The sequence below is a fragment of the Camellia sinensis genome, chromosome 10 (assembly GCF_055761805.1).
Source record: "Camellia sinensis isolate YWXY chromosome 10, ASM5576180v1, whole genome shotgun sequence".
In the NCBI taxonomy this organism is placed as follows: domain Eukaryota; kingdom Viridiplantae; phylum Streptophyta; class Magnoliopsida; order Ericales; family Theaceae; genus Camellia; species Camellia sinensis.
The window spans coordinates 106819508-106963686 of NC_138970.1; the positions used below are offsets into that span (position 1 = coordinate 106819508).

Consider the following 144179-nt stretch of genomic DNA (forward strand, 5'->3'; position numbering starts at 1 on the left):
TTTTAAACTCAATCTAGACACATTTTCAGTTCACTTTTTCACACTTTTCTTTCTCTATCACCCTTTTTCCAAAAATCCTAGTATTAAAACACTAGATTTCATCCATTTATAGCAAGGATCCATCCATGTGCCTTCATCAAGGTATTTAATCTCACCAAAAACTACATTTTAAACCAATTGGATCGTGTTATTTTGGAAGTTCATTCCTTGGGTCTTCGTCTCTTCACTCACAACCTTTGAGGTAGGGATATCTTTACCCTTGTATATCTATATTTTGGTTTGAATATGTGTTAGTCTCATGATATGGATGTGTGATTTGGAATGGGTGATATATATATGGACATTAGTGGTGATAGTGAATTTTGCCTTGATATTTGTGAAAGAATTGATTATTTCGTAATGAAAAATAATTAACACGCCATTTATCTGAGAAAAATGAAAGAATGGAAGGAAAAACCTTATTTATTGTTTATGGGTCTTGGTTTGTAATAGAAGAGAAATTAATGAGTAAATTGGAAATGTATTGAGATCCTTTGCGTTGAGATGAAATTTGAGTTTTGGATAATTGCTTGTTGTTTGATATGGTCTTACCTGCATGGGGAAATTGAGGTGCCTACTAGCCTGGTCGTGTGAGGACGAGAAATGTGGAATGTTTGAGGTGTCTACGTGCCCAATTGTGTGAGGACGATAAATGTGGAAGACTTGAGGTGCCCATTGGCCATCTGTGTAAGGACGGAGAAATGTGGAATTGAGTGGAACAATATGCATTGGGATATGAAGTTGGGGGATTAGTGTTCATGAGTAAGGGGCATGGTTATACATCATTTAAATCAAAATGTTTATATACGTGGTTAAATATATTTTTTACTGGGCAACTGCTTATTCCTATCTAACAAAATTTCAAGCCTTTGTGAGTCACGGCCACCCAATGAAGAATAAGCTGACCAACCCTTTTGTCTAAAATTTAAAGATATTTTGAAGTTGTAATTCAATTGTTGAACTTTTGTGTTGTTTTGAAATCAAGGGCCCTTTCATTTATTGAAGGCCATGTCTTAAATATTGTAAGCTCGTGGGGCATTTGTTTAACTTTCTCTAACTTCTTGTACTGTGAAAGCTCAATATGTATTTTGTAATTTTAAAATTATAGTTCAACGACAAAGAGAACTTTTGAGTTTGTGTTGTAAATTTGAATTTGTTGTTATATGTATATTTATATCGTGTTGGATAGTTTATAGTTTTAAATCGGGGGCATTATATATATTCTCTCACACATATTCATTTTTATTTTTTTAAGGGATGTCATTTGGTGGAGTAGAGCACAATCCCAAGGGATGCAAGACATTCTTAGACAATGAAACTTTTTTTAAAAAAAAAATTAGCCATTCACAACTTGTCATAACCCAAACTTGCCCCTAAAGGTTTGGGCATGACCATCCTGAACACTAAGCCTCAGAGTTAATATCCATCAGATTATTACATATGGGGCCTGAACTGAAGCAAATATGATATTAAATAAAACAACCATTGAGTTGTGTCTACATGCCAGGATCATGACATATAATATCACTTATATACAAATTGAAACCATACATGAACGTTTAGACACAAAAGGGGTAGTAGTGCATAGGCTAAGCTTTAAAATAAACTAAGGCAAGTCATCCAAAGCTAGCAAAACATGTCATTTGATATATACATATATGGGACTTCCCAAAATAAAACAAAAGGGTCCCAAGTATAAAATAAAAGTCCATCCAAGTAATTTGACGGATTGAGTTCAACAAAGGGGCTCCTAAAGCCGACCTAGGGTTGTTCTCCACGTTGATCACCTACACACATACATAAACATGGAGTGAGCAAGGCTCAATGAATAATAGCAATGTAGAGAAAATAAGTGAATAAGCATGAGAGTTAGAGACTATGTATAATTAGGTATAGGTTCCATTCATGAGCATGTTTCAAACGGCCTCGGACCCATAATTAACACAGAACGGCCTCAGGCCACACGTGATAAGGAACGGCCTTAGGCGCAACATATTATGGAACAGCTTTGTGCCCAACATATCGACAGCTGTCTAGAACAATATAGGGTGGACGGAACATCGGCATGTTTTTATCTCCCGTAGCTTAAGCGCAATTAGTCACATTAAATTCATATCATCATAACATGGGTGGAACATCGGCATGTCTCCACCTATTGTGGCCTTCAAGCCATACATTATTAGTCACAAGCGATTCTTTTAGAACGGCCTTGGGCCCACCTTTGTTAAGAGGTTTTCAATGACTTTAATTCATGATAGTGACAATGGTCAATTATCTCAATCAATTCCAATCACATGGTTGAATACATAACATAGGTTATTCATACACAAAAGTATGATCATAAGACAAACAAAGCATAATATTACACTACTATTACTCACAATGACGTGGTTGCACACTAGTCTCTTCTGGTATGCGACCTACACACAGCACACATTTTTAAGCATTCCCTTCTTCTTTAATCTCTTCTTGTTCATTCACTGTTCAATTCGTTAAGTTTCGTTTAATTATACACATTACAGAAGAGTCAAATGGACATTTTAACACATTTAGAGGGTTGAGAAGAGTATAAAAAGTCAACAGAATTTTTCCCCTCAAGTCGCACGTGCGGCCCGCACGTGCTTTTATTTCAGAATGCAACCTTCAAGTTCTCCTCTTTTCCGCACATGCGGCGGTGAGCCCTGCACGTGCGGCTGTGTCCCGTACATGCGGCCATGGGCCTTGCATGTACGGTCGTAACCTTTGTTTTGAGCAGTCCAAAGTTTAACAAAAATTCAACCTTTCAAGGCATCTCAAAGCTCAATTATAAGCAATATTCCTTCACAATTATAACATATGAACATGTTAAATATGAATTCCATAATTAATTAGATCATAACCCATGTATGAGTAACACAAACACATAGAAGAAGAGGTACAATATGCAAGATTTGAAGATTAGAAGGTGAACCTTCTTAAACTAATTCAAGCAACCTCTACTTTAAAGTTTAACCCTCAAGTCAAGGAAACATAATAAAGCTTAACAATTTCCATGGGTATACTCTTGTTAAAATTCTCTAAGTCAAAACCCTAATCTATATGGGTGAAAAACTTCACTTAAATACTTGAGAACAATCAATTAAGGGTAGTTTTAGAGTGATTAGGTTGTCTACACTTGGAGTTTCAAATCCTTGAATTCTCCCTCAAATCCACCTAGCTCCTAGTTGATTTGCTCTTTTCTCTCTCTCTTTCTCTTCCTTTCCTTCCTCCAGGAGATATTTTCTTCCTTTCTCTTGATTCTAAGTCCTCTACATTCTTATAGTTATCAATTTGCTTAAGTCATGAGTCTAAATAAGCTTAATTTGAGAATTGGGCCCAATTAAATCAATTTAATTCGTTACAATTCAAATTTTTATAAAATTCACATTATGGCTTAAAAATCAGGGTGATCAAAACTGTAAAGTCAATTTCAGATTACTGCACCTTTAAGGCTTTCAATTTCCAATCCAAAGGTCTTGATTTTAGCAGATTTTTCTCACACCCGACAGATATAATTCCAAAATGGAGATAATGCACATAATTTAACACAATTTCATGTGGAATTTCACATCAGGCATATAGTTACACATATACTTAAAAACTTGAAGCATATAAGAGGGTTGGGTTATTACACAACTACCCCAAAAAATTGAAATGTAGTTATTTTATTTTATTTTTCACCGTGATTTTTAGATTATAGTATTTTTCTAAGACATTTTTGGATATTTCAAAGAAGTTTCATTAAATTTTGTTTAAGCCTTGAAATTTTTTATTTTATTTTATTTTTGTTTATTATTGGTTTGACAGATTGCATTATTTATTCTTGATGTAGTAATTTTTTTTCCAATTCTTTTTTTGTATAGACGAATAGATTCAAACGAAAAATATATATATAAATTGAATCAGGTGAATATCATTTCCTTTCTCACTATGAAATTAAGAACTACATGATAAAGTGAGACGAAATGACATCTACCAAGTTTTTTGTTTTTATTTTTTAAACATCTTTTTGTAAAAAATTAAAAATCATCTTAAATATACTAACTTTTTTTTATCTCATATTTTAGTTAAAAAAACAAAAAAGGTAATAAAATAAAACAAGACAGACGTAGCATGAATTTTTGACTTCATTGCATCAACTATATTTTGCTCACTCTCTCCCTTCTGTATTTCGCTTTTAAAATTTTAATTTTAATTAATTAATTAATTAATTTTTTTTGTGAATTTTCCTACTTTGTCTTTTTCTTAGTCCCGATTAATTTGATAGGGTGGACAAACTTTAGGCCAAATCAAGTTTGCGACGGGCTTGCATTATATAGTAAAATAGTATGTGTCTTTTCAAATCCGGTCTAGTTTGACTTCAATTCTAATCTAGTAATCTAAAGTCTAGTCATAAAAAGAAAATTTAAATCTCAAATCCACCCAGCTAACCTAATAAATATGAATTACTATTTTTTTTTTTTTTTTTATCTTGAATGGATATCAAATTATTATTTGATAAATTACAAATATATCTCTTAAAGTTTACTTAAAATATAAATTGTTTCCTGTGGTTTGAAAAATTACAAATATCCCATTGTCAGAATTTTTTATTCTACGGAATTAATTGAAAAGAAGTAAAATTCTTAATTGCTCTCCTATATAATAATAAAATTACCTAAATTATTAATTGAAATAAATTTCTGAAATGATTAAAACCTGGTAATTTACTTGATTATTTACTTTTTTTTTAAAAAGGCAATTTGATATGAAATTACAAACTTTAAGGGGCGGGATGTAATTTCTAAAACTACAAGGGCAATTCGTATTTTAAACAAATATCAAGTAGGTGTATTTGTAATTTACTCTAAATTATTTAAGTTCTTTTATTTATTATTTGAATTTGAAACGTTAATAAAATTCATAGGGAATTTTTTTTAGGGTCCCAAGTATTAAGATTTTATAGCATAAAGGACATTCAATATTTTCAAAATGTCTAAGGTCTCTCGAATCATCCAGAGAAAATTCGATCCAAAGAATTTCTCTAGACTTCCACAGAAAAATTCTAGTTGTAGAGAAATTTTCTCCAGAGAAATTCTGTTTAAACTAGAGAAATTCTAGTTCTAGAGAAATTCTGTCCAAATCAGAGAAATTCTCCCCAAAAAAATTTTGGTTCCAGAGAAATTCTATTCAAACCAAAGAAATTGAGAAAACATTATTGTAAGAACCCGAATATCAAAATTAAGTAAATAATTAAATAATAATATTACAATCTCAAATATTTTGGTAGTGAATTCTAATGTGCAAATTAAATATTATTGGAGGATCTTTTAATTAATTTTTAAACCTAAAATAAATTTATGGTGAAAGTCTTTAATTTAGAGGCAAGGTTTATTATAAAAAATAAAAAAAAAATAGAGAGAGAGGAGGGTGTGACTTGAACTCTAGATCACAAGGTTAATATATAAGACTCATACCATTTGAGTTGCATATAACTTATACATATGTTTTGTATATTTATCTATTTATTTGACCTATGTGTGTCTACCACTAGTATAAAATAAAATAAACACAAACCTTATTCTATTATTTGTTCACCACATAAGGCAACAACACAGCAGCCACGGGAGAGGGTTTGAGAGAAGGAAAAAAAGAAGAAGATGTTGCAATCAAAAAACTTTTGGGTGTGTTGTGTTGTGTGTGATCATGAAAGGTTAGCCCTCCTAGGTTTTCTTCTCTTCTTTCTTTGTTCTTCATCCTTATTCTATAATTATTTTATTCATTCATGGAGAGGTTGTAGTTTATGTATTTTGTATATATATGTATACACTGTTAAGAAATCTGAGGAGCCAAATTTATGTGTAAAGAATGGGTGTAATCTTTAGTTCAAAAATTCTGCATAGAAATGCAAACTTTAAAAATCAAGAAACCATATCAAACGATTGAATTTTGAATTGAAATTTTTACAGTAGATCAATTACATATTGAATTGCATATCTGAATTTTTTCATAATTTTTGGGAGTCAAAATCCATATAAATTGAGGTATTCAAATCTGTCTAGGAGACCAGTCCGAAACAGTAAATTCGGGAGTGTTGTTCTCTTTGGGTATAAATCCAAAAATTATCAAATTAGTGTCATTAGAACCGGTTACGAGTCTAGTTTCGTATGTTTTTGGCCTTGCATTGATTGCTCATGTATATTAAGAGAACCGTCAATTTCTTTAAATTGCTGCAGAAAACAACCTGTTGGGATATAATAAATTGTAGATAATTATTTTGATAAGCAAATCAAGTGAAACCAATTGGGTTTGAAACTTAGGATATATTAGATCATATCTGGAGGTTATTGGAATTTTTCGAATAGCGTGGAGTGGGTTTTGTAATTTTCAAAGTTAGCGAATAGGTTGGGAAAGCTTGTTTGAAATTCTATTTTATCTTAAAGTCACAATTAATTAAGTTTTGACCGGAACCCATGTCTTTGGTGATTTTAAACCTTGAAGAACATGAACTTAGGTAATATTTAAAAGTAACGGTGAGTTGGGTTGAGCCGTGTTAATGCACTTTAGTTGAGGTTACTTAGTTCCTATTTTTTTGTATTTTTAAATTAGTTGTGACGTGTAGTTTTTATACTTGGTTTAGGGCACTAGTTGGACTTTTACACTCTATTCGAGGATTATATTATTTCGTTTTCAGGTGAGTAGTTTCATGCTACGTATTTTTATAAATGTTCCCCTACCCTGAACTGTTGGAAAATTAAATTGTTATTTTAAAACTAAACTGTTTTGATAAATTATTATATTATCAATTGAATCAAATTATTTCTGAAATATGTGTGAACTTGGCATACTGTAAACTATTTGTTTTGGTCTCATGTTTATAATGATGAACCACCATGTTTTGCGAAACTGATGTGTATTGATTATTGGGACCATGTGTGTATTTAGTCCAGGGAAATTATTCCACTGTGTGTGGTGACTCTGGCCACTAGGGAACAGATCCGGATTGGGCCGTGATGACTCTAATGCTCAACGATTGTAAGGAAAAGACCTTTAAAAATAACTAGGTGACCTTCAATCGGATCGTCTTTGAGAAAAGGCTCAGGTGCCACCCTGAGGATGACTCTTAGTTCGGTATTGGATCCAACGGGGCTTATAGCCTTGAGAACTGTGTGACATATTATTTGTTTTCTTAGTACCCAGAAAATTATTGATGTTCATGTTATAATCTGTTTTAAGTGGAAAATGTCATTTACCATGTTCTTGCGAGACATAAGTATTTTAAGTGTTGAACTATGGAATCTTCTTTTTTGAAACAGATTGTATTTACCAAACTGTATGCCAATCTAGTTTCTGTGATATATATCTTATTTTGGAATTGAACCATGTGTTTCAAAACTGTATTTACTATCCATGTTGCTACTCACTGAGCTATCAACTGACTTAGTTGTTTACCATTTCCAGGTGTTAGAAGGACTTAGAGTGGACTCATGGCATAGCGGGGACTCAATTGCATGGACCTCTAGGGAATTTATTTAATTTCATTTAGGTTGCTTTGTCGAGTTTTATGCATACATTGTGGTTGAGTTTTATTTAGAATTATTTTATGTTATGGGCGATTTGTGTCCCATTTAGTATATATATATTTTTAAGAAGTTGGTTATGACTTGTTTTTCAATTGTGGCATGTCACTGGATTGAGTTTTGATTTATTTATTTCTGGGCTATCATCATATTTATTCTTTGTGGTTTTGGGTTCATGTTTAGGCTTACGTGTGCCTTGGGCTAAGTCCCTGTGGGCCACGGCCGGTCATGCCCGGATTTGAGGTGTGACAATTATCCACTATTGGCATTGCATAGAAGTATTGTTGAAGAACAAAGAAATTGGGAAGTCACAATCCCAAGTCAATATCTTAAAAATCAGTTGTTCAGGACACCAATGATAGTCTAGTCCTTAAAACTATTACATACAGCCAAATATATATGCATCCTAAGAAGTCCTAATTACATTAATAAGAAAAGAAAAAATTAAGATTGGATGAATACCTTTGCAAAGTACTTTGCAGGATTATGTGCACATTGTACGATTGTCAAAAGGGCAAGCTCAAATTCCCCTGAAGTTTCATTCGTTACAGCCTATAATTATCTCAATTTGTTAAAAATCATAACAAGAATTTCCAATAAAAAGAGATGGTGACGACATTAAGAACAAATTACCTTTTCAGTGTATTTCCATACATGTTTTGGTAAGAAGAATCTATAGCAGCCAAATGTGCCCTGCTTATTACAATATATGGTTTCTATAAGCTAAGTACAAGAGTCATTATGTTTGTAGGCTTTGTATGGTTCTAAGGTGCATACAATGCTAGATATTCTGGTTCAAACCAGAGAAATTCACCATTACAGTGGCCTAAAGAAATTCTCTCGAAATTTCTCTGGACATCCCACTCTCTAGAGAAATTTTTTCCAAATTTCTCTGGACATCCCATTCTCCAGAGAAATTCTCTCCAAATTTCTCTAGACTTCCCACTCTCCAAATTTGATACAAACTGGTTAATTAAATAATCTCTTCCCACCAGATTTGACTTCATCCACATGGCCACTCTTACCTTGATGAGGTCGCAAAGTTCTTTAAGATTGGGCTGGACCTCATTGAAAATAACTTCATTTTTGTATTTCCACACAGACCAAAAAGTTGTTGCTGGTATAGCTTTCCATTTTCCAGTTCCCCTTTTTTAAACTTCCATCCACTCCACCAATGAAGCAAGCTTTCCACTATACCTAGTATAGCCCATTGCACTCCCCACCATTTGATGATGCTAGACCAGAGTTTCCAAACAAATGAGCAATGTAACATTATGTGATTTAAAGATTCATCCTCTGTTCTGCAAAGGGCACAAACTGATGACCATTAAATCAACAACATAGAAACACTCGTCAATTGGCCATTAAATCAACCAAAGTATTCAAAATTTATTTGAACCAGTTAACAAAAAAACCAAGTAGAACATTCTAATTGTTGAAACAAACACACACAAAAAAAATGATATGAAATGGGTAGGAGGAAGAAGAAGAAAAAAAATAAAAAAACCTCTTGTAGGAAATCGCGATCGAGCTTATCGGCGATTCGAGAGGCAGTGAAGACAGTGGCGACGAGGAGAGAGAGAGAGGGGGAGGACGAATGCAAAAATGTAGGTGCCAATGCCGAGACCTGCTCCGGTCACCACAGACAAGCCTCCGGTCATCTTCCGAAGCGATATGAATATGGAGGGAGAGTTGAATACAAGTTGTTGGAGTGGGGTTAATGTTGATTTGGGGGTTCGAAAATGGAGAGTGTGAGTAGTGGTTGCTGGGTAGTTGCAGAGGATGATGCCCACGCTCGCCATGGATTACCAATCTCCACCTTTTATGGCTCCCTCCCTGTATTGTTCTTGTTGAGAGAAATACCAATCTATTTTTGTCGGAGATTGAGTGCCATGGTTGTGAGAGTCAAATTTCTCTGTGATATAAAGGTGTGGGGTTGAGGGATTTTACACATCACAAAATAATATTGTGGATCTCTTCCATTACTAAAATTGAGAGAAGGACCTTAGACCAATTTTCCCAAAATTCAATAGTAAAATAAATATGAATTTTAATAAATATTTTAATTTAAACCCTAAAAGGAAATATATATGTTTTTTTGTCTTTTATATTTATTTTATTTTATTTTATAATTAAAATAATATAAAATTAATATTTATAAATAAGCGGGCCAGGCCAGGCTAGGAAAGAAATCTTTATTTCAAGCCTAATCCAAATATTAAATGGACACAAAATTTTAACTCAACCCGACCTCATGGGTAAAATGATATTTTCAAACTCTAAAAATATCGAGCTGGGTTGGAAGAGTAGGATGGGCCAGTGAGTAGATAGTCACCCCTAGTTTGTTAATTGTTAATAGGAGAAACAACAATATAAAAAAGTATCAAACTATTCTCTACAGTATTTGAACTTGTAAACTTAACACTATGGGCGTTCATGGATCCGAATCACCCGACAAATCCAAACCAAACCGTCCGAACCGACCCAAGTATGGGCGGTTTCGAAAATCTCATGGTCGGCAGCAGTTTAAATTTAGAAAATTTGTTCAGATTTCGGTCGAATATCGGGCTTCTTATATAAAAATCATTTAAACCGATCCGACCAACCTATTATTATACAAACTACACCTGTAACTTTATATTTAAAATAGTGAGTTCTGTTTTCAAAGTTTGACTATGTTCCAGCATTTACTTTCCCAACACAAGCCTTTTATTATTTTATTTTGAATATTCAGGCTTCATTATTGTATCCACCTGCTCTCTAACCTTTTTGTCTTCCCTCTCTTTCATTTCTCTCCCTCTCAACTCAACCTTTCATATCCCCCTCTTTCCCTTTCAAGTTTCAACCCCAGCTTCTCTCTCTCGTCTCTCCCTTTTTCTCTTTCAATTTTTTTATATGTATAAGTGCAGTGGGTTACACAGTAGATAGTGGAGTTTTTGATCTAAGCCATCATGTTCGTCTCTATCTCTCTCACCCTCTCATCTACTATCTTCTTCTCTCTCAAGTTTGAGATGTACCACACCCAAAACTCAGAAGCCATTGAACTCTCTCTCTCTCTTACAGTTTCATCTCCCTCTCTCTCTAATCTACCAATCGAACCCAAAAGCCATCATCAACTTCAAGTCTTTGATCTACCGAAACCCAAACCCTTTTGGCGGAAGATCAAGAATCGTACATGGCGGTGATGTATAATAGAGATAATGGTGACATTGTGCCATGGCAGAAAGATTTGTATCTTCTCTCTATTTTCAATTTTTATTTCATTCTTTCTAGTGTGTGTGAGAGAGAGTTTGTTGTTTCTGAGATTTGTATAATATGCTACTGTGATTGTGTTATGTTGCATATATGTATGTTTTTGTGATTTGTGTGAGAAATGAAGGGACAAAAGCTATGGAATTGAAGCAATGAATGGAAGATTAGCCGACCAAAAACTGCCCGCTAAAACGAGCACCCGATGTGTACGGTTTCGAGCAATATTTGGGTCGAAATCGGATGACCACTTCTGTAAACCGACGAGGTCGGTTCGAGTGACGGTTCAGTGGTAAAACCAACTCGACCCGACCACAAAGGAATGTTAAATAATCACTAAGTGCCTAGTTTACCTGTAGGGTTCCCCACGATGCCACTCCAATCATTTTAGTCCTTCTAATATGTACAAATTATCAATTGCAAAAATCAAATTGATTTAATAATCATAACTAAATAATTTTATTATCCTTATCTTCACAAATAAAAAACAAAATATGATTTTAAAATTAAAAAATCAAAAATATGATTTTAAAAGTAAAATATTATTTTTTTAACAAAATATAATAAAATTATGTTGTTATAATTATGGATCAATATAATTTTCTCATAAATAATCTACATACAAGAATGTATAAAATAAATCATTATCATCAGAGTAAAGGCTCGTAATGGATCCCACATATTGGACTGGACCTCTTGAATTCTTTTAGCTCGAACTTGTAAGTTGACTTTTATAAATACATTTTCGTCAATAGTGAATTTTGTTTTTTTTTTTTAATTGTGCCTTATTTCTTATTATTTATTATTTATTTATTTTACATTTTAAATCCATTTTGAACAGACAATCATGAAAAAAAACATTCATGAAAGATGATAAGACAACCTCTAAGGATTGTATTTACAAAATTTACTTAATTTTGTTTCTAATGAATTATTTATTTGTTTTTTTTATTTTTAAGATCATTTAGTTGAGAATAATTTAAAAAATAAAATATTTTAATATAATTTTTAAAAAAATACTGAAATTAAAAGAAGTTGAATTAAACGAATTAAAAAAGGGTCATCACTCAAATGAAAAAATTTCATTTGTTTGGTTATGATAAAAATTTCAAATTGTAATTCTAAAAAAAAAATTCAAAATTCATAATCAAACACAAAACTCAAAATTCAATTAAAAAATTATTTTTAATACCCATAACCAAACTTTTTTCAAAACTCTATTTTACCAAAAAAATTCAAAAAAATATTTTTTTTATTTTGTTTTTTAAAATTATGATTTACGTGTGTAGTTGTATTTTGAGTTATGAGTTTTGAGTTGAATTTTGAAAATAGAAAATTTGTTTGGTTATGAGTTTTGAAAAGAGTTTTAAGTTGTATTTTTTTAATGTGTACTATACTTGATACAATTGTGCGCTATATTTTTCAAATATTTGAGTTGTATTTTTTAAAAATATTTAAAATTTAAAAAAAAATATTTTTATTTTAAATATATAATTTTGATTTTTAATATTTTATTTTATTTTATACATATATTTTTAATTTTTTAATGTTTTCAATTTTTTTTAAAATTGTTTTTACTTTTTTTTAAATATTTAATTTTTTAAAATTAAAAAAAAAAAGTTGTCAAAATACAAATTGCCCCCTATGATTTGGAAAATTACAAATACGTCCTGTCAGAATTTTTTATTCAACAGAATTAATTGAAAATATAAAATTTTTAACAGTTCACTTAAACCATAATAAAATTATCTAAATTACATACTGAAATAAAATTGTAACATTATTAAAAACTGTTAAATCACTTGATAATTTATTAATAAAAAGATTTATTTGTTATGAAATTAGAAATCTTAAGAGGCATAATATAATTTCTAGAACCACAAGGGGTAATTTGTAATTTAAGTAAACCTCAGGAGTGTATTTGTAATTTATCCAAAAAAATTGAATAGTATATATATCTAAATCATAACAAATTATTTAGCCAATACTTAAAAAATAACAAAAAATATATTTTTTAAAATAAAAATAAACAAAAATATATTTTCAAAAAAAAATATAAAATAAAAATTAATTTTAAAGAACAAAATAAAAATTATTTTTAAATTATTTTTTTAAGAGAATTTTGAAAAAAGTTTTGAAAAAAATTTGGTTATGAGTTTTGAAAATAATTTTTGAATTGAGTTTTGAATTATGTGTTTGGTTATTGATTTTAAAAATAGTTTTTGAATTGAGTTTTGAAATATGTATTTGGTTATGATTTGAGTGTGCAGTTGTGCTTTGAGTTTAAAATATTAAAAAAATAAAATAAAATATTTAAAATTAAAAAATATTTAAAATAAAAAATAAAATTTTTTAAACATTTTTTAATATTAAAAAAATAAATCTAAAAAATTTCAAAATTTATAAACTTAAAACTCAAAATATAACTCAAAATTCTTTTTGAAATTTCAACTTTTTTTCAAAATTTAAAATTTGAAACTTAAAACTCTTTTTAAAATTTATAACCAAAAAAAAAAAGTTCTTTTCAAATTAACTTACATTTTAATACTTAAATTATAATTTTATACTTAAATTATGATTTTAAAACTAAACAAAACGAAGATGTATGAAAGACACAGAAGAAAGAGCGTGAAAGCAAGGTTTTGAACTCTTTCTTTATATATATATATATATATATATAAGAATATTAGAAAATTTTAATTTGAAACTCTCTTTTAAGGGTCTCCTCTTGTGAGGAATCTCATTAAGAGCTTAATGAAATTATTGTGAAAGTTTTCACCTATTTATAAGAAAAAAATTCTTTCAAAAAAACTCAAAAAATTCATGTAAGATTCAATCAAATGTATTGGAGGGAATATTGAAATTTTAATATCCCTTCAAAATTTTTGCTCTTCTTTCAATCAAATTATTTGAATTAAAATCATATGGAGAGAATATTAAATATTTGATTACCTCTTCCAAAATTAAAATTAATAATATTTTAAAATATATTATTATATTTTTCAGTAAAAAAAATATTAGGACAAATATTTAAGATAATTTAATATTTTTAATTTATAATTTTATTACTTATATTTTTATTTAAATATAATTTTAATATATTTATTACGTCACGGTTCGATTTCAATTCAATCCGACGGTTGAACCGGTAACCCATCCACCTAATTTCTTTTTTAGTTCTCTCACTGGCCTAATTTTTAATACATTTTGTGAGAGTACATTTAAAAGGAGCAAGCAAACAATTGTTATAGAAAATTGTACGACTGGAGTATTATTCCGTAAGAAAGGAACCGTTTGAGTGTTGTGACATTTAGGCCATGTTTGTTTGGGTGGATATGAGTTTGGGATTGAACTAATAGTCCAATAAAATTATTAATCCGATATTTGGTTAAACAATTGAAGTAGGAACTAATTATTTTAAACTTAACTATTAGTTAAGATAGGATACATAATCCAACGGATTCGTAATTCTAAGACTATTAGTCATGGGAATGCTAATCCAGTCCGCCCAAACAAACATGGCCTTACAGTAGATGAAGGATCTAGATTGTTGACAACTCATTGGCAGAATCGACCACATGTTTAACGACAGAAGCAAAATCGACCCCCTTTATTATTTTAAGGGCCATGCTACAGACTCCTAGTGGGGTGACCCCCACTGACAACCCCCAGTGAAGTGTCACCCCTCTATTGATTGAAAAAAAAAAAGAAAAAAAAAAGAAAAGGGAAACAGTTTTTGGGCTAATGAAAAACGACCCACAGTAATCCCCACTGGGAGTGCTAGACTTTTTTTTTTATTTTAACCCTTTTTATAACTCAAAAATTATGCGGTTTGAATGATCCGTGTCTAAAATGATGACGTTTTAGTGTTTTTTTTTTTTTTTTTTTTTCATTTTTCTGAAGATAAAGAACATGAAAGTGAAGAAGAAGAAGAAGAGAGAAGAGGGAGCTGGAGTTGGAGAACACAAAGAGGGAGCTGGACAACATCTTCATCAACACATCATCATCATCAACAACAACTTCATCAACATCTTCATCATCATCAATAACAACATCTTCATCAACAATTTTTTTTTTTTTTAAAATCCAAATCTACTTAGAAAAGAAAAAAAAAAAAACATAGTCTGAAAGAGGAACATCTTCATCAACAACAATCTCTTCATCAACATCATCATCATCAACAATTTTTTTATTTTTTAAGATCCAGATCTGCTTAGAAAAAAAAAACGGAGTCTGAAAGAGGAACATCTTCATCAACAACCTCTTCATCGACATCATCATCATCAACAACATCATCATCATTATCATCATAAACAATTTTTTGTTTTTTTGTTTTTTTTTTTGTTTTTCCAGATCCAGATCTACTTTAAAAAAAAAAAGAAAAAAAAAAAAGAAAGGGAAAATAGAGTCTGAAAGAGGACATCGGTGATACCCACTGGATCCGCCGCTATCACCGTTGATCATCTTTTCTCCTTCTTCTCTATCGCCTCTTCTCTCTTCCTCTTCTCTCCTCTCCTCTCCTCTCTCTCTCTCTCCCCCCTCTTTTCCCTCTGTTTGTGTTTGAAAGAAAGAAAAAAAAAAAGAAATTTTTTTTTTTTGCCCAAGTCGGGTCATTCGAGCCGAAAGAATTTCGAGTTACGAATCATTTTTCTTATTATTAATGGTGGGTAGCAACTCATAAGTTTCTCTTTCTTTGTTTTTTTAATATTTGAAGTTTGGCCTTGAATTAATCTCTGATTCTGCATTTAATAATAAAAGTTATTACCACTTAAATAATTATGTGTATTTTTTTTATTATTGTGATAATATTATTATTTATTTATTCGATTACACACTAGCGGACGTCCTACCGGTCGTCTAACCAGTTGACCGACCGGTTGATCGGAACATTGTATATTTATTTTTATTTTTTTATAATTGACATATGTTAATTTTTATATATTTAATAAAAAATATTTTCTGAAATTTTTAAAATTTGTATGAGCTTTGAATAAAATTTTAAATTGTGTATTTGGTTATGAGTTGTAAGTTTTTGTATATGCTACATCAAAAATTCCTACTCAATTCAAAACTCATTCACTAAACAAATTTCACACTTAAATCATAATTTCAAAACTCACAAATTCAAAATATAACTTTATTCTCAAATCATATTTAAAAAACTCTACCACACGTAACCTTTTTTTTTTTTTTTTTGTTACAGGAAAATTCTCCCTGCCCTCCCGCAGGTCTAAGGCAACGCTCCTTGTAGAGATCATCAAGGTGTCATGTTAGCCGTTCCGAGTGAGGAGACTATAACTTGGGAACTTGCCCCGACCTCCCAAGACAAGCTCCGCTTAAGTCAAGACTCGCAGAGCGGGGGAGCATTGAACCTACACCAAGTGCTGATTAGACAACTTGAGATCCAACCTCCTGCATTGAACCTATACCAAGTACTGATTAGACAACTTGAGGTCCAACCTCCTAACCAACAATGCTTTGTAGAGTGGGGGAGCATTGAACCTACACCAAATACTGATTAGATAACTTAAGGTCCAACCTCCTAACCAACAATACTTTATCCAAAAGATTAATTCAAGAAAAAAAAAATTAAACATATGACCTTAGAAATTAAATTTCAAACCTTAATCACAATGCCACCGACCCTTCGTTTACCACGCGTAACCTCATTAATGAAAACCAACCCATATGCATTTCTAACCTCACAAATTTGGATAGTTTACTCATGGACGGAGACGTCATCCCTTCGTCGCTCTCTTCTCCGCAAACGTCCATTTTTCCTTCACGTAACCTCATTAATGAAAACCAAACCCATATGCATTTCTCACCTCACAAATTTAGATAGTTTACTCATGGACGGAGACGTCATCCCTCCGTTGCTATCTTCTCCGCAAACGTCCATTTTTCCTTCTCCGTGATTTCCTCCTGTGCCCACTAAGAGTGAGCATGACTCGAATTGAACTGATTAGAATAAAATCATAATCAATTTGTTATTTATAATTCTTAAAAAATTAGGATTAATTCAATTTGTTTAAATCATAGAACTAATTTATTTAAACACGGATTAAATTGATTTAAGAGTACGAATTCACATAATTAAATAACAAAAAAAATATAAATAACACTTTAATTTCATAAAAACATAAATATAACGCTATATTAATTCTACAGTAATAACACGTCTTTCTATAATAATGACATATTATTTTAAAATTTAAACAATTACAAAAAAACTGATTTAATAAAAAAAAAATATTATGCGAGTTTATATTTAAGTTTAAATTTTATATGAAATAAAAAAATATACCATATGAGAAGATATGGACTATAAATTTTTAATTCTTTCAATCCGAAACTAAACCACCGATTAAAAAAAGCAATCCAAACGGAGTAGACTGAATTTCGGATTTTACGAATTCTTTGCTGACGCCCACCTTCAACTCCTCCGTACGGTGGCTGTTACTGTAAGTCCGCCACCGTCAGACAACACGAACACCTCTCTCTCTCTCTCTCTCTCCCACACACACACATGCTTCATAATTTACTCATCACCACAACACAATTATAGGCACATGATTCAATCATTTTCCAGAGATCCAAGCTTTTTGGAGGCTCAATTTACAGGTTCGTCTCTCCGCAGATACATCTACAACCCATTTATCACATACATGTGTATAATTAATGCTTCGAATATGATTATTTTTCTTTTCTTAATTATGTCTATAATTTGCTAATTCCAGCTACTAGTCTAAGAAAGTCTCTTAGAAATTCTAGTTAACTCGAAGTGATTTGAAAGTGCTGTTACTGTGGACTTACAAGTTTGGTAATTCCAGCTACGAGTCTAAGAAAGTCTCTTAGAAATTCTAGTTAACTCGAAGTGATTTGAAAGTGCTGTTACTGTGGACTTACAAGTTTGGTAAATGTCGATCCTTGTGAATTCATAATAACTTTTATAAGTGTTTGGTGTTCTAATTGGGTATTATATAATCAGCTTTATTGAACTGATGAAATGAATAAATCCTTTTCCAGCTCAAGTTCATAAATGATTTTTCATTTTTAGTACTATTCATCTTGGTAACCTAATCATATATTTCCTCATTTATGCTTCAAACCCTTGATTGCCATCACCCCACCCCCAATATGCTTAGACAACAAAAAGTGATTCAATGATGGGCTCGTTATATCATCTCGATGGGTTGAGTCCTTTTCTTTTTTTAATTGAGAAGCGGTGACTTGTCTTTATATCTGCTACCTCTATCCTGCACATTTAGCATGCAAACATCATCATGACAATAAATAAAAATGATTTTGTTACCAATAAACCACTTGTGTTGTATTTGTATGTGAAAAAAAATTTGGGTGTGCATCAAGAGCTAACTGAGATTCTGATAATCAGATGTTAGAAATTGTTTTTATATTGTTATGCCTTAGCCTTGTCGTTTCAATGGTTTACAGATATTGATCTGAAGAAACACAATCCCTTTGATGAATGTCTAGATGAATTTGAGACTGTATATTTGAAGTTTTAAGGATGAAAGCAATCTTTTACGGACTGAGGAATAATCATGTCTATCTCATCCTCATTACTCTTGTCTGTGGAACCGTTGTTTTATGGGCATGGGAGAAAACCCCATTTCTCACCACCATTCTTCCGCCTCAGGATCATGTTATGCGGCTGTCTGCAGGTTTTCCTCTAGATATTATCTCTGTTTTATTTAGCATTTATTATTTTTTAAGTCCTTATTAAAGATTGCCAATTTATAGGATGACCCTTTTCAAATGGTTAAAATGTTAACTGGGATGTTAAAACTTGCTTGATAGATACTCTTGTTGAAGGCAAAAGGTAGCATGTTGAAATTTGATGAATATATTACTGTGGTCATCCATTAGTCTGCTCTGCTGGATCCCGTCAATGATCAGCAGTTGTTGAAATTCTGAGTTTTTCGTGCCAATTGGATCTCTACTTGTCCTTTTTTATTACCAATTTGTTAAGATCATCAGATCAGCGTGGTTGTATTTACTACAGATTTTTTTTTAATATATATATTTTTTCATTTAGTTCTTGTTACTAGTTTCTCCAAGTAGTTGTTAATATATTTTTGCTTTATGAAGTTGTGGAAAGATTATAAAATGCTACTAATCTATCTGTACTTTATAGTGATACCAGATGATAAAATAGAAGAGAAGCAAGTTTCAGTAGGAGGAGACATTTCAGAACAATCGGAAAAAGGTGTAGATTTAGTAGCACTAGTGAATGCTTTTTAACATATATTTTCTCCATTTAGTTCTTGTTACTAGTTTTGCCAAGTAGTTGTTGCAGCCTCATATATTTTTTCTTTATTAAGTTGTGGTAAGATTATAAAATGTTACTCATCTATCCATACTATATAGTGATACCAGATGACAAAATAAAAGAGAAGCAAGTTTCAGTAGGAGAAAACATTTCAGATCAATTGGAAAAAGGTGTGGATTTAGTAGCACTAGTGAATGCTTTTTAATAACTGTTTTGTTATTTAGTTCTTATTAGTAGTTTCACCTAGTAGTTGTTGCAGCCTGATATATTTTTTCTTTATTAAGTTGTGGTAAGATTATAAAGTGTTACTAATCTATCTGTACTTTATACCAATGCCAGATGATAAAATAAAAGAGCAGCAAGTTTCAGTAGGAGAAAACATTTTAGAACAATCGGAAAAAGGAGTGGATATAGCAGTAGTGAATGCCACTAACACAAGCTCTTCTGCGGTGGAGGAAGGGAATACAAATTTAACCACTCTTCTGGACAAAGAACATGGTAGGATTTTGCTTTAGTATGACCAGAGGAACTTGCTCTTTCTGGTGATATCTGTGTTATATACTTCATGGATTGCTGTAATCACTTATCATTCTTCTAAACTAATGTGGAAATTCTCGTCCATCATTTTAAATAAAAATACCCTTGTTTCATTTTTCAGTAACTGTCGTTACTTCATGTTCATGAGTAATTTACAATGAGGCTTATGTGATTATGAAATTAGAAGAGATTTTGCGACGTCAGCTTTTGTAATATTTGAAGAAGAAACAGACAGCTGAAAGGGGAATTTTTATTTAAAAATCTGAACATGTTGAAGAGATTTGGTGCCCAATGATTATTTGTATGTTAAATTTTGCATATATGGAATCCTGGAATATAACGTTGCGGTGTAGGTTGTGTATCTATTGTTCCCATGTTTCTTATGTATCAAGCTTTTGTATTCTTCAGATCAGCTTCACTTGTGTTTGCCAAAAGATGATTTCTGCTTCATAGTACAATATATAATTTGTTTTTAGTGTAATTTGTACTTGAAGTTTGAAATTGGTGTTTAAATCTGTAAAGCTTCTCATGTTCTGACCTTTAAAATGTTTTCCCCCATGGTGGTGGTGCAGAAATTTCCCCAAGTACGAAAGAAATCTCAGATGTTGAACAAGTTTCAAAACAAAAGAATAGTTCAAAACAAGGAGAAAAGAAGAATCTAGTGGCACCATCGAGTTCTGTGAGGACAGATTCTTCCGTTAGAGGAGAAGACAATAACAATTTGACGTCTCATGTGGAAAAACAAGGTAGAATACTGCCATTTTGCACTGGGAAAACTCAATAAGAGAACCTAAGCTACTCAGGGCTTTTCTGTTGTAGGTGTGTTTTATGTAGGGGAAATTTGTAATGTGCTCATGAAATTCAAATTATTTAATCGATGGGGCACCTTGAGATACAAAGTTAAATTCCCTGAGTTGAGCAATTTTCTTTTGATTAGTTGTCGAAACAAGTATAACAGGGACTTAGTGGTTTGTCTTTTTGGCGCGAATTTGGGCTACTTCAATTTCGTGGGCGTGCCTGATCATACTTTTTTCACATACACAATTGTTCTCTTATCTGTTCTTCCATACTTGTCTATCATTTCTTAAACCATGTAGTTGTTTCAATATATGTGTAAATATTTGTATACCTTTCCTGTGACTCCCATAATTTTATTCTTGCTTCAGCCTGTAGCTATGCCAAAGGAAAATGGGTCACAGATGATAGTCGACCTTTGTATTCTGGATTTGGCTGTAAACAATGGCTGTCATCAATGTGGTCATGCCGCCTGACACAGCGCCAGGATTTCCAGTATGAGAAATTACGGTGGCAACCTAAAGATTGCAAAATGGAAGATTTTACAGGCTCAAAATTCCTTAGTAGGTAATTTCCAACTTTGGTCAAATTTCCATGTTGTCATTTTATTGGTGTTATAGTTCATGGCACAGTAGATCCAGCCTATCTATAGGCTTAAATTAAATTTAAATATTTTAAATTTCGTGTTGGGTTTGATTGCTCACTACTTCAAACAACTTAAAGATGGTTTGGATTCATTTAAGGTATTAGCCAGGCTGACCTGACCGATAAATGGTATCTGCACATAGCTAGATAAGAAAAGTGGTTGCTTACTGAGCTCGCTCTTAACTGTGAGCTAGTTCCTTATCGCTGCCACTTGGGTACTTGTGTCTTTCTCAATTATTGACCAAAGACTTTGTTGAGCCAGCTTGTTTGCTCATTGGCCATGTTTGTTTGGATGGACGTGGCCATGGGATTGGACTAATAATCCTACAAAATGCATAATCTGATATTTGGCTAAGAAAATTGAGATTTGGACCAAATGTCCATCTGGACATGGTATCCCTTTTATGGGGGAATATTGAATCTGAATAGGGGGGTGGGATACAAAATGGAGCGCTAAAGAGGGGCTCCCCTAATTAGTTAAATTGCAAAATATATAGGATTTTGTCAATTTCTTTCTCATAATCCCAGCCAATCATGGGATACGATACACAATTCAAAGGGATTAACCCCAAGACTAACTGATGCAGGACGATTAGGAACAGTAGCAAATCTGGGCTTTTGGGGCTGATTTAATTTGATTTTATGGCTGAAATTGTAATAAAAGTATAGGGGACAAGTAGGGTTTGTTTAGGGTAATAAATGGGTAAGAGTTTAAGTATGAAAAGATGAGATTTTGGCACTGTTTAGGGACTGTGGACAGTATCTGTGAACAGTGTTTGGGCTGTAAAAAAGTGCAGAAAATACAAGAGGGAATGAAGAAGAAAGAAGAGAAGAAGATAGGTCTAGGCATCACACTCAGATTCCAAAAGCATCACACCTAGGGTTTGATTGCATCACAAAATCTATGAAGAAACCTCAAAGCTCTCAATTTTTTTTTATAAAATATCAACTCTGTTGATTATGAGCATTATATGGCTTTATATAGGATTAGGAGCCTTCCTAAACCAACTAGAATAAAAAAAGGAAACTATTAAAATATTTTTGATTTCTAAAACTAATTTAAGACCAAATAAGAAACAAAAACGAAGACTAATTAAATAACTTGACCCACAAGACAACCCATGAGCGACCCATACGATCCATGTCAACAAATAAAAAACTACCAAAATACCCTTAACCTTAAAAATCCTAAAAATATATAAAAAAAATAATAATAAAATAAGACTCTAATAATAGTAGAAACATAATTATAGAAGATTTCTATCAGTTTCTCTATGAAATCATGCCAATGTCCAAGTATCATTTCTCAAAATTTAGCCTTCCTTGAGCTTCTTATACTCTTCGTCATTAGAGGGTTGTGAATAGTAATTTGAGAATAATAAATTGAAATAGAAAAGAAAAAGAAAGAAGAAGATAAGCCTAGGAATCACTCCTAGATTCCCTTAGGCATCACACTAGGGTTTGATTGCATCACACAATCCATAAAGAAACTTCAAAGCTCTCAATTTTTTATAAAATATCAACTCGATTGACTATAAGCATTACATGGCTTTATATAGGACTAGGAGACTTCCTAAACCAACTAGAACAAAAAAAGAAAAATACTAAAATATCTTTGATTTCTAAAACTAATTTAAGACCAAATAAGATACAAAAACAAAGATTAATTAAATAACTTGACCCACAAGACGACCCATGAGCAACCCATACGATCCATGTCAGCAAATGTAAATTACCAAAATACCCCTAACCTTAAAAATCCTAGAAAACATAAAAATAATAATAAAATAGAAAAAATTTATGATAAATCCAATCTAAGGAGGGTATAAGGCATTATTAAGTCCAGTGGATAATTTTGTTTGTGAGAAATCCACCCTTTGTGAAATAGTTTGATGAAAAGTCCATTCATTGGTTTTAGAGGACGTTTTGTTTCTGATTTACCTCTTAATTTATCTATTGACTTTTTTTTATCTGTTGACTATTTGTTCAAAAAAATTTTTCTATCTGTTCAAATTTTTATCTATCTATTCAATTTTTCCATATCTATTCAAATTTTGTGAGTTTCTATCTCTATCTATTCAAATTTTGTCTATTTGTCTAAATTTTATTATATGTTCATTTTTTTTCCCTATCTGTTGGTTCAATGGTTAGGGGTGACCATTGGTTCAATGGTTAAGACTTGGCCTAATAACCTTAAGGTTATGGTTTCAAGTCTTGGGGCCACCACTTTGTGCATTATGCTAAAGGTTAGGTGTGTACTCAATCTTTTCCCTCCCAAACACACATTAATGTGCACTAATTGGGCGTTGTTTTTTTATCTGTTGAAATAACAAGTCAAAGCAAATCCTATCTGTCGAAATATAGATGCAAACCAACCCCTATCTGTTGCAATACCAAGCCAAACCCAATCTGTTCAATTTTTTTTCCCTATATGTTAAAATCTTTCTTTTTTCCCTCCCTATCTGTTGCAATCTATTTCATCATCATCAACAACAACAACAAACAAAAAAACTCCATTATCTATTATTTGTTGAAAATATTCATTCTTAAACACACACCAATGCACATGAATGATCCATTATTTGTACAAAATGAACTCATCTTCGTAGGCATCATCAATAATAACAACGTATCTGAGTCAAGAAAGAGAAAGGCAAAAAAAAAGATACAGATAGAGAGAGAAAAAAAAAATCACATAAATCTCCATTGACACATTTTGTCGAATAGTTGAGGGGTCGAAACTTCAGCAAAAATCACTACGACACCGAGATCAAAATGCAACAAAGGAGATTTGTGGTTCCAGATTTCATCAATGTACCGAAACAAATGACAAATGAGAACCAGATCTTGGATATAATATAATATGACAAGTGAGATAGAGAGAGAGGACAAAAAAAAAAATTTGATTTCCTAAATTGAAACTAATAACAATTGAAAGAGAGGTCAATGGATTGTACCAATGATGATCATGTAGACGACGAGTGTGTTGGAGATTGTTGATGACGATACAGGCACAAGTGCGCCGCCGAACTCATCGTCGACAAGTCCCATGTAAGAGAACGCTTTGGAAGCTCTCCTGAACCTCAATTTCACATTGATCGAAACCTCTGTCAGCATCGCACCGAGAACGATGACGATAAGTCCTAGGATCATCCCTAATTGCTTCAGAGTGGCCGGGAGGGCCATGATTCCGGCGCCAACGATGGTGGTGAAGAGGTTGAAAACTGCGCTGGAGAACGATGCACCGTCAAAGCCGAGAAAACGACCTAGAGAGAGATTGGACGTACCATCAAAACATTCTTCGAAGAACACTTCAGTTGATGTGATCGTGATGAGAGAGAAGAGAATGAGAGAGACAACACTAGGGTTCCATCTCTTCAATGCCGTGGTCGCTCAGAGAGGTCTGAGATCTAAGAGTGAAGGATCTGAAATCTAAGTGAGAGAAATGTGATGCGAGAGAGATTCTGCGTGGTAGATATCAGTGGTTATGGTTGTGGATGTTAGTGGTTTCTAGAGAGAGAGAGAGAGAGAGAGAGAGAGAGAGAGATGAGTAGAGAGAGGCATTGGATTTGGGGTAATGAATCCAACAAATAAATTTGTTGGAATGCCAATACGTAATGATAATGGGTACTTTGGTTATTCCACAGTGTCTTGTCCTTATGAACACAATAAAGTAGCGCCTGGACCTTTGGGCAAGAAAAATTCAAAAATGGATTTATCGCCCGAACACCTAATAAAATAAGACTCTAATAATACTAGAAATATAAATATAGAAGATTTCTATCAGCTTCTCTACGAAATCATATCAATGTCCAAGTATCATCACTGCTCTGAATTTAGCATTCTTCGAACTTCTTATACTATGTATCATTCTCCCTTGGTTGGAAAAGACTCGACTTCGAGTTTTGAAGTGGAGTATAAGAATCCACAAGTTTTGAAATTGGATCCATGGCTTCAGATTAAAATGTTCAAGTTGATGCCGCCTTTTATTCTTTGGAGATTGCAAAAATAATAATAATAATAATAATGAGAGATTGATCTTTTCAATCATGTCACTAAATTTTTCTAGAATAACAAAGTCAATTGACATAGGAAACACATATTTGAATTTATCCAAATTAGTTTTCATAAAACTTTCTTCGATATTCTCGGCAACAACCTCAATTCATTCTTTTTAGCCTCTTTACCTAGCACAAGATCATCTTTTGATTCACTATTGGTCATTTCATTGATTATGATTGGAGCACATTCATCAAAGACCTCGAATTGTAATGTCATGACCGCTAAAGGTATTATATGTTCTGAACTAGCAACTGCTCTTTTCAATTCATTACTCTCAAGAGCATAAGGAATGACAATTTATTTGATTTCACCCTATGCCTTTTCAAGTTCAATAAATGGAGTTTCAATTGGTGGCTTCTCATCCTTCATAATCTGGAAATCATTCTCTAAGCTGATTTTGAACATATTCCTCATCTTGCAACTTCAACTGTGTAGGGTTTTGATCCCTAAGAACAACATCTGGCTTTGGCGCATCTTGTTGTGAATTTTCAGCATCTATTTGTGGCACTTGAACCCTTTGTTTTGGAGCTTTGGTAGCCTTTGTATTCTACATAAGCTTCAAAACAGTAGATTTCTCCTTAATTTTTACAAAAAAATTCAAATTGTATAGCAATTTCAATAGCATCTTCGAGATCTTCTAAATATACATGAGACATCTCTTTTTTAATTCGAAATCTCAATCCACTTTTGAAATGAGCAAAAGTCATCCGTTCACTTTTGACAACTTCAGATTTGATAAATAACTCCTTATATTTTCTTGCATAATCAATCACACGCATGTTACCTTGCTCAAGAGCATTCAATTGATCAAGAAAATCATCTTGAAGATCCCTTAGACAAATTTTTTCTCTAAGAAGCGCTTTACCCTCTTCCCAAGTCAATCCACTTGTATAGGATCTCCCACAATGTGAAAATATCATGGCTGAACCTTAAGCTCTAATACTAAAGTGATGCAGGACAAGTAGGGATTTTTAAAACAAAGGTTATTTGACGGCCTTAACAGTGAGTAATTTAGGTTTTAAAGGGTTAAATTGAAGGCTAATAGATAAGGGAAGGGAGGAGGGTTGATTTGGGGATGATTGGATAGGGTTTTGAGGTTGAATAGTGCACTTTTAGAGGGTTGTGAATAGTAATCCGAGAATAATAAATTGAAATAGAATCTGAGAATAATAAATTGAAATAGAAAAGAAAAAGAAAGAAGAAGATAGGCCTATGAATCACTTCTAGAATCCCTTAAACATCACACCTAGGGTTTGATTGCATCACACAATCCATAAAGAACCCTCAAAGCTCTCAATTTTTTTATAAAATATCAACTCTATTGATTATAAGCATTACATGGCTTTATAGAGGCCTAGAAGACTTCCTAAACCAACTAGAACCAAAAATGCTTAGTCTTCTTTAAGTTTCTTATACCCCTGCACCACTAACAGTCCTAGGAATGCTAATTCCATCTATTCGGTCCACCCAAATGAACATGACCTTAATGTTCACAAAATGTTTTTATTACTTTGTTCATGTAATTTCTTGTTGTCTGAACCATATGCATTCCTTATTTGTGCTGATGCATGCAGGATGAAGGATAAAACTCTAGCTTTTGTCGGGGATTCGTTGGGACGACAGCAGTTTCAGTCAGTAATGTGCATGGTAACAGGTGGTGAGCAGAGGACTGATGTTTTAAATGTTGGAGAGGAGTATGGTCTTGTCAAAGGTCGTGGGGCCATTCGTCCTGGTGGATGGGCTTATCGGTTCCCAAACACCAATACTACCGTACTTTATTATTGGTCTGCAAGCCTCTGTGACTTGGTGCCCCTTGATATAACTAACCTTTCGACTGATGTTGCCATGCACCTTGATCGGCCACCAGCATTTTTGCGCCATTACCTTCACAAATTTGATGTCCTTGTTCTCAATACCGGGCACCATTGGAATAGAGGGAAGCTCAACGCTAACTGTTGGGTGATGTATGTTGGGGGTGTTCCTAATACTGATAGAAAAATTGCAGGTATCCCAGGCGCCAGAAACTTGACAGTTCACAGCATCATCAAGTGGGTGAACTCGCAACTACTAAGATATCCGGGATTAAAAGCATTTTACCGGTCTATTTCACCAAGGCATTTCTTCAATGGAGATTGGGACACTGGAGGTACATGTGAGAATACCAGTGCGAATGCTGCTGGAATGGAAGTTTTACAAGAGGAATCTAGCGATGATCTTGCTGCCAGGGCAGTGAAGGGAACATCGGTTAAGCTCTTGGATATAACAGCTTTGTCTCAGCTGAGAGACGAGGGTCATATATCTCGATACAGCATAAAAGCCACGCCAGGTGCCCAGGATTGCTTGCATTGGTGCTTACCTGGAGTTCCAGATACATGGAATGAAATCCTTTTCGCACAGCTGTAGTAGTCGACCAACAGAACTCTCTGTTCCTTGAAAAGAACACTAGGGATGGAAATTGGAATGAAAGAGCTACTACCAGTTGGCCAGATTCACATTCTTTTTTTACGAGTGCATTCATTGACACACAGTGGAGGAAGATGACATTGGAGTTAGCTTTTCACATTCTTTTTGGAAAGAGCGGCAATAAATTATATATAAATTGTGGTAGGATTCTTGTATATTGAGTCAGGTGGCCAGATTGCTTATGGTCTCCCTTATACAGATTCTCTTTGTGTAAATTATACTCACCTTCCTCAGATTTGAAAAAAATACCAGTTAGCTCTGTACTTTAAACATAATTATAGTGAATTTTTCTTTATTTTATTTTATTTTTGTTTTTTTGAGGACTAGCAAAGTTTAGGTTTGGGGGAATTTGATGCGTTCATTATAATGCATATTTTATGCCTTTAATTTATTCTTTGTTAGACGTATTTTATATATTATTTTATCTTATTCTGTTTATTTTTTATGTTTTTAAGTATTCTGAAAGTTTAATGGAGAAATGCTCCTAAATGGATGAAATTGCAATCTATATGAAAAGAGATTAAAAAGTAAAATGGGATCATTTATATCACATTGAGTCTAGTCTAGCTAGTAATTGGATGATTTCATTCTTGAAGTGCCTCGTTACAAGCAAGCAAAGTCATAATTTTTTTTCGGTTAAAATACACTTACGCCTCTCGAGATTTACATCTAATACTAAAATTTGAAAAATTATAACTTACACTGTTAGCATTTGTCTCTTTACAAAACTAATAGCAGCATTGTGATTTTTCCTTGGGATGATCCGTATGTGCGGCCAGTGTAACGCCCTTAATTTTATAACTAATTCCTTTTTAAAGTCCAATTACATAATATAAATACAGAAGTAAGAGTACAAGTGATTTAATAGTAATATTCTCTCTCTTATTATACGAATGATGAAATACTTAAATGAAAAATGATTGATCCACCGAATTTGAACTCGTTTGAGTTGCCCGAATTACATAATTCAAACGTTCGGCTAGATGACCTCCCAGACAACTGCCTAAACGATTGGCGTCACCTTTGTCAACTGCAACTGTTACCCTTACCTATCGATGTGTTAACCGACATCTGTCCGGATGACCGGTTGGACGATCGGTATGCATGAATTCAGGCAATTTGAACAAGTCCAAATTCGGTGGATGTAGCAATACTCTACTCAAATACATGTTATTAAAAGACATATCCTTAGGCTTACATAGAAAGTCATTGCATAATTAACTATAATGAATAAAAATACATTCTTTCTACAATACATGGGCATTTCGCCAACAATCTGCCTATATCTAAATCACAACAAAATAACTCGCTGATCCTTGGACGTTGTATCAGGATCTACACTTGAAAAATTGTTCAACAACAGGGATGAAAACAAAGGTCCAGTAGGGATCTACAATGGTTCTAATCATTAACAATCTATAGATAAATATGATCATGAATGCTCAAGGTTGTACATATATAAGTAAGCGACGCTTCAAAAATCGGGAACATCAAACAATATATTAACAAATAAAAACAGGATTTTTCTAAAGTTAGAAGTCAAAAAAAATAAAAAATAATGATACATCAGAGTTAAATATATTACTAGTGCCAATTTTCTTCCTTCACTCTCTCTCTCCCTCACGTTTGTATCAACAAAGGAGTGAAATGGGAGTGTATGGGTGCACAAGGAAGCCCATTAGTGCCTTAATTAGGCTTGGACAAGGTGTAATTGATTAAGGCCAAATAAGTGGACATTAAATTAATCTAATTTAATCGTTCCAAATTGAATTTTAATTAAACCTACCATAAGGTTCTAAAAATTCCAAATAACTCATAAATCAAATTAATTTCTGTATCAGATGCCGATAGGGCCTTCAATTCACAATCCGAAGCTAAAACACGAACAGATCTTCCTACATTGAACATATATAGACACAAAATGATGCAATGCACATATGCAAATTAATTCAGAATTTCTCCTTAATTACTAATTAGACATAATTAACCATGGATTAATGTTAATCATGGGTCGGGGTTGTTACATATTTGGTGCAACCATGTTGTATGATGAGACCGTCGAATCGTTTGTATAGTTGTTTCAAAATTTTCTAGAGGCTATGTCAAGAAAGGCACCAAAAACTTTGTTTACAGATCAAGATGCTGCAATGGCTAAAGCCATACCCATTGTTATGCCTGACACGAGTCACCAATTGTGTACTTGGCATTTGATGCAAAATGCATTAAAACATGTTAATTGTTTGTTCCAAGATAAGGGGGCAAAGGGTGTGTTAAATAAATTCATGTTTGACATTGAAGATGAAAATCAATAGAAGTTAGAGCGGGCTGAAATGCTTGATAAATATGATGCGCATGATAACAATTAGTTGAAATTGGCCTTTGCGGTGAAAGAAAAATGGGGCTGGCCATATGTTAGATTAACATGGGCTGCGGGAATGAGCACCACACAACTTAGTGAATCTTTTAATGCTTTTTTGAACGATTACATTCGTTCTGATTTTAATTTAAATGAATTCTTCATGCCTTTTGAAAGGGTACTTTATGAGAAGCAATACAAGGAGTTAGAAGCAGGATATGCTTTGTGCCAAAGGTTGCCAAAGGTGAAAGCGTTTATAAGAATGTTAATTCAAATGGGTAATATGTACAAAAAAAGATTTTGAGGAATTCCAAAATGAGTACTTTCGATCCATTGAATCGAACATAGAAGCAATTGAATATGGCCAGGCTAGTACCATCTTCACAGTTGTTGATGTTGGGAGGAAACATGCAAGGAAGGTAAAGATTGAGAGGGATGGCTCTTTGGGTTGTAGTTGTACAAAGTATGAAAGGGAAAGAATTTTGTGTTCTTAAGAGACATATTGAAGATGAAAGAGGTTCCTTCAAAATACATTGCAAAGAGGTGGACCAAACAAGCAAGAGCTGAAACTGTGAAGGACATTACGGGGAATGACATTCAAGTTGATGTAAAATTCCAACAAGCCTTGCAGTATAAGACATTGATGACCGTTTTTAGAGCAATAACATGTAGAGCTGCTAAAATTGAAGAAACCTATGATTTGGCAATTGCTCAACTCACTACATTAGGTGGAAATGTTGAATGCAATTTAAGTGCTCATTTTGCTGTTGAAAATGAAGTACGTAATGAGGATGAAACCCAAAGCGTTGAAGTGGATTGCGAAGATGACAATCATGTTGTGCAACCAAGAGGCTTGAGGAAAAAGGTAGCAACTACTAAGGGCAGAAGGAGAGTAAAAGGTGGATTCGAAGCAGCATTGGTAGCAAACTCGAGAAAAAAAGCCCGTGCTAATACCTTAGCTACTTCACAATCTACTGTAGGTCCAACAGTTAGACCTTCACCATTATCTGTTGGAGGAGATGTTTATAGTCATCAACATGTTCCTCCTCTTCATCCGCTTAATCCATCTGTTGCAATGAGTGGTAATTCAATACCCCCTTCATTGATATATCCCACATATCATATGAGTGTTAGTTTCAAATTTTATTATTTTGTTGTCGATATAATATAACACTCTGTGACTTATTGTCAACCCTAATATAATGATGTCCTTGTTGTAGGCAAACAATTTGTAAAATATGTATGTAGTGCCAAATTGTGTGCCAAATTCAATGCCTCAGAGCTATTATGGTCAACCAACATTCCAGTTAGTAGGTGAAGGTTCATCTAGATATGACATTGGATTTCGATATTTTGAACAATCAAATGGTCCAATGTGTAGTCAGGTTATTTCATTAACTTTGGCAATTGATATTACATTTTTTGTACATTGTTTGCCCCTTTGCTACTGTGTTTTGTTAATTTTTTTTTTTTTTCTTGTCTTAGGCTATCAACCAACACAAATAGGTGGAACGCACTGCAAATTTCTACAATAGCAGCTCATAAACATTAACAAAACACAGGACCTGTCCATGTGTTGATGAAACATGTGTTTCTGATGCTACTGTCCATGTGCTGCTAATGTCCATGTGTCTTGCTGTCCATGTGCTGATGATGTCCATGTGTTGCTGTTGAAACTGAAGAAACTGATGTAGTGCTGAAACTGTTTTGTAACTTGTATTGGTGCTCCTGCTGAAACAGTTTTGTATTGTTGCTTAAGTGCTGAAACAATTTTTTAACTTGTGTTATTATGTACTTAAGTTCTTATTTTATTATGTAAGTGTTAACCTCCAAGAATGAAGGAGCAGATTGAAGTCATATGCTAGTAAAAAAATTGTATTTAAGTGGATCAATATGCTGCTGTTATATGTTCTGCTATCTGTTATAAGTGGATCAATATTTTGTGTTGTTATGCTATCTGTTCTCTATTTTGCTATTATGTTGGTCCTGATATTGCTGATTCTGGTATGCTGCTACTAGAATGTTGCTGGTATGGAATATTTCAGTTTAGTGCTTTAGTGTTGATTCAGTTTAGTGCTTTAGTGTTTTGCTATCTGGTTAGTGCTTTAGTGCTTTAGTTTTGTTGGTTCTGATATTTCAGTTTAGTGCTTTCGTGTTGCTGATATTTCAGTTTAGTACCTTAGTGTTGCTGGTTCCATGAACATATGCCTCTCCATGAACACAGTAAACAGGTTTCCTTAAGAATGGTAGAGATGTCTGAATCTAGTACCATGAACATATGTCTTAGTGTTGCTGGTTTTCTTAACATGAACATGAACATAAGTCTGAATCATAAATGTCTGGATGTCTGAACATATATCTCTCTATCTAGTGTTGCTGGTTTCCTTAACATGAACATATGTCTAAATCATAAATGTCTAAACATATTTCAGTTTAGTGCTTTAGTGTTGCTGGTTCCATGAACATATGTCTAAATCTATTGCAGTATTTTCCATAACATAAATTAGGTAGAGATGTCTGAATCCAGTCCTGGTTATGCTATTGATGCATTTGGGGCCCAGATGGATCTATACTTGGTACATCTAAATGCTTTATTTTCAATCACTTGAGCTCTATTATATGTTTAACTTTATGCATACATACGTTCAATCTAAATGCATACATATATGTTCAACTTTAAATCTGCATACATATGTTCAACTTTAAATCTGCATACATAATTAAGATACGATAATTAAGACAGCATTTGGAAGTAAGCTCTAATAATGAAACCAATGTTTCCCAAAATTCATTCCATAATAAAGTAAGCTCTGTTATATGTACAACTTTAAAATTCATTCCATAAACATAAGATACATCATGAAGTACAATAGAACCCAAAATGGTATAAACTTCCATTCAGTTTCCCAAAATGCAATAAAGTATAAAAGTTACAGCATAAAGTACAAAATGATAGAAAATACAATGAAATACACCATCGCTTTCAAATTATTTTCTATCCTTTCAAGCCTTCGACCATAGTCATTTTCCATGTCATCAAGCCTCGTCCTTACATCGTTAAAGTCTTCTACTGTTATAGCATCACAAGCTCTAGTGTTAGAACGGATTCTGGACATAATGTCTTCATCATCTTCATCCACGAACTTGAAGGTGTCGTTTGCTAACACTTACGTTTTCTGTTTTCTATTTATGTTTACAAAAATTTAAAAAACTCAAATAAAAACTTGTTTGGTAAAATTTTTGATTTATAAATCAGTGGTCTCAGTTTATAAATTTGGCCAAAAAATAAAAACACAAAAAATGTGTTTCCATTTTGAGTTTTCAGTTTTTTTTTTTTTTACCACCCAACACTAGCCACCACCCGCCACAATTTTCCACCACCGTCTTTCGCCACCACCACCCCCACCACCACCACTCACCAGCCACCTGCTACCACCACCCGCCACCACTACCCACCTGCCACCCACTCGCCACCACCATCCACCCCTCGCCACCACCACCACCACTCACCAGCCACCTGCCACCCACTCGCCACCACTATCCACCACTTGCTAACACCACCACTACCATCACCACCACCACCACCACCACCCACCACCCACCTGCCATTCACCCGCCACCATCCACCACCCGCCGCCACCATCCACCACCCGCCACCACCACCCGCCACCTACTTGCCACCACCACTCACCAGCCACCTGCCACCCACTCGCTACCACCTACCACCCGCCACCGTCACCCACCCACCCACCACCACCCGCCACCACTCATCACCACCACCACAACCACCACTCGCCACCACCCGCCACCTACCACCATCACCCACCACCTGCCACCGTCACCCACCCACCCACCCACCACTACCACTACCACTACCACCCGCTACCTACCAGCCACCACCATCCGCCATCCGCCACCTACCTGTCACCGCCACCCACCACCCGCCACCGCCACCACCACTACCCACTTGTTACACCCACCACCCGCCACCGTCACCCACCCACCCACCACCACTACCCGCCACCACCCCCGCCATCCGCCATCCGCCACCCACCTGCCACCATCACCCACCACCCGCCACCGCCGCCACTACCCACTCGCTACCACCCACCACCCGCCACCGTCACCCACTCACCCACCCACCACCACCACCACCACCCACCCGCCACCACCCACCACCCACCGTCATCACTTTCCACCACCGTCTTCCGTCGCCACTTGCCACCACTTGCTATTTGTCACTCTTTTTTATATTTTTAAATTTTTTTAAACATTTTGTCAATTACCAAACGCGTTTGTAGTTTATATTTTTCTAAAAATAAACAAAAAATAAACAAAAATCAGTTTATAAAATTTTTGTAAATATAAACTGAAAACGTAAACGTTACCAAACACACCCGAAGTAATTGCAATGGGCAGTGGTACTCTACAAAGCATGACAATCAGTTAGTTAAATAAGACAAATTAATTTGTCACTACTAAAGGATTAAATTTTCCAATACATACTTACATATTTTGATGGGCAAACAAAGAATAAACGCCCTTGATTTCCATTCTCATTGGTTCTTACAATATATATGGCAGCGATTCTTCCACAATTGCACAGTCTCGGTTGTAATCTTATGTTGATGATGGTCCTAAATTATAAAAATTTTATAACAATACAATTTTCAGAGCAGAGGGACAAAGAATCATGTTAATGTTAGTCTCTTTTTTTTTTCACAAGAAAACAAATATATGAACATAGCATTTGAATATCATATTTCGAGAGGAGAGTGACAGAGAATCATGTCAATGTCCATGTTGCCCACATGTCAAAATCATGCTAGTAGAAGCCCCAAAGTCCCAAAGTCTCATAGACAAGAAATTTGTAGTGTTGTGCTATGCTTCTATTTGAAGCAGGATCAGCATTCATGAGAAAATAAATGATTTGTAAAGTCTCATAGACAAGGTCTAATTAAATGATTTGTAATTACACACATATGGCAGTTCTATGCTTGTGTTTGAAGTAGGATCAGCATTCATGAGAAAATATTTATCACAGAAGTTGCTTCTTCTATGATAATATAGAGTTATGCCCATAATATTTATCACAGGTCTCTCTACCAAATAATATAGAGTTATGTCCATAACAGAAGTTGCTTCTTCATCTATCTATGTGGATGATCCTAAATTATAAAATTTTTATAGCAATACAATTTTGTTAGTTATTTTCTTTTCACAAGCAAACAAATATATGAACATAGCATTTGAATATCATATTCCTAGAGGAAAGGGATAGGGAATCGTGTCGATGTCCATGTTGCCCACATGTCAAATATTTATCTCTTTTGTTTCATCTTCTTTTAGAAGCTTAGAATCCAAATGACAAGTAATCTGAGATGGAAGGTAAAACTAGAAAATAAAACACAACAAACTAATCTGAGATGGGAACTAATCTGAGATGGGAAGTAATCTAGAAGGTCATAGCACTACAAATATCAAGTCAATAACACCAAAATCAAAGCCCTAATTTTTGCCTGTTGGAATCCCTAATCAAAGCCCTAATTTTGAAATTTCAAATCTATTTTGTCCATCACAACCCTAATTTTTTAATTTTAGCATTTCGAGGACAAACCTGGTTCATCTATCACCTGAGAACCCACCTTTTGCTCAACAAATTTCTTCGCTAATGCATATGATGGTCGCGGTCGCGGTGGAGCTATGGTTCGCAAAGCAAAGAAAATGAGAGCTGGAGCGGTCGGTTGGGTTAAGGGGTCGCCATCGGGAGTAGGTTGCTATTGGAAGTGGTCACCGGTGAGACTGGCTTTGATGAAGGAGAAAGGATGAGTGTGAGGCTGAGTGAGAGTGACTCAAATGTATAACCTATGTGTATGTATAGCAGCGGGCGGGAAAATTTCAATAAAAAAATTTCATATTTTTTTATTTTTTATTTTTTATTTTTTAACCGTTGGATCTGCAACGGTTGATCTTAGCCGTTGCAAGGAGGAGATGAAGTAGGATTCTCAAGGAGGGGATCTGAACTCCAATGGAAGACATAAGTCAACAGAAAATATTTTTTATGGTCAATGGAAAACAAGCATATTTGGAAAATAGACCATTTATATTTTTAAAAACAAGTGAGATAAAATAAAGAGGTTATGATTATTTGATTGATTTAATTTTTTTCATGAATATCATACATGAAGCACTTCACAAAATGAATAGTTCACATCATCAAATTAGACCTGTGATAGACCCCGCAAACTTGTTTAGCACCATCCAAATCAAATTTTGCACTAGAGAGAAGTCCAATTTTTAGCAAATATCTGATCTCTAAAAAAATTATTTTTTATTATATTGCATTGTTTTTTATTTTTTAATATATAAATTTATTGAATTGACTTTGAAATTATAATATAATTTCAAGATGGGCTTAAAATTAAACTTTTAAAACTAATGTCGGACCGGGTCAGACCTGTAACTTAGACTTGGCCCGTTGCATCCGTAGTTTAGAGGTCCATTTAATAGGATAAGCACAGTTGGATGCAGTCTTGGAGCCGTCATATGAGACCACTAACGCCTTGGTTTGGAAAGTTCTATATAAGCCACTTTTTTTCCAATTGTTGTTTTTAAAAATGTTTTTAGTGATTTATAAATGTCAACATTTTTTACTTTTCAATCCTTCTTGTCGAGATGAATCTCCAAAGTAATTCTTTAAAAAAATTAAAAAAGCCAAAATAAGTAATGAAAGTCCACTATTTTTTTTGCTCATTTTTCTCTTTTCTAAACTGAAAAAATCGGTGAAAAAGTTCGTCTTAAAGAATACATATGGCATTAGATCTAAGAAAAAATTTTATTTGGTGATAGGGATATATTGGAAAGGTTTGAATTTTTTGAATTAAGTTTTTTGAAAACTCAATTTTTTAATTTTCGTATTTTTTTGTTTTTAGTAAATATTTTTAAAATTTTAAATATTTTTTTTTACCTTTTTAGATGCACTTTACTTAGATGTATCTAAAAAGTAAAAAATTTATGAAAAAATATTTTAAAATTTTAATAAATACATAAAAATATAAAAAATGTACTGAATTCTCGTATTTTTTTTTTGTATTTTTGGTATTTAGTGAATTTTTAAAAAGTTTTTTTCACAATTTTTTTACTTTTTAGGTATATTTATGTTAGGTATGTCTAAAAAGTAAAAAAAATTGCTTAAGCTATTAAAAAAATTAGATAAAAACAAAAAAATACGGAAACCAAGAAAGTATAATTTTTTGAAAAGTGTTTTTGAAAAAACACAACCAAGCAAGTAAATAGCGTTGAAAAAGTCATCGACAACAACAGATGGTAGTGGTGAAGTAGAAAAATATATAATAATTAATAAATAGAGGGTTGAATGAGTAACAAGCGTCACATTTCAATAGATAGTTTGGTAAATTTTAAAAGTTTGACAAATAAGGTCAATTCAAGAGATAAGTTGATTTGATTTTAATAAATAGTGTTCTTTTAAACAAATTGTGTCCTTTTGATTCAAAAAGATTAGATTCCAAGTTTAATGACTTTAAAGATTAAAAAAATAGATTTATGGCATGAGTATCTAAGGTTGTGTTTGGAACGATTTCTAAACGTTGATTCGTTGATTCTACCCTCGTTCCAATATGATGTTTGGATAGAGCTTTGAAATTAATTTTTCACAACTCTGCAAAAAACTCTGTGTGTGAGGCGCGATTTTCAAATTTTTTTTATAAATTTGGCCTAACCAGTCTCCGGTCGTCCGGCCGGTTGACTCAGGTTGACTGGAACAATACAATTTTTTTTTTGCAATTGACATATTTTAATTTTTATATATTCGAAAAAAATAATTTTCAAATTTTTAAATTTTTTTTATATGTTTTAATAAAATTTTGAGTTGTATGTTTGGTTATGAGTTGTAAGTTTTTGTATCAAATATCAAATGTCACATTAAAAATTTCTCACTCAATTTAAAACTCTTTTACCAAACAAAATTTTCACACTCAAATTATAATACCAAAACTCACAAACTCAAAATACAACTTCTACTCTCAAATCATAATTAGAAAACTCTAGCAAACGCAATTTAAATTTTTTTAAAATTTAAAATTTTTCAATTGGTCTTATCAAGTTGAATTTAGAAATCTAAAATTATTTTAAAATTTTAAAAAAATATTTATAAATTATATATTTGGTTCTTAAATTTCAGAAGTGATTTTAAAAAAATAAAATAAAAAGGTAAATAAAGATGTGTGTGAATTTTTGTCTTTTGTTTTTTCAAATCTGTGGGTAAATTCGTGAAACAAGAAATAAGAGGAAAATTTCCGATCCAATTTTATCATATCTTATCGTAGGGCTGAGCAAGGAATCCGTAAAATTCATAATCCGATTCGGTCTAGTCCAATCCGATAAGTTTGGATTGGTTTTTTGAATCCGTAGTTCGATTCCGGATTGAGAATTTCAAAATCCGTAGGCCACGGATCGGTTCCGGATTGGAACCGATCCGGACCATCTAGAAATAATCTATATTTTTATAGAATAATGTTTCGTAGCTCGAAACATTGTTGGCCCGAATGGCTCAACTACCTAAAACGACGTCGTTTTCGGTAGTTTTTTTTTTTTTTTTTCCCCTCCCTGTTTACTCTCTCAAACAGACAGAAGAACGAGAGAAGGAGGGGGAAGAGAGAAGGAGGGGGAAGAGGAGGGTCACGATGGGTTTGCTCGCAGAGAAGATGATGGCGGCGACGGTGGGTGGAGGGGTGGAGTCATTCTCTCCCTTGAACTCTCCATTTTCATTGATTTGTTCATTTCTTGATTTATTTGTTTTAGTTTGTGGTTGTGGGTTTGATTTGTCTGGTTTTAGTTTTTGATTGGTTTTGATTTTTGGGTTTTGATTTGTTTGGTTTTGAAATAAACCTTTATTTGAGATTTGTGCACCTTTGTTGTCAATCTCTACTGTCAATGCGAATCTACAAGTTAACAAGTTTTATTAACACTCAGGTTAGTAATCTCATGCCCATTGAATTCAAAATACCTATCTCTGCTTCCAAATATATCTAAAATAATTAGATTTCTGTGAAAAGATGGAGCTAAATTATTTGCTTCTACTGCGTCTTTCTTGGACCCTAATCTCATGCCCATTGAATTCAAAATACCTATCTCTGCTTCCAAATATATCTAAAATAATTGGATTTCTGTGAAAAGATGGAGCTAAATTATTTGCTTCTACTACGTCTTTCTTGGACCCTAATCCCGATTTGGAGGTAAGTGATGAAGATTAAAGATTATATATATATATATACATATATATATATATATTTTGGATTGGTTTTGGTTTTGGGGTTTGATTTGTCTGGTTTTGTTTTTTTGGTTTCTAGGTTTTGATTTTTGATTGGTTTTGGTTTTTGGGTTTCAAACCCATCTTTCCCAGATTTTTAGGTTTGATGGTTTTGGTGATTGAATAGAGGGAGACACAGAGAGATGGACAGAGAGAGAAGAAGAGAAGAAATAGGGGAATGAGAGAAGAGGGAGAAGAAGAGAAGAAACAGAGGAAGTCAAAAATCGGGCCAATCGAGCCACAAAAAACTCGAGCTACAAAATGGGATTGATTTTTATACTATATACCTTCCCACACCATATAATTTCTTATATGACATAAATACTAAAATGTAAACCTTATCGAGGTCCAGCAGCTTCACCTCACTCATTCACGCCTCTCACTCTTCTCAGGTCTCTATATCGATGGTGTCTCTCTCTCTTCTCTTTCCCATCTCAGACTGAGTTCTCTCTCACACTCTCATCCATCTCAGATCAGATCGGTGTGCTGCTGCTCGTCTCTCCCTGTCGGTGAGCTCTCTCTCTCTCTCTCTCGGTGTTCTCATCTCTCATCTCTCTCTCTCTCAGATCGGTGACTATTTTTGTTTATTTGTCTTCCTCTTTGGGTGAGCTCCTCTCTCTCTCTCTCTAACACTCTGAAATAGGTTTAATCTCTAACACTCTGAAATGGGTTCCCAGATCATCCATAGATCGATTGTTTCATGTCATCTACAATGGATTCGGTAAATGTAAGTAGGAGATTTTTTTTTTTTCTGTTTTTATTTTTATTATTTTTATGTTTTCATTATGTTTTTATTTAGATCGATTGTTTATGTTTTATGTTTTCATTATGTCACACTCTGAAATGTGATTGTTCATGTTATCTGGTTTTGTTCTGTTTTATCTCAGACTGAGTTTTCTGTTTTTTTTTTTTTGATCCATTTGAACCCATGATTTATAGCTTGGATTATTAACCTGTTTATGAGTTTCTTTATCAGCAGTCTTTCTTGAGGGTGCAACAATTGTGCCATCTATATAGCCAAATGGGTCATTGCAAATCAGGATCAATGTAAATTGGTCTCTCCATAACAGAATATTTTTTAATCAAATTTTAACAGATACATGGTTGATAATATTGTGGAGATGAACAGTTAAAGAAGAAAGTGGAAAGAGCTGATGGCCATATCAGTAAGAGAGAAAGAGGGAGACGAAGTATATGAGAGAGAGATGGCTCTGGCTCCAATACCATAAAATACTGGAGGACCCAAACAGGGTTGAGAATGTATATTCATATATGGGAAAGATTTGACAAAACCCTCATTTGAATATTTACAATAATACCCACAAATGTGTACAACATTTATAACATTACATCCTAACACAGTTTTCTCTGGATGTGCATCTCTTACTAATAAAATATAAGAATGCTTTTAATTAAAATAGGGACTTGAAATTTATTGATCTATCTTAGTTGTTTACTAAGATTGGTGGTAGTTACTGATTAATGATTAATGATTCTGTTCTTAGAATGGGGTAAAAGACCCATTTTGTTTGCTTTGCACCTAAAGAAAGGGACCCATTTTGTGTCTTGAGTGCAAAACTAACATATATTATAATTTTTGTTTATTGGTGGTGAAAATTGTGACCTCAACCAGTTCAGTGAATGGTTTCCTAACAAGTATTTTTAGCCATTGGTTTACAAAATTAAAAAGCCTAACAAAAGAAATCCTAATGATCTTTATTTATACAGGCTGCTATTGGAATGGATGTTGTTTAATTATATTGTTTACAGGTTTTCAGCAGCTATGTTGTTATTGGAATGAAAATGTAATGTCTATATTTTTTTTGTTATTTAATTATTTAAATCCGTGGTCTTAAACCGATCCAATCCGTGTTTCAACGGATTGGTTCGGATTGGTTCTACAATTTAAATAGATTGGATTGGTTTTAATTTTTCAGGAACCGTAGATAACGGATTGGTCTTGGTTTTCTCCCAATCCGGTCCATGCTCACCCCTATCTTATCGTATCTCAGAGACAGAGACTCAGAGAGAGAGAGAGAGATAAAGCGAGAGAGAAACTAAGAGAGAGAGAGAGAGAGAGAGAGAGAAGCAATGGCAGCAGGTGTGGCTGGTCTAGGGCTATCGTGGTCTTCGAAACTCGCTCAGAGACCCAATTCAACCCCCTCTCCATCTTCATCATCGCGCTCTTCTGGCAGTTGTTCCATCAAAATGGCCGTCTCAGTCGACGAGCAAAAGAAGACTTTCACTCTCAAGAAATCTGAACAAGCTTTCAACATCGCCAAGGTTTACTCCTTTTCGCATCTTCATTTCTCCACCTTTAATTGCTTCAATTGATTTTGGTTAATCTATCTATTTTAGGTGATCAATCTGTGATTTTTCTGTTAGAAACCGCACTCATATATATATATATATATATTTATAATATTCTCACTTAGGTGAGAAACTCCAATCATTTTCTTTATTTTATCATCTCACGATCCAAACAGAGTGAAAAAAAATGTGTTTTTGGTCTAGTCATTTTAGAGTATTGAGAAACCTATCAAATGTATGCTGATTTGTCGTTTGTGGATGTGGATGCGAATGCGGCTGCAAATCATTGAGTAGTTCACTTTGACGTATTTTTGTTTCCAAGAGACAACTACTCCCTCGAATCTAAAAATGGGGATTGAGTAGTTCACTTTGACGTATTTTTGTTTCCCCAGGCCCTACCACAACTATACAACGCTACCAGAGCTAAACCAAAACAACAAGAAAACTAACACCAAAAAACAAACCACTAAACAAGACGACACCACTACATAATAATAGACAACAATATACCAAAAAGTGTAGTCAATGGCAACAACATATTTTTTCAAGAGCCATGTCCACAGAGGATAGGGGACTTGAACAGCAGAATACCACCAGCACGCTATACCAAACAGTGGCAGCAGGAATCCTGGGCAGTAACACATATCCAACAGCAAAGGGTTAATCACCTGAGCATCATAGACTCCACAGCAATAGCGAAAAGCAGAAGTAGATACTACTTCTGCATCACCAGACTCAGCAGCATACAAAACAGTTAGAGCCAACACTCTAACAAGACAGCACTCTGGGTCCCCAAGCACAGCCTGCAAGGGGTAAGCACAATATGATGTCCAATTTGAATATAAACATACCAATATACATCCTACATACAACATAATATGCATACCAAAACAAAGCTAAAGAAAAAAACCTCCTGTTGGAGAAAGTTAGCTGGAACACAAATGTATAACGAAATAAGACATCATTTGACCATTTTGGAAACACCAATACGAGGACTAGCGCATGCTTGCAGCCTGGCCCTCATAATATCAACAAAACACATGCCAAACTGATTGATCACCAACTTCTCCACAGCATGAACTACCTGCCAGAGGGATTTAGCAAGTCTAGGACTGTTGTTGGAACGGGTGCAGCCAGAGGGATTTAGCAAGTCTAGAACTGTTGCTGGAACGGGCGCAAGATGCAACCTGGTCCACTTGACAACCGCCATAACAACTACTTCAGTGTTCAAACTAAGGCTGTCCAAGAGGGAATTCCATGGAGAATGGCCCCTAGCTGTAGCCAGATCCTCCAGGTTGCCTCTTCTAGACCAGGTATAAACACTTAAAATAACCTGAGAATACCATACAAAGATACTAGCACCCAAACTTAGAACCAATCTGAAGGTAAAAGAAAATAACTTGCAACAAGTCACACTTAATATATAGAGCTAATACACTCAACCCTCAAAATACAACCAATCTCAACAAAGATAACAGGTATAGTAGCAATATAGAAACCAATCCAAAAATGTATCCTCACATCACTAGGCCCTCAACAACAAATTCCCTAACAAGGTACCAGCACAGATAGAAACCTGCAAAAACAACCAGTTAGGAAAAAATGTGGTACTGCAATTTTACTTAACCTACCACTTACCACCACTCCCTCAACATCCTATTTACATGCTCACAGATACTCAACCCACTTTCCCTAAGAAGAGGCCAAATTGACAACCTGGAAACCACACAATTAGGAAAAACCAATTAAAAGATTAGAACTACTGGTAGCTCACAACCACTCAACCCTCTTTAAGGAATCTCACCACACTCAACCCACAATTCTCCAAACATCACATTTCTCAAAACTTGCACACTGCAGCAGCAACTAGGAACACTTGCAAGAGATATTAGTTTACACAGATTTCTTAAAGTGGGAACCTGAATGGAGGTTGGCAATCTCCAAGTAGACAAGAACTATGCATCATCTGGATTCCTCTTCAGGTTTTTGAGTGACAATACTCTAAACCTGACCATGTTAAAAATATTCAAAGCAACCGCTTATTTAGGGATTTTCTCTTTTGTAAAAACTCTATTGTTCCTCTCAAGCCAAATAAGATAAACAGAACAGGTGAATGCAAGCCTAGAGATAATGGGACCCAGAGGCTTACCCCTAACAGATTTGGCAATATGGGCCACTAGATTAGACCAATTCAGCACAGGCCTACATTGATTTTTGTTTTAATTTACAGCCAAACTTTCTTAGAGAAAGGACAGTTAAAAATCAAGTGGGAATGATCTTCCAAGTGATAATGACATAAAGGACAAGTAGCAACAGGGGCAATGCCAAGCAGTTTCAGCCTATCCCCCCAGTATTCAACCTGTTTTGAATAGCCAACCAAGTAATAAAGCTAGATTTTGAAATATTGATGGCATTCCATAACAAATCAGACCAATAGACCTTATCAAAAGAAATTCTCCAAGTATTCCAAGCAAATTTTATAGAGAATAGACCATTAGGAGAAGGAGTCCAAATAAGCTTATCAGGACTAGTCTTTAGAAGAAAAGGATTCGATTGGATCAGATTACAAAATATCAACAGTGAGGGAAGAAGGCCATCTCCAAGACAGATTAAAAACAATCCTACTCACTCTAGACTCTCCATTTAAAGCAGTGGCATACAGGATACTCTTCCCAAACTTAGCCTATAACGAACCAAGGAGATGCCGATTATCGAACCAGAGAAATATGCTTATGCCATCCCCAACAACATACTTCATGTAAGGATAATAATAGGTCTGAGACCCAAAATTTTCCTCCAAACCTAGGATGAATCAGATGAGATTTTGACCTTCCAAAAGTTTCTACCTTTTTTAACAGGTAAGATTTGAACCATTGACACCACATAACCTGCTCACCCCTCGAAAACAGGAACCAAATAAGTTTAGCAATAGCAGCCTTATTCTAAACCTCCATAGATTTAAGGCCCAGACCACCCTCCTTCTTAGGGGAACAAATTTTCTCCCAAGAGACCTTAGCCCCATGGTTCTTAAGCTTACAACCAGACCAAAGAAAAGACCTAAACAGGCCCTCAATCTCTTTCACAACCTTTTTGGGAAGGATAAAGAGAGAAGACCAATAGACTTGCATAGAAAAGAGTATAGACTAGATCAACTGTAACCTCCCGGCATAAGAAAGACATTTGTTAGTCCAATTCTTAATTCTCTTAGTAATTCTCTCAACAAGTTGCTGACAGTCAACAACCCTAAGTTTGGTAGAAATGAGTGGAACCCAAGGTATCTAACAGGAAGAAAACCCTCGAGAAACTTCAAAATACCCATAATCTCATCCCTTAACTTACTCTCATACCCAGGGAAAAAAATATGACTTTTATTAGGGCTAGGAGAGAGCCCAGACATAGCTTAAAACTCATCAAGGCCATTCTTAATAGCTTGGACAGTGAAGGTATCTCCTTTACAGAAAATCATAAGATCATCTGCAAAACAAAGGTTCACAATCTTAGTCTTCTTACACCTCCAATGGAATTTAAAATTAGGGAGGGAGGCCTTCTCATTCAAAATTCTAGAAAGAATTTTCATGGCTAAAACAAAAAGGTAAGGGGACATAGGGTCCCCTTGTCTAAGCCCCCTAGCCCCTTTAAAGTCTCCTGGTCATACGAGCTTGAATCCAGTGGATAAAAGATGGGGGAAACCCCATAGCTTTCAGAACATCAATCATAAACTCCCATCTAACATTATCATAGGCTTTCATAATATCCACTTTCATGGTGCATCTAGGAGTAGATGAACTCTTATGGCAACCTCTCATCAATTCTTGGGATAAGAAGATATTATCTGAAATTCTCCTCCCCTGGACAAAGGCAGATTGGACAGGGTCAACAAGATCAAGGAGGACCAACTTAAGTCTATTAGCTATGATTTTAGCAATACACTTATAGATCGTATTACAACACAATATAGGCCTATAATCCCCCACTTTTGAAGGGTTAGGGACTTTAGGCATCAAAGGAATGATGGTGTTGTTAATTTCCAGGAGAAGCTCCCCAGAAGTGAAGAAAGATTTAATAGCAGCCACCACATCCTTACCAACCACATTCCAAGCTTTTCTAAAGAAGCTAGGAGGGTAACCATCAGAGCCAGGAACCTTATTAGCGTTAAGGGACCAGAAAGTATCCTTAATCTCCTGGTCAGTAACCTCCCTAGCTAACATCTCAGACTAGAGAGGAGTAACAGTCCTATCCACAAGAGCTTGCACCCTCTCCAACCCATGATAACCATCATTAAAAGATGTGCCAAATAGATCTGAAAAATTATTAACAAAAGCAGTATTCACATCCCCAACTTATCCCCAGAACCAAGAGTCACACTATTGATTCTATTCCTATTGACATTGCCCTTAACAGACTTAAAAAAGAATTGAGTGTTTCTATCCCCAAGTCCAAGCCACTGGATTCTAGATTTCTGATGCGCCAAACCCTCCTCTACTTTACACAAGTCCACATATTTACTAAAAGCATCCCTCTCCAGATTTTGCCAGGCAGTATTCAAAGGGTCCTTGTCAAGCTTCAGCTGGGCACTGTGAAGAGTAGATTTGGCAAGGACAACCCTTGTAGAGATCTCACTATATTCCTTTTTATTGATAGCCTTCAAAATGGGTTTAAAAGTCTTTAACTTTTGGCTAATTCTGAACATAGGAGAGCCCCTAATAAATTTACACCACACCCCAGAAACACTAGGAAGAAACTCCTCATGATCACACTGGAAATCAAAGCATTTAAAAGGTTTCAGAAAGCCCTTAGCTTGGGGCTCAACAACACTAGGTGAATGGTCAGAAGTACCCGAAGGCAGAAAATTAGCATAAGAATTCTGGAATTTAGTAATCCAAGCCTCATTAACAAGAACTCTGTCCAGTTTTGAGGCAATAAAAGCACCATCCCCTCTCTTATTGGCCCAAGTGAAATGGCAGCCCAGTATGAGAAAGGTCAGTGAGCTCAGCACAGAGAATACACTAATTAAATTCCTCTTTGGTACCAGACCAGGAAGGGGAACCACCAGCTTTTTCAGAGGGATATCTAGTAGCATTAAAATCCCCAAGACACACAAGAGGAGCAGAGGAAAAAAGGGTAGAGACATCAAGGATGTCTTTAAATAGAGGAGCCCTCAAAACATGTTTATTTTCAGCATATACAAACATACCATAGAAACAGATATCGCCATCTAACACAGTAATTTTGCAAAAAAATATACTGACTAGAAGTATGTGCTATAACATAACAGTAGAATACATGACATTACTTGTATATAGTGACATATCATAAAGCGTTAACCGGTAAAGGAAGTAATAACTTTTTAATATGTAAGACAATAATAATCCATGTAAATGTATCATTTGCATATTCTTGAGTAAGACAAAATGAAAATATATCTTTTAGGGTCCATATCAGTGAAGAGTTTGACAAGTTTCCAAGAAACTAATTTACATTTAATTTGCTTTCATCAGTTGTATAAACCCCTCTTACCTAGCTAGTAGTCATGTTAGTTTGTTGGGCTGCTTTTGGGAATTTTTCTGCTGAGGAAGTCTACCACTCATATTTAGGTTCAACATTTTTAAAAGCGTAACTTGGTTTTCAGTCTACTGGAGCTAAATTAACCATGTGTATTAAAGAACTAATCATCCTATATCTGTTACTAAAGACTGAATAGTGAAGGGGGTTCCTTAATCCAAAGCAAGTTATGAAACAAAAAATGGGCTCCTTTATCAAATGCGAGTTATTAAGTGGCTGGGACTAGATCAAACAGGCTGAAAGGGACATTGTTGAAGTTATAATGGATTGAAATATCCTATTTGAGAACATGTTGTTCGTTAGATTAACATGATTATGCAGCTACACCTCCAAAGGGTCCATACTGATTGTAACAAAGCCTTCTAGTTAGGTTTGTCTCTAGATTTGTGTTTAAATTCAACCTTGTTTTCAGAGTGAGGTGAGTTTATTAAAATAATGTGAGTTATATCAAATTGAAAAAATAAGGCTTTCGTTGTCAAATTTGAGGTTAAGAAAAAGTGAAGAGTTATTGTTAGTGGAAGGGACATCGAGTGGGCCTGAAACGAACTTGTTCAAAGTCAGAATGGAGTGAATGCAATGTTATGTTTGAGAACAGATTTTTAGGTAGACGGAACTAGATTACATGATTATGCACTCCGATCTTTGATGGTCCGCACTAATAAGCCTTCGAGTTAGGTTTGTGTTTAGAATTGTTTCTAGATTGAACCTCTTATTATCTATGAACCACAAATATGGACTCTCAACATGAATACGACATGATATAGACACATTGAAGCAACAATTTTTGAAAATCTAGTCACGGCATGACAGAGACGACAAGACAAGAAATAAATATATATATTTTTACACATGTACACAAAAGCAATATCAATTTTATTTTTTTTATTGTTAAATGTTCTAAAATCTATTTTAGAAGGCTCTATTCATAAATAAAATGGAAGTTTTAGGCTTTCAAGATCCTAAAATAAAAAATTCTAAAGGAGGAAGGATTAATAGGCTTGAATCCACACTCTGAATTTTAATTATTGGCTTCCAAGTTTTTCCTTCAAAATTGTGATGGTTGGACATTTGTCCCCCTAGTGTCCAATTCTAAAAAATAATTATAAACTTATAGGACATATTTGAATGCGTATCCGCACGTGTCGGTGTTGGGAGGGTCTGATGAGTATTAGTGTTGATATTGACAGATCACATTCTTAAAAGTTTCCATGCGTCTTAGCTTATTATATTTTCTTCTTATATTCTAGTCTTATCTTTTACTGAGGTCAAATGGAAGTATTTATTTCAAATATCTTACCAACTCATTTAATACTGACAGGAATTGATGCCCGGAGGTGTAAATTCTCCTGTACGTGCTTTCAAATCAGTTGGCGGACAACCTATTATTATGGATTCTGTTAAGGGCTCTAAAATGTGGGACATAGATGGCAATGAGTATATCGATTATGTTGGTTCGTGGGGGCCAGCCATCATTGGTCACGCAGATGATGAGGTTCTATTCCTACTGCTATTCCCTGATTTAATTTTGGCATTTGAAAATCTAAGATAACGTTCATCTAGAGGCAATGTGGATATCCAACAATGGAAGTATCACAAATCCATTTCTTCAGTGAAAGGGATTTGGTGTCTTTGTTAACAGTTTTTATGATTTCTTCCATAAAAGTTGGCGCATTTTACAACGACACTTTAGACTTACCATTTGACAAAGGGAACACCCTCTTAAATAAGATCATTAATTGCTATAATTACACCTTTTGTCACACCTTAAGGATATGATTTCAATGGAGAAAGCTTTTCATTTTTATTGATTGGAAAATCCCTTCATCAGAAACAGGGTTGGCCAAGTTAGCAGTTGTTTTCCCTACAGAGGAAAAAAAAAAAGAGAAAAGAGAATGTCTTGGAGTTCTCACAAACAATTGATGTGAATTACACAGTGTTATGACTTTAAATACAAATCTTCTTGGACAAATTTTTACCTTGCAGGTACTTGCAGCTTTGGCTGAAACAATGAAGAAGGGAACAAGCTTTGGTGCTCCATGTCTTCTAGAAAATGATCTGGCAGAGATGGTCATCTCAGCTGTTCCAAGTATAGAAATGGTCCGGTTTGTCAACTCGGGCACAGAAGCATGCATGGGTGTTATCCGCTTGGCTCGTGCTTTCACTCGTCGTGAGAAGATCATCAAGTTTGAGGGTTGCTACCATGGCCATGCAGATCCATTTCTGGTAAAGGCAGGCAGTGGGGTTGCCACCCTAGGGCTCCCCGACTCGCCCGGTGTTCCCAAAGGAGCCACCTACGAAACCCTAACATCCCCTTTCAATGATATCTCAACTGTTAAAAATCTATTCGACGAGAACAAGGGAGAGATCGCCGCGGTTATACTTGAGCCCGTTGTTGGGAACTCAGGCTTCATCGCTCCTAAACCTGGTTTCCTTGAGGATCTCCAAAAAATCACCAAAGAAAATGACGCTCTTCTGATATTTGATGAAGTTATGACCGGGTTTCGCTTGTCTTATGGTGGAGCTCAGGAATATTTTGGAGTAACTCCCGATTTAACCACTCTTGGGAAGATCATCGGTGGTGGCTTGCCGGTCGGTGCATACGGAGGAAGGAGAGAGATTATGGAGATGGTTGCACCAGCGGGACCCATGTACCAAGCCGGGACTCTAAGTGGAAACCCATTGGCAATGGCTGCAGGAATTCACACTCTTAAGCGGTTGAAAGAGCCAGGAAGTTATGAGTACTTAAATAAGATCACAAGTGAGCTCGTCCAAGGCATTGTTGATGCTGGGAAGAAAGCCGGGCATGCATTTTGTGGCAGTTATATAAGCGGGATGTTTGGGTTTTTCTTCACAGAAGGGCCAGTTTATGACTTTGAGGATGCGAAGAAGAGTGACACTGCAAAGTTTGCGAAGTTTTACAGAGGCATGCTCGAGGAAGGCGTTTACTTTGCGCCTTCACAGTTTGAGGCCGGGTTTACTAGCTTAGCTCATACCTCAGAGGATATCAAACGGACGATAGAAGCGGCGGAAAAGGTTTTCCGGCAAGTTTAAAGCCAGTCTCCCCCACATCAAGGTTTGTCTTTTTTTGTAGGCAATTGGCACTTTTTTTTTCTTCTTCTTCTAGGTTTTTCATTGATTGAAAAATTGTTTGTAATTTAACTCGAAACAATTTGATATTCATTGTGGAATGTATCATTTGCTATTAAAAAAATGTTGTAATTTCATCTATATTTTCCTTTTCCTTTATCTTTGCTTACTGAATCTTGAAGTTGGGATCACAGTTGGGTGCTTATTGATAAACATAAAAATGTTACATATATCTTTCTCCTTGGGTTTTTCTTGGTTATCTTAGGCTTGTTACAGATATATTTCTTGTGATTGTATTAATTATAAGCCATGTTTTCTTCATTTTTTTTAATCATAATTGCAGGTGGTGGTTGTGCATGAAGTGATCAACAGGATCAGCGTGTTGGGCATACCGTCACGTCGTGTTGCCATTATACCTAAAATTTATTTACTCTTGATGTTGGGTAGACAAAGCCTACTAGTGGATTAACAGATGCCATTATACCTAGCATTGGACTGCTTATGGATTAACAGATGACATCTGAAAATCACCCACTATAAATTGAATGGCCTGTTAGCATTGAGTGAGATTTTGCCCAATTCAATGTTTGCTATGTGTGGTTGGTACATTATATTGACAAGGTCAGCTACAGAGATGCAATGAGATTAAGATCTCCGACAATTTTGCTGCCTTTGACCCTAGGATGCCGGAGACTTGGTGACCTTTGATTGACACGCGAATGGTGACCAATTGATTGCCGAGACTTGGTGATCTTTGATTGACATTTGAATGCATGGTGACACCAATTGATTGAAGCTTGGTGGTTGAATCTTGTTAGACTTGTGCCAAACTGTGAAGCTGGGAACAATCTCAAGGGAAGGTCTTTTTTTCTTCCCTTCACGAGCTGCACACGCACGGAAGGGATTTATTTTTTCAATAAGCACTAGACAACGACGGACTCAAACCCGAGCATTACACTTACTAAAAGCTATTCACTTTTTCAACAATAAAATCTATTCTTTAATTAAATTATTTTTCTTATAAAAAATATTAAAAATACTTTTCATACTACTGATATGCCGTACAGTAATGAATTTTGAAAAATGAAATAAAACCCATTGAATTCAATGACATGATAAGTGCCACATCAAAAAATAAGAGAAGTTCGTAAAATTTATTTATTTTTATAGCTTGATTATAATATTTGATTTATTTATTTGATTACTATGGAAAGAGGTTCCAGTTTTTGGCCAGGCCAAAAGAAAGGGTGTGGAAAATAAATGATGCATATTAACAATAAATTGGCACCAAAAAAAAAAAAAAAAAAAAAAAAAATTAAAATTAAAATTGAATGTGTACAATGACCTCATAGTTTTTTTTGTTACAAGATTCATGTTAGATCAAAATATAGATTCTATGTACTTTTCACTTTTGTTCTTCTACATAATATGATCAAGATTTCAATGTAGATGTTCATTTCATAAGAGAAGGGATAGGGTTAGAACTCGAAATACAAGAGTAAAGAAAGAGTTTGTGACAAGAACACCATGTTTTATTGGTGGCCTCATTTTAAATTTTAAAAAATAAAAAATAAAATGTGTGATAAATTATTTTGTGAAGCCAAGTTAGTAAATGGTCTATGATAAGATTGTTTTTAAGGGTTGGTTTCGGGTGTCCTAAAAAAGTGTACTTTTTGTCTTTTTACGAAAAGATGTGTAGAAAAGTAGAGAGGTGATGTGATAGAAAAAAGATAAAAAGATAAAAAGATGGATTATATAGTCTATGCCAAACCAGCCCTAAGTCGGAAAGTAGATTATTTTTTAAATGTAACAAAAAAATAAATTTGACATTAATATTAGAATTTGATAAGAAAGAAATACAATAATGTAAGAGTAAAGAAATATAATTAACTAAGAATATGTAGATACCCTTTAGTGGACTAACTTTTTTTGTAATAAAAAAAAAAAAAATAGTCGTGTGAAAAAAAAAACATTTTATTGACTTAGTAAAAAGATTAAAAAAAGGTAAGCATTTCATTGGCATGCATTGTTTATTCTTAGGGTTACTTTTAATTTAGAAAGTAAAATAATTCTACAAATTTACTAAGATTTAAAATTGACATTCGGCATCTAAAATTAGAATAGGACAATAATTATTTAATAACTACTCAATTCTTCGATAAGTTAAGTTGAATTTTTTTTTTCAAAAAAAGTCACGTGCTCAAAAAATTGCATAGAAATTGAATGTTTCTATTTTAAGCAAGCACAAGCAATTTGAAACTAAAAATAAACTCGAATCACATATTAAATTATTTTATTTTAGTTTTCTTTAATGTATTTTTTTTTTAGGGGGAAAATTTATCCATTTTATGTAAGTTGAGAAAATTATTACATATATATGAAAAAGTTTACAATTTGAATTATTAATATTGATAAAGTTTACTATTAATTTGTAATTATTTTTTAACCCATCATATGTAAGTTGAAAAAATCAGTACACATATATAGAAAAGTTTACAACTTTAATTATTAATATTGATAAAATTTATAATTAATTTGTAATTATTTTTTAGCTTTTAAACTGATTTGAAAATTTTCTTTTTCCTTGTTCTTTTCCCTTTCCTTTTTTTTTTTTCTTTTTTTTTTTTTGTGTACAAATTATTTATTGTTTTTAAGTGAGAAGAATGAATGGGGCAATTGAAATCTTTGCAAGCATCAATCATCTGGAATGGGGCAATTGAAATCTTTGCAAGCATCAATCATTTGAAATGAAAATATCAATTTCACCCAGTGTGTCAAAAACTAATATGACTTTTGATATCACTCCTTCATGCTAATTTTGACATGAAGACCCCTTGATGATTTTTTTTTTAATTTTTAATTTTTAATTTTTTAAAAAGATTTTAAATTTTAAAAATAATATAAAAATAGATTTGATATATCGGGTAGCCTATGTCAAATTGTTACCTAAGTCTTCAAAAAAAATTGACATACCAAATTTTGAAGGTTTAAGTGAAGATACTCTTAGCCATTCCATAACATTGTCACACTCACTGAAACCCTAATCAAAAAATACATATACAACTATAGTGTTTCTGGTTCAGACCCGACCCGTTGTATGTGTTGAATTCAAGTTTCGTTGTATTTTATAGTTATTCATGTCTTGTTTTTACTTATACTTCTTTAAGTTTGGCTTTTGGGTTGTGGTGGTTGTTTTTGAAATTGGTTGGTAACTTATTTTTTGAACTTTTGTTGCCCAAATTTTTGTCCCTTCGCTCAGACGAAGTTTCTTGCGCTTGAGCGATCTTTGTGGAACTCCAATACTTTTGCAGGTTTGCAAAAAATACTGGGAGTTTGTATTCTTTGTTCAAGCGAAGCTTCTTGCACTCGAGCGACGACCTCTGTCTGCAAAACTACTGGGAGTGTGTATTTTGTGCTCGAGCCGAACAACTTATTATATCTGGTCGCTCGAGCAGCAAGTCTTGCACTTGAGCGAGCTGCGCATATATCAGTTCGTAAAAAGGCTATTTTACATCGCTTTTTCAAATTTCTCTCTCTAAACTTTCTAAAAACCCTAAGTTGAGACATTCTCTCTCTAAAACTCACATTCTCTCTTCTAAAACACTTGGATCCATTGATTTCTCCACCCTACTTCCTTTGAGAAAATGATAGAGTTCACTTAGAGCTTTGTTTTCACCCGAACAAAGTTTGATTTCGGCTTTCTTGAGATTTCTCCATTCTCTCCTTGGTCTTCTAGCTATGAGGTATGAATTCTCTATATCTTTTTATGATTTTTAACTTAGCTATTTCTTTTTATAAAACAATCTTGTGATTTTGGAGGATTTTGAATAAACCTAGGGTTTTGGTTTAAAATCAAAAGAGGGGTTTTCAATTGGATGTATTGAAAATGGTTGTGGGATTGGAAATGAGGTTGAGTTGTGTTAGAATTGTTGATTTGGTACTCGGAGTGAATTTTGGAAGAAAAAAGGGGTTTTGCCCTAAATGTCTCAAATATTTATTTTGTATAAATAAATGAAATTGATATTGAAAATGTGAAATTGGATGGATATTGATATGGATGGTGGAGTTGAATATGTATTATCGCTCACATCTTGAATTTTGGAAAGTTTATATGTATTGGAGATTTTATATTAGTTTAGAAATATCTGTTTTGGGCTATCGGTGGAGGACAACTATGATTGTTGTAGAAATTGCATGAGGATTAGGTAAATTGAAACTAATTTCTCATCCATGTACATTGAACATTGTTGCTCATTTAATACATTGCAAATGTATATGATTTTGAGAAAAAATGGGAGAAAGTAGAAAAGAGGTGTGTATCACCAAATTTAGTTAGCTTGTGTGTCCAAGGTGAAAGTCTCGAAAAACACACGTATACATGGGAGCCAATTCCCGTGGACGAAATATCCGTAAAATGAAAATAGTAGTGCTTGTATGGACTACGTTTACATGGGTGCCGTTTGATAGTTTCCCGCGGACAAAATATTCGTGAAAGGTTGTACCAGTTGAGATTTCCCCCTTGTTTTCTATTGTAAAAGGCATGACTTGAGAATTGAGATATAAACTGAGCGTGACATGGTTTTGGGAAAGAAATGTAAAACGTTTTGATATGGGTATTGCATGTGCATTTCACCCTTATATATTTGTTAAGATTCATCTATTGTGTTGGATCATTTCTACTAGGTTTTGGCTCACCCTATATGGAAAAATTATTTTCAGGTGTTGGTGAGATGCCTCCGCCAAGGCAGTATCTTGGGAGGGTTGAAGCAAAAGCTTCATTTTGTTTATTTGTTATTATTTTGTACAAGCCTAGGGCTTTATATGTATTGGATTTAAATCCATTTTGATGTAACCAAGTATAGTCTTGGAAAGTTGTAGCCTTCAGGGCATTTTTATTATCTGTTTAACTTCTATTTCACATATTTGTTGTTGACACATGCTGTAGATTCAGGATTAAGACTTATGAATGTATATTTGCATGTGTCACCCTTTTGTACAACTAAATCATATGTAATGGAAGGATATTATACTTTGATTTGCATTGTTATTTACTTATCGTAGTGGATGATTTATTATAATTATTTCGGGGCATTATCACTTGGTATCAGAGCGTACTGGGTTTGAATACTTTGGGTACGTGGGAAATGATTCTTTTCACAATGGGTTTAACTCACTTGACAGAGATGTTTGTATATTTGTAATTCTATCTGATAAAATGTTTATGTGATTATATGGGTATGTGATTTAATTCCTAAGATATTGATTGAGTCTATGGGTTTCTAAAAGTCCTATTAGAAGAGCACTTGATCATTGTTGTTTCTAATTGGAGCTCTGGCAACGTCACGGGACAGTAATTATCTAGGAAGGAAATTCATATGTGTTTATGTAACTACGTGCTTATGTGGAGTGAATTACTGTTGTCCACTGCATTAGGACGCAAGTGAGTTAGTTACGACACATTTGTAAATGTGCTAATCTTTTTCGTCACCTTTATTAGGATTTTAGGACGTGGTCATGGTGGTAGGCCTAGACGACAGGAGGTGCCGACATCGGATGATATTCCGGCACAAGAGGAGGGAGTTGGTCAGGCTAATGTGACCGAACCAGTTGGTCAACAGGCCAAGGGCATCTTAGCCCGCAAAATGGCCGGATCATTGCAGGAATCCATAGACATTATCAGAGCTGAGAATCAAGTCCAGGCTCATGTTGCTAAGATGGGGCCAACTTTTTTAAAGCGAGAGTTTTTTCGATTGAACTCGGATAAGTTTTTGGGCTATCCTAAAGAGCCTTTGAAAACGGATGAATGGCTCGAACAAATGGTGAAGACGTTTGAGATGCTCGGCATCAAAGACGGTGCTCTGAGAGTGACCTTGACATCCTTCCAGTTGAAGGGAGATGCAGGTCAATGGTGGAAGTATGCGCGTAGGCGCATTGGAGTAACTTGGGAGGCTTTCGTTGATGCCTTCCAAGACAAGTTCTTACCTCCCACTGTTAGGAAGAAGTTGAGGGAGCAGTTCTTGCAGCTCAAGCAGTTCAATATGCCTGTAACCGAGTTTGAGGCAGCATTTACTAGCCTCTCTAGATTTGCACCAGAGTTAGTGGCGATGGAGGAGCACCGTTGTGTGGAGTTTGAGAAAAGGTTAAGGACCAAGCTTTTTGTCTGTGTCTGGTGGACACGTGGGTGTTAAATCTTGTACTCATACCAGTATACCTGTATACTGACCCGTTTTGTCTCTTGGCAACTCGGGTGCGTTCTGTTTGAGCGCAGCCGAGCTTCATTTGCAGGATTAGTTGAGGCTATGGTGGTGACCAGAAATAACTGTGATCGTAGGACATGTCGTTTGGACTTCTTTTATTTTCTTGAGCTTAGGGTTGATACTAATTTATGTATTTTTTTTTATATGGCTTTAGTATTGGAATAATTTGGCATGGTTTGTAACCGTACTTTATTTAAATTGTTTGGACTAGTTGTTGCTACTTTAATGTTGGAGGTATTTGATAGTTATGAAATTGTGGTGGATGATTTGGTTGGCGTTTAGTTTTTTTTTTTGTTTCACCCCTAGGATTTGGATGATGAAATATTGATTGGGGTTAGTTCTAATTTAATATTTAATTGTCCAAATTTTGGGGCGTGACACATGGAGCATTCCAATTTATCCAACACTTTTTCTATTCACTGAAAGCATCACACTGTTGAAGTATATTGTTGGCCCAATCGATCCAGCTTCACCCTCGGCCCATTTGTTTTTAGAAGTAGAATAGAAGGGATTGATAGTGAAGGAATTAATAGTGAGGAAATTGTTAATGAGGGAATTAAGTAAAATTGTATTTGTTAGTGAGGAGATTAATAAAATTGTGTTTGTTTTTATGATAGTTGTTAGTGTAGAGATAGTTAAATTATTACCCTATAAAAGAAATATAAAATATTATAATAAATAAAACTATGATTTTTACATAACAAAAAATTCAAAATATTAAACATTACTATTCAAAAAAATACCCAACATGTAAAAAATAAAAAAATAAATAAAAATACTAAGTCAGAGGACTAATTTCTAATACCAACTCTCCTACCTCCATCTCAATTCCCTCTCCATATCACATCCTAATCCGAAAGCCTATCTCAATCTCTTCTACATCTCTCAAAACAAACACAATATTAATAAATATCACATCAATCTCAACCCGAATCTCTCCTCCATCTATCAAATCCTACTACCATAAGCAATCTTGCCCTTTCTTTTTCAACCTACAGTTCACAGCCCCCCATCATCTTCTTCTCCAACCCATAACAAGAGTCACCCATCCCTTTCTCCATTTCCGCAAGTATTGTTATCCTCTTTCCCTTGTTGATCCACCACCATCTTCTCCACAACCTCACAACCACCTTATCTTCAACCATCTTCACTACCACACCCAGGTTTTCCACAAGTTTTCCTTTCTTTTCCTAACCCCACAACCATAGCTATTCATTTTTCCTCTTCTTCAAGCAACGCAAAGCCCCTTCGTTTTGCCCATCTACCATCGGCTTAGGGATGTAAATCTGGCCCGACCCAGCCCAACCCAGCCCAGGCCATCCGGGCTCGGGTCGGCCCAGGCCTATGTCGAGTCTCGCGGGCTCCCGCCAAAATTTCGGGTTGGGCTGGTCCACGGGCCAAAAAACTAAGCCCAGGCCCAAGGGTATTCGGGCCTTAGGCGGGCCAATAGACCAGGCCTCAGGCCCGCCCGGTAGGCTTGGGCCTAGCCTTGTGCTTGGGGCCGGCTTGGCTATTTTTTTTAAAAAAATTTTCTACCAAAAGTTTATTAGTTTCCACTAAAAACTACACTGGGCCTCGGGCGGGCCGGGCTTTGGGCGGGCCTTAAGCGGGCTTCGGGCTGGACCACGAGCCGAGCCAAGCAGGCTGGGCCTATGGGCCCAGTTGGGGCTTCAAAACGATGGCCCAGGTTCTAACCCAAGGGCTCGGGTCTGGGCCCAAGGGCTCGGGTCTGGGCCCAAGTGGGCTTAAACGGGCCGGGCTCATCTCGGGCTACGGGCAGGCTTCAGGCCGCCCACGAATCGCAGGCCATTTTTATACCCTTACATCGGCTTTATCCATAGCTACACATCTTCCACCGTCCTCAATAAATAGTAAGTGAAAAAAATAAAAATAAATAATAAATAAAAGACACAAATTTAATAAAAATGAATGAGAGACTGAGTAAGAGAGAGAACATGGAACAGAAATCGCAGACAGGCTGAGAATAAATGGTTCTAGTTAAATTAATGATTGATAAATGGTGATAATAATCTGGTGTGATTAATTTGAAATTTAGAATTAATATTAATTTAAAGGGCAAGTCTTAGAGTGTCACCTGTGCATGAAAAAATTTCTTCCGTTACACAACTTAACAGAGATTGACGGATAGTATAAGTTGCTGTTTGGCATTGATTTTTTTAGTTAGCTTTTTTGAATTGGGACTTTTTTAATTTGAAACTAAAATGTTTGTTTGGTTTGGCTTTTTAGATTATTTATTTTTGTGAGAAAAAAATGAAAGGACTATGGTTTGAATGTGATATTTTATCTTATTAGCTTATTTAGCTTATTTTGTCTTTTGTGTTTTTTTAGCCCAACTATGCCTCGTTTGTGAATAGACTTTTTTAGTAATTTTTTTGAATTTTTGACTAAAATATGATGTAAAAAAATTAATATATTTAGAAGGATTTTTTAGTTTTTTACGAAAAGATGTGCAAAAAATAGAGAGAAATGTGAATTTTAACTTTTTAGTATAAATTATTGACTTTTTAATTTTTTTAGTGACTTTTTAACTTTTAGACTAAAAGTAATGTTGCCAAACGAGGTAAGTTAGCCAAACGAAGACTAATTGAAACCAATTTGAAAATTTAATATTTAAATTGAAAAACTTAAAAATTCAAGTATGATTTGTATCATGGATCAAATCTTGAGGTTTTTTTTTTTTTTTTTTATAATAATAATTTTCTTTTATAATTTTAATTTCATAAATAAATTTTTTTTCGTTGATAAAATAAATAAATAGATTAATTAATTTAACCCCTAGCCAAACCAACCACAACTAAGGCCTATTTTAAGAAGTGAGTTAAAAGTCACTTCCTAACTTTTAAACCAATTCCCTCTCTCACAAAAAAAAACTAAAAAAAGTCAAAAAATTACTTTTAACCATCTTCCAAAAACACCTCTAATTACTAGAACTAGGAAGCAAGGCCGCTGTACTCTCCTTAAAAAAAAAAAATTAAAAAAAAAAAAAAAAAAAAAGACAGTTATTTACATAGATACCTTTTAAATTATTAAAAAAATATCATTTTGTCCTTCTCAATTATAAAAGCCTATGAATAGATTCCTTAAATTATTGATATGTATCGTTTTATTTCCTAAACTATAAAATCATACAAATTGACTTCCTAAACTATTGACGTGCATTACTTTAACCCTTTCCATTAAGGAATCCAATTAGTACTTTTATTTTATATAATTTATGAAATCTCTGTGTATATATATATCTATATATTTTTTTATAACTTGTGGGGTTAAAGTAGTACTTTTTAATAATTTAGAAGGTCTTTTTATATGTTTTTATAATTTTGGAAGTCAAAGTAATATTTTTTAATAATTTAAGGAGACGTGTAAATAACCCAAACAAAAACAAAAGAATAAATATGGGAACCTAGGCTTATCCACCCAAATTTTTTTGGATGGACAGTTATATAGTAAAGATTAAATTTATATATGTAAATCAAGATGATAATTATAAAAAAAATAAATAAATTGAAAAGTTAAATTTGAATTCATAATATTGTTGAAAATAAAAAGACACAAAACAAAAACAAAAACAAAGCACCTCAAACCTTCAATTTATCAAATTTTCTTTAATCCTTTCCACATTACAGGCATTGCTCTTTTGGGCCTTTTCAGAATCAGAAGATAGGTACTAGGTAGGCACCGTCAATAAAGGAAAATGTTTGAGGGCCCTAATTTCTGTGGCTCAAATGACTTAAATTTGCCAAAACGACGTCGTTTTGACAATTTTGATATTGTTTTGTACTCAAAACGACGTCGTTTTGACAAATTCGAACCATTTGAGCCACAAAAATTAGGGCCCTCTATCACTGTTGGTCAATAAAACTGGACAAAATGGATGCTTCAGATAGATATCCCACCAAAAAGGAAAGTTAAATCATCTCCAGGAGGCGTATATGGAACCCAGTATTTTGAGGGTACGGTCCCCCAAAAAACAAAAAACAAAAAAAGTTGGTATGAAATGGAGATGTACGGTGTTAGAGACCGTATAAACCTAATATATACCAAGTATTCTAAACCCAAAAATACGTGTATACTTCATGCTGCACGTTATGTGGGAACATCAGATCCAGGCCCGTAATTTAATCTCTCCATCTCCTCCCACACCAAATTGGATGCAACTTCATCACACTCCGGCACATATTCCTGCCACACAAAATAATTCAAATACGGCCCCCCAAATATATATATTACATTTTTTTTTACATTAAACTTTTCAATGTAATAAAGTAAATGTACAAATATGCAATTAGCTTTCAGTGTAATCTATTGTTTAACATATACTGTTTAACATATACGTGAGTAGTTAGGGACGGAACCAGGATTTCATCACCGGAGGGGCTAAAAGGGGAATAAAAATTTTCACCATATACATAACCATACATGTATGTACAATATGATATATAAATTAGATCTATACCCATTAAAAAAAATTCAAATACCATAGAAGTAATTTTTAATAAGATGAAAAAGTTTTTTTGGTGTAAAATAAACAGAGAATACAAGATAGGATAAGAATGAGATAAGAGGTCATTTTAGGTATAAAATGAGATATATAATTTTAAAATGTTATGACAAATCATATTTTTTATAAAAACAAGAGGGTCATGACCCCTTATACTTTTCTTCTAGTTCCGTCCTGTCCTGTGAGCCGTAAATCATTTCATTGACCTTTCAAGACAATTGAGTGTTAACAAAATATATCTACTTCACCGATATAAACCTATCAATGCAGGTTCGCCGACAACAACACTGAGCGAACAAAATTAAAATTCAGAACACTCAAAGTTAGAAATCAAAAGGCAAAATAGAAAAAGTTGTAGTTGATTAGTCTCATTCTAGGGACAATTCCATTCTAGGTTATATATACTTATAGTGGGTCATACTCTTTCTAATATATATAGGGAGCCTTTTAGTGCATATCTTTTGTTTAAATTAGTTCTAAAATTATGCCTGAGATTGTTCACTAGTGTGTTTGTCAAGTTATTTTACTTTATTAACTTATAGAATGAATCCATTCTATATATATAAATAGTACAAAAATATTTTGGAGCTTTAATTTGTGAGCTTTAATAGCTCTAATGTGTATATAAGGTCCATCTGATATGATATTTTGGTCTCGTTTATTTTATTTTATTTTTTTTTTGACTTTCTATCTCACTAGAGCTCAATTAGAACTTTAATTTTAAAGGAATGTATCACTGTTGTAAATAGTAGATATATACCTCAAGTTCTTTGACCAACTGTTTGGCTGTCGGAGCAGACACGATAATGCGACGTGCAGTTGGTGAGATAAAGCCTTCATCAACGGCCTTATCAAGGAAAGAGAGCAAGGAATTATAGTATCCTTCCACATTCAATAGACCCACCTGCATAAATAATCGCGTGTGATTAAATTAATGTCAAAGCATTACGTGACTAAAGCATAATACACTCACAAACAACCTTCTTTTGACCAACATTTCATTTTTTTCTTATTCCATTTAACTTTTCTTTTTTCTCCCATTCAAACGGAGATTCCCCAATCCAAACTCCAAATCATGTTTCATGATTCATGACTATGATTGAAACACCAAATCTTCAACTATCTTTCCATGTGAACCAACACAAGTACTCACATGCATTGATTCCAAACTTTACCACCTTTCTCATCCAATCTCCACTCGATAACAACAATTGACCAAAATCTCAGCAAATATGCTTTTTGAGTATATTGAACTTAAAAGAGATAAGACAATGTCTAGAAACACATGGCAACATACCATGTCAACACATTAGAATTTCAAACTTTATCTCAATGTATAAGTTACACTCAAAGGTGAAAATGGTAAATAGTAAGCGCCGAAAAAAGTGAAAAAAAATTGTAACTTGTTGAGTTTGTAATTAAGTCTTTTTTTCTATTTTCTAAGGAGATGATATTTTGCCATGATCTTGTCAATATATAAATTGTTTTATAACTGAGCAACATATTCCATTGTACAATGATTGCTATCCAATTTAAAAAGCATTGTTCTAGCAACCTTAGATAGTACTTGGTAGGTTTTCCTTACACATGTTATGAAACATAATAAAAGTGCATATAAAATTCAATTTGTTTCTATTGAAAACAATCTTTGATGTTATCATATAATTCATATTGTTAGAGAAGAGTTACAAGGCAACTTTTTCTTCACTGAAGAAATGAGACCAGAGCAAGTGATTCTTACAGGTTTATGGTGGATTCCAAGTTGAGCCCAGGTAATTACTTCCAGCAATTCTTCTAGCGTGCCATAGCCACCTATTATTATACAATACTAATGCAATGAGCATTCATAGCTTTATGAGATGCGATAATTTTTGTTTCGAACGACAAACAGAAATAAAATTTTATCTATATACCAGGAAGGGCAATGAAGGCATCAGCTTGATGGGCCATCTCGGCTTTCCTTTGATGCATATCAGATACAGCTCTCACTTCACCAATAGTTTCACCAGTTATCTGTACACTTACATGTCAAAATAACTTCATAATAGCTTGGGCATAACATCTCAAGATTATACTGTAAAGAATTTGCTGAAATCAATTATATTTATGACTCCATTTACAACAAATAGATTTTTACTGCCCCTTAAAATAATAATAATTAATTAATTAATTAATTAAAAAAACCCCAACAAACAAGGGAAGAAAAAGGAACAAAGATGATAAGAAAATGGAATCGTTGACTAGATATCCCATGACAGGTAAAGATCAATTAAGATTTCTTGTCCCACATATAAGTTCAATTAAGATTTATTGTCACATTCTTAAAACATTTCACCTAACAATCCAAAAAGAGAAAGAGGAAAGGATATGGTTTGAAGTCACTTATTATACCTCTCTGGGCATGAGAGTCCTTGGAATAACTCTGCAAAACAACCCCACGAAAAACACAAATCAGTGACCTTCCAAAAATGAGGAAATGGGCTATGAATATATATACTGCATAAATAGTATGCAAAAACACACAACCAGAATGGATTGGAAAAATGAAATTCCACAATGCATGCCCTTCTTCGTTATTAAAGCATATTACAGTTCGGTGTACACGGAACGAATGGTCAATTCATCAGCAAAGTCATCCCTTCTTACAAAAACTGAGACATGAAAAAGCTAGCATGAACTCAGCTCATTCCATGAGCCCCTATTTTTAAGTAGGAAAAGTCTAGGAACACAAGGATTTCAAACACAGCCCTTGTTTGGCATGTTGGGTGGGGAGACTAGAAGGCTAAAATAGGCTAAAAACAAATAACATAAAATGTGATATTTAAATTATAATTATTTTATTTTTTCTGTCATAAAAGTGAAAAAGTCCAATATAAATGAGATTTTTTAGCCCAAATTATAATAGCAAAAAAAATCAAAAAAGCCAACTTACTTCCTAAACGAAGTCACAAATTACACAGATGTGACACATATATTCACATCTGCAACTAAGATGCGAACATTTTTTATTTCATATCTATAAATTTTGTGTTTGTATGTTTTTATGCATGTAGCACAACTCTTTTTAAGTTCGATATAAAAATCGATACACGAATCAATTAGAGATTGTGTACTTTTCTCAAATTTTAGTCCCAAAATTCTATGAAATCGATCTAGTTTGATCTTATAAGATTTAGGCCTCGTTTGAGAACAGATTAATTTAGTAACTTTTTGACTATTTGACTAAAATATGAGCTAAAAAAAATTAGTATGTTTGGGATGGTTTTTTAACTTTTTACGAAAAAATGTGCAAAAAGTAGAGAGAAAAGAAAATCTTTAATTTTTTTATATAAATTAGGCACCATTTGGGAAGGTGGGTTGGAGGCTTTTTTGGCTATTTTAGCCACAAAAAACAAAATAGGCTATTTTAGCCATAACAAACAAAACATCACATCCAACCCATAATCATTACATTCTTCTCTCACAAAAAAACTCAAAAAAGTCAAAAAGCCAAAAAGCCCTTCCCAAACCAAGCTTTTAAGCCCAGGCTAAAATAGCCAAAAAAGCCAAAAAGCCAAAAAACCAACCCACTTTCCAAACGGAGACTTATTAATTTTTTGACTAATTTAATAATTTTTTAACTAAAAGTGATGATTTCCAAACGGAGTCCTTAGTCTTTTTAATTGGAGCCTGTTGGTATGGAATTGTCAGTCAAGAATCTCAATGTCATAAATCACGAGTTACACATTAATAACTGTGAAATAATAATGCATCAGAAGAAGACAAGAACCTAGAGACCGAAAATTTGGCGGTGGAACTGTGGAAAGAGAACCATATGCTGATATAGCAGTTGTGACGTGTCATTACCTTAGATAGACCAATCATAAAGTGACAAATCAAAAAGAAAGATCCTTAACTTTGCGAAGTACAAAAATAAATAAATAAATAAAAATTTTAAGAAAAACATTAGAAAAAAAATGAGAGATAAGTATACCATATAAGAGTTTTAGAGATTAGGATATGTTTGGTTTGGATTTATAAAGTGATTTTGGGAAAAATAAATTTAAAAAATTCGTTTGATTTGTGGATTTTCTAAAACAATTTCTAAAATCACTCTCTTTCTTACCTATCAATCAATCACTTTTTTCTTTCTTCTCTCTTCTCTCCTTCTCAATTACTTTTTCTCTCACACACATCTATTCAGGGGTTGTTTGAGATGACCTAAATAAGTGTACTTTTTGTCTTTTTACGAAAAGATGTGTGAAAAAGTAGAGAGGTGATGTGATGGAAAAAAATAAAAAATTAAAAAGATGGATTATTTTTAACTTCCCAAACTTGGCCTCAATTATAATAAAATATCAAATCATTCTAAACTCTTATGGTGTGTTTGGTTTGTGTTTGTAGAGTAATTTTTGAGATAAAAAGTACGAAAACTTGTTTGGTTTTGCCTTTTTTTATAAATGGTTTTGAAAAACTGTTTTGGGAAGAGAGTTTTAAAAAAAAATGATTGATTTGATGTGTATGAGAGAGAGTGATTTTGAAAAGTAGGTAACCAAACAAAATTTTGAGATTTTTTTTGAAAAAATTTGTTTGGTTTGATTACTCTAAAAAATTTGTTTGTAGAGAATTTTTTCCAAAATTTTTTCTGAAAAACAAACCAAACAAGACCTTAAACTCTAAAACTATTTTCAAAATACACAACCAAACAAACCAAAAAAATTTTTAAACTCTCTTTAAAACAATTTTTAAAAACTACTCTCTTAAAACCAAACGAAACATACCCTAAATTTTTTGGTCTCTAAAAAGACATTTAAGAATTAATTTCTATCGTCGTGAGGATAGTCGTTAAAAAGTCGTTTCGAAATCTAAAAGATAAGGTTTTTAGTGACAAAATTTTAAAAATGTCAATAGTAAATAGATTTTTAGAGACAAAATAATTTGATCTCAAAATAATTTATTTTTTAAAACAAAAAATTTGATCACAAAAAGATAATAATTCATCACTAGTATCAAATTTTCGTTATTAAAAATATAATAATGACACTTTGTTGTGATCCTTACCCATTTTTAACGTTTCTTAACAATAATAAGAAAAGGAACGGAAAAGAAAAGAAAAGAAAAGAAAATGGCAAAATGTATTGAGGGGCAGAAAAGGTTTCATACTTTCTACAACATACTTTTTTCTCTCTTTTTCTAACTATAACTTTCAGTATGGACACTGACATTGCACAGACTAAAATGAATTCACTTTTAATAAACAAAACAAGTAAAGACACAATTTTAGATTTCTACTCTTCTACTGTAGACAAGATATACATGTCTTTTTATGTTTCAAAACCATGTTCACTCCAAGCAAAAGACTTGCACTTGTTTGCCACAAAAGAATAAGTCTATATTCACCCAAAAAAAAAATAAATTTATATGTACAGAAATAATTCACAGAATTAGGGGTGAGCAGCGGATATACCGATCCGCCAAAACCGACCGAACCGAACCAATCCGCCGCATTTTGGACGGATGCGTGATGATGAGCGGACGGTTGCGGATTGATTTTCTCCAATCCGCCAATTTGGCGGACGGATGGCGGATTTGAGATTTTGTGGCCGCAACCGAACCGCCAAACCGCCAAATCGTGAGCACCCCTAGTAATTTATAAAACTTTGTATTTTCAATTTGTTTAAATATTATGTTTGTGTTTTCAATTGAAAAAGAGTTTAAATATTCTGTTGAAAAAAAGTTCTCAACTTGAATATATTTTTTGAATTGAGAAAAATAAACGTATTATTCATCTATATTTTTTAGTTTTTAAATCTAACTCTAAAAATAATAAATAGAAAATATGATATATGCTGGTTGGTTTTTGTTTTCAAAAACATATGTAGACACTGCTCTGTTCATGATTTTGGTGGTTTGAATTGTTATTATATTTTAAGAATCACAGATTATAATACTTTATGTAGATGAATCATGTTGTGATTGTAATATGTGGATGAGGCATGTAGTGATCGTGATATTCTAAAATTTTAAACTTTCTTTCTTTGAATAAGGCATACAGTGATTGTAATACTTTTTTATGTCATTGATTGTAATACTTTTTTTTTTTTTTTTTTTTGAGGAAGTGCACAAGTTGAATTATGTTGAAAATTTATAAAATTTTAAACCGCCAAACCGATTCACATCCATCCGCCAAACCGCCAATCCGCTTAATCCATATCCGTCGAATTGGCGGACGGATGCGGATTGATTTTCTTCAATCCGCCAATCTGACGGACGGATGGCGGATTAGAGGTTCCGTGGCCGCAACCGACCCGCGCCCACCCCTACACAGAATGGACAAGGTGAATACAGGTGTGTGGAACTCACATGTGGACACACCCCCTTATGAGAGATCTTTATCTTATTCTATAAATGATTTTTGTGTTCCTAGGATAGCCATCCTTCAATATTATAAGCAGTAGCATTTGATCCCATGATGTGCGCCCTTGGGCAAAGTATGTATATATGTATATATATATATATATATATATTATATTACATAGGAAAAGATTATAATATACATTTTTCAAAAAATATGTATCATATGCATTGCTTAAAAAGAAAATAATATAATTTTATATTTTTTGAATCCTAATTAAAAAAATATAAATCATAACCAAATATAAATCATAACCAAATATCTCATGAGGTATAATTAAAGATTTATGAGTTATAACTAAAACAATGTTATAATAAAATAAAAAACACTGATCATAACAAAAAAAATAATAATAATAATAATAATAATAATATAATTAAGGATGCATGAAGTAAAGGTGTGATAAAATTCTACCATTAGAGTTGGTTTGAGATGTTCTAAAAAAGTACACTTTTTGACTTATTGACTTATATGGGTTGAGTTTGGGTTGGGTTTGATGTGTTAGAGAGATGATATGATTTGAATAAGATGATGTGACTTAAATAGGATAGTGACTTTTTGACTTTTTGTATTATTTAGGTTATGCCAAACTTGGCCTTATATATATAAGGGCATCTACACCAAACTTGTCAATTTTTTAGTCAAATTAAAATTATTTTATTATTTTAGCTAATTACATGTTAGTACCTACTGTATCAAACTCTTTATTCTAACATATTCTTATTAAATATTATTTTCTTATTATGTTTGTTAGTCTTTCTTTTTTTTATTAAATTGATAAGTTAACAGTAAAATAATTCTTTAAAACATAATTTCTTGTTGACCGATCAGACTTCCGGACAGACATCCGGTAATATACAAGTAGCATGAACAGTGTCTCACTTGCTGTAACGAGTTATTGTAATTATCGTAAATTTTGACGAATTGTAAGTGAATTTGAATTTGATAGAACTGATTTTTTAAAAATTTTAATAAAAAAATAATTTTAAAAAACTTGATGCAGATGCTTTGAGAAACCATTTGCTAAAAAATTGGAAACCTTACAAAGAGTCAAGGTGGGGGCGGAGGAAGGACAGTATATAGAAAAGAACGGATTTCATAGAAGCAAGGAAAGATGTGAATTATGAGGGAGAAATGATGGTAGCCTTGGGACACTACACATCTCTTACCTACATTCATTCAAACATGGGGGCTGGAGAGAGAGAGAGAGAGAGAAAGGGAGAGAATTACCCTAGAACGTGGCGCCCACCATCATGAACAGCCTGAGAAACAAGACCCATCAGACCCACACTCCCACCTCCATAGACCAAATCAATCCTCCTGTCCACCTTCAAAAAAAACACATCGAAAAAAACAAAACCCCATGAACACGTGTCAGAAACCCATCATCAGACAGTAAGTATTATTGTATAATTAATTAACAGCATAATAAAAACTTATAAAATAGAAAATGATTGAAAATTTTAATAAAAAATTCTAATAAATTTTAATGAAAGTGAAGCCTAATGTAATATGATAAGTTTTAATTTTATTTTTTATAATTTTTTTATTCCTTATTATATTATTAAAGTTTAATTAAAATTTTAAAATTAAAAGAATATATCATTATTGATATAAAATTAATCAACAATAATAAAAACCCTAAATGGAAGTTAGGGAGACCCTACAAAGCAATTGAGTTGAGGGTAATGTGAACATATAATAACATATACAATGAACATAAAAATATAAAATGATGGAAACTAAAGCCCTCTTCTTCATAAACAAACAAAATGAAAAAAAATCATGGAGGGGGAAGGGGGGTTGGTGATGGAGGGTGGTGGGAAGTGCCCAAGAAGAGAGAACACGCTTGAAGGAGAGCCATCATACCAAGGTGGCACGTTTGGTTCCCCCATCCATAGCCACTCTAATTTTTTTTATTTTTATTTTTTTTCAAATTTTAAAAGCCCCCCTTCTTCCCCAATAAAACTTACAATAAGATCATGCAAGAAGGCTGCTCTCAACTGACAGCCAGGTTACAGCTAGCAACTCTCTCTCTCTCTCTCATGCCAAACATAAACCCTAAAGTCTAAACCTTACGCTCCTAACTTCCCAACAATCATATTCCCACGTTCAAAGCTTTCTTTGTTGAGAGACTTGAGATCACCACTCCCCCGACCCACTGGAGACTTGAAAGAAACAGGAAAGAAAATGCACAAGAAAATAACTTTCCCCAGAAAGAAAATATCCAAAAGGAAATACGACAAAACTGCACTTTTGCAAAATGGCACTATGAGATACCGATTCCCAGGGAGGAAAACAACGATACAAACAAGATGAATTGAATCCCAGGACATATCAATGCCAATCCTTGATGGCTTTGTGAGAGACAGGCTTGAATTTTTTGTGAACGAAGTGAAGATAAGAATTGAAATGTCAAAACGGGTTTGAGATTACATTGTTTTTTATGAAAACATGAATTACAGAGAGAGAGAGAGAAAGAGAGGTTCACATTTACCAGTTCTTTCCCCAACTCAACAGCAGCTTCTTGGTAGCTAGCTTTCTTTCCAGAACTGCTTCCACAGAATACACAAATTCTCTTGAATCTTGATTTTGTCTCTTCCTCCATTGGTGTGGTGCCTGTCTCTCTGTCTCTCTCTCTCTCTCTTTTTCTCTCTCTGAAAATACAAACAATGATCTCCTTGAACAAAGGTAGAGAGGTATGGTTGAGAATGAAAACAAAGTGAGTCTTTGTTTACATATAAAAAGCCTCCACATGCGGACATCCACATTCAAGCCTCGCCCAATCACAAATCTGTCTCACTGATGCCGTGACCAAATAAATACTAGATTTATTTAATTCTATATATATATTGTATGTATATTCTTTCGGGTTATAAAGATTGACATTCTAATTTTAGAACTTTAAAAAGAATTCTAATAATATGATAAGGAGTGAGGTTCATATAAGATGTGATGTGTGTATTTATATTTTTTATTTTTTTTTGTCACATTACTAGAACTCTCTTTAGAGTTCTAAAATTAGAGTTCTCTATCATTGTTAGATTATAAATATGTAGATACACAACCCATATATATGTATAACATATGTATATAACATATATTATTTGGGAAACAACCACTATATGCATAGGGGTGTAAATCTGACCCGGTCCATGTTGGGGCTCGCAGGCTCCCGTAAAAATGCCGGTCGAGTTGGGCCGGTCCATGGGCCAAAAAATTAAGCCCAAACATAGGGGTACTCGGGCCTTGGGCGAATAGGCGAGCCCAATGGGCTTGAGCCTGGCCTCGGGCTTGGGCGGGCCTAACTCTTTTTTTTTTAAAAAAAAATTTTTATCAAAATTTTATTATCTTCCGTTAAAAAATACACTAGCCTCGGACGGGCCCTAAGTAGGCCTTAAGCGGATTGATGGATCGGGTCGGGTTTCAAAATGATGGCCCAAGCCTTGGCCTAGGGGCTCAAGCTGGGCTCTTGGCGCGAGTCATTTTTACATCCCATATATATGCATTAATATAGTACTTTTAATCTACCCATAATGAAGTGGAAGAGAGATACAGAAAGGAGTGTGGGTCAACCCCCTTCACATAGTCTATTAAATGTCATTAGGAATGGACAAATTATAAAATATTCTCGAAATATCACTTGTTTGTACTCTCTAATCAATATCATTCATTTTGACTTTCATGTTTTTCAATCACCCAATACAATGCCTCATCTGCTCACATTTTCTACCAATTACAATACTATGGAGTATTACGTGTCTATACTCCAGAATTAAATAATTACCCAATGAAATGGATAGGTGGTGCCAAATTAATACTCCTAAGCATTTTTCATTGGAAAAATTACAATTAAGTGGAAAGACTAAACAAAATTACTTATCAACTTTAATAATTGAAGTCATTTCACAATAATTTAAATTAATAATTTATTTATTTGTTACAAATTATTACATAATCTCTTTATTTATTTTTTATATATATCTTTCCATAAAAAATTATAAATTCACTAAATAAGCAAATTTTAAAGCACTCCCTAGTTTATGAGTCATTAATTTTACAGGAATGATATTTGTTATCTACAATAATATTAAAATAGTAATCACCTTGCTTGGTTTTCAATTTTTTAAAACATTTTTCAAAAAATTCTACTTTCTTATTTTCTGTATTTTTTTTATTTTTACTGAATTTTTTTAATATTTTAAGCAATTTTTTTACTTTTTAGACACACCTAACATAAATACGCCTAAAAAATAAAAAAATTGTAAAAAAAATCTTTTAAAAATTCACTAAATACCAAAAATATAAAAAAATACAAGAATTCAATACATTTTTTGTATTTTTATGTATTTATTAATTTTTTAAAATATTTTTTCACAAATTTTTTACTTTTTAAATACATCTAAGTAAGGTGCATCTAAAAAAGTAAAAAAAATGTTTAAAATTTAAAAAATATTCACTAAAAACAAAAAAACACAAAAACCAAAAAAGTCAATTTTCAAAAAACTTAATCCAAAAAACTTAAACTAAACACAGTGAATATTTTTTTTATTACTTATTTATTATTTAATATGACATATCTTAAAAGAATTTGGATCATAAGGCTAATTTTAAAGCTTTCAAGATAATAACCTCAAACTCTATTTTTTGGTGTTAAAAGAATAAAATAATTTTAAAGATTATGTTACTTCGATGTATCTGTCAATTTGTCCACATTATTTATTTGTCTACCTATTTATTCAAGTATTATCTTTTTATCTAGTTATCTATCTATGTGTCATTTCATATTTATTCACATGTTACCTCTTATTTGTTCACATATCACTTGTACGTCTACCAAATTTGTTTATTTGTCTAATCACCACCACCACCACCACCACCACCACTAGTTACCATTATCAGCAACTTTTCTGCCATTTTTCGAGTAACTTTTTCAACACCGACGTCAGTCCAATTGTGTCTAGCATTAATCCAACGATAGTGGGATAAAAATAAAAATAAAAATAAAAAACTCAAAACAATAATTTGTCGTTTTACAAAACAATTTCATTAATCATATTCTTATTTCCATAAAAAATAACCAAACACCACATAATAACCAAAAAAATTCCCAATTATAACCAAAATAATAATCACAATAGGTCATAACCAATATCATAATGATTCATAACTGACACTATAATAAATCATAACTAAGTCATAACTAATGCCACAATAATAAAAAAATCATAATTGTCATAACTGGGACATATGACACACACTCCAAAATAGGTAGTGTATTGTAGAAATTCCCTACACATACACACACACACATACATATATATATATATATATATATATATTTGATCAGCAAAAGAACCCTTTATTGATGAAAGAAGAATCAAATACATCAATAAAGATAAAGATGGGAAAGAATAGCATTATAACGAAACAAACCAATCCTAACTAAGTTGGCACCATGATGAACGCCAAATCACTTGCTATCATCCCATCAGAGTTGGTGAGTAACCAACCATCACAGGAAGCAAAAGGCACAAAACAAAATTACAAAACCATCAGCCAGACTGCTAAGTAGAAACACCAAACAACAAACCATAATGCCAACCCCAACAAGGCATCAAATTCAACTAATCTGGAAGCTCCCCTCTACAGTAACCTCCGCAAATATAAATTCAGCAACACTAATCACCAGCTGGATGTGCTGTACAATATCATTAATAGAGTAATCACATCCAATACCATGGGATTTCATCAAAAGAGCCACTCTGACTTTGATAAGATCAGTGAGGACCATAACGATGACAACCCCGTGTAGACACCCCATTTTTGACCGCCATTAAGACTTGGGCACTACTGATGGTTTACTTGGCGGAGAAAGTTGAGCAGGGCAAATGTTTGATTTCTTCGGCAAGAGGAGAGTCAAAACCTAACCTCACACCCCATTTCTTGATCAAAAGATTTTAGATCTTAAAACCCTCTCTTTCGAAATATTTTTTAAATAAAGTTCCTACAATGTCTTGAGGCTCACATTTTGTTAAATGTCACGCTTTTCGGTAAACCGAGCCAAGACAAAGTGAAAATGAATGAAAAAGAGTTGAAATCTTTGAAAAATCTTTCAAAACACCTTGTTAGGGGTTTGGAGTTGAAGAAAAGAGGGAAGAAACCCAGTTGGGGAAGAAAATGGGCATGAACCGTTAAGAGAGAAAGTCGAGCGGTCCTCGCTAAATTAGGCTTATCTGTCTATACATTTGGATTTAAGCTATGAGGCCACAACAGTTGGAAAGAAAACTTCCGGGGCTTCATTTTACGCTCAAGAATCTCCTAAAGCCAAGTCCGGATGGGGAGATATAGTTAGTTGAAGTAGGGCATCAATCCGGTTGGACTAAATCTGCGCAGTTTCACCAAAATAGGCATAACTTTTTGCATAGTTGGAATTTTAATGCAAGGCCGGCGCCATTGGAAAGCTAACTTCTGGGGCTTCATCATAGGGGATGGACGACCACCTTGGACCTTTTGACCTGGCCGGCCGACCAGGTTAAGTGGTCGGCCGACCACTTGAACTGGTCGGCCAACTCTCTGCAGCTTTGTCTCTGTGAGTTGGTTCCAGCTGTGCCAACTGGAGGGCACAGACTGGATCCTCCATACACGTGTATAGAGGATCTTTGGCCTTGCTTCTTGGCTTCTTGGAGAAGCTTTGGTCTATAAAGGAACTCTTCATTGCAAGGGTTCAGATTTTGGTGAAGGCTCATAGATACATCCCTCTTTGTATCTCTCCCTTTGAGCCCTAAAAAAGTGAGCTCTTGACCCCTTTGCATACCATCTCCTAACCTAACCCCTCCACCATCACTCTAAGCATCTTGAAAGCCATTTTCAGAGGCTAAGGGACTGGTTTTTGGGTCCAGAGGTTGCTGGTTCTTGCTGTGCCACAAGGGTAACCATTTTCTCCCTTTTTGAGCATCATTTTGATCCTTATTTTAGCCATACTTTCAAGCATATTTGAGCTTTGGTGTAAACTGAAAAAAGTCTTATTTTGAGCTTCTTAACAAGTTTGTTTAAGGTCATTTTTCTATTGGGGGTCATCTACCCCCTTGCATGCTTGTTTTCATCTTGTTTTGAGCCATGCATTAAGGCCTTTGAAGTGAGCTTTGTTTATCTTTCTAGCCACTGAAATCCAGTGGATTTTCAGTGGCTAGCATACTGTTTTGAGTCCAAAAATCAGAGAGGGGTGATCCTCTCACCCCTTGTCTTGTTTACTAGCATTGTTGGCCTATCAAATGAGCATATGTTCATATCATTTGGAGGCCTATTTCAGGCACTTTTTGGTGACTTTTGGGACCTGCCTAGCCTCTGTCCATAGCTGGTTTGGTCCCCTTTTATTTGCCTCTTGCATGTGTAGAGTAATTCCATTCATAGCTTATCAAAGGAGCATGTCATTCTTGCATGTATTAACCATGTTTCAGTGGATTTTTGGTCATATTTTGGCATGCCATGATTCTGTTTTTAGCTGGTTTGGTGGCCCCTCACATGCTTCATAGGCTTGTAGTGTAAATCATGCTTACTAGCTCACATTGTATGTTGTTTTGGCCCCTTATTCTAGCACATTTTGGCCCCTTATTCTAGCACCTTTTGGCCACACTCCAAACATGTTTTGTTCACATTTTGGGCTGCCTTAGCTCTATTTTTAGGCCTCTTGGTCGATTGGTGCTTGCCATGCATGATTGTAGTGTAATAGCCTTGCTTACCTTTGAGTTTTGGGGTCCCTTGCATGTGTTGCTTGAGGCATTTTAGTGTTTTGGCATCATTGGATATGATATTTCAGAGTTTATAGGTGTGCCATATTCTCATGTTTATCATGTCTTCAATATGTTTGAGAGTTATGCTTTTATACCCCATTTGTGAGCCATTGCATGAGCTTCATTTTGGTGCATGCCAAGCCATCATTTTAGTCCATTTGGCCACTGATTTTGGCATACTTGAGAGCTACCCATGTTAGTGTAAGTCCATCTCACCATGTTGTTGCATGCTTGTTTCATTTTGCATGTTGTTGCATGCTATGCATGTTCACATGTTTAGGTTGTATGCCTATTGCCTATTGCCTATTGCATGCTTGTGTTGCTTTGTTAAGTTCATCATGCATGTATTACATTGGTCTAAGTATACTTGCCTTTGCATATTATTAAATGTTAGCCTATTGACATGTTGTTGCATGTTCATCCATCTTGCATACTTGTTAAGTTACATACTTGTTTGCATGCTTGTCTTTGCATATTGTTATATGCTAGTTGCCTTGTATAGCATTGTTGCTTGCATGCTCATGTTGCATTAGTTTGCTTGCATGCTTAGGTTGCATAGTATTGTGTGCGCATCCCTTGCCTCTTGAATCAATCATGATAGAGGTTGGGGCCCTTATGTGTTTTTGTACATTTCATTTGATATCAAATTGCACACTTGGCGCCTTTGGCCATCATGCATTGAAATGCGTGATTGGTGGCCCGAGGGTCGAGAACCAAACCCCCTTGAGTTCATAACATGATAGGGAGGGTGGTCGTGCATACATTGTCTTGTAAATTCCTTGACATGCACTGTCTGTCATCTGCTGCAGCAAAAATAGAGTTCTGTAGGAACAGATAGCCGGTCGGCCCTCTTCAATGCCAGCCAGCTACCAAAGTCCAGCCGATGGCCCCACTTTTGGTCGGTGACCACTTCCTAATGGCCGGTGGTCCTATCTTTTGGCAGTGACATCCCACAATGCTGAGGGAGTAATTCAGAGGCATCTCAAGGATTTTCACAGTTCTCAGAGGTGCAGAACAGTGCAAATAGAGGCAACATGTGGCATGGCAACGGGTTTTCGAGCGAGGCGAATCGAGCATGCATCGTCCCATCATTCCGAGGCAGGGCTGCGGCCACCTCCTTTTGTAATTAATTTGTTAATTAATTAGAATTTTGTAATATTTAATTAGCCAAAGTAGTTAATTATTTATTTGGTTTGTGCTATTTATTCGGACCTTCCGAGAGAGGGCAATGTTGTAATAAGTGTGCGTGAGTCTGTGCATGTCTTCTAACCCCCACTTCTTTCTCCCTTTTACTTACCTGCTTTCAACGGTTAGTTTTAGGACACGTTTCAATTAGCATACTTATGATAGTATGTTTGCATCATTCATCTGTATTACATGCACCGGGCTCGGCGCATCATGCTAACTGCATTGTATTTCAATTCCAAGTTGAATACATGTATTGGATTATCGCACCTCATATGCCATTCTTAGGATAACCGAGCCTATCTTAGTTGCATTTTGCATGCGTTGCATTAGCCATTGCTAACATGAACTAGGATCATGCATGATTACTAACTAGTTTCTTGTTTTGGCTCGGAGTACACTGTGAGTGTTTATGTTTTAGCATCTTGCATGTATGTGAATGTTAACATGACAACATGCTTGCCATGAGGCTAATTGCTTATGTGATATAATTGCTTGAATGCCTGTGGGTGAAGGTTGGATTGCTTGAATTGGAACAATTCATTGGAATCTGTGTTTTAGCCTACTTGCGAGTAGCACCTTCAAACCGTTTTTCAAAACGAACATGAGATGTTTTGTTCCAATTCAGGCGACCCAGTTTATACTTGTATGCTGTGCGCATCACATAGTAATTCTAGGCTAATAACCGGAATAAGAGCACATATGTTTTCAAAACTCGATATCATGCTTAGTAGTGGCCGATCTTTGATCGGGCGAGCGGGGGTGCTCATAGCTGACCTTCCCCAATCGTACCCAAGTTCTCGAGCCGAGGCAACTTTGGTGATGACGGACATGTGACCTTAGGCACGAGTCAGGGTTTCCTAAATTCCTCCAAAATAAAATATTTAGGTGGCAACTCTGTATCTAGCAAAGTAGTCCATGTTCTCCACTTCTTTCAAACAAATCTGTTTTCAAAAACGATTTATCGGATTTGGACTCTTTGATGATTCATCGGTCTTGCATTGCACTCTGCGAGATTAGACACAGGACCGTGACAATTTGAGTCCGAACTGTAGTGAGCCCAAATGAACAAAACGGGATTCCCTCCCGGGACATTCGAGGACGTCTACAGTTTCTGGCGACTCCGTTGGAGATTTAGAGAAATTGACTCGAACTCATGATATCTTGTTTTGATTACACTTATGTGTCTCTTTGCATTGCATTTACATTGGTACGCCTAGGACACCGTGTTTGCAATCTGTTATTCCTGAACGATTTTCCGGAGGCTCGCTTTGAGAAGCATGCCATAAGGCTGACCGGTTACGGGCTCTGCCACGATGGGAACACAAACCTCGATTTTTACCGGGCCACCCTTTTTGACCATTCGACCTAGTGCATATCGGAATCCATAGTGACCATTCCAAACTAGGACAGGTTGTTTACTCGATTGTAGGTTGTTTCAAACCGCTGTGTGCGTAGTGAAACCCTAGCTCCTGACGAAATAGGACAGGGAAACCCTACCCCAGTATAGGGGTGTTTTGGCTCTCATTTGCTTGCTATGTACTTTTAGAGTGTGTCTTTACATAAATGCATATATCAGTTTGCAAGTCTGGGTATCAGGCCTGCGGGCATCGGTATCAGTGTTTTGAGAATTAGTTATATCTGCGGGTATCAAATTCAGTTTTGGGGCAGAATTCAGTGGAGAGCACATTCATTCAGCTTTGCTCATATCTGTTCTGGTGAGATTGGGCTGAGATGCTGCTTGTTTTCTCTTTTACTAGGGGTAGTCTTGGGAACCATAGCTTCAGAAGTCTTCGATATCCCCCAGGTACATTGGACTTGTGCTGATAGACTTTGTCAGGTCCGAGATTCAGTTCAAGGGCAATCAGTGTTCCTTTGCCAGAGGCAAGGTAAAAAGGCCAATCAGGCACAGATCATTAGTTCAACAGTCTTCGGATCAGTGATCATTATCCATCTCACTTGTGCGCAGTTGGGCTGAGATATCTGTTTCCACCTCAGAAAGGGGATACACACTTATTCAGTTAGATCAACAGTTTTCAGTTAGCATGGAAGAGATGATGCGTCAGCTCTAGGAAAGTATGAAAACCATGCAGCAGGACGCTATTCGTCAAGCAGAATTTGCCAAACAATAAGCCAAGGTCATGGCTCAACAGGCAGAGTTAATTGCCAGGTTACAACAGCAAACTGGAGCATCCGCTTCACACCAATCTCCTCTCCCACCAAGAGTGCCAATACTCGGGGAGACAGCTAATGTCCAGGAAGATACGGACATTCCAACAGGGCTGGCTCTGCCTCCAATCCTACCCCAACTATCCAAAGCACAGACTAACCTGCCGAATTCTCCCTTTGAGTTCAAGGTGGACCCCACGGCACTAAAAGTAAGCAAGCTTGAAAAGTTATTCAAGAAATCTCAGGGTGTGAAGTCCATTCCGGACATTGAGGATGGGTATACCAATTCGACCGTGACTCTGCCGGACCGATTCAAAATGCTGCATATCGACTGCTTCGACGGATCTAGAGACCCAATGGTGCACCTCCACCTGTTTTCTGATATCCTGAGGCCAATGGGTCTGACCACAGTCCAGAAGTTGTCTCTCTTCGGCCGAACCATGTCTGGGATAGCCGCAATCTGGTATGCAAAATTGGAGGACTCTGTGAAACAGAACTGGGAAGAGCTGGCTGAGGCCTTTATTGCTCAATACTCCTACAATACATAGATCGAGGTCATAACTCGTGATCTCGAAGTCACCCGCCAAGAGCCAAAGGAGAGTTTCTCAGAGTTCGTGGCGAGATGGAGAGCAAAGGCCTCAATGATGACTACAAGGCCTTCCGACAAAGATCAGATCAAGATGATTGTTCGGAATCTACATGGCAAGCTGTTGCAAAAGATGGTCGTCCTACCTCTGTTTACCTTTCCAGCCCTTCATGAAATGGGGGTTCAAATCGAGGATTCCATCAGACAAGGAATCTTTGTGGAAGATGATGAGCCTTTGCGGAAAAATGTTGTTCGCAGTTCCAATGCTACTACTGATGGTAGCACAGCTGCAAAATGCTCAGAAGTAGACTCTATCACCACTTCCCTCAATGGCCAAAAACCCGCCACTTCAAATCGGCCCCAAGCCCGAAAGTTCAATCCTCTTTACATGAGTCTCTCTCAAGCTTTGAAAAAGCTGCGAGAAGAAGGGCACCTAGAACTCCTAGAACCCCTACCCCTTCCAAATCCTCTTCCACCAAGATATTACCCAGCTAAATACTGTGCCTATCATTAACAGCACGGTCATGATACGAACCGTTACATCCGCCTCCGTCATAAGATTCAGGATCTTATTGACGAAGAGACCCTAGCTCCACCCAAAGGACCTCAGGTTAGCACTAACTCGTCGCCTGCCTACCTCAACCTCATCCATATACTACCATCCACCTTCGACCCCAGCATATACATCACCCTAGCCCATCTACCCAAGCCTGAGGTGTTCTTTCCGGAAAGCATGGACTTATGCATGATGAGTGCACCTAAACTCCAACCATCTCAAACCCGTAAACCCACTACTTCTGAGTTGATGAAAATGATTAAAGGTCTTCAAAGAACTGTGACATATCTGGCCTCCGGGACATTGGCTCCATCATCGGCCACATCACATGCTAGGAGTTTCACGACAAAAGGCTCCCCAATCTTGGGACAGGTTGTATTGGAAGAAGGCCAATCCCTTGGCGAAGTGGAGGCCAGTGGTAAGAACAAGGTAGGGGCAGACATTGATCCCCATGAACACCTTCTGTGGGCTGTGGAGGCTTTGAAAGCGGAAGGGCTAAACAAACAGCAAGTGCTCGCAGTTGTTGCAAAGATTATGGAGGATACTTTCGTCACTCAAAATGAGAGCAGTTCGAAGCAAGGGGAAAACCGGGAGAAAGGTCATCGTACTAGAAACGATCTTTTGAGCTCTAATCCTGCACTCGGAAGAGATCGACAAACCAGGCCAGCACCTGCCAATCCCTTTGCTAGTGCGTCCAGTAAAAATTCAGAAACTTTGAAGTACCAATCCCGAGGTCAGAGGGTCTTCCATGCCCTCTATATGCCTTTATCCAAAGCTCTCCAAATCCTTGTTTGACAAGGCCATCTCAAACCCCTTGAGCCTTGACCTCTCCCGAATCCTCTTCTGGCTACGCATGATGCTGCCTAGTACTGTGCCTTTCATCAACAAACCGGTCATGGCACCGACAATTGCTTTCGTCTTCGCCACGAAGTGCAAGATTTGATTGGCAACGGGGTCATTGCCACGCCAAGCTCGGCAAAGTCTATCGGCACTGGATCGGTGAACTTAGGGGATAATGTGACCATGTGATCGAGGGATGAACCACCTGCGGGCGACACTCAGTTTACTCCAGATGTGGCGTATGGCATGCACTGTTTTCAGCATTTGTGAATGCTGGTTTTTGTGCTTCCTGACTTAGGTATTGGGTCAGTCTTGTTGTTTTGTATAGAGTCAGTCTTTTTATGTTGAGTCAGTCGGGTCTGTCTTGTTGTATCGAGTCAGTCCTGTTTTGTTGAAGTCGGGTGATTCCGGGGGTGTTACCTCGGACATCACTATCTTGTTTCGTGTTTGTCTTTTTACTTTCTTTTGAGTTTGTTTCTGTCTTGGAGCTAGTAATGCCAACAGATTTGAATGAATAACAGTGATTTTCACACTCTTGTGTTTGCTTCTGCCTCGTGCTAGTTGTGCTAGAAGTTCTGAATGAGATGGCAGTATTTGACTAAAAATTGTGTCTTTTCTGTGCTTTAAAATCATTGCATTGACCTGAGTTTTTCAAAACTTTTTGAACATTGTGATAAAAACAAAGAGGAAGGAATTCCTCGGGATTTGCAAAAATTTGATCAATTGAGAGAAAGAGAGGCATGCTAAGCCCTTAATGAATGAGATCATGCTTGTTAATGTGAGTACTGAGAAGGATCCTAACTTGATCTAGATTGGTTTCACATTGTCTTCCGCACGAGCGATTAATCGCTTTCTTAAAAGATTTCAAAAAAATGTTTTGAGCAGTCTTGCGAAGACCTGGGTGGAATCGCTCTTGAGATTGTGCAGCTTAGGATCGCTCTCAGCCTCGAGACTCGACCCCTTGCTTTCAAGCCTCGAACTCGGACTCAGAAAGTTCAAAGGTCAACCATAATGTGAAGCCTGTGTGGCCAGATTTGAAACAGCCCATGAACTAGGGCCAAGGAGGTTAGAAGTAATCAAAAGAAAGCTTGCAAAGCCAAATAAGAAGCACCCCTCGAACTAGGGGCAAAAAATGTCAGATGAGCTCGAAGAGTAAAAAATGGGGTCATTGCTCAAGCTAATAAAGATCGACGAGAATGCCAAATCCCAGAAGGAAGGAAAGAAGAAAGTATTGCTGAAGGATAACCGAGCTCCTATCCACAACACTAGGGGCAAATTCAACCCCCCCATTGGATGGACTCCTGCATCGTTAGCGAATAGCAGCCATTCTCCTGGATTCAGATGACTTCAGGATCTCAAAACCATTTGACATGGACAAAGCTACACTTTTACCCTTGAGAGGCTCACTGGGCCGAAAACCTAGAAGGGCAACCCAGGCAAAAGTTAGAGCAAGAAAAAGAACAAAAAGAACAAAAAAAAAAAGAAAAAAATAAAAATGAAGAAAATGAAAAGAAAAGATGAAAAAGAAAAAAGAAATGAAAAGAAAAGAAGAACAAAGCTCGCAAGGTTGAAAACCCAGAAATGGCGGCCTTAGCAAAAGTTAGAGCGCAAAAGGAGAGGTTAATACCCGAGTGTACCTTAACCCCGAACTACGTAAGGCTTGATTCCCATCTTTGGGATACGTAGGCAACTTCATTCTGAAGTCCAACCGTAAAGCACTTCAAATTCGACTGTGTCCATGTGATGGTTCTGGTCATCTTTGTCTTCTCTGTATCCGAGAATTCGTTTGTAATCATCACTGTGAGGACTGGTTGCCATGTGCTGCGGCGCTATTCAGACTAGGGGAAACTTTCCGTTGCCATACAGTGTGCTGCGGTGCTATTCAAGCAAGGGGCAACTTTCTGTTGCCGTGCAGTGTCCTTCAGACAAGGGGCAATTTTCCATTGTTTTTGGATCTGAGGTTGTGCATCTCAAGAGTAAGTTCCGCGTTGGTCAAGCAGTGGCCATTTGCAAAAATAGTTTTACTAAGGTTGACTAATTTTCTCAAAAATTACTCTATTTTTCCAAAACTGGACCATTTCTTGGACCCAAAAAAGGAAATTTTTCAGTGCTCATAACCTGACTTGCATGATTTTAAATCAGAAAATCGAACAAGCATGTTAATCGAACTCTCATGTCGGTCAAAATTGTTTTAGTAGAAAAACCAAAACAAAAAATGGTCAAAATAATGAACTAGGGGCGCAGTTGAGTCAGGTTTTCTGTCTGTTCCCCGTTATCAACATGCTTGCCAGAAAAGGCACCGTATTTGCCAGAAAGGGCATAACTGAAGCTAATAGCAAAGGGCTGAAAGCTCTCTCATCCTCCAAGCAACTAGGTATCAAGCCAAGTGCAAAGCACGAACTGGAATGGATCAAGATATTCCACTCCCTCATCTGGATAGATCTGATCACGTCCAAACTCCCCAGCAGAGCTTGTCAACCGATGTCAGCTGCAGATTTGCTACACACCCAGTTGTAGCGCAACCCCTCTGTGGAAGAAATTCACTGTTGTGAACAAGAACAAGAATATGGTAGAATACCAAGGGCAAGAGCCCACAACTTCCTGCTTATCCATCAACCACCCAGGGGAGGGATAAAAAAATGAGAGATTGAAGAATAGAGAGATGTGCACTGAGAGAAAAAGTGAGAAAAAGGGCTTTTTTAGAAAAACAGAGCTTGAGGGCTGAGTGATGTGAGATTCACAAGTGAGAAAGGGTGGGAAACAATATTTGGAGAAACTGGCTCCTCGTGCACCGAGAGGTCTCTTGCCTTTATAACACAGCTGAGTGTTGTGTTTGTGTGTTTTTGTTTGTTTCGATTCTTGTTTTGAGTCGTTTGAGTGTCAATAGATGTGTTTAGGTTGTTTTACCTTGTTTTTCCTTTGTTGAGTTGTGTTTAGGTTGTTCTACATTTTGTTTTCCGTTGTTGAGTCATTTTGGCTGTGGTCAGTTGTAGGCTCAATACCCGGTTGAGAACCCTTTTCTCAACTCACTTTCAAAAAAATCATTTTGTGCTCAAAGCGCCATGTCATTCTCCATATTTGTGCAAAACAGAATTTTTTCTTTCATAAAACCGCAGGGTTCAACCCAGGTCATATGAGAACAGTAAAAACCAGGACCCATCTGAAGCTATGAAAGTTCTGGGCTGCAAAGCAAAAGAAAAGAGGGAAAATTTGGAGCGTCTGAGCTTGTTTCAACTTCTGCAAGTTCTGTCACTACATCCCATATGTTCGGAATGAGCTGTGTACCGAATAAACCGAGTAATGTGTTATGAGCTGTGTGTTCAGAGTGAGCAGTGTACTATTACGAGCCGTGTGTTCAAAATGACCAGAATACTGTGTTATGAGCTGTATGTTCAAAAGAAACAGAGTACAGTGTTACGGGCTGTGTGTTCAGAATGAGCAGTGTGCTGTATGAGCTGCGTGTTCAGAGTGAACAGAATACTGTGTTGATTGTTTCAAAGCCAGAATGACAATCAGATGTGCTCTTCCTGAGTACCATTCCCTGCTGGAGGCATCTTGACTATGTTTGCAATGAGGGAAAGTTATGAATATGATTAGGACGAAAAACGACATTTGTGGTTTCTACATGTAGATGTTGCTCCTTATCAGCATTTCAAAACCTTTATACTGTGAGTTGAAGGTAAGTATTCGAAGAATGCAAGAAGAGATCCCCGTCAGAGTAAAGCGGTTTACCGCCACTCACTCCATGAGGTGCTTTCTAAAGTGCCGCTTTGTCTATTTATTGCATTCCCTAAACATCATGCTCTACATTGCTTGTAACATGTACTGTATCATCGCACTTATTGCGTTTATTTGCATCTTGTGTTATCTTGTATCATTTATCCTTTTACGCCGAGCTGCGTTTAGGATTGTTGTCCTCCGGGAGTTTCTCAGGTGGCGCCGAGCACGGGCCTGATAGTTTGTTGGACCTCCTTTCACGATTTCAGCGTGGTTTGAGTGTCCCGTTCCTTACGCGATTTCAGCGTGTTTGGAATTCATCTTAGGTTGCATTGTGCGCACACCTGGGTGGTTTTTCGGACCTCTTCTCACGATTTTAGCGTGGTTAGAGTGTTCTTGTCCTCACACGATTTCAGCGTGTTTGGAATTTATCTCAGGTTGCGTTGTAGATGCGCTGGGCGGTTTATTGGACCTCCTCTCAGGATTTCAGCGTGGTTTGAGTGTCTCGTTCCTTACGCGATTTCAGCGTGTTTGGAATTTATCTCAGGACGCGTGTGCGCGGGCCTGGGCGGATTTATCTCAGGTTACGTTGTAGACGCGCTGGGCGGGTTGTTAGACCTCTTCTCACGATTTCAGCGTGGTTAGAGTGTCCATTTCCTTACACGATTTCAGCGTGTTTGGAATTCATCCCAGGTTGCGTCGTGTACGCGCTTGGGTGTTTTGTTTTCGACCTCCTCTCACGATTTCAGCGTGGTTTGAGTGTCCCTTTCCTCACACGATTTCAGCGTGTTTGGAATTTATCCCAGGTTGCGTCGTGTACGAGCTTGGGCTTTTTGTTTTCGGACCTCCTCTCACGATTTCAACGTGGTTTGAGTGTCCCATTCCTTACACGATTTCAGCGTGTTTGGAATTTATCTCAGGACGCGTGATGTGCGGGCCTGGGCGGGTTTTATCTTAGGTTGCGTTGTGCGCGCACCTGGGCGGTTTGTTTTCAGACCACTTCTCACGATTTCAGCGTGGTTAGAGTGTTCCTTTCCTCACACGATTTCAGCGTGTTTGGAATTCATCTTAGGTTGCGTTATGCGCGCACCTGGGCGGTTGTTTTCAGGCCTCTTCTCATGATTTTAGCATGGTTAGAGTGTTCTTTTTCTCACACGATTTCAGCGTGTTTGGAATTTATCTCAGGTTGCGTTGTAGACGCGCTGGGCGGTTTTTCGGGCCTCTTCTCACGATTTCAGCATGGTTAGAGTGTTCTTTTCCTCACACGATTTCAGCGTGTTTGGAATTCATCTAAGGTTGCATTGTGTACACACCTGGGCAGGTTGTTTTAGACCTCCTTTTACGATTTCAACGTGGTTTGAGTGTCCCTTTCCTCACATGATTTCAGCGTGTTTGGAATTTATCTTAGGTTATGTCGTATGCGCGCCTGATTGTTTGTTTTTCCTCCTTTCATGATTCCAGCATGGTTGGAGTATTTTCCTCTTTGCATTCACCATTGCATTTTGCATGCATTGCTTCGCGCTTTCGTGCGCATCTTACCTGTACTTGTTGATGCATTGCTCGCGCTTTCTTACACACCTTACTTGCACTTATTAGTGCATAGCATCACACTGTCTTGTGCACTCTGTGGTCTGGGAGCCTTAAATCCTGCACCTTCATTTGCACTGTCTTGTGCACTCTCCGGTCTAGGAGACCTTAAATCCTCTAAAGGTGCAATTCCTTTGGTGTTTGTCGTGCCCGAACAACTTCTGGTGGTCTAGTATAGCCACCTGCCTGTGTTAGCGGTGAGTTCCTAGGAGATCAACTGAGACGGTGGAAACTAGAGTTCGAATGGCTTATGCTTAGAACGCAAAAGTTTGGGATTTCTGAGACTAAAGTCTGGTTTAAATACCCAGGGGTATATCCTCGACTTGAAATCTGTATGGCAGCCCCATAGATTGAGATAGCATGTGTATGCGCCTCAATTCTGGATACTGAACCAACCTAGTCTGTCACCCTGTTGGAGAATAGGGAAAGCTGGGACCATGGTCAAGGAGAAAAGTAGTACCTGCGGTTCAACCGAGAAAAAGGGGAAGGTCTCCAGCAGCATGAGGTAAGTCATTGTCAATTGCCCCTGTAAGGTACCTTCACCTTTTAGCTATTACATTGCATTTTAGCCACTACATTACACTGCTTTGCATAAATCCTGAACTATCAAACCGGCTTCGCGTAGCGTATAAGTCCAATTTTCAAACCGACTTCGCGTAGCGTATAAGTCCAATTATCAAAATCTTTCTGCATATCATTTTGCATCCTGCCCCTTAACTACGCTGGTTTGATTCCTTGCAAAGGGATGCGTAGGCAGCCTGCGGGCACAACCATTTATTTTTCTATATTATGTTTGTTTGTCCATGTGACAACCCCGCCACGTATAATATTTTATATTTGGCTAATTAAGGAGATTTGGGATTTTAATTAGTCGTTATCCTAATTTAGTTTGGGATTTATGATAATTGTGGAATCTGATTCGTATATGATTCTTTTAAAGATTTATTTTGCAATTAGAAATTAAGGGTCCAAATGGCTTAAGGACGTGAAATTAAGAAGTTGAATCAATTTAATTTTTAATTACGGACCCATTTGGGAGTTTAATTAAATATTTGATTCAGTTTAGTAGAATTGAGATTCGATTACTTAGGTCTGAATTGGAGTTAATTAGGTTAATTAAATTATTAGGATTGAGAATTGTGATTATTGCGAATTAAAATTTATTTATGGGGTGTCCAATTTGAATATGTAATTTATTGACGGAAATTTGGAATCTGATTAGAAATTGAAGGCCTAAATGGTTTGAGAAATCAAAATTGATGATGACAATAAGTTTAATTTAATATTTGGAGCCTTTTGGGAGTTTGATTAAAAAAAAAAAAAATCTGATTCAGATTAATAAATTTAAATATTATTAATTGGGCTCTAAAGGAAGTCAAATTAGACTAATTAAATTAAGTGGGATTTGGGATTAGTCATGATTGATTTAATTATGTGTTAATCAAGATTTATTAAGACTAAGTGTTGCTTAGTTAAATTAATTTTGATCATACAGTAAATTGTAGAATAATCTAGAATTGGGTGTGTTTGTGGGTGTGTGTGTGTTGAGAAAATCTGGATGTGAAAAGAAGGTTGTGTGTGTGTTTATTCATTGTTTATACGTTGTATTAGATAGAGCCCATTGAATTCATTCTTTGACATTCAGGAAGAGAGCTTGAGCCGTAAAGAGAGAAAGGTCCAGAGAGAGAGAGAGAGAGAGAGAGAGAGAGAGAGAAGGAAGGAACTCAAGGCTTGAGAATTGAAGGAAGAACAAAGGAGAAGAGGGTTTTGTGGGATACCAAGAGTCAAGCAAAAAAATTGTGGAAAAATCATCATAAGGTAAGAAATTTCATCTTTTTTTTAGTATAGTTAAAATAATCTAGACATAAATTGATTCAAGATGGATTTTTAGAGGCTTAAAAATGAAGATTTGAAGATTAATTATTTAAATTGGGTTTTACATATTTTGAGTTAAAGATGATGAAATTTTTCTATTTTAGATCTATTATGATTTGGGTTTGATTGTTGAGTTTTATACTCTCAATCAGTTTCTATGAGTGTTTTACATGTAGAAAAATGATCAATTTGATGGTTGTTTTGGAGATTAAGATTTGGGTTAATCTAGGGTTTGAATGTGATGTAAAAATTGGGGATTTTGGTGTTAGGAAATTTATATGTTGAAATTGACTTGATAAATGGTAGATTGGGTATCTCTATGTTCTATGGAGGAATTTTATAAATGATTGAAGTGGTTTTACTTAAGTTGTTGAGTTTATGAAAATGTTGATTTTTGATTTTTGTAGTTAATTGATGGTGGTATTGTGCATATAAATTGATTGGATATTTAAAAAGTTTATTAGCTCAAAAAAATGTACAAAGGATGGGTGTTGTGGAGATTAGATAAGAAGTTTGTTTGGGTGACTTGAAGTTGGAGGAGTTCTTTAGCTTGTCATTCCATAGCATGTCTTATTTAGGATAAATTTTGTAGATGTTGTAATTTTCATTGAAAGTTTTTCCTTAATTTTAGATCCTATTTACCAATTATTAGGACTGGAGGGAGGCGTCTCTACACCTCTTGGGAATTAATTCGTAGAGTTTCAATCTATGCTTTTGCTAATTTGGAGGTGAGTATACTTACCATGGAAATTACCTTACCTCTATCTTTATTACAAAGTTTGAAAATAATTTTTGAATTAAAGGAAATGAATAATACATTTCATCATGATATATGTATAAAAAGAAAATCTAAAAATTTATTGAGGCCAAGGGTTGAGTTTTAATAAAGATATGATTTCATTTGTATAATGAAGCATTAATTTTTTTATGAGAATTTATTTAAGTTGAGTCTTTCAAATTTTATGATGATGATGATTGAATGACAGTGAAATGTTATGTGAGGGTATTTATTTTATTGATCATATAACCGAATATAGCCTTTGGGGCCACAAGGGCCAAAATGCTTTGGGGTCCTGGGGACTGAAATGTTTTAAGGACCATAAGGGTCGTTGTATGTATAAGGGGTCCCGGGGACCGAAACATTGAAACGAGAATTGAAGTGCTACGATGACATGAGCTATGTTCCTATGGTTATGTTTTGGGTAACGGTACCGTCACCACCTAAGTCGCGAGGTAACGCGACCCTAAGGCTATGTAGTGGATTGTATGATGGACAGGAAATCTTAATGTATTGAAAAGTTATATTTTTTGTTTACTTTCATTATCCAAATGTATTTTTTTTTCTGCCTTATGAGATTCCTTGGAAAAATCTTGATAACGTTTTATGAAAATTGTATTTCATCATTTTTATTTTTATTTTGTATAAATTTAAGTCCAATTAAGCTCTTATGTTTAGTATCTTTATTTTGAACCCTATTGGTAGGAGCAAGTTTTATAACTCCATGGTATTGGTATACTCATTGGGCTTTAGCTCATTCTTTTAAAATAATTTTTTTCAGATTCATAGACTTTTGTGTGGCTCGCCTCAACTTGGAAGACTAGAATTTTTTTGAAGGATCACAGGTGGGCATCTTGTGGTTGAGGTTTTGCTTAGGGTCATTCTAGGATGTAAGCTTACCCTTTTTTTTATGAAGGAGGTTGATTGTAAATATTGCTTATGAAGTTGGATGTATTGATGGATTCGTGATTAGTATGTATTATATTTTTTTGGAGAGGAAATGCTTGGGAACTATCTTGTAGCATGATAATACTTTTTTTGTCTTTGAATAGATCATCTCATATATGTTAGGCAATTGAAAGGTCTTATGCACTTTTGGTGATGTGGTGATGTGATGTAAGAATTATACAGGAATTGTGGTGTAAAGGTGCTATAACGTTTGAGGTGCACCCTCTTGGCAGGGTTTTGCCTTGCCAAGATTGGGTCGTTACAGTCCAAGTCTCCGGCCTTGTCAAAAATGGGTCGTCTCTGGGGTTTGACATTCACTCATGTCATTTCATGACTTCAAGCTCTGTCAAAGAAGGGAACCTGTAGACACCCCATTTTTGACCGTCCTTAAGACATGGGCACTACTGATGGTTTACTTGGTGGAGAAAGTTGAGCAGGGCAAAGGTTCAATTTCTTCGGTAAGAGGAGAGTCAAACCCTAACCTCACATCCCATTTCTTGATCAAAAGATTTTAGATCTTAAAACCCTCTCTTTCGAAATATTTTTGAAATAAAGTTCCTACAATGTCTCGAGGCTCACATTTTGTTAAATGCCGTGCTTTTCGGTAAACCGAGCCAGGACAAAGTGGAAATGAATGAAAGAGAGTTGAAATCTTTGAAAAATCTTTCAAAACACCTTGTTAGGGGTTTGGAGTTGAAGAAAAGAAGGAAGAAACCAAGTTGGGGAAGAAAATGGGCATGAACCGTTAAGAGAGAAAGTCGAGCGGTCCTCGCTAAATCAGACTTATCTGTCTATACATTTGGATTTAAGCTATGAGGCCACCACCGTTGGAAAGAAGACTTCCGGGGCTTCATTTTATGCTCAAGAATCTCCTAAAGCGAAGTCTGGACGGGGGAGATATAGTTAGTTGAAGTAGGGCATCAATCCGGTTGGACCGAATCTGCGCAGCTTCACCAAAACAGGCATAACTTTTTGCACAGTTGGAATTTTAATGCAAGGCTAGCTCCATTGGAAAGCTAACTTCTGGGGCTTCATCATAGGGATGGTCGACCACCTTGGACCTTTTGACCTGGTTGGCTAGCTCTCTGCAGCTTTGTCTTTGTGAGTTGGTTCCAGCTGTGCCAGCTGGAGGGCACAGACTGGATCCTCCATACACGTGTATGGAGGATCTTTGGCCTAGCTTCTTGGCTTCTTGGAGAATCTTTGGTCTCCTTGGTCTATAAAGGAAGCCCTCCCTCATCATTGCAAGGGTTCAGATTTTGGTGAAGGCTCATAGATACATCCCTTTTTGTATCTCTCCCTTTGAGCCCTAAAAGAGTGAGCTCTTGACCCTTTTGCATACCATCTCCTAACCTAACCCTTCCACCATCACTCTAAGCATCTTGGAGGCCGTTTTTAGAGACTAAGGTATTGGTTTTTGGGTCCAGAGGTTGCTGGTTCTTGCTGTGCCACAAGGGTAACCATTTTCTCCCCTTTTGAGCATCATTTTGATCCTTATTTTAGCCATACTTTCAAGCATATTTGAGCTTTGGTGTAAACTGAAAAAAGTCTTATTTTGAGCTTCTTAACAAGTTTGTTTAAGGTCATTTTTCTGTTGGGGGTCATCTACCCCCTTGTATTCTTGTTTTCATCTTGTTTTGAGCCATGCATTAAGGCCTTTGAAGTGAGCTTTGTTTGGCCTTCTAGCCACTAAAATCCAGTAGATTTTCAGTGGCTAGCATACTATTTTGAGCCCCAAAATCAGAGAGGGATTATCCTCTCACCCCTTGTCTTGTTTACTAGCATTGTTGGCCTATCAAAGGAGCATATGTTTATATCATTTGGAGGCTTATTTCAGGCACTTTTTAGTGACTTTTGGGACCTGCCTAGCCTTTGTCCATGGCTGGTTTGGTCCCCTTTTGTTTGCCTCTTGCATGTGTAAAGTAATCCTATTCATAGCTTATCAAAGGAGCATGTCATTCTTGCATGTTTCAATGGATTTTTTGTCATATTTTGGCATGCCATGATTCTATTTTTGGCTGGTTTGGTGGCCCCTCACGTGCTTCATAGGCTTGTAGTGTAAATCATGCTTACTAGCTCACATTGCATGTTGTTTTGACCCCTTATTCTAGCACCTTTTGGTCACACTCCAAACATGTTTTGTTCACATTTTAGGCTCTGTTTTTAGGCCTCTTGGTCGATTGGTGCTTGCCATGCATGGTTGTAATGTAATAGCCTTGCTTACCTTTGAGTTTTGGGGTCTCTTGCATGTGTTGCTTGAGGCATTTTAGTGTTTTGGCATCATTGGATATGATATTTCAGAGTTTACAGGTGTGCCATATTCTCATGTTTATCATGTCTTCAATGTGTTTGAGAGTTGTGCTTTTACACCCTATTTGTGAGCCATTGCATGAGTTTCATTTTGGTGCATGTCAAGCCATCATTTTAGTCCATTTGGCCACTGATTTTGGCATGCTTGAGAGCTACCCATGTTAGTGTAAGTCCATCTCACCATGTTGTTGCATGCTTGTTTCATTTTGCATGTTGTTGCATGCTATACATGTTCACATGTTTAGGTTGTATGCCTATTGCCTATTGTCTATTGCATGCTTGTGTTGCTTTGTTAAGTTCATCATGCATGTATTACATTGGTCTAAGTATACTTGCCTTTGCATATTATTAAATGTTAGCCTATTGACATGTTGTTGCATGTTCATCAATCTTGCATACTTGTTAAGTTACATGCTTGTTTGCATGCTTGTCTTTGCATATTGTTATATGCTAGTTGCCTTTATAGCATTGTTGCTTGCATGCTCATGTTGCATTAGTTTGCTTGCATGCTTAGGTTGCATAGCATTGTGTGCGCATCCCTTGCCTCTTAAATCAATCATTATAGAGGTTGGGGCCCTTATGTGTTTTTGTGCATTTCATTTGATATCAAATTGCACACTTGGCGCCTTTGGCCATCATGCATTGAAATGCGTGATTGGTGGACCGAGGGTTGAGAACCAAACCCCCTTGAGTTGATAGCATGATAGGGAGGGTGGTCGTGTATACATCGTCTTGTAAATTCCTTGCCATGCACTGTCTGTCCTCTGCTGCAGCAAAAACAGAGTTCTGTAGGAACAGATGGCCGGTCGGCCCTCTTCAGTGCCGGCTGGCTACCAAAGTCCAGCCGATGGCCCCACTTTTGGTCGGTGACCACTTCCTAATGGCCGGTGGTCCTATCTTTTGGCCGGTGACATCCCACAATGCTCAGGGAGTAATTCAGAGGCATCTCAAGGATTTTCACAGTTCTCAGAGGTGCAGAACAGTGCAAATAGAGGCAACATATGGCATGGCAACGGGTTTCCGAGCGAGGCGAATCGAGCATGCATCGTCCCATCATTCTGAGGCAGGGCTGCGGCTACCTCCTTTTGTAATTAATTTGTTAATTAATTAGAATTTTGTAATATTTAATTTTCTAGAGTAGTTAATTATTTATTTGGTTTGTATTATTTATTCGAACCCTCCGAGAGGGGGCAATGTTGTAATAAGTGTGCGTGAGTGTGTGCATGTCTTCTAACCCCTACTTCTTTCTCCCTTTTACTTACCTGCTTTCAATGGTTAGTTTTAGGGCACATTTCAATTAGCATACTTATGATAGCATGTTTGCATCATTCATCTGTATTGCATGCACCGGGCTCGGCGCATCATGCTAACTGCATTGTATTTCAATTCCAAGTTAAATACATGTATTGGATTGTCGCACCTCATATGCCATTCTTAGGATAGCCGAGCCTATCTTAGTTGCATTTTGCATGCGTTGCATTAGCCATTGCTAACATGAACTAGGATCATGCATGATTACTAACTAGTTTCTTATTTTGGCTCGGAGTTGTATGTATGTGAATGTTAACATGACAACATGCTTGCCATGAGGCTAATTGCTTATGTGATATAACGGTCTAAATGCCTGTGGGTGAAGGTTGGATTGCTTGAATTGGAACAATTCATTGGAATCCGTGTTTTAGCCTACTTGCGAGTAGCACCTTCAAACCGTTTTTCAAAATGAACATAAGATGTTTTGTTTCAATTCAGGTGACTCAGTCTATACTTGTATGCTGTGCGCATCACATAGTAATTCTAGGCTAATAACCGGAATAAGAGCACATATGTTTTCAAAACTCGATATCATGCTTAGTAGTGGCCGATCTTTAATCGGGCGAGCGAGGGTGCTCATGGCTGACCTTCCCCAATCGTACCCAAGTTCCCAAGCCGAGGAAACTTTGGTGATGACGGACAGGTGGCCTTAGGCACGAGTCAGGGTTTCCTAAATTCTCTCAAAATAAAATATTTAGGTGGCGACTCTGTATCTGGCAAAGCAGTCCATGTTTGGCACTTCTTTCAAACAAATCTGTTTTCAAAAACGATTTGCCGGATTTGGACTCTTTGATAATTCATCGGTCTTGCATTGCACTCTGCGAGATTAGATACAGGACCGTGACAATTTGAGTCCGAACTGTAGTGAGCCCAAATGAACAAAACGGGATTCCCTCCCGGGACGTTCGGGGACGTCTACACCCCGTCACGTATTATGCTCTTAATTACACATGTGCTTATGTGCTAGGTGTGGATTTAAATGCTAATTATATGTTTAATGTGATATTTGGATTCATATATGTTAACCATAGGAATAACTATTGTGATTTTTGTTATAATATGAAAATTGAAGGCCTTAATGGCATCAAAAATCGAAATGGGTTAATTTATTGAGATCGGCATAATTTTTGGAGCTTATTGAAAAGTTTGATTAAAATTTGATTCAGATTAAATTAATTAAAAGTAAATGTGAATAGTTAATTTTAAACCTTAATTAGCACCATAATCTAATCAACATGTGTATATATGTTATAATTAAGAAATTGAGCTCAAACATTTCATTTGGCTGAAATTTTGCAAGTTAAAGAGAGAGAGAGAGAGAGAGAGAGAGAGAGACTATTCTATAGAGAGAAGAAGCTAGAGAACTTGGATTTTGGCTAAAGAAAGCTAGGTTTTTGCATAATCAAGCAAAGTACTAGACTCTAGTTAAGAATTTGACTTCTAATTCATGAATTTAAGTTATGCATTTAGTGATTTCTTAAAGATTAGAAGACTAATCACAAGTATTGAGCTAGAAATGAGCTAAAGATGATGAATTTAGAGTCAATTCATGCATGCATGCACAATTTTGTTGAATTCCATCATTTTGAGCATGATTTTTGTCATCCATGTTGAAATTAAGGATCATACCTTACATGCATTCATGAATTATGAAGTTTTAGAACTTAATTCTATGATTTATATAGTTTTGAAAGTGAATTTTATGTTTCTGAAGCTTTGGAAAAGAATTTGAAGTTTAATCATACATGCATGATCATTTGAGTTGAATTCATGAAATTTGGCTACGAGGCTTGAGAATTAGTCTTGAATCCATGTTTATAGATGAGTTTTAAGTGTTTGTGAAGTTGTATACAAGCCATGCAAGATTTTGATTTGAAAACACAAGTTTTGGAGGTTCAATTCTGTTATGTAAATTCCAGAATTCTGCTCCACCTCTCGAGCGAACAACCTGTCACTTGAGCGCACATTTCATGCATCCAGAAGTTTTGTAGAGATTTGCAGTTAGCTCTAGTGACCAAGTCACCACTCGAGTGATCGCCTTTTAATTGTACCTTGGCTCGAGCAAACATCAAGCCTAGATTCGGACCATCCAGTACTTTTACAGACCATGTGGTCTGCTCGAGCGACCAATGTTGCTCTCGAGCGAACTGCCCTGTTTCAACATATTTTAAATGTTTTACTCATTTTGACATTCTCATTCCTTTCTAGGCGTTCTTAGGCATGAATTGAATATCCTAAATGAATTAAAGAGTTAGGATGAAGCCTAAAAGAATTGAATAAGTTAAAGGACAATCCGGTTAAGCAATATAATTCAACGTGTGTACATTTATGAATTATGTAGGATCATCCACGAGAACGAGTCAACAACTGAATCACTGTGAGTAATATTTTAATAAAGATACTTTCTTAATTACTCTATTTTCTGTATATCCTACTGTGGTATGTTTTCCGAACTTATGATTTTGTAAGTGTGAACGAGTTTCTATTTGTCCAATCAACATGATATCTGTAAATATGATTGATGTGACACGAATGTGTATGATGGACCTAAGGTTGTTCTGTATATTTGCAATGGACCCAAGGTAGTTCCGTATATTTCACAAGATAAACACAATGTCGTTTTGAATATCTAATAAGTCTGATTATCTGTTATGAGTTAACTGAATGGCCATTATATAGCTATAAATGATTAGACTGTGATAACCAGAATATAAAAATAAAGTAAATAATAAAATAATAATAATTTTACTGAGAGGGAGATTTATGATCTGAGATTGGGCCGTGACGTTAGCCGGACAGATTTGGGCCGAGGTATTGGGCTCCAAGATCAGGCCGTGATATTGCTCGGTAATGGCAAAGCCCACGTGGAACTGAGTTATATGATCTCGGTTCCGCGAAGGCCGGACAGGTGGAGGAACAGCCTAGATGAGGCTCCCCGGCTCACGCGTTGCAAGATTGTAATGCACGCACCTTAACCCGGTAGGAAGGCCTGTGCTTTGTGCTGACAGATGGGATAACAGAGCCACGTGTCGAGAGACCAATGGGAGTAGATTTGGGGCGCAGAAGGGTATATAAGCATGTCTGCGCCCCCTCATATGCAATACAGGAACACTTTGTAAGGTAATTCTTACACTCAAACACTCCTTTTTCTCTCTATCCTAAGGTGTGTGTATTCTAACTCGATCGTCGGAGGGTTTTTCCAGCCACACACCACCGGGTAGCTCACCGTTATTTGCTCGCAGGTGACCGGATAGAAGCGGAGCTTGGAAGAAAGGAGTGCGGGCTTGCTTGAATATTTGCTCCCCGCACAATTGGCACCATCTATGGGAACTTGACAGGCAAAACCTTGTCTTCCAGGCTCATCTGATCGCCGTTCATGGCAAACAACGATGAGATTCCGTTGTCTGCCATCGACGGAGCCACCCCGGAGTTTAGCTGACGGAGAGAGGGACATCCCACCATCTTTCCAATGGTGGATTTGGAGACATTCCCCGGAGGGCAGTCGGGAGACGCGCGGGATAAGCGCGGAAGAAGTTATGGTCATTTATGAAGTCCAGACGGTCATCGGCGGCGGAGAGAATCACATGCCCGATGTCTGGAGCACAAGTTGAGGGACCAAGACGCCGTCATCCGGCGAATGGCAGCGGAGATGGATGAGCTCAAGCGGCATGTCAAAGGGAAGGGTGTAGCTGGAGTGGGTGACCACAGTGAGCGCACCCCATCCCGCCATTCAGGCGGTCAGAGTCAGCGACGCACTCCGTCCATTTCTATTACTAGAAGTTACCAGGTTGGTGATTCCGACGTGCATGCAGAGAAGTCTAGCTCGTAAGATAGCATTTACCGGGCCTCACGTCCGGTGACGACGTCGAGGCACTCTTACTCCGCTCATGCAGAGGATTTGTGGGCGGTTTTAAAGGAGCGGGCTCGCCGGCGCGAAGCTCAGAGGATACCGGCATTCCAGCGGTTATCCTACAGGGTTCACGCCAGCGAGGAGGTCGGAATGCCTCCACCCCGCCAAGCAGCGCCACTCCTAGTGGATTCCGATTTGGCAAGGTTAAGTGCCACCCCTTTCTCCCTGAAAATAGAAACAACACTGCTTCCGGCAGGCTTCCACCAGCCAAAGTTCACGCTTTACGATGGGAAAACCGATCCCTACATGCATGTAAGTCATTTCCGACAGGTCATGGCCGGACATAGGCGGAATGATGCTCTTATGTGCCTCATCTTTCCGTCAAGTTTGGGCGAACTGGGCTTGAAGTGGTTTGAAAGGTTGCCGGAAGGGAGCATACAAAGGTGGCATCAGTTGGCCGAAGCCTTTGTGACGCGCTTCAAAACCAACACAAAAACACCAAAGGAAGTCGATCACTTACTAAGTGTCAAGATGGAACCGAGCGACACACTGAAGGCATACAACTCCAGGTATTAGGAGACCTTCAACGAGATCTTGGATTGCCCGATCAACCTTGCAATCACTCAATACAAGCGTGGTCTCTCGGTCGGACATAGACTGCAGGACTCGCTTACCATGCACCAACCGACGTCCATGGGCCAGCTCATGCAGCGCATCAATGAGCACATCCGAGTCGAGGATGATGCGTCAGCATCTACCGTGAAGGCAACTCCGGTAGCAACAGACAAGAAGATAGCAGGCAAAGTGCACGCAGTTGGGCAAGAGTCCAGTCGCTCAAGTGACCGAGCAGAGGAATCGGACCGTGGCTCGAATCGCAAAAACCGGGGTAGAGGACGTCGGAATGACCGGGATGACTACCCCCGAGATGACGTAGCGGAGGCAAACAGAAGGTTGAAGGCAAGGACTGGCATAACCACGGTCTTCAAGATTCCGATCTATCACATACTTAGTGAAATCCGAGATGAGGAGTATGTCCGGTTTCCTACTAAGTTGGGCGATGGACAAAAGGGCTACAATCCGCGGTATCGTTGCACGTTTCATCGGGAGCGAGGCCACCGGACTGAGGATTGTTTGCCATTGAGGCAACACCTGGAAGAGCTAGTCACGACCGGACACCTAGACCTTTACATTGATGGGGGCGTTAAGGCAAATCAGGTTCCGGTTGATTCGCGGGGACCGGATGACCGAGATGCACCTCCTCAAGGGGTTGTGAATGTCATCCACGGCATAGTGGAACCGGCGCGTGTTTGCAAGCTCCGTGGTATGATCAAGAAGGCAGAGCACATGAGGGAAGTTTTGTCAGTTTAGTCTGCGCTCAAGAGGGGGAAGACGGAAGCGAAAGATGTGATCAGTTTCTCCTCGAGGGACTTGGAGGGCATTCAGACACCGCACAATGACGCCTTAGTAGTTACACTCCGCGTCAAAGATTTTGAAGTCAAACGGGTCTTGATCGATCAGGGAAGCTCGGTCGAGATCATGTACTACGACGCTTTCAAACAGCTCAAGCTCCGAGATACGGATTTGGCCCCGGCGACATCGCCATTGGTTGGTTTCAACTCACAACCGGAGTGGCATTTGGGAAAGATTATCCTGCCGGTCAAAGCGGGATTCGTGGTCAAACAGGTGGAGTTCTGGGTGTTACAGGTGCCATCTACTTACAATTTGATCTTTGGAAGGGGGTGGCTTCATGCTATGCAAGCCGTGGCATCGACTTTTCACCAAGTAATGAGATTCCCCTCGGCTATGGGGGCAATCGAGGAGATTTAGGGCGATCAGGTCATGTCAAAGCAGTGCTTCGTGGCAGTCAAAGGGAGCCGGGCTGCCAAAGGATTTGTTCAAATGATTGAGGGACCGGAGGACCAGGGTATCTTGGATGATGTGGGCACCAAGGCCGAGGACAAAGCTGTCGAGGAATTGGTGGAGGTGCGAATTGATACAGAGCAGCCGGACAAGTTCTTCTTGCTCGGCCTAAGCCTTACAGCCACAGAACGGATCGAGATTGTTGAGTTTTTGATGGCCAACATCGAAGTTTTTGCATGGTCGCCTTACGACATGTCCGGCCTCGATCCAAGTTTTATTTGCCATCATCTCAATGTCTTCCCCGGAGCCAAGCCAGTCATTCAGCAAATAAGGAGATCGGCGTTGCATCACGCCGAGGTAGTTGCGGAGGAAGTCAAGAATTTGCTGGAGGCACGGGCAATTCAAGAAGTGCACTATCCTCGGTGGATCTCAAATACAGTGGTGGTACCGAAGAAGAATGGGAAGTGGCGGGTTTGCGTTGATTACAAGACCGTCAACCGAGCTTGTTCGAAAGATAGCTTTCCTTTGCCTAGAATTGACCACCTTGTAGATTTGACGGCTGGACATAACAGGCTAAGTTTCTTGGATGCCTACTGCGGCTATCATCAGATTGCCATGCATGGCCCCGACCGAGAATTCACCTCATTTACTACACGAAGGGGACTCTTCTGCTACCAAGTCATGCCTTTTGGTTTGAAAAATGCTGGGGCAACTTTTCAGAGGATAGTGACCAAGATGTTTGCTCCTTTGTTGGGCCAGACAATGGAAGCTTACATTGATGATATGGTGGTTAAAAGCCGGCATCAGGCAGATCATTTGTCCAACTTGGCCGAGATGCTCGCCATTCTCAAAAAGCACAAGCTACGCCTGAATGCGTCTAAGTGTGCCTTCGGCGTGGGATCCGAAAATTTTTTGGGATTCCTAGTCACGAACCGAGGTATTGAAGCAGACCCTACACAAATCCAAGCCGTGTAAGAGTTAAAACAGCCTAGCTCAGCAAAAGACGTGCAGCATCTGGCCGGAATGGCCGCCGCACTTAATCGATTTATAAGCCGGTCATCAGATCGCTGCCGCCCTTTCTTTCAGTCCTTAAAATCAAAGTTCTCTTGGGATGAAGAGTGTGACCGAGCCTTGGCCGAGCTCAAGGAGTATCTGTCTTCAGTGCCACTGTTGGTCACACTGGAGCCTGGAGAAGAACTCTATCTTTATTTGGCCGTATCACAGCATGCAGTCAGTGCGGTGCTTGTCTGGGCTGAAGAAATCAAGCACCTCCCCATCTTTTATGTCAGCAAAACTTTGTTACCGGCAGAGTCGAGATACTTGCCGTTGGAGAAGCTTGCTTTGGCATTAATGATGGCTTCAAGAAAGTTGGCGCACTATTTCCATGCACATACCATCATCGTCTTGACCGAGTTCCCCCTCAAAGCTTTATTTGAGCGGGCAGACTTCTCCGGTCGGATTCTTAAGTGGGCGGTCGAGTTGGGATAGTTTGATGTGAAGTTCCAACCGCGCACTGCCATAAAAGCCCAGACTTTGGCCGACTTCATCGTCGAATTCTCACCTGGAACTCATCCGGTATGCCCGGTCGATATTACCGCGGCAGATGATGACGTGCACGCAAGACCATCCGAGATACAACCAGTTGGTGGAGGTAACGACGCGGAGTTTGCGCGCACCACTGAAGCACCCTCAGTTTGTACGGTTTTACCACCCGGTAATGCGATGACGGAGTTGAGTATCACCGACCAACCTGCTCTGTCCGGTCTCGCATCACCAAGGGGGGAAGAAATGGAACCACACAGCTCAGAACCTGCGGCCGGCATAATACCGTAACATGGTGATTCGCCTACGGACTTGAGCATTGCAGATCAACTTGCTGAGTCCGGTGCCGAATCGTCAAGGGTGACTAAATTGGAACCAATCAACACAGAACTTGAAACCAAACAGCCGAGCAGTCGTGACCCCATCAACCTTCAAGCCTCTCAGAACCCTTCACAATGTTGAAAGCTCTTTGTGGGGGAGATGTGGAAACTTCTCGTTGATGGAGCGTCGAACCGCCATGGTGCCGGGCTAGGTATCGTTCTTATCTCGCCAGATGGCCTAACTATTGAACATTCTATCACCCTTGGCTTCCCAGTATCCAACAATGAGGCTGAGTACGAGGCACTTTTGGCCGGACTCAAGAGCGCCCTTCAAATGAAGGCTTCCGAGCTAATGGTGTACAGTGATTCCCAGCTTGTGGTTAACCAAGTCGCTGGGATTTATGAAGCAAAGGACGACAGAATGGCAAAGTACCAAGCTTTGGTCAGGGAACACATCAAGCAATTTCAGGCAATCAGAGTTTAACAGATTGGCCGAGAAGAGAACAACCGAGCTGATGAGCTGGCCAGCCTCGCTTCAATGGTTGATTGTACATCTCCTAACCCCCTGTTAATTGAATTCCTTCCATGGCCGAGCATAGAGGAAGCCGGGCAGACGGATGTATTCTGCACCGCGCTAGGTCCTTCCTGGATGGACCCTATAGCCCTGTTTCTCAGAGATCGGATTTTGCCAGCCGACAAGAAAGAAGCGCACAAAGTCCGGGTGAAATCAGAGCGGTTTTGGCTCTCTCCATCTGGAGCGTTGTATAAAACGTCCTTCACCGGTTCTTATCTGAAGTGCGTGCACCCGAGTAGCGTGGAGGCCTTCTTGTACGAAATTCATGAAGGCATCTGTGGCAGTCACATAGGGGGCATGTCCTTGGCCTACCGCGCTATTTCACAAGGCTATTGGTGGCCGTGCATGCAAGCCGACGCACAGAAATATGTTCGCAAGTGCGAGAAGTGCCAGACGTTTGCACACCAAATCCATCAGCCGGCCAGAGAACTTCTTCCCCTAACCAGCCCTTGGCCTTTTGCAATGTGGGGATTGGACATAGTGGGGCTGCTCCCAACAGCACCAGGCAACCGGATGTTCTTCATCGCGGCAATAGACTACTTCACAAAGTGGGTTGAGGCCGAGCCTTTGGCAACAATCAAGGAGAAAGACGTGAAGCGGTTTGTCTGGCAGAATGTGGTAACACGGTTCAGCGTCCCTAAAATTTTGATCTCTGACAATGGCACCCAGTTTGACGGTCGCCTATTCAGAGGGTTTTGTGAAGATTTGAAGATTGAATTCTATAACTCCACTCCGGCTTACCCACAGTCCAACGGTCAAGCCGAGGCGTCAAACAAGACTATTCTTGACGGACTGAAGAAGAGACTTGAGAAGGTCAAGGGAAAGTGGGCCGAGGAACTTCCCAGCGTCCTTTGGGCATACCGAACTACCCCGCGGCGTTCTATCGGGGAAACTCCATGCGCTTTGGCTTATGGCATGGAGGCGGTCATACCTTTGGAAGTAGGCATGCCCACTCTCAGAAGTGAAAGTTTTGAACCCGAGCTAAACGCCGAGGCCATTGCTCTGGAATTGGATCTAGTAGAAGAGCGCTGGGAAAAGGCTCTCATCCACATCGCTGCCTACCAACAAGAGCTCTTAAGGAAGTACAATAAAACAGTGCACCCCAGACCGTTCAAAGTAGGTGATTGGGTTTTGAGGAAAGTTATGGGCAACACCCTGGTGCCAGGTGAAGGCAAACTAGGGGCAAATTGGGAAGGACCCTACAAGATAATCGGTCTGGCGGGCAAGGGGGCATACCACTTGGAGGATCTCGATGGTAGAGGAATACCCCGGCCATGGAATGCGGCCAACCTCAAACTGTACTATTTCTAGCTTTTGTTTTCTTTTTGCGCAAAGGAATTTTTTGCCTTACACTTCAGAATGTAATTCTTTTTGTCAATATATAGAAGTGTCTTTTTTGCCCTAGCATTTTGATTGATTGCTTTGAATACTTGAGATTCTCAACCGAGATGATTTACTCCGGTTGAAAGAGTTGATGTTTTGTTCAACTTAAGTATTCTCAACCGAGATGAGTTACTCCGGTTGAAGGAGTTGATGGTTTGTTCGACTCAGAGATTCCAACCGAGATGAGTTACTCCGGTTGAAGGAGTTGATGGTTTGTTCGACTTAGAGATTCCAACCGAGATAAGTTACTCCGGCTGAAGGAGTTGATGGTTTGTTCAACTCAGAGATTCCAACCGAGATTATTTACTCCGGTTGGAAGAGTTGATGACTTGTTCAACTTAGGATTCCCAACCGAGATGATTTACTCCGGCTGGAAGAGTTGATGACTTGTTCAACTTAGGATTCCCAACCGAGATGATTTACTCCGGTTGGAAGAGTTGATGACTTGTTCAACTTAGGATTTCCAACCGAGATGATTTATTCCGGTTGAGAGACTTGGTGATTTGTTCAACTTTGTTGTTCCCACCGAGATGTTTATTCCGGTTGAAGAAGCTCCTCAATTTTGCTAAATTTACCGAGATGTTAACTCCGGTCAAGCTAGTTGGTGATTTGTGCAACTTAGTGATTTAAACCGAGATGTTTTGCTGAAGATAGAGTTCGAGAAAACCGTGCAAATACTTGATGAAATTAAAGCTTTTCATTGATAGAAGGTTAATACAAAAGGAGGGGCAGAGAGCCCGGTTACATGTGTAAAGCAAAAAAAGCAATAGAAAAAAGAAAACTAAGTTAAGGGGGAGAGATTGGTGAATTCATCATCCGGAGTTGTCTCCAAGTTCACTGCTGGAGATCGGTCTTCAACACCGGGCTCAATTCGGTCGGGCTGCTCCTGTTCTGGTTGCTCCTCTCCGTCAGTATCTTCCCCGGCCTCTTCCTCTTCAAGCCCTTCCTCGGCCTCAGCCTGCAATGCACTGAAGACGTCATTGGCATGTGGCACGAGGTAGGCCGGCAGGGAAGCAAGCGGCGGGGTGGCAAAGACGTCATTATCAGGACCCTGACAGAGATGCTCGCAGGCAGACTTCCAACCCGCTTTGAAGTAGATGTCTTGGACAGCGAAGACCTGCTTCTTGTAGCTTTCCTCGGCTTCTAGGAAGCCGGCGTTGTTTGCATCTCGGCAGTCCTTCTTCTTGACTTTTTCAGAGCGTCCAGCTCGGCCTGGAGCTCATCGCGTTTCTTCTCGGCCTTGTCAAGCTGACCGTGCAACCTGTTGTTGTCAGCATTGGCGATTTGGGGAGATGCTTTTGCCTGGCCAAGCTCGGCTTGGAGGCTCTGGACTTGGCTGGCTGTGTCATTTGCCTTTTGCCGAAGTCTGTGGATGCGTTCCATTACCAGGTGCTGCTTTTGGATAGCCTGCAAGAAACAAATTTGATTAGTGAAGGAACCAGGTAAACACTTGTAAAATTTCAGTGGAAGTTGGATCCTTACCCTAGTCATGGATTTCACTGCTGATTTCACCAACCGGGTGTCAGGGACGTGATCGCTGCCAACCACGTCACTTGGCAGCAAGAGAGCTTTCGAGAGGTCAAAGGCCAACAAGTGCTCCTTATCGCCCATGACAAAAGCATTTGCTGGGATATCTTGGCCCCGGTGCTTGAGCTGCGGCCGCCATGGTGGAATGGGATCAGCAGTGTTGGTGGGCTGCTCAGTTGTTAGCTCGGCAACCAGCTCGGCAGTTGGATCTGCGCGAGGTCTCTTGCCTGCCCGGCGGGGTTGGTTGGATTGCCCGGTAGCTGGAGATGCCAGGGCAACCGCAGGGCTGCTGGATTGACCAGCAGCATGAGACGGGGGAGAAATGCTTGGTACTTCGGCAGATGTGGCTGTGAGGAGATTCTTGATGCGGTTTCTTTTAGCCATCTCTTGTTCCTCGGTCAGCCGGATTAGCGGAACGTCTGGCAGATTTGGGTCTGGAGGAGGAGTTGGAGCGCGGAGAAAGTCTGTAACTTTACTCTGGCATGGAGCTGAGTATCTGTGGGTTGGAGTGTAACCGAGCAGCTCGTTGCAATCTCGGTGGCGATAGCGGAGCACGGTCCGAATTGCCTCTACATTGGGAAATTGGTAGTTGGCTTGCAAGGCTTGGATTGCTGCAAAAGAAACAAGAAAACTGGTTAATTACAGAATAAAGAAGGTAGGCTGACCGAGCAAGTTTGAGCGGCTTACATGAGGAACCGAAGTTCTTGCTTATAAACCAGCCAGGTACGTCGGCTGTTTCGTAATTGCCCGACACCCAGAAAAAATCGTCATCGTGCAAGTCTTTATCCGGGGAGCCGGTTACAATTTTCTCCTTGCCCGGTCTGATTTTCAAATAATAGGCTAGGTCGTCACCGGTGTGACCCATCGTGTATTGCCTTAATATCTCAGCTAAACCTAAGTTGGTGTCTAGCCGGTTGTTCAGTTCATGGACGCCATTGATAATTCAGTAAATGTTGGTGGACACTTGTGTGGGTGCCAGCCCGGTGCGGCGGAGGAACTCGGTGATAAGTGGGTTGAGTGGGAAGCGGAGGCCTCCTTCGATGATAGATAGCACAGTGAAGGGGCATTGTTCTGATCTGCCCCAAGGCATTGTTTGCTCTTCTGCAAGCTCAAGGTGGACGTCGGCCGGGATGCCGTACTCCTCCCTGATTTGTGGCTTCTCGGTCTTTGGGAGCCTCAGGAATGGTCAGTGGTCCCCTTAGACTCTGCAGGAAAATAAAGGCAAGTGTAAGAGGGAGCGCGGTCGCGCAAAGCGAGCTTGACTTTTGCTCGGTCGTCTAGAGTGCCAAACCACCTCGGTCGTAGAGGCTAACCAAGGAGCTCGGCCGCCCAAGCAGACCAGATTTTAGCCCGGTTGAGTGGCCAAGACCTTTGTTATCCCGGTTCTTGCTATGGTTAAGTCTAACAGGATATTTGCTCGGTCGGGATGGTTTTTTGGATCCAACGAAGACCTGGAGCCCAGTCCGCCCCAGTTCTTCGAAGTTTATCAGCGAAAATGAAGAACACCATGAACAGTGGGAGGTTTGGGATGATTTCTATGGCCTATGTCCTAAGAACTACGTTTTATTGCCCTATTGTGTGAAATATCAAGGAAAATAACAATAACAAGGGTTGGAGGGCTTACCAATATGGAGCAGTGGCTGCTTCTTCTTCGAGCGCGAGTTCAGGAATGGCAGAGGAGAGGCAAGAGCTCTGGGTTGCTTGGAATGGCAGTGAGTCAGTAAGAGCTCAAGGAAGATGAGGGGGGGAATGTTTATAGAGGAGACGAGACCGCCCAAATTCAAATTCTGGCAAAACGACGGGTTGGCTGCTCGAGAACCAATGGCAGCCCGCCACGTGTCCCCATTTATGACGACGTCAGAACTGAAGAGACAGGTTGAAGAGTTGAGTCAACCGGGCTACTTTTCAAGAAGAGGACGTCAACCGAGGAGTATAACCGGGCAAGTTTGCAGACAGGAATGTCAACTAGCCCGGTCGCCATTTCGCATTCTGAGGACTGAGGAAGTGTTATCCCAGTCGAAATAAGTAATCCCAGTCACGCTTTCGCGGACGGAATTAAGGGGCAATTGAGAGGGAGATTTATGATCTGAGATTGGGCCGTGACGTTAGCCGGACAGATTTGGGCCGAGGTATTGGGCTCCAAGATCAGGCCGTGATATTGCTCGGTATTGGTAAAGCCCACGTGGAACCGAGTTATATGATCTTGGTTCCGCGAAGGCCAGACAGGTGGAGGAACAGCCTAGATGAGGCTCCTCTGCTCACGCGTTGCAAGGTTGTAATGCACGCACCTTAACTCGGTAGGAAGGCCTGTGCTTGGAGCTTGGCCGAGAAGGTCTTTGGCTGACCGGCGTTACCAATCTCCAGCTCAGCTTCGCCGGAATACAGTTGAGCACGGCTGGAATTAAGCCCGGTAGTAGAAAACTACGACATCAACTGCACTTGGGCATGCTCAGTATGGTCGTTGATAGCCGAGATAATGTTGCCTGGCTGCCGTGCTCCCAGCAGAGTGGGCTGGCGGTTGGGTTAGGTGATGTATAACAAGATTTGTGCTGATAGATGGGATAACAGAGCCATGTGTCGAAAGACCAATGGGAGTAGATTTGGGGTGTAGAAGGGTATATAAGCCTGTCTGCGCCCCCCATACGCGATACAGGAACACTTTGTAAGGAAATTCTTACACTCAAACACTCCTCTGTCTCTCTTTATCCTAAGGTGTGTGTATTCTAACTTGATCGTCGGAGGGTTTTTCCGGCCACACACCGCCGGGTAGCTCACCGTTATTTGCTCGCAGGTGACCGGATAGAAGCGGAGCTTGGAAGAAAGGAGTGCGGGCTTGCCTGAATATTTGCTCCCCGCACATTTACAATCTCAAATATTTTACTTGTTAATCTTAAAGTGCAAATTAAATACTATTGGAGGGTATTTTGATTAATTCTATACTATAAAATAAATATATGGTGGAAATCTTTAATTTAGAGGCAAGATTTACTATTAAAATAAATAATAGTAATAATGTTAGATAATAATAATAATAATAAGTGGATTGCTGGTTATGTATATAAAGATAACAAAAACCCTAACTCTTATTATAATTATTTTCCATAACACTAGCAGCCTAGCAGTCATGGGTTTATGAAGGAAAGAGAGGAGTAATTCAATCATAAAGATTATTGTTGTAGCCAAGAAAGAGAGCTTTGGGTGTGTTGTGTCGTGTGGCCTCTTAGGTTTTCTTAGGGATGGCAATGGGCCGGGGCGAGGCTGGGGATCACACTCCCCGTCCCCGATCCCTGATGGTGAAAATTCCTTCGTCCCCGGCCCGATCCCTCGACAGGGAACCTATCACCGTCCTCGTCCCCGCCCCCGCCCCTAACGGGATCGGGTTTTCCCAACCCTAAACATTCCCCGGCACAAAAAAAAAACAGTAGCAACAACAACAACAGATCAAGATCATCGAAGCCGATTTCACCTTCAAAATCAACAGGGATGGTTCGAAGCTATCAGAATCGTCTTCGTCTTCATATTTCCTTCTCCAATAATCTCGTCTTCATATTCTTTGGAGCTATCGGAATAGAGAATAGGGTCAAAGGACTTGAAAGGGAGGGAATTAGAGTGGGTGAATCGGGAGGAAGGGCCGACGATGAAGGAGTAGGAGCGGTGGTGGATGATCTGGGAGTTATCTTCAGAGGAGGGAGTAAGAAAGATGAAGATGAAGATGAAGAAGAGGGTTAAGGGCTAAATACATTGTTAGAGAGAGAGAGAGAGAGATTGAGAGAGAGAGAGATGGGTAATGAAAAGCAGAGCCTTAAGTATATATATATATATATGGGGATTGTTTGGAGAACATTCAGGGTGAGGCCAGGGCCTGGGAACCAATCACTGTCCCTGGCCCAAAAACCATCGGGGATCCATTTTTCAACACCAGCCCCCGCCCCCGCCCTATGGAGGTAATTTACGGAGAAAACCCGACTTATCGGGACAGGGCGGTCAGAATCCCCATCGAGCTGGGTTCATATTGTCATTCCTAGGTTTTCTTCTCTTCTTGCTTTGTTTTTCAATCCTTCTTCATTTTTTTTATTCAATTCATTTATGTAGAGGTTGTAGGTGTATGTATTTTGTATATATATATTGTTAAGAAACCCGAGGAACTAATTTGTGCAAAAATAATGGGTGTAATTCTTCATCTAAAAATTCTGCACAGAATCACAAACCTTAGAAATCAAGAAACCATATTTAAACAAATGAATTTTAAACTAAAATTTTTACTGTAACTTTATCACATATTGTATTTCATATTCAATTTTTTTTCATAATTTGTGGGAGTCAAAATCCATATAAACGGATGCATTCAAATCTGTCTAGGAAACTAGTACAAAACAGTAACTTCGGAAGTGTCACTCTCTTTAGGTATAAATCCAAAAATTATCAAATCAGTGTCATTAGAACCAGTTATGAGTCTTGTTTCTTACATTTTTGGCCTTGCATTGATTGCTCGGGTATACTAAGAGAACCATTAATTTCTTTAAAGTGCTACAGAAAATGACCTTATTTGGATATAATTAATTGTAAATAATTATTTTGAAAAGCAAATCAAGTAAAACCAACTGGATTTGAAACTTAGGATATATTAGTTGATATTTGGAGGGTTTTGGAATTTTTCTAATAATGCGGAGTGGGTTTTTAATTTTCAAATTTACCGAATGGATTGGGAAAACTTATTATTTAAAATTCTGTTTTATCTTAAAGTTACTTTTAATTAACTTTCGATCTGAACCCATGTCTTGGGTAATTTTAGACCTTGAAGAACATGAACTTAGGTATCATTTAATAGTAACGGTGAGTTGAATGAGCTGTGATAGTGTGATTTAGCTTGGGGTTACTTGGTTTCTTATTCTTTTTTAGTATTTTTGAGTTACTAGTGACTTGTAGTTTTCGTACTTGGTTCAAGGCACTAGTTGGACTTTCCTATTTGGTTTGAAGATTATATTATACCGTGTTCAGGTGAGTAGTTGCATGCTACATATTTTTATAGATGTTCCCCCACCCCGAACTATTGGAAAATTAAATTGTTATTTCAAGACTAAATTGTTTTGATAAATTATTATATTATTAATAAAATTAAATTATTTCTAAAATATGTGTAAACTTGGTGAACTCCTATGTTTTGTGAAACTGAATTGTATTGATTATTGAGACCATCTATATATAAAAGTTCAGGGAAATTATTCCACTGTGTGTGGTGACTTTGGCCACTGGGGAATAGATCCAGGTTAGGCTGTGATGACTCTAGTGCTCAATGATTGTAAGGAAAAGACATGGGTTAGGCTAGGTGACCTTCAATCGGATCGTCTTAGAGAAAAGGTCGGGCAGCCACCTCGAGGATGACTCTTGGTTCGATATTGAATCCAACGGGGCCTTGAGAATTTTGTGGCGTTTTACTTGTTATTCTTGGTATCCAGAAAATTATTGATGATCATGTTGTAATTTGTTTTAAGTGGAGAATGTCATTTGTTATATTCTTGAGAGACATGAGTATTTTAACTGTTGAACTGTGGAACCTTCTTTTTTAAACAAATTGTCTTTATCAAAACTGTATGTCAATCTAGTTTCTGTGATATATATCTTATTTTGGATTTGAACCCTGTTTTTTTAAAACTGTATTTACTGTCCATGCTTTTACTCGCTAAGGTATCAACTGACTTAGTTATTTATCATTTCCAGGTGATAGAAGGACTTAGAGTGGACTCATGGCATAACGGGAACTCAATTACATGGACCTCTAGACATTCATATATATATATATATATATTATGTTTATTTTTCAGATTGTTATGTCAATTTTGTGCATATTTTTTTTTTTTGAGGTTCATTTAGGATTATTCTATTATCTGGGATGTTTATATCCCATTGGTTTCGATGGTATTGATTAGAGTTGGTTTTGTCGTTTATACTTGTGATTTGTAACTGGATTGGGTTTTGATTTATTTATTTCTGGACTATCATTACATTTATTCTTTGTGATATTGTGTTCGTGCTTAGGCTTACGTGTGTCTTGGGCTAGATCGCTATGGGCCACAGCCAGTCATGCCTAGATTTTAGGTGTAACAATTGTGGTATTAGAGACGTAGGTTTACCGAGTTACATATCTTGCATTTCATCATTTAGACGAGTTCTGAATCCGTTGAGTCCTTAGTAGTGTGTGGTTTAGTTAGTTTTGTTTAAACTTGTGTTGAATCCTTCTTGATTTCATTTTGAAGGTTAAGAGTTTGCACCTAGATATCTACATAGATTGTCTATTCCTTGTGAGCCTTTGAATGCTTGTATCCTCGTGTCTACTCTATTATGAGAAACAGTAGTATTGAAAGATGTTTGTATATCTTGTGAGGTAGACTTGGATGGTATGATTTTTCCAGTGGATTTGATTTCCTTAGAGATGAAGGATTTTGACATGATTTTGGGGAAGATTTGTTGATGAAGCATCATGCCTCTACTAATTGTTTTAGAAAGAGGGTAGTTTTTGCTATGCTAGGATAACATGAGGTTTTCTTTTAAGGAGATAGGAAAGGGTCTTCTATCTGTTTCATCTCTTCTCTTTAGCTAACCGAATGTTGAGGAAAGGGTATTAGGGTTACTTAGCTTGTGTGGTTAGCACCGAACAGTCAAAGCAGAAGTTAGAGGAATTGCCTGTGGTGATAGAATTTGTTAGTGTTTTTTTTTCCCCAGAGGAACTACTTGTTATTCCTTTAGACCGTGAGGTAGAATTTTCTATTGACTTGGTCCCCAATACAACACTTATCTCTAAAGCACCCCATAGTATGGCACCGTTAGAGTTAAGGAAGTTACAAACTCAATTACAGGAGTTGTTAGACAAAGGTTTTATTAGGCTTAGTGTTTCACCTTGAGGAGCACTTGTGTTGTTTGTGAAGAAGATGGATGGGTCTATGAGGTTGTGTATTGACTATAGGGAACTGAACAAAGTCACAGTGAAGAATATGTATCCTTTGCCATGCATGGATGACCTATTTGACCAATTGCAGGGAGCTCAGGTATTCTCTAAGATTGAGTTGAGGTTAGGCTATTACCAGTTGAAGGTGAGGGACGAGGATTTTCCTAAGACAGCTTTTAAAATTCGTTATGGGCATTATTAGTTCTTAGTGATGCCTTTTGGTCTTACAAATCCACCAGTTGCATGCATGGATTTGATAAAAAGAGTATTTAAACCTCAGTTGGATAAATTTGTGGTGGTGTTTATTTATGACATCCTAATTTATTCGAGTAAGGAGGAGCATGAGTAGCATTTGAGGGTAGTACTTTAAATCCTTAAGGAGAAGAGATTGTATGCAAAATTTAAAAAGTGTGAATTCTGGTTGAGCAATGTATCATTTTTGGGTTATGTGGTGAGTTAAGATGGGGTATCTGTGGATAGCATGAAGGTGGCGGCAGATTGGCCACGACCTACTTCTATGATAGAGGTACGCAGCTTTGTAGGGCTTGCTAGATATTATAGAAGGTTTATGGAAGGGTTCTCCCATATTGCTTTGCCATTTACTGATCTCACCAGGAAATGGGTAAAGTTTGAGTGGAATAATGATTATGAGAATAGTTTTTCAAGAGTTTAAATAGAGATTAACATCAACTTCAATCCTTGCCTTACCTATTGATGAGGGTGGTTTTGTGATTTGTAGTGATGCTTCGCGGCAAGGTTTAGGATGTGTGCTTATGCAACATGGGAAAGTGATTACTTATCTATTGCGATAGTTGAAAGTACATAGGAGAAATTATCCTACGCACGACTTGGAGTTAGCAACAGTGATTTTTTCTCTTAAGATCTGGCAACATTATTTGTATGGAGAGTTATGTGAGATTTACACTGACCATAAGAGTTTAAAGTATATTTTCATACATAATGAACTAAATTTGAGACAAAGTATTTGGCTTGAGTTGCTAAAAGATTATGATGTAACTATTTTGTATTATCTGGGAAAGGCAAATGTGGTAGCAAATGCCTTGAGTAGGAAGGTCACAGTTGGAGATGTAGCTGCTTTGTCATTGAGATTTGTTTGGTGGAAGACATAAGACATTTGAGGCTTGAGGTTGTTACACCTAGCGATAGGGCTTATTATAGTTAGTCGGCAATTCAGCCGACCTTGAGAAAACGGATTCGTTTAGCTCAAGAGATTGACCTCTAGTGTGGCAGAGGGTAAGCATGTAATAGCCCTGTTTGGTAGAGCTGTGGGAAAGTGCTTATAGCTTATGCCTTAACAGCTTATAGCTCATAACTATGAACATAAGCTGATTTCTGACTTATAAATTAAGCATCTCCTGCCCCACTCAAAGAATAAGCTGATTTCTGACTTACAAAAAGCTATAAGCTGCATTGTTAAGCTAAACCAAATACATCAAAATAGCTTAAATTAAGCTGAAAGCTGAAATAAGCAGTTTTTAAGCTGCACCAAACAGGCACATTGTGGTTAGTGATGATGGATTGCTTAGATTTTGTAGCCGAGTTATTGTTCCTGTTGATGGTGATTTGAAGAATGAGATTATGATGGAGGCACATAGTTCTCGTTACAATATTCATCCTAGAAGCATTAAGATGTATTAAGATCTTCGTGAAAATTTTCGGTGGAATGGTATGAAGAGAGATATTGCAAAATTTGTGGCTCAATATTTAGTATGTCAACAGGTTAAGGTAGAACATTAGAAGCCTGTAGGGAAACTACAACCCTTATCTATACCAAAGTAGAAGTGGGATCATATTACCATGGACTTCATGTGTGGATTACCTCGTACTAGTAGTAATCATGATGCAGTTTGGGTAATTGTTGATAGATTAACCAAGTTAGCCCATTTTATTGCAGTACATATGAACCATTCTAGAGCTCGTTTTGCATAACTATATGTAAAGGAGATTGTTACATAGTGCACCTGTGTCGATAGTGTCAGATCGAGACCCTCGTTTTGTGTTTAAGTTTTAGGGTGTGTTACAGCCAGCTATGGGTACTCGTTTAAATTTTAGTTCAGGTACAGATGGGTAATTGGAGAGGACTATTCAGACCTTTGAGGATATGTTGAGGGCTTGTGCTTTGGAGTGGAGAAGTAATTGGGATGATTATTTTCCGCTCATGGAGTTTGCATAAAATAATAGTTATCATTATAGTTTAGGAGTAGCTCCGTATGAGGCTTTGTATGGAAGGAATTGTAGATCTCCTTTGCGCTGGTATGAGGTTGGTGAAAGGCAATTGTTGGGACCTACCTTGGTGGATAATGCTACACAGAAAATTATCACCACCAGAGAGAGATTATTGACTACTCAGAGTAGACAAAAAAGTTATGCTAATCATCATAAGAGAGATTTAGAGTTTCATGTAGGGGATATGGTATCTTGAAAGTATCACCATGGAAAAGAGTCATCAAGTTTGGAAAGAAAGGAAAGTTGAGTCCTAGATACATTGGACCATTTGAGGTATTAGAGATGGTTGGTGAGGTTGTGTAACATGTTGCTTTACCCCCTAGGTTGGCAGGAGTGCATAATGTGTTTCACATGTCTATACTAAGGAAATATGCGCACAGTCCATTGCACGTGATACATTATGAGCCACTTCAGATTAGGGAGGACTTTTCTTATGAGGAGATACCTATTCAGATCTTGGATTCGAAAGAGAAAATGTTACGTACAAAGACCATTAAATTGGTTAAGGTACTGTGGCGTAATCATCTAGTTGAAGAGGTAACTTGGGAAAGCAAGGACGAGATGCGTGAGAAGTACCCATATCCACTATCATGATTTGCTCAGGTTAGTTTTGAGAACGAAACTTTTCTTTTATAGGGGACAGAATGTGAGAACCCAAATATAAAAATAAAGTATATAATTAAATAATAATAATTTTATAATCTCAAATATTTTGTTTGTGAATCTTAAAGTGTAAATTAAATACTATTGGAGGGTATTTTTATTAATTTTAAACTATAAAATAAATTTATAGTGAAAATCTCTAATTTAGAGGCAAGATTTATTATTACAATAAATAATAGTAATAATGTTAGATAATAATAATAATAATAAGTGGATTGTTGGCTATGTATATAAAGATAACAAAAACCCTAACTCATATTATAATCATTTTTCACAACACTAGCAGCCCTAGCAGTTGTGGGTTTATGAAGGAAAGAGTGGAGTGATTCAATCATCAAGATTATTTTTGTAGCCAAGAAGAAGAGCTTTGGGTGTGTTGTGTCGTGTGGCCTCTTAAGTTTTCTTCTCTTCTTGCTTTGTTTTTCAATCCTTATTCAATTTTTTTATTCAATTCATTTATGTAGAGGTTGTAGGTGTATGCATTTTGTATGTATATATATTTAACAAACCTAAGGAGCTAGTTTGTGCATGAATAATGGGTGTAATTCTTAATCTAAAAATTCTACACATAATCACAAACCTTAAAAATCAAGAAGCCATATTAAACGAAGGAATTTTGAACTAAAAATTTTCCTGTAAATTTATTACATATTGAATTTCATATTAGAACTTTTTCATAATTTTTGGAAGTCAAAATCCATATAAACTGATGCATTCAAATCTGTCTACGAAACTAGCACAAAACAGTAACTTCGGAAGTGTCGCTCTCTTTGGGTATAAATCAAAAAATTATTAAATTAGTGTCATTAGAACTGGTTATGAGTCTAGTTTCATACTTTTTTGTCCTTGTGTTGATTGCTCGGGTATACTAAGAGAACCATTAATTTCTGTATCGTGTTGTAGAAAGTGATCTGTTTGGATATAATTAATTGTAAATAATTATTTTCGTAAGCAAATCAAGTAAAACCATTTGGGTTTGAAACTTAGGATATATTAATTGATATCCAGAGGGTTTTGGAATTTTTCTAACAGTGTGGAGTGTGTTTTTAATTTTCAAATTTAGCTAATAGATTGAGAAAACTTGTTTAAAATTCTATTTTATCTTAAGGTTACTTTTAATTAAGTTTCGATCTGAACTCATGTCTTGGATAATTTTAGACCTTGAAGAACATGAACGTAGGTATTAATTAATAGTAATGGTGAGTTGGATGAGCCGTGATAGTGTGATTTAGCTTGGGGTTACTAAGTTTATTATTCTTTTTAGTAATTTTGAGTTACTAGTGACATGTAGTTTTCGGACTCGGTTTAGGGCACTAGTTGGACTTTCCTATTCAGTTTGAGGATTATATTATACTGTGTTCAAGTAAGTAGTTACATGCTACATATTTTTATAAATGTTTCCCTACCCTAAACTGTTGAAAAATTAAATTGTTATCTCGGGACTAAACTGTTTTTGATAAATTATTATATTATCAATGGAATTAAATTATTTCTAAAATATGTGTAAACTTCGCATACTGCAAACTATTTGTTATGGCCTCATGTTTATAATGGTGAACTACCATGTTTTGCGAAACTGAATTGTATAGATTATTGGGACCATCTGTATATAAAAGTCCAGGGAAATTATTCCACTGTGTGTGGTGACTTTGGCCACTACGAAACAGATTTGGGTTGGGCAGTGATGACTCTAGTGCTCAACGATTGTGAGGAACAGACGTGGGCTAGGCTTGGTGACCTTCAATCAGATCGTCTTATAGAAAAGGCCCAGATTGCCACCTTGAGGATGACTCTTGGTTAGATATTGGATCCAACGGGCTTATTGCCTTGAGAACTTTGTGGCGTGTTACTTGTTATTCTTGGTATCCATAAAATTATTGATGATCATGTTGTAATTTGTTTTAAGTGGAGAATGTCATTTGTTATATTCTTGAGAGACATGAATATTTTATTTGTTGAACTGTGGAACCTTTTTTTTTAAACAGATTGTCTTTATCAAAACTATATGCTAATTTAGTTTCTGTGATATATATCTTATTTTGGAATTGAACCCTGTTTTTCAAAAATGTATTTACTATCCATGCTGCTACTCACTGAGCTATTAGCTGACTTAGTTGTTTATCATTTCCAGGTGATAGAAGGACTTAGAGTGGACTCATGGCATAGTGGGCACTCAATTACATAGATCTCTAGGACATTCATATATATATATATATATATATGTTTATTTTTCAGATTGTTATGTCAAGTTTGTGCATATTTTTTTTTTTATTGAGGTTAATGTAGGATTATTCTATTATGTGGGATGTTTATATCCCATTGGTTTGGATGGTATTGATTTGGGTTGGTTTTGCTGTTTATACTTATGACTTGTAGCTGGACTGGGTTTTGATTTATTTATTTTTGGACTATCGTTACATTTATTCTTTGTGATATTGGGTTCGTGTTTAGGCTTACGTGTGCCTGGGGCTAAGTCCCTGTGGGCTAAGGTCGTCATGCTTGGATTTTGGGTATGACAGGACCCAACGTCGTTCCGTTAACATATGACCGATTCTGTTATGTACATTTGTTATCTGTTGGACCCAAGGTTGTTCTGCTATCTGTTGGACCCAAGGTCATTTCGTTATGAATTGTTTATGATATGGAAATTCATATGTTACTTAAAAGAATCCATTCACAGAACCCCTTTACTCTGATGTTATTCATAGAAAGTTAGCTTACTCTGTATTTATATGTATATAGGTAAGCAACGGGAAGTAGGGGTGTACACGGTCCGGATTGGTTCGATTCTGAGAAAATCCAAGAACCAAACCAATCCTAACAGTTCTATGATTTTGAGAACCAGACCAGACCGTTACACTTGTAAAATCGGACCAGAACCAAACCGAAAAAATGGTTCGGTTTCGGTTTGGTTTACAGTTCCAAAAATTTCTATTTACAAGAATAATTTATTAATATTAGCAAAATAATTATTCAAACTAATTACATTTAACTCATGATAAAAACTAATAATATTAAGGCATTACTTAATATTACATATATATACCATCCTAATATCATTAAAATTATAAAAAATCAATTAATAAAAATAAAACTTGATATTATATATATATATATTTATTTTTATTTTTTTTAAATTCGATTCGGTTCAGTTCGAACCGCGGTTTTTTCATAAAATCCATTAACCGAACCGTTTTTATGGTTCTCATATTTCTTAATCCGTAACCGAACCAATTTTTAATAGAACCGAACCAAATCGTATAATTCGGTCTGGTTCGGTCCGGATTACCGGTTTGAACGGATTTTTGAACAGCCCTAACCAAACCCTCTTTTGCTTATAAGAAGTTTAAGTTTTGTAAGATCATGAATAATACTTTTGTGTTTAAGCTTTGTATGGAAGTCTGTAATGAATGTATGAATGTCACACCCTAAATCCAAGCATGAACAATCATGGCTCACAGGGACTAAGCCCAAGGCACACGTAAGCCAAAACGTGAACCCAATATCACAAAGAATAAATGTAACAATAGTTCAAAAATAAATAAATCAAAACCCAATCCAATTGCAAGTCACAAGTATAAATGACAAAACCAACCCTAATCAATACCATCCAAACAAATGAGATATAAACAACCCACATAACAGAATAATCCTAAATGAACCTCAATAAAAAAAAATGCACAAACTTGACATAACAATCTGAAAAATAAACATAAAAAAAATGTCCCAGAGGTCCATGTAATTGAGTCCCCGCTATGCCATGAGTCCACTCTAAGTCTTTTTATCACCTGGAAATGATAAACAATTAAGTCAGCTAATAGCTTAGTGAGTAGAAGCATGGATAGTAATTACAGTTTTGAAAACAGGGTTCAATTCCAGAATAAGATATATATCACAGAAACTAGATTGGCATACAGTTTTGATAAAGAAAAATCTGTTTCAAAAAGAAAATTTCACAATTTAACAGTTAAAATACTCATGTCACGCAAGAACATAAAAATGACATTCTCCATTTAAAACAGATTGCAACATGATCACCAATAATTTTTTAGGTACCAAGAATAGCAAGTAACACGCCACAAAGTTCTCAAGGCAATAAGCCTATTGGATCCAATATCGAACCAAGAGTCACTCTTGGGGTGGCAACTTGGCCTTTTCTCTAAGACGATATAATTGAAGGTCACCTAGCCTAGCCCAGGTCTTTTCCTTAAAATCGTTGAGCACTAGAGTAAACACGGCCCAATCCGGATCCGTTCCCTAGTGGCCAGAGTCACCACGGCCCAATCCGGATCCGTTCCCCAGTGGCCAGAGTCACTACACACAGTGGAATAATTTCCCTCGACTTTTATATACAGATGGTCCTAATAATCAATACAATTCAATTTCGCAAAACATGGCAGTTCACCATTATAAACATGAGACCATAACAAATAATTTATAGTATGCCAAGTTTACACATATTTCAAAAGTAATTTAATTCCATTGATAATATAATAATTTATCAAACAGTTTTGTCCTGAAACAACAATTTAATTTACCAACAATTTAGGGTAGGAGAACATTTATAAAAATATATAGCATGCAACTACTCATCTGACCACCATATAATATAATCCTCAAACCGAATATGATTGTCACTGCTCAAACCCGCATCTATAGGTTTAGCATCATGACCGGCCAGTAATCTTAGATACCTACAGCCTCAAAGACAAAATTTCAAAATATTTAAATCATATCGGGCCTTAAAGCGGAAGTAAAACAAAATAATTGTCCATGAGTTGTGCATAAGTGATGAACTAAACATTTAAAACAAAAATGTATGATGCACCTTTACATATACAAGACATATCTTATGGATCTCACACACATATATACATAAGACCTTTAACAAAATACAAAGCTTAGAAAAATAAAACTAAAGCCTCAATATGGAGGCACATCTTGGGTGGCTTGACAAAGAGGCGGACTGTAATAACCCGGCCCTCATATCTGTTTCTAGTATATTTTCGATCTGTTATTCTGTGTATTTACTTGCTTTCTTTGAAAAGTGATTTATATCTGTGGCATTTTTATTAGTGTATTTGGAACCTCCCTATTTTATTTTGGGGTATTGTTTGTGGTGGTAATATAATGGTGAGGTAAGATTGGACCAAAAACTTTAATTCGACCAAATCGCCCACGATCAGCTGTTACTCTTTTGCCCTTTTCTTTTTCCACATTTAGAATTTGGATGTGAGGTTAGAACCATTGGAAAGCCTATTTTCGGGGCTACAATTTGGACACAAGAATAACCTTAAACGGAGTCCGGATGAGAGAGTTACGCCTGTTTGAAGTTTTCATATCTGTGCTGGAAGCAGGACCGCACGTGCGGGAAATGCGGCGCACGTGCGGCGATGTGCGGGGCAGCAGCTCAAAAACGTGATTTTTGAGTCATTTCTTAGATTTTATTTTCCTCTCTTCTTCTTCCTTCTTCCATGTCCGAAACCCTAGCTCCCAAAACCATGATTTCCTCCACTTTTCTCAACAAATCAACCATAGCATCAAGGATAGAGAATAAGAGGAGATCACCACTTTCTACCGAATGGAATTTCGAAATTTTTGAGGTATGTTAGGATTCTATTATGGGGTTTAGAGTATGGTTTATGGGTTATGGACCTAGGGTGCCTAATAAATGGGAAGATTTGAAATAAAAAGTAATGGGTTAAGAAAATTTAAAATTTTATTTGAAATTTGTAGATTTCTTAGAAACCCTAGGTTGATTTTTGATGATAATCCATGATTTGGCCCAAATTGATAGTTGAATCATGAAAGTGGTAGGTTGAATTAGATGTGTTCAAATTTAATTGGAATTTGGTTACGTTTGAAAATTATGTTTAAACTTTGCGATTGAGCTTTGTTAAATGCATTGTGAATTATGTTTTAATAAATGGGAAATTTGGGGGAAAAGATTTATTGATAATGTGGATGATATAAATTCGATTATGGAATGTTGAAATGGAATTTAAGAATTCCTTTTGAGATGTGTTGAATTGTGATGATTATGTGGGATGGTATTGACTATGTTGATATTAATTTTTGTGACCTAAAATGTGAAGTTTTCAAGAATGGGTTTAATCTCAAATCATTTTACTAAATATTTGTGGGCTTGCTTAATTATTAAATCAAGAGAATGATTTAATAGGATTTCTTATAGGGATGGGGAAATGTTTGGTTTTTAGTGGAAACACTAGAAATTTAAGGAGTTTTGGGGAACATGGAAATGTTCATAAAAATCCTTTCTTTCTTTGAATAGAAGAGGAATGGGTATAAATTCCATAATGTATTTTGTAAGACTAGTAATCTTTTATATATATATATTGAGTTGGAGAAGTAGGTTTGAAACTTCATGCTGTAAAATATTGTTTGCTCTGTTTTACGTGCTTAACCCTCTAGTATTTCTGGAATTTGTGTTTGATGCCCTTAATGTATAAGTTGTTTACATGTGTAGGGCATAACCTGAGAAGGACAAGCACTCCGTTATAGCACTGTGAGTAGTAGTACCATTATCTGCTTCATATATATAGCTAATGATTGTCATTAACACCTTGTTTATACACGATATGTAATTACGTTATGTTTTGATGTGTGTATATAAAGAAAAGGAGGAAAAATGAAGTGTTTTCATTCTTTAAGATTATGGGCCTTTGGCCATACGATGAAAGTAACTACGTTATGAAACAAAGTGCTACACGGGACTAAGTGCTACATTGTGAGTCACCGCTAGAACCCGTGTGAGACACCTCTTGAGTTCATACAAGAATTTACAAGGGCATTCTTAATGCCAATTTACAAGGGCTTAACGCCAATTTACAAGGGCATTCTTAATGCCAATTTGCAAGGGCTTTATGTCACCTTCCAAGGGCTTTACGCCAATGTTTAAGGGCTTTATGCCACCTTTCAAGGGCTTTATGCCACCTTCCAAGGGCTTTATGCCAATGTTTAAGGGCTTATGCCACACCATTCAAGGGCTTTAAGCCAACCATTATGTTCAAGTTGATATGTTTCAAGAAAGGGCCTATAAAGTGAAACAGACTCAGACAAATCATGTGGACTTTGCATTGTATGCTTAAGTATATGTTTTAAAGTTTGATAAGCATATGTTTTAAAGATTGATAAGTATATGTTTTAAAGTTTGATAAGCATATGTTTTAAAGATTGATAAGTATATGTTTTAAAGTTTGGTAAGCATATGTTTAAAGATTGATAGGTATATGTTCTGAAGCTTTAGTAAGTATGTGTTTTGAAGCTTAGTAAGTATATGTTTTGAAGCTTGGTAAGTATCTAAGGGCCTTGCGCCACTATGTTAATGGGCTTCGTGCCACCATGATTAAGGGTTTGTGCCACATTATACAAGGATATTAATCCAAACCATTATATTCAAGCCAATATGTTTCATGATAAGATCTAAGTCTATAATGAATAAGAACAAATTCAGACTCGCATTGTGAATGCTGCATTAGTATACGAAAGTACATGTTTGAAGCTTTGAATACCAGGTTGGAACTTTACTTGGCATTGTAGAATTTCAGAAATTGCATGGTCCGCTCGAGCGGAGACCCATTTTCAGGAACATTTGAAAAGTTGCATTTAGTTCGTATGTCTATCCTCACTTATTTCCAAAGCATATTAGACACAATTTATGGTTCAATAAATATTGAGATGTTACGAATCCATGTGTATTTCTATTATACAATGTTTCAAGTTAAGAAGTATTTTATTTATGTATTACTATTCACTGAGCTTGGCTCACCCTCCGTATGTCTGTTCCTGTAGGTAACAAACCAGGACGTTCGTCCCCTTTTGTCAACCCTTACGAGTCCAGGCACTAAGCGAGATCACTCAGTTTTGTGATGCTTCGTTAAGACATTGTCATGTTTTTTTTTATTACTCATTTAAGGTTAAATGTACATGACTTCAATGTTTTTGCATATGCCCAATCTTAGGGCTGGGGCTGTATATGTATATCTATATGACTGATGCTCACAGTATAATTTTGGCCTGCGACTGGTTATTATAATGTATATGATGCATGTGATCCTGGCATATTAGAGGTAGCTCAATGGAGTTTGTTATTATGTTAAATTTTAGTACTTCCGCCAAGGCCCCATATATTACGTATAGCAGGTTAAGTGTCCGTTTCTGTATGGGTCATGCCCAAACTTTTTGGGGCGAGTTTGGGGCGTGACACGGACTCCAGGGTAAACTCTAGTGCCGATCTTCAAGTTGCTCACCTACATATATAAAAATATAAAAAAGTGAGTTAGAGCCCAGTGAGTAATAACAGTATAAAGCGGTTTAAATGAATGAAGTTCAATAGATTCAAAACATAATTTCCATTTCACAAATAATCCATTTCCTCGATCAACAATTCGTTTAACAATGAATCCATTATATCACAATAGCAATAACCATTCAAATCAATTTACGTGGTATATCCGATAGAGTAACAATGTGTCAATATCAGTATGATAACTAGAGTCAATCTAGTGGGACCACAATGGGTCAATCAATATATCATATTTCAATGTGGACCATTAAGGTCTAACATCAAAGATCTATGTGTTTCAATCATCCAATGGGCCACGGTATTTTTTCCTTCGAGCAAGGGCCAATGGGCCATGGTATTATATCCCCCAAGCAAGGGCCTATTAAACAATGAGCCTTGGTATTGTTTCTCTCAAGCAAGGGCCTTCGGCCATGGTATTATTTCCTCCAGACAATGGTCTTACTAAAGGATGCCACGAATACAATTTCAAAATAGAACTTCATTCATTATGAGAAAATAATGTTTCAATAAACCATTCCATCAATCATCATAACGTTTCAATAAACCAATCAATCAATCATATATCGATTTCGAGAACAATAATAGCTTTGAGAAAAAATATGACTTGAACATATCTTTATAAAGTTACTACTCACAATAAGTTTGAACAAATATTACTCATCGGATGTCCAATCTACAAAAAGCACATAAACAAACATATCGAAACACAATTATTACTGTCTTGATCATATATAACTTCTCTTATTCTTTTCTTTTTGAGTAAACCGAATTCCTATTCCACAAATTCTTACCTTACTTATTCTTTTCATACTCAAGAAGTTTGTTCTCAACTTACAGTCATTAAACGATAACTTAAACGAAACATTAACATGAGTCAAATGCATTACTTAACGTCTCGAAGGCCTCATTCAAAAATCTTGTCATATCTCATAACTTGGACATATTATAATACATATTCGGATTGAATAATTCTTCTTATCTTTTCTAATAATTACTTAAGTTATTTCTTAGCTTATTAATCCTTAATAAGTCATAATTCACGCTTAAGAATGCCCAGAAGGAAATGAGAATAAAGATATGAACCCAAAACATCTTTTGAAAACACGCTAGAAATGAACTTTGGCTAGAGCCAACTTTTGGTTGCTAGAGCCATCTTCGCTCAAGCCACCATTTGGTCGCTCGAGCTAGTTTTATAGTATGAAAAATACTGGGAGCTTGCAATGTTGGCTTGATCCACCACTTTGTCACTCGAGCCATCTGTGAAATTTCTGGGTTTCAAAACTGAAGATTTAAGCTTCCAATCTTTATTCCAAGACTTGGGGTTATGCGTGGCTTGCTTGAAAACATGAAAACACTTGGAAAATACCAATACATGACTCTTTAGAAAATCATTGTTCAAAACTTCATTAATTTCTTAAAAATTGAACCAAAACTTTATGCATGCAAAGATTTCTCAAACTTATTTTCTTTATAGAACAAATCATGAAATTAATGATATAAATCTATGGATTTTCCTGAAAACATGCAAGATATAAACTCTCATACATGAAAGAACTTCAAAACCAAAATCAAAATAGAGAAATTACCTATTATTTGTCATAAACATGCATATAACTCAATTCTTGCCTTAAACCCATTTTTCTTACTAAACCATGGAATTGATTCTATAACTCTGTTAATCTCATCTATAAGAAATATCTTAAGCTTCAATTTCAGAAATTATGTGTTGGTTTCCTCCAATTCTTCTTGTTTTTTCTTCAATTCTACAAATCTTAAGCTTCTTCTCTCTAAAATGGAACTCTCTCTCTCTCTCTCTCTCTCTCTCTCTCTCTCTCCTCCAACAGGAAATGAAAATATAAAGAATGATTTCAACCCCTCTTCTTTTTAGCTCATATAACACACATACATCTCATTTCTTCATTACACACCACGTGTGCACACACTTGCACATTTTCTTGAGGCTCCAGCACATCACTCACATGTGCACACACACAAAACTAGATTTCTTAGTACACCCACACCCACTTTCTCAGCACAAAACAAATAATAATGACCCACTTTTTGACTTAAGGTTCCAACATAAAAAAATACACACACCCCTCTTGACTTTGACACCCATGCAAGGCCCAACACACCTCTTAAATTATCAACATATATAACGTAGACACATAAGGGCTAGGATCCTCTAAACACAACTTCACAATTAATCACACAAGTGAGAATATTTTAACTCTTGATTACACAATTAGCTAAATTAAACCCCAATTAGCCATACTTAATCTTGATTGATAAATTCCTACATAACTCAATTAGTCCAGTTGACTTCATTTAAGGCCCAATTAATTACAATTAAGTTTATCAATTTGAATCAGAGTATTAATCAAACTCCCAACATGCTCCAAATATTAAGTTAAATGTATTGCTATCATTATTTTTGATTTCTAAAGTCATTAAGGCTTCCAATTTCTGGTTAGACCCAAAATTCTTAGTAATAAATTACACATTCACATTGGCCACCTTATGAGTAAATTTAATTCAGAATAACCGTAATTCTCAATACTCATAATTGAATTAACTTAATTAACTCTAATTCGGACATAGTTAATCAAATCTCAATTTTAATATATTGAATTGAATATTTAATTAAACTCCCATATGGTCCAATACTTGAAATCAAACTGATTCAACTCATTAATTTTACCTCCTCAAGCCATTTAGGCTTTCAAAATAAATCCTTGACAAAACCATATACGAATTATACTTAATAATTCTCATAAATCCCAAATTAAATCAAAATGATGACTAATTAAAATCCAAATCTCCTTAATTAATTAAATGTAAAATATTACACGTGGTGGGGTCATCACAAGGAAAGTCAAACTAGTGTCCTGAACCAAGTATAACAACTACATGTCACTAGTAACTCAAAAATACTAAAAAAGAATAAGAAACTAAGTAACCCCAAGCTAAATCACACTATCGCCCAACTCACCGTTACTATTAAATAATATCTAAGTTCATGTTCTTCAAGGTCTAAAATTACCCAAGACATGGATTTATATCGAAACTTAATTAAAAGTAATTTCAAGATAAAACAGAATTTTAAACAAATTTTTCCAATCCATTCGCTAAATTTGAAAATTAAAAACCCACACCATATTGTTAGAAAAATTTCAAAACCCTCCAGATATCAACTAATTCATCCTAAGTTTCGAACTCAATTAGTTTTACTTGATTTGCTTATCAAAATAATTATTTACAATTAATTATATCTAAACAGGTCGCTTTCTGCAGCACTTTAAAGAAATTAATGGTTCTCTTATTATACCCAAGCAATCAATGAAAGACCAAAAATGTAAGAAACTAGACTCGTAACTGGTTCTAATGATACTGATTTGATAATTTTTGGATTTATACCAAAAGAGAATGACGCTTCCAAAGTTATTGTTTTATACTAGTTTTCTGGATAGATTTGAACACAATGATTCATATAGATTTTGACTCCCAAAAATTATAAGACAATTCTGGTATGAAATTCAATATGTAATTAGATTAGTGTAAAAATTTTAGCTTAAAATTCATTAGTTTAATATGATTTTTAAATTTTTAAAATTTGTATTTGTGTGTAGAATTTTTAGACTACAATTTACACCCACTGCGTTGCACACTCACAAACCAACCCATTACCACCCAAACACACCTTCAGCCTTTCACTTTGCCAAAGACGCATGCAAGCCTCCAAATAACCTCCACACATGCCATACATTATATATGGGCACATTATTTTTGTTTCTCTCACGGTACTTTGAGAACAACCAAAACAGTGCCAAATGACACACTACAATAAAAAGAGAGAGAGAGAAAAAAAAATATAAAAGAGACAACAATTAGAATATTAGTCTACCTTGAAGAATTTGCTATAGATTCTGATGAACCCTAGTGACAACCCAACACAGCTTCTTTTTGTCTTAATCTCACGGCTCATGCAACATACATTATACTAGGTTTTGTTTTTCTTTATATATATAATTAACAACCCCTCTTATTTATTATTATTATTGTTGTTGTTGTTATTATTAGTCATTAAAATTGTGGACTTCCATAACAAATGATTTATAGTTTAAAATAATTAAAATACTGTCTAATAGTATTTAATTTACACTTTAAGATTCACAAGTAAAATATTTGAGATTATAAAATTATTATTAATTAATTTAGCTTCCACTTCTGGTCCCATATAATTAAATATGTTTTGATTTATATCGTAGGCCGTAAGTAAATTTCATGATTACTGATCGATTATGATCCAAACCTCTAAAAGTGAGTTTGGATCATGACACCAACACTTGGTTGAGTGTGAGAGAAAATGCAATCGTTTCTAAACTTTCACATTGACCAAAGCACAACTATTGGTAATGCTCGCTAAACTTGTCTCACCTTTTTCTTGAACATCCAGCCCATCCATCGTTGTAACAGACATTCAACCGATTTAGGCAATACCCAACTCAAGCCCCACCAATGAATTATGCTTGACCATACCTGCCACACAAAAGGGCACCATAGCATAATATGGTCCACAGGTCAGGCTCTGATTTACATAACACATGATAAATCCACATTATCCCTGAGCACCCCAATCCTACTTAAAAAATCAGAAGTTTTAAGTCTACCTTTCCATGTTAGCCATGACAAAAACTATGCCTTAGGTGGAGAGAAATTATCCCAGATTATTTAAATTTATTCCAAATTATTCCAAACTAGGGAGAGAAATTATATATATAATTCATCATAATCTGGACTGCAGGGGTTTGTCCGGACTCATAGAGTCCACCACCACCGTTCATCTTGTCAAGTCTTTCGTATATATTGTACCCCAAAAAAAAGTCAATCCAATAATTATAACTATTTAATTTATCACATTTATCTCCAAAAAAAAAATGAAGGACAAGTGTCTTTTAAAAATAGATCATCCATTTTTTAATGACAAATGAGATAACTTGAAAAAATTATAAATAATAAATCGATCTAATTTTATGTGTGTATGATATACACAAAAGAACCAATAAAATAAATAATTTAATTTATCAAAATATGACTCATAGTAGACCCCACTAATCCAAACAATACTTTCCATAAACTGGAGGGTTCTGTAGCAGTAATAAAAGTTTGAGAAAACTTAGTCAGTGTGTTTGGTCTCAGTTTTCTGAAAATTGAGTTTTTTTTTTTCCGTGTTTTTTTTGTTTTTAATAAATATTTTTAAAATTTGAGTAAATTACACTGACACCCCCTGAGGTTTATGTTTATTATAGTTTCTCCCTTCTCCTTTTGAAAATTACATCTCTCCTTGAGGTTTAAAGTTTCATTACAAATTTCTTCCTTGAACAATTTAATTTTTTTTAAATACCAATTTTGCCCTCATCGGGTAAATTACATTGACACCCCTCACATTTTAGAAATTACAATCCCCTCCCTATAGTTTAAAGTAACATTACCAATTGCCTCATCGGTTAGTATTAGTTGGAAAAAAAAATTCATTGAAAAAAAAATTAATTGGAAAAAAAATTATTTGAAAAAAAGAAATTAATTGAAAAAAAATTTATTAGTAAAGTTTTTAAATTTCTATTTAAAAACCAACGTAAGTTTATTTTTTGAATTTAGGTTTTTTTCTCAAATTTACAAACTGAGACAACCATTTATAAACCAAAAAAAATTTCAAACAAATTTTTATGACAGTTTTTAAAATTTTTGTAAATATAAATTGAAAACTGAAAACGAAATGGTTACCAAAATTTTTAATTTTTAAATTTTTTTCTAAAAATCAAACCATACATGTCGTAAAATTAACAAATAATTAAATAAGTTACCAACGTAAGAAATGACTTATCAAAAGATTCTTAGGCTATGTATGGTTTGATTTTTAGAAAAAAAATTTAAAAATTAAAAATTTTGGAAACCATTTCGTTTTCAGTTTTCAATTTATATTTACAAAAATTTTAAAAACTGTCATAAAAACTTATTTGATAATTTTTTTGGTTTATAAATGATTGTCTCAGTTTGAAATTTTGAGGAAAAAACGTAAATTCAAAAAATGAGCTTACGTTGGTTTTTAAACAGAAATTTAAAAACTTTACTAATAAAATTTTTTTTCAATTAATTTTTTTTTCAATTAATTTTTTTTTCCAACTAATACTAACCAAGGGGGCAATTGGCAATGCTATTTTAAACCTTAGGGAGGGGTTTGTAATATTTAAAATGTGAGGGGTGTCAATGTAATTTACCCAATGAGGGCAAAATTGATATTTAAAAAAATTAAATTGTTGAAGGAGGGAATCTGTAATGAAACTTTAAACCTCAGAGGGAGATGTAATTTCCAAAAGGTAAGGGGAGGAACTGTAATAAACATAAACCTCAGAGGGTGTCAGTGTAATTTATCCTGAAAGTTTTAAGCAATTTTTTTACTTTTTTAGATGCACCTTACTTAGATACATTTAAATAGTAAAATATTTGTGAAAAAATATTTTAAAAAATTAATAAATACACAAAAATATTAAAAAAATGTATTAAATTTTCGTTTTTTTTTTATAATATTTTTGGTATTTAGTGAATTTTTTAAATATTTTTTTCACAAATATTATATTTTTTAAGTGTATTTATGTTAGGTGTGTCCAAAAATTTTATAAAAAAAATATTAAAATATTAAAAAAATTCAGTGAAAATAAAAAATACGAAAAACAAAAAAGTAATTTTTTTTTCAAAAGTGAATTATGAAAACTGAAACCAAACAGAGTGAGTGTTTTCTTAAAAAATTAACATATGAAAAAGTTTATTACTTCATATTTTACTATTTGTAAAGTTTATTATTAATTTGTAAATATATATATATATATATTTTAAAATATTTGATAATATGATTGAGCACTTAAAACCGAATGTATTAAGTTTTACTGAATTAAGCTCGTTTGATAACCATAACTAATATCACTTAAAAATTTAAGGGTGTGTTTGGTAACGTTTATGTTTTCAGTTTATATTTACAAAAATTTTATAAACTGGTTTTTGTTTATTTTTTGTTTATTTTTAGAAAAACATAAACTACAAACGCGTTTGGTAATTGACAAAATGTTTACAAAATTTTAAAAATATAAAAAAGAGTGAAAAATGGCAAGTGGTGGCAAGTGGCGGCGAAAGACGGTAGGTGGTGGGTAGATGGTGGCAGTGGGTGGCGGTTGGTGGCGGGTGGGTGGGTGACGGTGGCGGGTGGTGGGTGGTAGCGAGTGGGCGGTGGCGGTGGCGGTGGCGGTGGCGGTGGCGGGTGGTGGAAAGTGGTGACGGTGGGTGGTGGGTACCTGGTGGTAGTGGGTGGTGGCGGGTGGGTGGGTGACGGTGGCGGGTGGTAGCGAGTGGGCGGTGGCGGTGGCGGTGGCGGGTGGTGGAAAGTGGTGACGGTGGGTGGTGGGTACCTGGTGGTAGTTGGTGGTGGCGGGTGGGTGGGTGACGGTGGCGGGTGGGTGGGTGACGGTGGCGGGTGGTAGCGAGTGGGTGGTGGTGGTGGTGGCAGTGGCGGGTGGTGGGTAGTGGTGGCAGGTGGGTGGCGGATGGCGGATGACGGGTGGTGGCGGGTAGGTGGCGGGTGTTGGTAGTGGGCGAGTGAGTGGGTGACGGTGGCAGGTGGTGGCGAGTGGGTGGTGGTGGTGGCAGGTAGGTGGTGACGGGTGGTGGCGGGTGGGTGGTAGGTAGTGATGGCGGGTGGTGGGTGACGGTGGCGGGTGGTGGGTGGTGGCGAGTGGATAGTGGTGGGGGTGGTGGCAGTGGTGACGGCGGGTGGTAGGTGGTGGTGGCAAGTGGGTGGCAGATGGCGGGTGGTGGCGGGTAGGTGGCTAATGGTGGTGGTAGTGGGTGGGTGAGTGGGTGACGGTGGCAGGTGGTAGGTGGTAGCAAGTGGGTGGTGGCAGGTAGGTGGCGGGTAGGTGATGGTGGTGGTGGTGGGTGGCGGGTGGTGGTGGCGGGTGGGTGGGTGCCAGGTGGCTGGTAGTGCCAGGTAGTGGATAGTGGTGGCAGGTGGGTAGTGAGTGGTGATGGCAAGTAGGTGGCGGGCGGTGGATGGTAGTGGCGGGTGGCGGGTGGTGGATGGTAGGTGGGTGGTGGGTGGTGGTGGTGGTGGTGGTAATGGCAAGGGGTGGGTGGTGGTGGCAGGCGGGTGGTGGGTGGTGGTGGCAGGTGGGTGGTGAGTGGTGGTGGTGGTGGTGGTGGTGGTGGTGGGGAGTGGGTGGTAGTGGCGGAAGACGGTGGTGAAAAATGGTGGCGGATGGTGGCTAGTGTTGAGTGGTTAAAAAAAAAAACTGAAAACTCAAAATGGAAACATATTTTTTGTGTTTTCATTTTTTGACCAAATTTATAAACTGAGACCACTGATTTATAAATCAAAAATTTTACCAAACAAGTTTTTATTTGAATTTTTTAAATTTTTGTAAATATAAACAGAAAACTGAAAACGTAAGTGTTACCAAACGACACCTAAGTATCTCTTAAAGTGTAAAGTAAAACTTAAGAAAATTTTAACTCAATTGAAACCTACTTAATTCTAATAGAATTTATAAATAATAAACATAAATATATAAGAGTATTGAGGAAACATCAAAGCCACAGCTCAAGTCACCATCACAACTACAGGTTAAGCATGTGCAAGTGCAAGGCAACTATGTTAGATCACTTGGACCAAGATCAGTTAGCAAGAATAGATATGGTTATGCAAGTAGAGTCAGTTAGATGTGCTGGTGTAACGAAATCAGTTAGTAATTGTTGAGTATAAATATCTGTAACACTTCAATTGAAAGTAAATGAAAAAGAATCTCAAATTCTGTTATGGTATCAGAGCCTTTCAACTCTCACGAGTGAAGGTCCTTCAATGGTGAATCCATCTTTCAGTTCATCTTCTTCCTTTACTTTGCCACCAAATTTGAATTTTCTTCTATCAAATTTCATCTCTTATCACAGTCAAATTAGACTCTACCAATTTTCTTATATGGAAAAATCAAATTCAAAATGTTCTTCGCGCGACTAGTCTTCTTGGATTTGTAACTAGTTCAATCTCATCTCTAGAACCAGAAATTCTTGATTCCTCAGTGAAAGCTATATGAAATCCTGAATTTGAAAGTTGGAAGCTTATCGATGCTCATCTCCTCAGCTTCATTACTGCTACTCTTTCTCCATCGATGTTTTCATCAGTTCTTCATCTTCAACATTGCTCACAGATTTGGAATGCTTTGGAAAAGAGATATACCTCACTATCTCGATCACACATTCATCAGTTAAAGAACAAATTGCAAACTGTTTCAAAGAAAGGTCTGTCCATGGAGGAATATCTTTCTCAGATTAAAGATGATACAAATCAACTGAGTCTTGCATCATCTTCAATTGATGATGAGGATCTGGTTCTGTTAACCTTGAATGGTTTACCAGATGAATATAATGCTTTGAAAACAACGGTTCGTGCTAGAGTTGAACCAATCAATATGGATGAATTGAGTTGTCTTTTATGCTCCGAGTCTGTTCACATAGAAAATAAGACCAAAACAGCTCTTAGCACTGAGTCTATAGTTGCCTATTCTACAGCTAGAAATACTGAGTCTGATTCTGCAGCTTTCAGAGGTCATTCATGCTCTAATTACAGAGGTAGAGGTGCATTTCGTGGCAGAGGAGGAAGATTCTGAGGAAATAAGTTTTCCACTAGAGGTTCTACAGGCTGACTAGGTCGAGGAGGCTACTCTCAAGAATCCCAATATTGTTGTCAGATTTGTGGTAAATATGGTCACATGGCTCTCGACTGTTGGTTTCGTATGGATTCAACTTATCAGTCTTCTCAATCTTCTGCATCTTCATCTGGTATGACACAATCAAGAGCCTATTCTGCTATTACTCCACCAGCTTCTATTCCTTCACCATATCCATTTCCATCTGCTTCTTCTACACCGTCGTATGTTGATTCTGCAGCTACCAATCACATTACCAATGATTTAGGTAATTTTCACATGTATCAGCCCTATCAAGGGACTAATTAGGTGACAGTTGGTAGTGGCCAGTCTTTGCCTATCCAACACACTAGTAAGGGTCTTTTGCCAACACCTTCATGTTCTTTAAAACTCCATAATATGCTGCATGTTCCTGCTATCTCATCTAATCTCGTTTGTGCATAAATTGGCTCAGATAATAATTGCTCAGTTGTTTTTTATGCTAACTCATTTTTTATTCAAAACAAACATACCAATCAAGTGCTCCATAAAGGTCCTAACATTCATGGTTTATACTAGTTTGCATCTTCATCTGCTCCCCTTTCTTCTTAATCACATCACACTACTACTCAGTCTCAAGTGTCTCTCTCTACTTGGCATCAAAGATTGGGACATCCATCCTCATTGAAATTTCATCACATTGCTAAACATTTACCTGTTAGTTGTAAGAATAAAAGTCACCTTGCTTGGTTTCCAGTTTTTCAAAACATTTTTAAGAAAATTCTACTTTCTTATTTTTCGTGTTTTTTTGTTTTTACTGAATTTTTTTAATATTTTAAGCAATTTTTTTACTTTTTAGACACACCTAACATAAATACACCTAAAAAATAAAAAAAAAATTGTAAAAAAAATCTTTTAAAAATTCACTAACTACCAAAAATACAAAAAAATACAAGAATTCAGTACATTTTTTGTATTTTTATGTATTTATTAATTTTTTAAAATATTTTTTCACAAATTTTTTACTTTTTAGATAGATCTAAGTAAGGTGCATCTAAAAAAGTAAAAAAAAAATGTTTAAAATTTAAAAAATATTCACTAAAAACAAAAAAACACAAAAATCAAAAAAGTAAATTTTCAAAAAACTTAATCCAGAAAACTCAAACCAAACACAGTGAGTGATGTTTTCTCTTGTACTCCATGTAATGTTGCTAAAATTCATAAACTCCCTTTCAAACTCTCTAGTTCCACCGTGTCTCAACCCTTTTCTCTTGTACACAGTGAGGTGTGGGGTCCCTTTCATGTTTCTAAGCGTGGATATAAATACTATATTTCGTTTGTGGATGATTTCACCAGATTTACATGGATTTACCCATTACATATTAAGAGTGAAGTGTATGCTACTTTTGTTTCTTTCAAAGCTTATGCAGCGAAACAATTTACTCTTTCTCTTAAAGTGTTTAGAACAGACAATGGCACTGAATTTGTTAATCACAGAATGTCTGATTATCTTGCTTCGCATGGCATTGTGCATCAACTTAGTTGTCCTTATACCCTTGAGCAAAATGGCATAGCAGAAAGCAAACATCAACATATCACTGAAACAACCATAGCTCTTCTTTCTCAATCTTTTGTTCCTCTTGATTACTGGGTTGAGGCTATGGCTACAACTATGTTTCTCATCAATAAGATGCCTAGTCTCTCTCTTGGTCATCATTCTTCTTCTCAATTGTTGTTCCATGCTATTCCTGATTATAATTTTCTGAAAGTTTTTTGTTGTCAATGTTTTCCTTGGCTTAGGCCTTATAATTCAAACAAGCTTCAACCTAGATCCACTCCCTGTGTCTTCTTAGGCTATCATTCTTCCACTAAAGAATATAGGTGTCTAGACCCTATTTCTGGTCACTTTTTCTTATTCAGGCATGTTGTGTTTCACGAGTCTTTCTTTTTTTTTTTTTGCTCACTTGTCTTCTGTTTCTGCTTCTCTACCTGCTATTTCCTCATTCTTTTGGTCTACTCTTTTTACTCTCTCTGTTTCTACACCTTCTACTGATTTTGTTCATTCTCCTTCATCTCCTAATTCTCTTTTTTCTTCTTCTATTGCTCTTATTTCTGTTCCTATTTCTGGCTCTGTTGTTTCTGATTCTACTCATATTCTTGATCCCTCTGCAGTTCCTATTTCTTCTAGTCCTGTCATCCCAATTCAGTCTATCTCTATTGATCTCCCATTTCCTAATTCTTCTGTTACTAATTTTTATTCGATACTTACCCGATCCAAAATAGTAGCTCTTCTTACTGATCTCACCACTTCTGAACCAACCTCTACCAAACAAGCTTTACAATCCCCTATCTGGTTTCAAGCAATGTCTGTAGAAATTGAGGCCTTGCACAAACAAGGTACTTGGACTTTGGTTCCTCTTCCTTTGCATAAATCTTTTATTGGCTGCAAATGGGTGTTTTGCATTAAAAACAATTCTGATGGCTCTATAGCCAGATATAAAGCTCGGCTTGTTGCAAAAGGTTATCTTCAACAAGAAGGTATTGATTATCATGAAACTTTCAGCCCTGTGCCCAAGCAACCTACCATTCGTATTCACTTATGCTTGGCTATTTACCATCAATGGCCCATTAAGCAACTGGACATCTCCAATGCTTTTTACATGGTACTCTGGATGAGGAAGTTTACATGGATCAACCTTGAGGTTTTATTCATCATTTTTTTCCCTCTGATGTTTGTAAACTCAAGTAAGCTCTTTATGGTATTAAGCAAGCCCATCGTGCCTAGTACTCCTCCTTTGGTACCTTTTTAATTGGTCAAGGGTTTCACCTCAGTCTTTCAAACTCTTCCTTATTTGTTTCGGAAGACATCTACTAGCATTACCATCATTCTCATCTATGTTGATGATATCCTTCTCACTAGCAGTGATTCTGCTCTCATTGCCACTCTTATTCAACACATGTATCAGGCTTTCTCTATGAAGGAATTGGGTTTTGTCTTTTATTTCTTAGGAATTTCGATTCAATCTTCTTCTCATGGCTTTTTTCTATCCCAACAAAAGTATGATGGGGAATTATTGCTTAAAGCAAGGATGGTGGACTGCAAATCTAGCTCCACTCCTATGGCCCTTAAATCCTCTACTCCTTCTGCTAATGACTTACCTTTTTCTCAGCCATCCTTTTATTGCAGCTTGGTTGGCAGCTTGCAGTATCTAACCATTATCAGGCCTGATATTGCTTTGGCTGTTAATCAGGCCATCCAGCACATGCAATCTCTTACCAATGCTCATTTTGCTCTTGTTAAAAGGCTCTTCCGATATATTAAAGGCTCTATAGCACAAGGTCTCTTCTTTACTCCTGGTCTTTTTACTCTTCATGCCTATTCTAATTCCAATTGGGCTGATAATTATGTGGATCACAAATCTACATTTGGGTTTTGTATTTTTCTTGGTCCCAATCTTATCTCCTGATCTGCTAAAAAGAAGGCCACAGTATTTTGGTCCTCTACAGAAGCAAAGTTCAAGTCCATGGCCTATATTGCTGTTGAGTTGTGTTGGTTTCAGCAGCTGCTTAAAGAATTGTCCATTTCTTGTCCTTCTCCTTCCATTCTTTGGTGTGACAATGTCTCTGCTATGGCTTTGGCTTTCAATCTAGTTTTTCATGCCCATTCTAAGCATATCGAAATCAATTGTCATTTTATTCGCGAGTGGGTTTCTTCTAAACAAATTAATCTCTTTTATATTCCTATGGCTGATCAAGTTGCTAACATTTTTACTAAGCCTTTATCCTCTTCTCGTTTTCACTATCTTAAAGACAAACTAATGGTGCTTCCTAGTCCCATTGGTTTGAGGGGGGATGATAAGAGTATTGAGAAAACATCAAAGCCATAGCTCAAGTCACCATCACAACCACAAGTTAAGCATGTGCAAGGCAGTTATGTCAGTCCACTTGGACCAAGATCAGTTAGCAAGAATAGATATGGTTATGCAAGTGGAGTTAGTTAGATGTGTTGGTGTAACTGAATCATTTAGTAATTGTTGAGTATAAATATCTATAAGACTTCAATTGAAAGTAAATGAAAAAGAATCTCAATTTCTGCTAATATATACTATTATAAACTTACAATCACCACCATCGCTACCACTACCGCCGCCATCACTATTACTACCACTACCACCTATACCATCACCATGTCACTGCCACCATTACCACCATTGTTACCACCACCACCACCACTACTACCACCACCTCCATCACTATTGTTATTGTTGCTATAAGTATCACTATCATTTTACTACCACTACTATTGTTACTGCTACCACCACTACAACCACCATGCCACCGCCACCACTATTACTACCACCACTATAAGAAAAAGCATCTTTGGCGATTAAAAAAGAACTTTTGGTCGCTGAAAGTATAGGTTTTGGTGACTAAAAAAAGCATTAGTAGCCAAAAGTAAAATTTTTGGCGATTCAAAAAATTTAGTAGCCAAAAGTATATGTTTTGGCGACTAACAATCTGTTTGGTCGCAGATATAAGGCTTTTATCGACTAAAAAAAATTTAGTAGCCAAAAGTGAGGCATTGGGCGACTAAAAAGATGTTTGGTCGCCAAAAGTGACGCTTTTACCGACTAAAAAAATTTTAGTAGCCAAAAGTGAGGCCTTTTGGCGACTAAAAATACTTTAGTAGCCAAAAGTGAGGCATTGGACGACTAAAAAGATGTTTAGTAGCCAAAAGTGAGGCTTTTTGGCAACTAAAAAGAAGTTTAATCGCCAAAAGCAGTAATTTTTGCACGGGAATTAAATTTTTCAACGACTAAAAAAAAAAATAGTAGCCAAAAGTGGTCTCTCTTTTTTTCTAGCAAATAATTTATTTTTACATAAATTATGTTCAATAAAAAATAATTATCTTTATATATATACTTTAATATTAATACGGGCCTATGTACTATATAAATAATATATATTGCATATATAATCATATGGCGTTATAGAGGTGTAGTGGAAAGAGTGTGTTGTATAAAGTTTATAGTGTGAGTGTTGATGGGTTGAATCTCCACAAGAGCAGATGAGAAGCTAGTGAGTGTAATTTTTTTTTTTTTTTCACGAATGAGCTTTTGGCAACTAAAAGGTTTGGTCACCGATTCCTTGAGTATTGGCGACTAAAACATTGGTCGGTAAATATATAATTTAAAAAAATATAATTGACTATTGGCGACCAATAATTTAATAGCCAAACATTTAATTTTGCCGACCAAATAAAATTTAGTAGCTAAAAGGAAACATTGCCGACTAAAAAAAATAGTAGCCAAATGTTTCACTTTTAGCGACCAAACACACGTTTAGTCGCTAAAACAATCGCGGACAGGGTTTAGGCGACTAACTTGGTGACAAAAGAATTTAGTCACTAAATGGTATCAGCGACTAAAAATATGACCTTTGGCGACTAATATTTTGGTCGGTAAAACTGTTATTTCTTGTAGTGCACTACCACTACTACCACCATCACCATCATTATCATAATATAAAAATTGAAATATACAATTTAAAAATAAAAAAATTTCAAGTTTGATCATATTTCAAAACTTTAATTTTAGTTCAATTTTTAAATTTTTATCAAATAATTTTTCAATTTAAAAAATTTATAACATTTATTTTTCAATACTTCATTTTTAATTTTCAATTTTATCAATTGTATCACAAGCTATGTAAATGATGAAAAACTTCAGTACTTTTCTAAGTGGTTTGGCACTCAATATTTTATTTAAAAGGTTATTAAAATAAATTAATAAATTTTTAACTTATACAAAAAAAAAATTAAATATTATTTTTCATTATTTCTATTCTTTGTACATTAACTTATTTGAGAATTGGTTATTTTATTTGATTTTTAACTTTTTGTGAAAAGATATCCAGAAAAATAATGACTTTTTAACTTTTTTGCTATATTAGTCACTCCCCAAACAATTGTCATAAAAAGCAAAATATATTATTTTTTTCACTTTATATTTTAGGGGTTGTTTGAGATGACCTAAATAAATGTATTTTTTGTCTTTTTACAAAAAGATGTGTAGAAAAGTAGAGAAGTGATGTGATGAAAAAAAAATAAAAAGATAAAAAGATAGATTATTTTGTGTATGCCAAACTTGGCTTTAGTCATAAAATTACTAAAAAGGTCGCTCAAGCAAGGCCGAAATTAGGAATAGCTTTTTTTTTTTTGTTTTTTATTCTTTTATTTTTTTTTAACTTTATAGTATTTTATTTTCTATTATTTTGATTCTTAATATTTAAATTGTGTCAATTTAATTTTCAATATATAAAAAATATTTCAATTTTACTCTTTCAATCTAATGTCGTTAGTAAGCATCATTGAAGTCATGAATAAATGTGGAAATGTGTCGTTTGGGAAGAGCTCATTTGGACTCTTTTGACTCTTTGAGCCACAAAAGACAGAATAGGTTATTTGAGCTACAACAGACAAAACATCACATCTAACCCATAATCATTACACTCTTCTCTCACAAAAAAAGTCAAAAAAGTCAAAAAGTCAAAAAGCCCTTTCCAAACCAAACTTTTGAGCCCAGGCTCAAATAGTCAAAAAAGTCAAAAAGCTAAAAAGCCAACCCACTTCCCAAACGGAGGCTTAAACAATTACACCTTTAGACCTCATTTGACAATATCACTTTTTAACCTAAAAGTTAAAAAGCCACTAAAAAATTCAAAAAAATCAATAACTTATATCAAAAAATTAAAATTTTTATTTTTTCTCTACTTTTTGCACATTTTTTTTATAAAAAATCAAAAAGTCATCTCATACATTCTAATTTTTTTTACCTTATATTTTAATCAAAAAATTTAAAAATTATTAAAATAATTTGTTCCCAAATGAAGGCTAGTCACCCCAAAAAATATATGTGATTTGTGTCTGTTTAGGAGTAGTTAATCAACCTAAAAGTATTTCAGTGTAATTTGTACTTTTGAACCTTAATGGTTTATTTAAAATCGATAATGATAGAGACCATTAATTTTTGAACTCTAAAAAGATTACTAATTACATGACACTCAATAAAAAAAAATATATAACATTAAAATCAAAATATCAAACCATTTACTATCACATCATTAATGATAGCACTAATTAATATACTCACTCATTTTTCATTTAAAAATCAGCAGTGCTGAGACCACAGTGGGGTGTTCTCCAGCATCCCACCTCCACGTGGGGTTGTAAGAGCAAGACTTAAAAAAAAAAAAAAAAAAAAAAAATTGAGACGATCAAAAAACACTGAGAGTGGTGAGGTCATTCCCCGGGGATGTAAGTCTTTTTCTTTTAAAAATTGTCTTTATTGACTTTGTAACTATCAAATTATTCCAGAGAAGATATGCGGGTTTGTTTGAACAATGGAGAGAGGATGATGGAAACTGGTACTTGAAAGAAGAACACAAAGGAATCAACTGAAGCGACCAAGTGCAGCAACTTTGTTTACAGTCTTTGTGGACAATCTACCGGATTCCATGAATCCTAGAAGTTTGTTTACCCTACGTAACAAGTTCGGAATCGTCAAAGATGTGTTAATTCCAATAAAGAGAAGGAAAGCTACAGGTACCAGGTTTGGTTTTTTTAGATATGCTTGTTAGAGCCTTGGAGGTCGGCAATGGATGGTTATATGAGAGTATTATAGTGAAGCTCAGAACTTTCTTCTCATTCAACGACTTACGCTGTGTTTGGTTGGGGGATTTAGGAAGGGAAATGGAAAGGGAAATGGAAATGAAAGGAAAAGGAGAAAGAATTAATAGAATTCCAAATCCCAATTATGTTTGGTTGTGTTGGTTATAAAATAGAATTGATGTCCTAAAAGGTATCCTATTTATTTATTTATTTCTCACCCCCTTTCTTTTCCCATATATTTTTTATTATAACCAAACATAAATAGGATTATATTTCTCATTCCTTTTCCAAATCCCACCTCAAAAACTCCAACCAAACACAGCATAAAAGTTTTGATACTCCAAAGATTGAGAGGAATACCATAGCAGTTGATCCAGACTCACCTTTCTTGTTCTATATACTTTATTCTTTTCCCACATAAGTTACAAAATCGCACCAATCATAAATCCATTCATCCACTTTTGTCTTCCATTCCTTCATTTGCTCTACTGATTTGAATGTTAACACTAATGCTGCGTTTGGTTGGAGTTTTTGAGGTGGGATTTGGAAAAGGAATGAGAAATGTAATCCTATTTATGTTTGGTTATAATAAAAAATATATGGGAAAAGAAAGGGGGTGAGAAATAAATAAATAAATAGGATACCTTTTAGGACATCAATTCTATTTTATAACCAACACAACCAAACATAGTTGGGATTTGGAATTCTATTAATTCTTTCTCCTTTTCCTTTCATTTCCATTTCCCTTTCCATTTCCCTTCCTAAATCCCCCAACCAAACACAGCGTTAAGGATATTGGCAGCTTATGGGGTGATGTTGTGCAATTTGATGAGGATATAAACGATCTACCTCATTTCAGTTTGGTAAAGTAAGAATTGTTACAAGTTGTATGGAAACCATAAAGTAAGGTGATCCATCTTCAATGCAATGGTGACATATATCCAGTAAGGGTGTATGAAGAGCTCAATCCTCAAATAATGTCAAGTTTATACTATTGGAGGTCTCATAATCAAGAGGAGTTGACCTCCAATTTCAGCAATGAAGATGACATGGTTTCTCCAAATGGAGATGGAAGGAGGAAGCAGGATGATGGGATGATGAGCAGATATGATGTGTCAATAGGTGATGGGATGGCAAGCAGAGTCAAAGATACACATGGGAGGGTATGATAGGGATGCAAAAAGGTCAAATAGGCTGTCTGACTTAACTGCTATCATGCTAGATAGGAGTACGGAGAAAACAACCACAGGTGGTTGTGTCAGTAATGATAGTCTAAAGCAGTTGACCAACTCAAGAACAAAGGTGGCTGAGGATATTCAAATTGTTGAAGATGGTGTTTATAAACCACGTTTTACAAGAAGTATGACTGGGTCAGAAATTGATAGGCCCAAGATTAACTTGGAGGTAACATTGGAAGGAACCCAATTGAGGGCCATAACAAATGGGCCTGATATGGATTCATCTAATTTGAGTGATTTCATAGCCCAAACACAGGTTAGGCCCACTGGAACACAAGCATCTCAGGAGAAGATTAAAGGAGAAACATCGAAGAAAAGAAGTTGCACAAGTAAAAGGGGGAAAACATGAAGAAAGAATAATGGGAAAAACAAGAATGAAACTGTGCAAAACGAGAAAATAATAATTGAAAGGGAAAATTTTTTGCAGGTAGTTTTCAAAGAGGGCCATTTTTAGAGTGTTAGGAAACCAATTATATTAGGAAGTCTACTTCTTTTCAATTACTATTTAATCAATTTAGGAAGTCTAATTAGAATAGGAAGTCTATGTTATTTTTCTTATATAAGGATGCTCATTGTAATGGTTTTGGGGAGATTGAATAATATTAAGAGTTCAGGTGGCTAATCCCCAATTCAAAGGATTGTTGGTGGCTAATCCCCAATCAAGTGATCAAATTCAGGGTTTAGGACCCTATCATCTGGTATCAGAGCATTCGATCTTTGAGCTTCCATCTCTTCCTACTCTGCCATTCATCATCATCAACATGACTGTTAAGGAACTTGAAGAACAAGTTGCCGCTCTTACTACTAGAATGGACGTGATGTCTACCAATATGCAAGAGTTGATACGTGATCGACAAACCCAAGCACTGTTGCAGGATAGGCATGTGAAGCTCGCCTTTCCCAACCTGGCATCAATCTTAATCCACCTACACAATGCGATGATGACGATCGGTGTGTTGGTCCAAATTTTCAGGGTCGAACTCTCTGAATTGATTTTCTAAAATTTAACGGTACTGATCTTGAAGGGTGGTTATTTCAGGCTGAACAATATCAAGAACTTAATGGTGTTTTTGACGCACAGATGGTTTATTTGGCTGCAGTGCACCTTCAAGGCAATTTTATTTCTTGGTATCGCTGGATTAAACAGTCCCTTGGGGTTTTGACTTGGCAACAATTTTCTCGAGCCATATGCACCCGTTTTGGTTCTTGACAACACATTGATCCTTGTAGTTCATTAGCCAAACTGTCTCAGATTGGCATTGTTTGTGAATTTATTACAGAGTTTGAGCGACTTGCTAATATGGTTCCAGGTTTGCTTGAGTGGCATCAAATTAGTATTTTCCTTTCTGGACTTCGTGCCGACATAAGGACTGGTATTCGTTTGCTTCGTCCAATGAGTCTAATCGAGACCTTTGAATTAGCACTTGGTCAAGAGGATACAATTATAGTAACCATCGCACATTATATGACCAAGACTATTTCTTGTCCATCTACTTCATGGCCTTCTAACATATCGTATATACGTAAGCTTGTTCACGAATTAGCATCCTTACCTACTGGTGTTAAATGTTTGTCATGGAATGAACAGAAGGAATGACATGAGAAGGGTATTTGTTTTAATTGCGATGAGATTTATAAGCCTGGTCATCGATTCCAAAAGCCACAATTATCTCTTGGAAGGTGAACTGGTGGTCGAAGTTGAGGATTTTGAATTTGAAACCGTAGTTGGTGGTGTTCCAAAACCGCTAACTCCTGTAATTTTGTTACATGCTCTTATGGGGTCAACTCAAACTATCACACGTTAACTTAGCAGAACAATATCACACGTTGGTTCATTCAGTGGAAGGGTCATTTTGTTAATGAAGCTACTTGGGAAGACCATACTACTTTTTGTGCTTGTTATCCCAATTTTTCAACTTGAGGATAAGCTGTGATTCTAGGGCAGTCGAATGTTATGAAACCAATTATATTAGGAAGTCTACTTCTTGTCAAGGGCAGTCGAATGTTATGAAACCAATTATATTAGGAAGTCTACTTCTTGTCAATTACTATCTAATCAATTTAGGAAGTCTATTCAATGTAAGAAGTCTAATTATATTACGAAGTCTATGTTATTTTTCTTATACAAGGATGCTTATTGTAATGGTTTTGGGGAGATTGAATAATATTAAGAGTTTAGGTGGCTAATCCCCAATTCAAAGGATTATTGGTTGCTGATCCCCAATCAAAGGATCAAATGCTACTACAATTGCAATTTCCTACTCAATGTTGCAAAATAGTGATTCAAGTAGATAGAGCTAGATTACGGAAGGAAGCGAAGGCAACTATTCAGATTGGGAAAGAGCTGGGTATCAATTATGAAGGAAATGGAGAGGAGTTGATTAGCAAGATAGTAGAGTTGGAAGCCAAAGATTTGGCTGGAATTGAAGGTGGAGAAGGGAGTGCATAAATTCGCACCCTGGGTGTAGAAAAGGAAATTATTTGTCATTATGAAGATCATTTCATGGAATGTTAGAGGCCTAGGGAGGCTTGAGAAAAGGACAAGGATAAAGGAATTATTGAAAAACAAAAATGTGGATATGGTCTTGATTCAAGAATCATAAGATCAAGTATTTCTGAAGGTTTTGTTAGGTCTATATGGCCTAATGAAACTCTTGATTACATGGTTGTTGATGCTATAGGAAGTGCTGAAGGGTTGTTGTGCATTTGGAAGCTAGAGGTATTTACTCTAATTGATTGCTGTTGTGCTAGAAGCTTCATAATTCTGTAAGGTACCATTCATCAAACTCTTGAGTGTGTTATTGGTAATATTTATGTACCTAATGAAGTTGTTGATAAAAGGAAGCTATGGGATATACTGTGTAAATAAAAGAATGAATTTCCCAAACCATGATGTCTTGGAGGGGATTTCAATAAAGTTAAACTAATAGGGGAAAGGAAAGGATACATTAGAAGTGATGGGGGAATTAAGGATTTCAACAATTTTATTAATAATATGGAAATGGTGAATACCCCTATGCTTGGAAGACAATACACCTGGTGTAATTCCCAGAATTAGAGCTCCAAGCCATCCAAGTCCAGCAAAATAATTGCTCCACCTGACCAAATTGACTTGATGATATAAAGACCAATCCAATTGTATTTGAACTTTCCCTAGGGTCATGGATAGGAACTCTGT

At 36.4% G+C, this 144179-nt stretch overlaps 4 protein-coding genes and 2 long non-coding RNA genes across 33 annotated transcripts; 5 read left to right on the top strand and 1 right to left on the bottom strand.

The window, feature by feature from the left end:
- Positions 1-17212: 17212 nt before the first annotated feature.
- Positions 17213-28047, top strand: LOC114293430 (protein trichome birefringence-like 16). 5 transcript variants are annotated; one of them, XM_028237490.2, is made up of 8 exons: positions 17213-17489; positions 18321-18550; positions 19024-19095; positions 19266-19328; positions 19498-19656; positions 20268-20441; positions 20862-21057; positions 26772-28047. In XM_028237490.2, the coding sequence occupies exons 2-8, from the start codon at positions 18397-18399 to the stop codon at positions 27598-27600; spliced, it is 1647 nt and encodes a 548-aa protein (XP_028093291.2). In that variant the 5' UTR covers positions 17213-17489; positions 18321-18396; the 3' UTR covers positions 27601-28047. The 5 variants fall into 5 exon arrangements, with proteins under 5 accessions (XP_028093291.2, XP_028093293.2, XP_028093289.2 ...); XM_028237488.2 differs by having other exon boundaries at positions 17214-17489; positions 19257-19328; XM_082892022.1 differs by lacking the exon at positions 17213-17489 and adding an exon at positions 17759-17781 and having other exon boundaries at positions 19257-19328.
- Positions 28048-29169: 1122 nt separating this feature from the next.
- LOC145801259 (uncharacterized) lies at positions 29170-31991 on the top strand. Its single transcript, XM_082892023.1, has 3 exons — positions 29170-31098; positions 31237-31401; positions 31502-31991. Exons 1-2 carry the CDS (start codon positions 30525-30527, stop codon positions 31332-31334), a joined length of 672 nt encoding a protein of 223 aa, XP_082748149.1. The 5' UTR covers positions 29170-30524; the 3' UTR covers positions 31335-31401; positions 31502-31991.
- A 6631-nt stretch (positions 31992-38622) lies between these two features.
- On the top strand, positions 38623-50870 carry LOC114293435 (glutamate-1-semialdehyde 2,1-aminomutase, chloroplastic-like). 24 transcript variants are annotated; one of them, XM_082892035.1, is made up of 8 exons: positions 38624-38754; positions 39737-39853; positions 40022-40071; positions 41073-41149; positions 41282-41627; positions 48535-48708; positions 49200-50289; positions 50647-50870. In XM_082892035.1, the coding sequence occupies exons 5-7, from the start codon at positions 41436-41438 to the stop codon at positions 50265-50267; spliced, it is 1434 nt and encodes a 477-aa protein (XP_082748161.1). In that variant the 5' UTR covers positions 38624-38754; positions 39737-39853; positions 40022-40071; positions 41073-41149; positions 41282-41435; the 3' UTR covers positions 50268-50289; positions 50647-50870. The 24 variants fall into 24 exon arrangements, with proteins under 24 accessions (XP_082748163.1, XP_082748157.1, XP_082748161.1 ...); XM_082892043.1 differs by having other exon boundaries at positions 38651-39007; positions 39988-40071; XM_082892036.1 differs by having other exon boundaries at positions 38651-39007.
- A 785-nt stretch (positions 50871-51655) lies between these two features.
- Positions 51656-55350, top strand: LOC145801260 (uncharacterized). The gene is made up of 2 exons (XR_014342460.1): positions 51656-54046; positions 55023-55350. It is a non-coding gene; the product is annotated as an uncharacterized LOC145801260 (long non-coding RNA).
- A 4796-nt stretch (positions 55351-60146) lies between these two features.
- On the bottom strand, positions 60147-70128 carry LOC114293436 (cytokinin riboside 5'-monophosphate phosphoribohydrolase LOG7). The gene is made up of 7 exons (XM_028237511.2): positions 69974-70128; positions 68707-68804; positions 63474-63504; positions 62996-63095; positions 62824-62894; positions 61843-61986; positions 60147-60763 (listed from the first exon to the last, which is right to left on the bottom strand). The coding sequence occupies exons 1-7, from the start codon at positions 70082-70084 to the stop codon at positions 60668-60670; spliced, it is 651 nt and encodes a 216-aa protein (XP_028093312.2). The 5' UTR covers positions 70085-70128; the 3' UTR covers positions 60147-60667.
- Positions 70129-87522: 17394 nt separating this feature from the next.
- On the top strand, positions 87523-89654 carry LOC145801258 (uncharacterized). Its single transcript, XR_014342459.1, has 3 exons — positions 87523-87727; positions 88437-88512; positions 89344-89654. It is a non-coding gene; the product is annotated as an uncharacterized LOC145801258 (long non-coding RNA).
- The last annotated feature ends 54525 nt before the right edge of the window (positions 89655-144179 follow it).

Bases quoted from the DNA above. Each gene is read 5' to 3' on its own strand.
- LOC114293430 (XM_028237488.2), top strand. From the start codon at position 18,397: ATGAAAGCAATCTTTTACGGACTGAGGAATAATCATGTCTATCTCATC. The intron at 19,329-19,497 runs GTGTGGATTTAG...TACCAATGCCAG, and splicing joins TTCAGATCAATTGGAAAAAG to ATGATAAAATAAAAGAGCAG. The intron at 19,657-20,267 runs GTAGGATTTTGC...GTGGTGGTGCAG, and splicing joins TCTTCTGGACAAAGAACATG to AAATTTCCCCAAGTACGAAA.
- LOC114293435 (XM_082892037.1), top strand. From the start codon at position 41,436: ATGGCAGCAGGTGTGGCTGGTCTAGGGCTATCGTGGTCTTCGAAACTC. The intron at 41,628-48,534 runs GTTTACTCCTTT...TAATACTGACAG, and splicing joins AAGCTTTCAACATCGCCAAG to GAATTGATGCCCGGAGGTGT. The intron at 48,709-49,199 runs GTTCTATTCCTA...TTTACCTTGCAG, and splicing joins TTGGTCACGCAGATGATGAG to GTACTTGCAGCTTTGGCTGA.
- LOC114293436 (XM_028237511.2), bottom strand. From the start codon at position 70,084: ATGGAGGAAGAGACAAAATCAAGATTCAAGAGAATTTGTGTATTCTGT. The intron at 68,805-69,973 runs GTAAATGTGAAC...TTTTTTTTGAAG, and splicing joins TTGAGTTGGGGAAAGAACTG to GTGGACAGGAGGATTGATTT. The intron at 61,987-62,823 runs GTAAGAATCACT...TTATTTATGCAG, and splicing joins TTGGAATCCACCATAAACCT to GTGGGTCTATTGAATGTGGA.
- LOC145801259 (XM_082892023.1), top strand. From the start codon at position 30,525: ATGAAAGAGGTTCCTTCAAAATACATTGCAAAGAGGTGGACCAAACAA. The intron at 31,099-31,236 runs GTAATTCAATAC...TCCTTGTTGTAG, and splicing joins TCCATCTGTTGCAATGAGTG to GCAAACAATTTGTAAAATAT.